The 144,179-nt window shown below is 40.2% G+C and overlaps 5 protein-coding genes across 12 annotated transcripts; 4 read left to right on the top strand and 1 right to left on the bottom strand.

The window, feature by feature from the left end:
* The first annotated feature begins 41,917 nt into the window (after nt 1–41,917).
* On the top strand, nt 41,918–109,450 carry LOC124135938 (FYVE, RhoGEF and PH domain-containing protein 6-like). Of its 4 annotated transcripts, none has more exons than XM_046501667.2 (23): nt 41,918–42,167; nt 68,663–68,768; nt 74,194–74,327; nt 78,688–80,669; nt 82,377–82,469; nt 82,949–83,100; nt 85,244–85,400; nt 86,567–86,654; nt 87,804–87,854; nt 89,199–89,257; nt 89,703–89,774; nt 92,035–92,103; nt 93,501–93,581; nt 95,288–95,367; nt 96,358–96,460; nt 97,902–98,042; nt 98,465–98,564; nt 99,998–100,146; nt 101,139–101,264; nt 102,279–102,338; nt 103,833–103,850; nt 107,702–107,799; nt 108,219–109,450. In XM_046501667.2, the coding sequence occupies exons 1-23, from the start codon at nt 42,107–42,109 to the stop codon at nt 108,253–108,255; spliced, it is 4,017 nt and encodes a 1,338-aa protein (XP_046357623.2). In that variant the 5' UTR covers nt 41,918–42,106; the 3' UTR covers nt 108,256–109,450. The 4 variants fall into 4 exon arrangements, with proteins under 4 accessions (XP_046357623.2, XP_046357598.2, XP_046357607.2 ...); XM_046501642.2 differs by having other exon boundaries at nt 78,148–80,669; XM_046501659.2 differs by lacking the exon at nt 41,918–42,167 and adding an exon at nt 58,305–58,462 and having other exon boundaries at nt 78,148–80,669.
* Nucleotides 109,451–113,786: 4,336 nt separating this feature from the next.
* On the bottom strand, nt 113,787–128,678 carry LOC124135891 (GTPase IMAP family member 9-like). 4 transcript variants are annotated; one of them, XM_048396891.1, is made up of 5 exons: nt 119,295–119,435; nt 118,758–118,815; nt 118,314–118,433; nt 117,779–117,952; nt 113,787–117,360 (listed from the first exon to the last, which is right to left on the bottom strand). In XM_048396891.1, exon 5 carries the CDS (start codon nt 117,299–117,301, stop codon nt 116,252–116,254), a length of 1,050 nt encoding a protein of 349 aa, XP_048252848.1. In that variant the 5' UTR covers nt 117,302–117,360; nt 117,779–117,952; nt 118,314–118,433; nt 118,758–118,815; nt 119,295–119,435; the 3' UTR covers nt 113,787–116,251. The 4 variants fall into 4 exon arrangements, with proteins under 4 accessions (XP_048252848.1, XP_048252847.1, XP_046357523.2 ...); XM_048396890.1 differs by lacking the exons at nt 117,779–117,952; nt 119,295–119,435 and adding an exon at nt 128,578–128,678; XM_046501567.2 differs by lacking the exon at nt 117,779–117,952 and having other exon boundaries at nt 119,399–119,438.
* On the top strand, nt 119,562–123,638 carry LOC124135876 (GTPase IMAP family member 9-like). 2 transcript variants are annotated; one of them, XM_046501543.2, is made up of 3 exons: nt 119,562–119,693; nt 120,330–120,374; nt 121,233–123,638. In XM_046501543.2, exons 2-3 carry the CDS (start codon nt 120,371–120,373, stop codon nt 122,432–122,434), a joined length of 1,206 nt encoding a protein of 401 aa, XP_046357499.2. In that variant the 5' UTR covers nt 119,562–119,693; nt 120,330–120,370; the 3' UTR covers nt 122,435–123,638. The 2 variants fall into 2 exon arrangements, with proteins under 2 accessions (XP_046357499.2, XP_046357507.2); XM_046501551.2 differs by lacking the exon at nt 119,562–119,693 and adding an exon at nt 120,053–120,179.
* On the top strand, nt 128,596–132,011 carry LOC124135924 (latent-transforming growth factor beta-binding protein 3-like). The gene is made up of 4 exons (XM_046501621.2): nt 128,596–128,665; nt 130,601–130,729; nt 131,108–131,242; nt 131,821–132,011. The coding sequence occupies exons 1-4, from the start codon at nt 128,605–128,607 to the stop codon at nt 131,922–131,924; spliced, it is 429 nt and encodes a 142-aa protein (XP_046357577.2). The 5' UTR covers nt 128,596–128,604; the 3' UTR covers nt 131,925–132,011.
* Nucleotides 132,012–137,441: 5,430 nt separating this feature from the next.
* LOC124136855 (GTPase IMAP family member 9-like) lies at nt 137,442–142,388 on the top strand. The gene is made up of 5 exons (XM_046502899.2): nt 137,442–137,816; nt 138,070–139,211; nt 139,797–140,931; nt 141,309–141,443; nt 142,148–142,388. The coding sequence occupies exons 2-3, from the start codon at nt 138,884–138,886 to the stop codon at nt 140,900–140,902; spliced, it is 1,434 nt and encodes a 477-aa protein (XP_046358855.2). The 5' UTR covers nt 137,442–137,816; nt 138,070–138,883; the 3' UTR covers nt 140,903–140,931; nt 141,309–141,443; nt 142,148–142,388.
* The last annotated feature ends 1,791 nt before the right edge of the window (nt 142,389–144,179 follow it).

The raw sequence follows: 144,179 nt of genomic DNA, 5'->3' as shown, positions 1-144,179 counted from the left end.
TCGGTGTTTCTTTAAATGCTCACACTGTTCACTTTTGTGATGAATGCAAAGCTAAATTGCAGTTCAATAGCATCTGCCATTCACGCCTTTGGTTCCTTATCATCTCAGGTTGGAAAGGCCCCACGTTTGTTAGCCCATCTTGATCTGTAAGTAATCAATCGTTCAGCTTAGTTGATTAACCCTGCTCTGTTTGTAGAACTCTTCTCTCATCACCAATCAGACAAACCAAATGACTGTTGGAATACCAACAGCAGGTTTCACATTCTGAAAGCAATTGCGCCGGGTTCTATCCTCTTATTTGGCTTCTTGACATGACGGATGTCCTGACAGGATGATGGATGCCCTGACGGCATACAGCTGAGGATGCCCTGTTTGTGTGTTATTGCAGAAAGTGTCAGTCACTTTATGAACGCGGTAATTTCCCTTTCTCGACAATAGTTAAAAATGGCATCGTGTCAGTCAATGTTCGTAGACACTTACATTACCATTGTGTCAGTGTGATTGGAATAAAAGAGACAAAACCATTCGCATAGTCATAAGAAATCTCACACCTTGCCACATCTGTGGCAGCCGTCCTAAAACATATGCAAGGGCAAGTCAAATGTTCACCTGAAAGAAAATATTGTACAAGTGAAAATATGGAATTATTTAGGACATCATTTTCGTCATTGATACGTCAAATTTGGAATTCACGCTGATCGTACTGAAATAAAAGTAGAGCATTTTCAAATATCCACGACTGACGATCAACAGGTTTGTTACGGAGTGAGCAGCTAGCCAGATGAATGTGTAAAGATGGTATTATGAAATAATTGAGGCTATTTTGAACCGATGTTATACTTAGGGTCAACAACTGATATAAAACAGACGTCAATGACGTTGAATATTCAGCAAATGGTGAGGAACCCTATCATAAACGTGTCGTCATTCCATGAAAAAATAACACGTTCGTCAATTCCTGACTTCCAAAAGGCGTCCTTGTCATATCGACGTTAAGCAGATTTAACCCTCAAGTAACTGAGAAATATAAAGCCGTGTCAGATTGTGCTCTATAGAACATTAGTCTAATGTAAAAAATATTCATTACAATATCCCTGTATCATCACAATAAACTATTGTGTTTCTGGCATTTACTCCTATGAATAGCATGGTAGTTTACGTTCTCAGCGAGTCCCTTACAACATTTCAGACACACTCGAGTTGAATGTGAACTATTGCTTCTGATTGAAACATAAAAAGTTTGGCTCTCCAAAGGTGAAATATCAGTTTCGAATGTACCAATATACGAAATAGTGCAATAGTTTGATATCACATTTATATCATGATCAAATGTCAATGAAAGCAGGTGCTTGAATGGCCTTTGCATTTTTCATAAAGGAACTTGTGTCCGACTGATGGCATTCAAGCTCTGTGATCATTCCTGTATACAGGGGTATGAGTACTGTATGCCCATACGGGTGTTCGTGAGTATTAGAACAGTATGTTCATACTTGTATTCGTGGTAATTAGTACTGTATATTGATACTTGTGTTCGTGGGTTTAAGAACAGTATGTTCATACTTATATTTATATGTATAGTACCTAATGTTGATACTTGTGTTCGTGGGTATTAGTAAATTGTGTTCATACTTGTTTTCGTGGGCGTTCTCCCATCACCGTCGTCCTTACAAATTTCATGTGTAATTTCGTCTAGACTTCTTGGTAGAGTTTTAGCTGATGATGAAGTTCATAGGCAAAATAATTGTTCGTTTAACTTGAATTCAGTTGAGGGTAAGTCTCGCACACAGTGACGAGTTTATGCAAACTCGTAGTCTTCCGCTTTTCATTGTTCAGGATTTACATCATATAGCACACGATGTTTGTCATCTGGACCTTATTATAGGGTAATGTTACATCAACTGTTGCTACATTTAGTCATGTTCTAAAGGGTAGTTATTATTGTTTCCCCAAATATGTACGAGTATTAAGTGAGTGAGTATGATTTTACGCCGCTTTTAACAATATTCAAGCAATATCACGGCGGGGGACACCAGAAATGGGCTTCACACATTGTACCCATTACGGGAATCGAACCCAGGTCTACGGCGTGACGAGCGAACGCTTTAACCACGAGGCTACCCGACCGCCCCTGTACGAGTATAGAGTCCCTTACTCATGGACACAACCAAACCTCTCTGTAGTGGGGCATTGTGTGACATACATGCATAAATGTAAGGTGCTCGAGTTACAGCAGTGATGGCATTCGGATTTTCTAGTTTTCGGTACAATCGTGAACCCCGTCTTGTGCGCCATGACATGCTTGTATTGAACATTGATTAAGTTTTCCAGTATAGAATGCATTTCAACCATTCTGTTTGTTGCTTAACATTTGGATATTTGTGTATGCATAAAACATTTGAACAAAAGATATTTCCCCCGGGAGCATTTGCGGATATTTCAGCAACTGTAATCATATTCAATGAGTGGACCGGGGGATTAATGTTATTGGCACAGCGGGAAATAAATATTATAAATAGCTGCTGATATTGCACTTGGGAATACGTTCGCTCTTGACATGGAGTAATCACCATAGACACAGTGTGCCTCCTCAAATGATTTGGGGCAATAAATTCTTTTACCGTTTAACATTAATCCAATAGTTGTTCATACAATGGCAGCATTGTCATCAATGCCCCTCATTAAAGTAGATGTTGTACCTAGATGGCAACAATTTAAACATGATTGCACTTAGGAATTACTCTCACTGTGGAGGAAGTACTGTTTACTGTGGTAAAGTACTGGCCAAGCATATGCCATTCGTCGCAAGGGACAAATATCATACACACAACCAATATGCCATTAGAAAAGTGGAACCCCATTAAGATCCAGGTTAGAATTGGCCTTTAGCAAGCAAGACTTGAAAGAGGGGAGTAACGGGATCGGGTGATCAGGCTCGCTGACTTGGTTGATGCATGTCATCGTATCCCTATTGAGTAGATCAATGCTCATGATGTCAATCACTGGATTGTCTAGTCCAGATTCGATTATTTACAGAGCACCGTCATGTAGCTGGAATATGGCTGAAAACGGCGTTAAACAACAAACAAACATAACACAAGTAGCACGTGAGAATATGTAGAAAACGGTATATCGGTATTGATATATATCGCATTGGCTACTAATGCTAATCATCGATCACATCTGTGGCCAATAACCTTCAGCAGGTAATGATATCGCTATACTACACATATAGCGAGGCAGTTACTCACCTATATAATTAATAATCGCGGTCATATACCTTGTAAGGAGCTGTCCATTCACCCATTTCTTCCTTGAATGGGCTATAACCAGTGATATACAAACTCTAGACGTCTTGTGGTATTTGTTTATTCTGAGTTATAAACCTTCACTCAAGCAAGCCAATATCTGGACGAAATTGAACCATCAAAGGCATTGTGGGGTAATATAGGTCTTTACCGAAATAGTTAGAACTGAAACATGTGTTAAGATATTTTAGAGGTTGGAGTAGTGAATAGTGGAGCAATAAAGAACAAGAAGAAACTATATCTTTATCAGTTCCCCTGATAGTTGCTTTTTCAATTATATACTTTAAATGTACTGAATTGTTTTTAGAAAATAACAATTAAACGTTGAAGCCTTATCCTCAAACAGCAATAAATATTCCCTTTAGGAGCACGGTATAATCTGTGTTTCGTATCATTGTTGAGGATATGCATAACCTTCTAAATTACATTAAACCCCTCGATATTACATTATCGAGGAAGGCATTGGAAATATATAGGTTCTGTAACGATTCAAGGCACATTGTAGTGTAGTGCACAGCACAGCAGGTCTAGTGGGCCAGTTCCTTAGCCGTGCCAAGATACACGTCATAGGTTCGAATCCCACATTTGCCTTAGTTGAGATCACAATGCCCTTTCTCATAACTTTCACATAATAGGTAAACGTTTTACATAATGTTCAACATCTTTAAACACGGAGCAGCACCTGACTATCTGACCGAGCTGAACAGCGACTACACGCCACCATGAATGCTGAGAAAACCAAAAACAGTGGCGAAACAGAAACTCCAATCCTTCGGTTTCAAAACATTTGCACATGCAGCACATGTCCTGTTAAATCTACTCCCAACGGCTATCAAACAATATCCATTGACGCTCTTTAGACAGCTCTTAAGACCCATCTTTTCAAACTCCACTATAATAAATCTTCTCTTCACTTTCTCTTTCATGTAGCACTGTAAGCATGCACCAGTGGGTGGACTCAGCGCATTGCGAATATCCAATATGATTGTTTTATAATGTAAGCGGTATCCTCAACATTAACCTGACATTAACCGTAAAATACTTCTCAAAATGGCGTTAATTTCAGCTCAGTGTGAGTATGTCTACATGCAGAACAGCTATAGATGCGCAGCTTGCTATGAGTGGGTGAGTATGGTTTTACGCCGTTTTAGCACTATTCCAGCAATATCACGGCGGGAGCCAGAAACGGGCTTCACACATTGTACCCATTACGGGAATCGAACCCGAGTCTTCGGCCTGACGAGCGAACGCTTTAACCATTAGGCTACCCCGCCGCCCCCAGCTTGATTTGAGCTTTACCTTTCATTGTCTTCGTTGTATACAAACTGTTCAAAGACATATCATGTTATAAGACGAAATGCATACCTTACTTACATGCACATCCGATGGGCTACCATCATATCATATGACCACGCTACATAGCTTTAAATTTAGATGTTATTATGACTTTACATAGTTTCAAACATCTGGCTAAGTGCTTCTTCTATTTATAATGTGCAAAGCATGGTTCTATTCACTTACGCTCTCGGAATTAAATCTATTTTCTTTCAACGTATTCTGTGATGATGGCCATAATTCCGATGCTAATACTAACTAAATCCGCTATAAAAGTACATAATATGATGTAAAACGGTCATTTGGTAAGCTCAAAGATACATCTTCGGCATTGACAAAGCAATATGCAGCTTTATGGGATACGAGATAATGCATTTTAATGCCCATTAGCTACCTGCTGAAAAGGCGGCTTCGTTACGGTCAACATGACTCTAAGTGTCCAAGGGAACACTCTCTGGGACCCATCAGCCATGCTGTAGCCACTAAAGTCCAGCATTACATGGTGCAAATGAAGCATTCCCTGTGGTATCCAGGACAAAACAACCTACTTCATCCCTTCTTCATCAGATGACTGAACAGGAAGAGCAGAAGCCGCATCAGCCATCATCACCGGGCAGTAACACTATCATCATTATCTAGACGCTTGCCAATTGACTTTGATGTCTGTTGACAGTTTGACGACTGAGTGAAGTCTCCCTCGCAGGTACTTTATTGGTGGGTAATCGATGTGTCGAGGGTCTGTCCGATTATCAAATCATTTTGTCAGGGTTCTTGTCAGTCAGTATCGAGTTTGCTTCGACATCGTTGTGTCGAGGGTGGAAATGTTGTTAGGATGGTTCATCGGCTTTCATGTTGCTGGGAAAGCGCGTTGACATCAATAATATCACAACTGATATAATAAAATGGTTTAGTGTATGATGTTTAAATGGAGCATATCTTGTTTAGGTTCAGATTCATCGTCTGCACTTAAGTTCTTATTGAGGGACGGTGGGTTAGCCTTGTGGTTAAAGCGTTCGCTTGTCTTGTCGAAGGACCGGGTTCAATTCCCCATAAGGGTACAATGTCCGTTTCTAGCGTCCCCCGTCTTGATAATGTTGCAATGTGGCTGAAATCGCTATACAAATCATAATCATTCACTATGTTCTCCTTGACGAGGTACTGTAATTAATCACCGCAGCCTGTGTCACAAAGTGTAACTGGATAGCCCTGTAAAATATTTATTTTCATGAAACCAGAAGCGACCGTTACCACAGGAGAGATATATACTGACATCTATGCTTTTATGCTTCGCCTTTTAACGCTGAATTAGCTTATTCTATGATCACCTTCGATGAAAAACTCTCAATTTGAACCAACAGCGTATTTTTCTGTCTAAAGAGTAACAAAGGTATTTACTGCCAAGGAAATATCGATATATTAGTCCTTGTAGGTGTTAATAATTTACGAGGCCATTGAAATAACCATGTACTATATGGCGATTTAGATTCCCATGTCTCTACCTGAATGTCAATCCCTTTTATTTGGGGTCCGCTGGCGTAACTAGATCTGCCCACAAACACCCATTGTGTTGGACAGTCATAACACGGAGATCGCTGCCATCTTGTGCTGCCATGCCATAAATGTTTGCTCTCATTTCAAAGAACACTGTTTACAACTTATTTATGTATTCTATTTATGGATATTTTGATCCAATTGTACCTCATGCATTGTTACCATGGGACGTTTGTAACATAATTCATTGGATACGCGTTTCCCAGACGCTGCTTGAACACAAGTCGGAAACACGTAATCTAAAACTACCGCTGTTAGATTGAACCTCTTCTGTTTTAATGCGATCAATCACAAGTGTATGTCGCACACTTCGATTACTTGACTTGACTCGCAGTATGTTGTAATTGAAAGGTAAATCCTGTTTAAATGCGACTTTTCCACCGAGGTATGGTAATAAAGACCACTGGGATTTCTGGTTTCGTCTTCGGTCCTCATTTTCATCTTAATGTGCTTACCAAAGAGTAGTTTTTAGATTTCGGGGCATTTTTCTAACATCTGGATGTCGGTTTTTTCAACTACAGCTTCTTTCATTATATTTGGATTGCGAGCAGAGACGATGTACGTTAAGTCCTGAAGGTATTTTTTCCCCCCCAAAAAAATCGTTTTTTTAGTGATCAAAGTAAGTTCTGAACTTGTAGTGGATTAGGTGATTAAAGTAAACTTTGAACACATGAATATTTTATCTCAAATGTACTGAAGGAGATCTTTTTTACCACTAATAGATCAAAGGATTAGGGGAATAGAAGGATGTTACAAGTATGCTAAATTTATAATGTGGCATACAGGTATGTAACATTTTGTTACCTGTAAGTTACATGTATGTCCTGTATTATGTTTTGATATGATTCGCTGTGAAGGGTTGCGTCCCTTAGACGTGCCAGAAATGTAATATTGTGGGTTCTAATCTAAACTCCCTAAATTCACTTTTTTTAAACGTTCTTAAGCTGTCCGACGTCCAATTTAATTTTCGTGTATGGTTATGTGTGCGTGTGCTTTGGGCGCCTGGGTGGCTGTTATTTGTTGTTTAACGCCTCACTCAGGAATAATTCAACTATATGACGTATGTAAATAATCGAGTTTGGGATAGACCTTCCAGTGATTGACTTCATGAGCATCGAGACACGCCATTGGGAACTGTGACATGTGTCAACCAAGTCAGTGTGACCACTCAATCCAGTTAGAGGCCTTTTACGACAAGCAGATGTTTCTGGGGACCTATATTCTTAAGGGGAATCCCCACACCACAGGTATTAACATTTTCATTGGACTTTAATGTCATTTACTTTATTCAGTCTTGTTGCGATTTAACTCCATGTAATGTCCCACACAGAGATATGCAGATTTATGTAGGAAGTACAATCAGGCAAAGGGGTTTGTAGGAACAAGTTCCCCCCTTATTTCGATTGCATTGACTTGAATGCGCCAAACTTATAAATTCACATAAACATCAGTATGACAACCTCAGGCTTTTACCACCATTGCTAAAATTGTGATAATTAGATTTGTAATAAATTCCCAAGGGATTTGTATTAAAAATTGACGCTACTTCGACTGTACTTAGGTCGAGGGCATTAGTGAACTACTCGTAACAAGGCCAGCAACGTCTTTTGTCGGGGCTGTTCTCGTGAGAGCAACGTTTAAAGCGCGGTCCCTTGAGATGCTGCAGCAAAAGCATGGAAGACCTAGAACCACAGGGTAATCACACGCTTAAAGCAAATCGATGCAGAAGTCCTATTTTCAATTGCGCTAATCGTGTTGACGGCTGATAAAACCTATTGCATGCCGCATATCCGTAATGGATCTCGATGGATGGAATCACGAGGCCATATTTACCAAACGCCGTTTGTCTGTGTGCCTACAGAGAGTCAGGAATTGAACTTGTTAATTGTTAAAACTAAGTCGAACAAATCGCCTATATAATGGTTGTGATATAATACAAATTTGACGACCGTGTATTATACTTGCGGACCATCTACTGAAACCTTAGTATTCAGCGAGAGTTTCTGAAACGATGAAACAATTGAACAAATTATATACTCTTGGACAGTTCCCGATGGACGTCGATTACTAGGAGTATCTGATTTATGGATCGGTAAATAAGCACTAACCGTATCATAGCGTCGCATTGTATTGGTTCAGAATAATCCACAGAAGGATTAGTTTAGCCTACGAAGTCTGTTGACCTTCGAAACTGGACGAGTTGATCTTCTGGGTTGTTTCCTTACGAGAGTGGGGGTGGGGGATGTAGCTGTTTCTTTTATCTGGCGGACTAAATTACAACTTACCTTTTGGGTAAATTGATGTTTATTATAGGAACGCATCCTTAAGTAACTTGTTCATGAAAAATCCAATCATTGTCCAATCAATGCAGCTAAACTTTGAATAACTTCAACAACTGTCATTTATAATTGTTTTGTCGATTCCAGGGTTATTTTGAAGGTAATTCAGTTACTGTTTTAGAAAAATATATTATCATTATCAATCTTCCCGGGTGCTAGTCATTGTATCGCGGTGTCGTGTATCAATTCTCAGGTTGTCATTCGTTCAGTTGTCTGGTGAAGACGATTTGATTGTAGCTGCTCTGATATGTAGCTGGACTATATTTGGTGCGGCATTAAACAACAATCACTCGTTGCAATATACTCCATTTGTACATCTACCTTGCCGTTGTAGCATATAGGACCGCCTTGCCCTTGTGGATGGAGCCTTTGCTTGGGATTTGAAGGTCGGTGGTTCGGCATTAAGGGGATAAAACAGGGATTGGTCGGCTCGGTGTCTGTGTCTGTGTCTGTGTCTGTGTCTGGGGTATGTATCTTAAACTGCGGCGTGGTATCTCAGTAGGCTAGCACTATAACACCAGCACAAGCCCGGATTAGTACAAGCAGCCAAACATACGTGGATGCACCTCGCCATATAAGTGCAATAATCTTGAAGCCCGACACTAAATAATATCACACTCGTTTTTCTACAAACAACTTAAATCAACTTTCATTAAATAGATGTTATAGTCATTGTAAACATTCTAATGAAACATGCAACGTTTTCTTTACAGAAAATTCAATCTTTAATTCTGATACCAACTAATCAGCGCCAACAAAAGTTTATAGCATATGCGAATGAAAAAGTGTCCTGAGACGGCGTGTAATCGGTAACACGGAAGCTCCGTAGGCGTGCCAAGAATCTATGATCGCAGGTTCAAATTCCAGATTCAGCACCATACCATGCTCATTGGTTTCGCAAATGTTACAACGTCTAAAACCTGCATCACTTGGGACTTTCTTCCCATATGAAGCTGGCGTAAATCCAAACTCACTCACTCACTCAACCATGACGCCAATAATGTACGTCATATTTTGTCAACCGGCCTTGTATCATTTCAATGCAGATAAAGAGACGCGTACGCAAACGCAAAATGATAACATTCACCCCCCCCCCCCCCCCCCCCCCCACACACACACACACACACACACACACACACAAACAGCACATGACATGACACGAGTGCAGGATGACACCCACACTCCTCCCATTTCAATTAGTTTTGCCAAATCACACAGTTACCTACCGTAGCTTCCACATTAACTCTCGCCCCATTCAATTGCAAACAATACCTTCCATTCCTCTGATCCTCTTTCCCTCCCATTCAACGTGTACTATTATTAAAAACCCGCCCTCTCCCTCCGTGCCCCTGCGCCCAGCCGCTACACTTCGCATTCTTGAAGCACCTTTCTGTTTGTAAGACTATCTACATCTTTTTGACAGATCAAACGAGCGTTATCTGTAATGTCTACCGCAACTTTGACCACAGAGGCTTCAGATAGACATGCATACATCATGACATCCACAGGCACTCATTATCCTTCCTATTTCCTCTCGGCCAATCGATAATGACATTTGAATACAATACAAGAAAGATAGCATGGCTTGTTAACAAGGTGATCAAAAGAGGCTAGAAGACAGAATGTCCAAATACCACCGTCAAACGAGACAGAGAAAATATTCCTTTTATTCAATATTCAAACATTTCAAGAACTTCATGAACCGGTTTTGCCTTCATCTTTTCACATACAACTAACAATAGATGAGATGGATAAAGTCATCCGAGTATTGAAAACCCTATATGTCTTACTAATTATCTTCTGATTGAGGATTCCTTGTAGGCTCGGACACACTGGGGGAATAGTTAGAATTAGGAATATCAGAAAAATACTTTTAACTCTCACTATCACTAACTATCTTGACATTTGTTCACACCCAAAAACAACTGTTTATCAATGTTCTAAATTCCTAACTTTTGCAAAACAAGTAATATCTCTTTTAATGGACATGTGTGATTGAAATATATTTAAAACTCTATTATTTATTATTATTATGAAATGCAGGGCAAAAGAAAGTATTTACTTCAATAGGATTTGACCACAACATTACAAACGTTCTGAAAAAAGTCCTCGCCGAAACTGCAAGACAAAGTCAGCTATGATACCCGTATCAAATACAGCGTCATCGAATAATCATTTGTTGCTTGTTTGACTTTAGCATTCGTTTGCCCTGCAGTTTATTATTAATACTAAGATGTGATCTATGTGTAAAATGTACAATCATTCAAAACGTATGTGTATAAGATTATCTTCTCTCCATGAACTACTTTTGACACCACTATTGTACCTTTTACTCCAAAAGGAATTTATTTCGTGGAAAAGATTGTTTTATCTGGTGTTGTTTCATATTTACAATCAAATCTTTAAATGGATCACATGATTAATCTTCATCAATCCATCTCTTGATCTAAGGTTCAAAGGAGAGACACAATTCCTGTTCCAATATTGGGATGAAGGTGAAACCAATGATCGACATTTCTTGATATAATGTTTCCTTGGTAGCTTAATTCGTCCCAAACATCAAGATAAGAGGGTAACTACCTAGAAAGTAGTTTAATTGTCTAAACTAAATGCCACAGCCGTTTACCTATTACTTTGCTGTATCTATTTCTACAACAAAATCAATTTTGTGTTCCTCATCATTTGTGGCCGTATGTGTATTTTGACTTGATCAGTGATGTAATTTTGTCTGTCTCAGCAATGTACAACGTGGAACAAAGTTAGGGTGATGTGAATTTTAGGAGCAAATTGAGCCATGCATGTATGTCAATATTTACCATTAAATGAACAGTTTGTATTATGGAAGAGGAAACGTTTCATTAAAAGTCGTATGCCCACAATGGGCACAAGTGTTATCTGCACACAGTGTAATAACCTGCAGCTGGAAACTAGACCCTGGTTCAGGCGAATTTCGGCTTGATCAGTAATGCAATGCTGTGTACCTCAGCAGTGAGTGAGTGTGTGAGTTGAGTTTAACGCCGCTTTTAACAGTATTCCAGTTATATGACGGCTTGTCAGCTTAATGTGGGAGGAAAGCCCAAAGTGATGCAGGTCTCAGACATTTACCACTTCGGTGAAACCCACGAGCACGGGTATGGCGCTGACAAACCTAGAAACATAATCGTGCCGAGCCGGGATTCGAACCCACAATCATAGGTTTCTGGCGAATTGCGGCACCTTAGACGACTGGGCCCCCCGTGCCCCCTTTACCTCAGCAATGCATATCACTATGCACATTAGGGCGACATGGAAGCAAGTTGAGGCATGCATATTAACCAGCAAATGAGCAAAAGTTTGTATCATCATATATATCATGAATATCATTCATTCAAATTCTTTTTAAGCAACATACAGTGGCGTGTTTGTGTGCGGTCCATGCGTGCATGTGTGCGTTGCGTGCGTTGCGTGCGTGCATGAAACCATAAAATTCCTCCCTCCTTTCTCTCTCCAATTCTCTCTCTCTCCAATTCTCTCTCTCTACTCTCTCTCTCTCTCTCTCTACTCTCTCTCTCTCTCTCTCTCTCTCTCTACGCTCTCTCTCTCTAAAGGTCTCTTCAGTGATATAGGATTGACAGGCATATCTCTGTTGTTCAAAGGTGAAGCTTATGTGTTGGTTACATATAAAATCTTAGTGTCCTTCGTTCGAATCCTTCTTTCTTACCAACATGCACTTTTTCCACACACACCACTTTGCCGTGTGAAAGAAACAAAACAAGCAACATAATATGTGTAATGTGTTTCATCGTATTATGCATACATCGAACATGTAATAATAGAAAATAATAATAAATAGAGTAATTAAATATGCATACTATTCTGGTATGCATATTTAGACAACAAATTATTTTTATTTACGACAGTTTATAAGTAATTAGTTTATTAGGATTTCCTCTCATTTAAAGATGATCATGATAGAACTGAAATGCAGTAACTGTTCACATGGGCGTTAAACCCAACTCACTCACTCACTCTCTCACTCCAACAATATTGGCTTGAGGTGAGGCTTTAGTTCCTAATGTGGCCGACGTAAGATCTTAAAATATATATAAACGAACCCACCCCTTTTGTGAGGAGTCATAATCAGTAGTTTCCCATGTTTGAAATAAGCATTGCAGACCTGTTAGCCAATACACAAAACAATGTGTAATTTGGACCAACATGGGTAGCCAGTCGCCGTTTACGTAAATCAATGCAAATAAGAGACAAATAAAAACATACCGGTATTTCATATTCACATTGCAACAATTTTTATACTAAACTTTGCCTAACCCTTTCAGATGAAGGACAACAAATCCCACAGAATCCCACATGAACGAGATTATTCTGGGGCTTGTTTTAGACCCAGGGCAAGCAATCACATTTTAAAATTTTGTCAAATTTCAAAGAGGGAAAATCTGACATTGGTAACTTAATCCTTTGAATATGATTAAAGTTCGGAGATAAAAAATCAGATGACGAGCGAGAATGCAAGCCTTGAGGCACCGATTGGACATGGAGGTCCCAAGTGCCGATGGCATCAACGACCAATAAAGGAATTAAAGTGTCCGAATTTCTCCGTTCTTTTGTTACAGACTGTTAGATCTTACAGTCCCTCGGGGTGGTCGTCGGATTTGATCTAATATAGGCCTAAGCCGGTGCGCTTCTGGATGTTCAAATAAGAGAGATATTTCATTAAGTCGTTTGGAAAGAACGATAGTGCGGTAGTGGTCTCAACCGCGTATGCCAACATAGCATCTTATGGCTACTTAGTCTTTTGGTGATTTGAAACTATATCTTTCACGTCATAGTAATTCAACAGATTGTTTAAACACGTCAGCACATGCTATCGGCCTCTCAAGAATAACAGAATAAACTAAAAAGGGTACAACAAAATGACAAACTGCAATAACGAGAAATTTAAAAAATATTTGTCCATTGGTAAATACTTATTGAATATAGAACGAAATAAATAACTGTATGATATGACAAGTGAGATCTACATTAAGTCATGCAAGCCATTTAAACTCGTTTATTGTCTATGCTTACTTAATGCTTATATCAATATCAAACTTGACGTTTGTCTTTGAGTGAAACGATATTTATTAACTCTTTACAAATTGTGTATTTTGTGAAGGCTAAACATCTTCATCAATATCATAAAACATTTTTCCTCTTTTTTAATATTGGGATATATTGTAATATTCAGAAGATATTGTATAACAATTTAATTTTCGATAACTTCGTTAACTTCGAATTCGTTCTGCAATTCTATTGGACAACTGACGTATGTATTCTGTATATTAAGTAACCATTCCCAACCATTTCGTGTTTTATCAAAACTAAATAACCATATCAAAATCATTTCTTGGTTATTTGCTAAGGTAAACGGAATAGTGACATACCATAGTATATGCTTATAAGCAAGCTGCCGGTTAGACTGGATTCTAAAGTTCTATAAGAAGGATATGAGGAATGAGATTACAATTACCTTTCCTATGCTGTTTGTCCCGATGGTAAACCTGAAGACGCTATGACATGAATAATTCGTGTGAAGGATGATATGGTTTTACGTTGAGGGTATCCCTATTACAATTATCCCTATTTGGATACGTCAATTCACTTAAATAAATAAACATTCATACTATCAATGTTTATTTATTTAAGTAAATTGACTTTTGAAGTTATAGATATAGTTCAGCAGTTAATGCTTTTGACGCAAATGATCACGAAATAGAATAAACGAATAACATTGCAATAATGAAAACAATTTAAACTAAGGACTAACGTGAACAGACTTAAGTTTGTTACAAAATGGACCAAAGGTAGTGGACACTGCACATGTTACACTACTTGGACCTGGACCTGGACTCCAGTGTACAAATCACTCAAATCACATGGGATAAGGTTGTCCAGCGCCAAGAAATATTGTATCTATATCACGACAGCCCGTAAATAATTGATTGTGTACAAGACAAACGAGAGACTGAAAGGATGAGCAACGATCCACGATTTGGGGTTACTATGACATGCAACCATCCTACTCCCTCTTATGAGTCGGCTCTTGGGCTGCTTCGGAACTACCCTGACCCAGGCAGCTAACAGAAAACGACATAGTCATATACCGGTCAACATTAATTGTCTTTCATCTTCCTCATCCGAGGTCCAAAGATGGTGGTATAATAGCTTTAATAAGAGAAAACCAAGTCCGTCGCCCACACGAATAAAACCAAACTGTTGACAATGAAAATGCAGATTACAGGGATAAACTTGTGATGCCATACGTGATTTCCCTATTCCTATTTCATTGATTAATAAATAAATAAATTGTTTACTTGAAAACTATTGATCCAACTTGGACTACTTTTTACGTAATTGTGAATGAGAGCGTTGCCGTTTGATGTAGCTCGACAATTATTCAACAAAGAACCTTATTATAGAATTACCTTTAGAGGGTTGTTTAAAAATATCACATTCATTAACAGTATTCAACAAAGACAAATGATGTTTGAAAACTATCAAAGTCGTTCACTCATTCTGGTAATGGAATCTCATAAAAGGACACAAACTAAGTGATTCCATATTCCTGGATCATTGGATTTAACATCAGGTTCTCCAGAAGACAAAGGAAAACATGAGCGGAGGTCCATGTGAATCAGTCACGACAAATCAATAAACTGCATTCAGAATGCTTGCACGTTTTTCAATCAAGTGGAAACTTTTATACTCTCTGCCTTCCATGGGTGAAATATGCATCATGGATTTATGTTAAACACATTTAAATGAGCACAGCAACGCAACCATAAAGCAAGTAGTGAGTGGGTTAGTTGGGTTTAACGCCGCTTTGAACAGTATTGTAGTTACATCACGCCGTGTCAGCTCTATGTGTGAGAAAAGCCCGAAGTGATGCAGGTCTGAGACGATTACCACTTTGGCGAAACCCACGAACATGGGTGTGGGTTTGAAGAACCTTGACACATACAGTAATCGGGGTGACTCGGGATTCAATCCCACGATCACACAGCGGATCGCGGTAACTAACACGACTGAACCATCCGTGACCCCTATAAAACAGGGAAGTGGATAGGTTCAAGTATGATAATAATAAAAGCGACAAAACTCTTTCCATATTCATTATAAATCACTGCCAAATGCAGTCGAGTGTACGACTCTGGCTATATTGTAAGGATGTGTTTATGCATCACCATCAAATAGTGATGATACCAGGTGTTCGCAAATAGGTGAGCGGATCCTGCCCCACCGGTTGCACAGGTCAAAAGAAAACTTTTGGCTCAGTAGATTTGCATAAATAAGGACGAGATCAAAGTCTTTGGAAAATTGTCGGATATGACCGAGAATTAGACACTTGCGTTTTGTTTACATATAATTACAAGAAAGAAAGAAATATGGCAAAGACGTGTGAAAGCTGTTTTCAGGAAGTATGTGTGTTTTTAGATGTGTGTGAAGTATTCCTCGTTCACTAACTTGCTAATAGCTTTCTCTTGAGTTTCTAAACCTCTAAATCAGGTCATTAGTTATATATTTACAAGTGATGTAAAAAGGCCAGTCGTCATCAAACCTTTGAAAATGTTCAATAATTGTCAGACATATTATATTTCGTAAGTTTTCATTATAAGTGCAAGGGACATTATATGGACTGTCGACACAAAGAACTTGTCACTGATGGGATATACACTAATCCAACACACAAAGCAAGTCTCGAAATATGACAATCATGAAATATTTCTACGTGCTCAGCGTATTTCTATAAAATAAGAGAAGAAGTGCATTTCATCTTTACATTCCTAATGGCAAATGGCAAATGTTTCCAAGAATGTGATTCGGATATTTAATTTTATTATATCAAATCATAGATGTGGTCAGTTTGTTGAAACTGAAAGTATCTTTTTTCAGAAATATTCAGATACCCAAAATATATGTAAGTTGCTGGTTGACCTTGTCTTGTCACTACCAAAAGCCTTGTTAACGTTTTATGTATTTTCAGGTAGGCATTCAGAGGAATTTACCCAACAAGGCACGTCGCTTGTCAACATGCTGCTCGATACTCACACTATGACCTTCTCGCGGAGTTTTCACACCTCCTAACTCACTGGCACTTACTTGTTTAATTGACATTTTGTGAGTGGCCTGTTCTAACGGTAGAAAAGGGCACTGGCGTATCCTTTTCGTGAATATCAAGTGTCATCATAATATACTTTTAACCATTATTTTGTCTTTTACGCCATATGGAAAATATTTCGACCGATATTCAATATTTTGACGTTTTTAATTCCGTTACTTTACCATTTCCAGTACGTCAACAACGCCTCTTATCATACATCTTCCTTAAATATAAACCGTAAACGCCAGGGAATAATCAATCTCAGTTATATGCAGAAACACATTACATTTGGCGTCAAAGATAAAACAGTGATAAAAGATATATGAATGGATCAGTGATGACACCAGGTGTTCGCAAAAAGGAAAGGCCTATGTCTACAGTCAGCACACGCCAATCAGTGTATTTGAATAAAACCGTAAGTGTTTGCTTGTTGCCAAGCGCCGCATACCAGTACCCTTGCCTTACGATTGCGGTCTGTAAATAAAAACCTTTCCATAGCCACAAGAAATCACTCCTGAAGAGTCGATTGTAGATTCCGACACATGAGCATTTGAGCAAATAGTGATGATAACAGGTTTTTCCGAAAAGATTATCACCCGACACAAACACATGCAAAGGCAAATCAATTGTTCATCTAAAAAAACACTCATAAGCTATACATGAACAAGTCAAAATAGGGAATTGCATTGGGCATAATATTTCTGTCACTGATGCGTCAAATTGGGAAATGTCTTCCACATGTCCACCATAAAACTTTTTGAAAGCTTTGCTGGGGCCTTGAATCTTGTAACCTTGATCAATCAACTTTAGCAGGGGTCGTAAGACGCTGTTTGAAATCTTCGAAGAGAGAGCACGCTTGGTTGTACCTCAAAAGTTCAGACACCAAAGGCTGGAATGTCAATCGACATAAAGAGAAACATGACTATTGGAAAGTTGAAGTCATCCCTCTTGTCACACAATCTTGTGGGGAGTTTGTATGTCACTCTGAATCTTTATACCCAAATTCAAATATGAAAAAGATTAGGTGGTCTCACTGGTCTCATTTATTTCGGTTCTAGTTCTAGTGGGTAACTCGGTGAAAGGGAACTGCTATTTGACTGTTATTGAACGATGTGAGAACATAGATTTACCTGTAGCTGAAGTTAAACCTTTGGCGAAATTCCTTTGTTTTGACTTTCGCAATCTGCGCAGAATTCAATTACATTAAGAAACAGATGAGCAAGAAGGGGAGCACAATTACCTAAATGTTGTACCCCACAATTGTACATATATGCTATCAGTGAGGAAGTCCAGCATGTCACATATTTGTTTTCTCAGGAAATTTCAGATGACATTTACTTTCATTTTTGACAAGGGGCGGTCGGGTAGCCTAGTGCTTAAAGCGTTCGCTCGTCACGCCGAAGACCAGGGTTCGATTCCCGACATGGCTACAATGTGTGAAGCCCATTTCTGGTGTCCCCCGCCGTGATATTGCTGTAATATTGCTAAAAGCGGCGTAAAACCATACTCACTCACTCACTCATTTTTGACAAATTGTCCAGAACCTCTAAAAAATACATTGGATCAAGGGAATAAGTTTTTCCTTACGTTTGTCATGAGGCATAGTGATTTACCAAGTTGAAAAATCAAATGTTTTGACAGAATTTAACTTGGTTCTTTTCTGAGAATGCAAAACGAGAAGCAAATCCTGTGTGTTTCTTACATTCCACATGGTATAAAGTCCACTTCTCTTCAATATTTCCTCCTTGATTGTATTGAGGGTTCTGGATTCATACAGGTATTTGGTGGTACATGTGCTGGACTGAGCAATATATTTCTTTGTACGAATGTTTATGGAGCTTTGGAATCAGGTACAAAAAGGGAATGTTTTCAGGTTTTAGAGTCAAGCCAAAATCGAATCTTGACCAGACAATCAATCCATCATCACGATAAAACGTTACTGATTTTGTTGAAACGAAAACAAAATGAATGGCGTCTGTTAAGTACAAGTGCAGATATTAGGACAAGTGTTTACAATTGTACAGGTGAACAATTGACTTGCTTTTGCATGTGCTAGTGACGGTAGTCACCGGTGGGGAAGGATAAGCTCACTTTTTTGCGAATACCTGGTATCATCACTGTTTGATAATGGTTCATGAACACATGCTCATGGTATAGTCGGTATGTACAATCGACTCTGTTTTGGCAGATATTTCATATGAATATGGAAAGAGTTTTGTCGCTTTGATTAACGCTATGGCTCACAAACTTGTCATCAACTCGGCCATAGTTTGATATAATACCCCCACGATGTGTGTGTTTTCTGTCTACGCCGCATTGTGAAATTTTGCAGAAGTACAACGGCAGCCTGTAAATAGTTCAGTTTGGGCCAGACGAAGCAGTGATTGATACCATGGGCAACCTCCCATGTCGTCGGTGCACGATGATACGCAATCAACCATGCCATCGAGCCTATCCATTCGGTTCTTTAAGTCGCCTCGTAGGACAAGCATACATGTAGGTTGCTGGTGCTTCCTGTAAAGACTGGAGTGCCAAATGACTCCAGCTCATGAATATGGTTACAAACTTGTTTCTTTTTCATTTTTGTAGCTTATTAAGAAATTAGGTTTTCTCATCTCTGCACTGTAAGACATTTTTTTCTATTTTTCTGTATATTTAAATGAATTTTAGTACGATTGACATTTACATTGTTCTCGAGGTAAAAATTGTGCTTCATTGGAAGCCAGAGAAATATAAGTTGACAGTTTTTTTAAATAGTTTCCTGAACATGACAAAGGACAAATTCACCGAATCACTTCTGGTAACGCACAGATAAGCGGAAACACGTTACACTTATCACAGTTCTCATAACATAATTTGAACTCATTGTAGCAATACAAGACTGACGAAAAGGATTAAGTGTTTCAGATGAATGACAGAAAATTCGACGTTTGATTACCATGCTGTGTTGAGTTCGTTGACTGACAATGATCTGCGTATGATTTTAAAAGACGATGTGCGTATCAGTGACTACAAATATAACTTGGTTACAAACCCCACTGAACATGTTCATTTTCTCTTATTCTGCAGAGACCTGTTTGCAAAATGAAAGCAGTGGGTTCACTAAGTAAATAATGCCACATGAAAACAATTTAACGCCTGACTAGAAATATGTTACTAAGTTCTTCCCATGTGGGACCCTATAGATCTGATAATAACATCAAGCATTTGAAACCCCTGGCAGGGGTGATACAAAAGCTAGGTTGGAACGTTGAGGGCAGATGAGTGCATGTTCATTATGAATTGGTCATTTTACTTAATATGGCTCATCAAAAGTGACGATGAAATCTGACAATTAAATGAGTGAGTGAGTGAGTGAGTATGGTTTTACGACGCTTTAAGCAATATTCCAGCAATATCACGGCGGGGGACACCAGAAATGGGCTTCACACATTGTACCCATGTCGGGAATCGAACCCTGGTCTTCGGCGTGACGAGCAAACGCTTAAACCTCAAGGCTACCCGACCGCCCCGACAATTAAATGAAACTATTATTAATACTAATATGTACTATTAATACATTCAGTACAAAATACGACCCGTGAAGATCTGGTTTTATGGTCTTCAGCAAATCATGCTTGTCGTAAGAGGCGACTAACGGGATCGGGTGGTCTGGCTCGCTGAGCTCGTTGATGCATGTCTTCGTATCCTAATGGGGTGGGTCGATGCTCATGATGCCAATCACTGGATTGACTGGTCCGGACTCAATTATTTACAGACCGCCGTGTCTGGAATATGTCAGAGAGAGAGAGAGAGAGAGAGAGAGAGAGAGAGAGAGAGAGAGATTCATCAACTGGGACACACAATAATATCTAATCTGGATACTCTCTTGCCATAAAGCTCTGGACGCCCAAAAGTTGACGCATGTACAGCGTTGCTTGAGATTACTGAAACATAACATCTACAATATACTACCACGGTTGGCGTCTAGTCGCGCCTGGCAGTAATGATGTAGTTTAGGGTATCTGTGCTCTGTCGTCAGTCTAGGAATAATCACGACCCTCCATTAAGCCACTGTCATATTCCATAATTATCTCTGCTTGAAATTAGATTTATAAGTATTTAATCAATACGTCCATGATATGGTGAAGGTTAGGGTGACGTTGCTAGTCATGGGAGAAGTGTTGCAGTCGGCTTGTCCTAAATGCCTTCCCAATCCTTTTTTTCCTGTCTTCCATTACCATCTGCAATCGGAGTGATGCATTAAAACACACATCACCCGCCGCATTGTAACAGGCCATAAAGATTATAGAGAAGAGTGTAACGGCAGGTGCGTTTTCATTGACCTTTCATATGACGTTGAGACGTTAACAGTAGAACGACTGGAGGCCATCAGGCTGAATAAAAACACGTTGTATTAAGTCATCTTGATATTGCCCACACAAGGCTCACAGGCTTAAACGTGCACTCGTTATCCCAACATGTCCCTTATTCACGTATGAAAAACTTTTACTTTATAATTAGTGACGAATATATTTTTTAAACTGCAGAAAAGTACATTATGGATTTCGATCTTGCTCTCTTGAATTGGTCATAATAAGTGAGACGGGTTTTACGTCGCTTTTAGCATTATTCGAGCTATATCAAGGCGGGGGAAACTAGAAATGGACTTCGTACATTGTACCCATTGTACTCTCTTATATGGCAGCTAAAGGATCTTAACGTACATGAATTGATCTTAGACAACTCCCCCATCCGTGTTACACAAGGAAAATAAATTTATATGGAAAAATAATTGTTTTCAGCACATTTTAAGATAAAACGTGCTCAGAGAAACAGAGAATGTACGAATATGTTTAAGAGGGCTTCGTATGACGATATGCCATAAAATGAAATAGTTATTTTGGATAGTTTTGGGTAATAAGATACGAATCGGTCAAATTGGTGTTTGACATTTAAATTTTAACATTTCAAGAGGAAAAATTATAAAATGATCCACGCAAACATACTGAAGTACAAACAGAAGCAAGATTTTTCAGTACTTAAAGTCATCCTATTCCTTTTAATGGATAAAATAGTTTTCTTTGTTATCTATGATGTCGAACAACTTAAACGAACATTGCTGCGGGTGTTGCAAGTGATGTCTTTCTCAGAACCTAAATTGCGTTTTTTCTTGAATATTTGAACATTGCGGATCACTCAAATCAAGAGAAAGTGTATGAGAAGTTGGATCTGATGATATTTATAGCACACATAAACCTGATCACACTTCATGTAGCTTCTCTCCGATCTTGAGTGCAGCAAGTTGAAAGTGCGTTGTCATTATGATTGAAGTTAGAAAATTGTGTTATTCATGGACGCGTGCTTAAAATATGGTAGGAATTGTACAATTGACTCTTCTTTTGACAGCGATTTCCTATGAATATGGATTGGGTTTTTACCCTTCTATTTAATTTAGTAAATGTTAGAAAGTGATTCTTATCTTTTACACCCGACCAGCACAAGTATATGGCTGAAAGGCCAAGGATCATAAACCGGACCAATCTTGTATTCGAACCCACAATTCTCCTTACCTGGCAGATAATGTACGTTACCGCATAGAAAATTATCTTTGGCCGCTACTCAACCCGTGTCCTACAAGAACATATGTACGAAGAATGTGGTATCTGACCAAGCACATACCGCCGTGATATTGTTGACTGAGGCGAACGAACACACACAATTAACGGTTTGAGCCATTCAATAAAACTACGACCATGACCTGTAGACACGAAGACTCATTGGCATGTCCAAATAGTGGCGTAAAGCAACACTCACTCACTCACTCACTCACTCACTCACTTGAATCCTTAAATCCTTAAAAAGGGGTAATAAATCGTTTCCATAATCACAAGACTTCTGAAGAGTACGTTGTACGATTCTATGATCATGATCGGGTGAAGGCTCTATTTCCACTTGTAATTGGAATGAGAGTGAGTGAGTGAGTTTGGTTTTACGCCGCTTTTAGCAATATTCCAGCAATATCACGGCGGGGGGCACCAGACACTGTACCCATGGATGGAATGAGAAGAACTGATGTAGCACAGAGGAAAATTTACAAATCTCATCAAGGAAGAGACATGTGTACCGAATTTGTTGAAATACTCCTAATACGAATTATTTTAAACAGTTAAGGTATACATCTTTCTTTGGCCACAGGCACATTAATAGAACTCAATATCTGAAGTCATAGCATTCGGAAGACCGCTAACTGAAAGTAAGAAGTATACGGTAACAAAGCCAAATCTATGAACGCATCTGAAAGATGGATTTACTTAAGACAAGCAGTAAATGATAAAACCAAAGCAATATATCCATGTTTGAATATGATTATATACATCTAAATATCTTGGGAAGTCTGGCTGATGCGGGGGCACGGGTGGCCCAGCCGCGATTCGCTGTGCAGAGTTGCGTCCCTTGGGCACGCCAGAAACCTATGATTGTAGGTTCGAATCCCGGTTCGCCCCGATTGTGTTTCTAGGTTTGTCAGCACCATAACCGTGCTCGTGGGTTTCACCGAAGTGGTAAACGTCTGAGACCTGCATCACTTCGGGCTTTCCTCCCACATTAAGCTGACATGCCGTGATATAACTGGAATAATGTTAAAAGCGGCATTAAACCCAACTCACTCACTCACTCTGTCGTTCGGACCAACTAATGAGGATCCGGTGGTTAAAATGTGTGTGACCTGACTGATTATGCATCATCATACCCCGACACGCCTTACTGGTTTGCTCCATCCACACTGGATTGCTGACAGCTTGGTGACTTCACTGTGCCCCATACCACTTGTCCCCGTGTCTGGCGTTCGTGTTTACATTTATCAACCATCGCATCACGCAGTAAATCTCCATACTTTATGTTCATGTGATATCGTTTTGCTGTTAGTTTAAACATACAAAGGCTTTTTTTTGTTATATGCTTAGAGTTAAGTCTACAAACCATCTATCATTTTCATGAATTGGGTTTTATGTATTTTTATTCCAGCTTTTCAGCTTAAGAAGAAAGGCCAAAGTAATAAAACTTTGACGTTTAGGAATAAGTTGAAAACCACTGGCACCGGAGATAATAACAAAAACCTCGATCGATCTTTGGATCTTGGCAGCGATAAAAAACGCTACTCTGCACAACGTTTTTTCAGTTCCTCAAACCGCTGGTCCAACCGTGTGCCCTTACTTCAGAAGTTACGGTTGTGTAGCTTCGTGGTTAAAGCGTTTTTCTTGTCGTGACGAAGGTCCTTGTTCAATTATATAAGTGCAATGTGTGATGACCATTTCTGATGCCCCAAAACGTGATATTGCTGGAATAATGTTAAAAGTGATGTTAGAATGCAGGCAGTACTGCAGAGAGCCACTAAGGATCTTAATTAGACAAATTAGACTTTGATTTAATCACAGCACGGATATTTATATCTGATTGTTGAGTCCAGATTACCATCATCAATGTGAACACTGTCCATTTCACGTCAAAATATAAGTTTATTGGTTTAAGTCCAGTAACAGCCATTGGCGTATTCATTTGGCGCTACTTACATTCGTCCCGACATACATTCGTAGAACGCACTACTTCTATGAAAGACAACTTCTCGGCGAACGAAGATACTGCCCAACTTCGTCTGTCATCTAACACAGTACCAACCGAAATTCTAATGATTGAATTCTGAGACGGATGAAAAATTAATGTTCACATTAAAAATCAGAAACGAAACTGTTAAGCCTCTTCGTGTCCACATTTTCAGCATAATTTTATAATATCACATACCTGATGGTTTGAGACTAGGACAGTTGGTACAATTACGTACATTACAGAATAATATATATACTTTCTTGTCCCATATTTCGTTTCACAAAGTGCTTAACGTGCACAGTACAAGTACCACTCCAATTCTCCAACAAAATGTTTTGATATAAGTAACCTCGAGGTATACACAATCGCGAAAAGACAAAATAAAATATGCATATACTGATGTCACTTGCAAATGCAGGAGAAATAATTACTGCAAAGAAGTGTGCGGCTGGCGATCAAACAACCTCAGCATGGCGACATGAAAACAAACCTTTAAGTCATGTTCCTGTTTGGACGTTACAAATATCTTCAGGATGGTATATATAAACATGTCTGCCACTAATTGTGCTTTCTCTACAACATGCTCAATTTGATCTGAAATGTCAAAGTTTCTAAAGTTAGACATCCCGACAGCTGTAGCGTTGCCTCTCGATTAGTCTTCCTCATGGATATACAACCACGCTTCTCACAACAAATATCTGAAGTATATTGGCTGTGCGATGTGAACCAAGGTAGAAGACTGCGTGAAACTCAGTTGGCTCGACGTTATCCGCTGTCTGGACCAAGACGTAACAAGCGCGAATGGTGGGAGCCCGTAAATGGCCAAATTACACGTGCTGAGAGTCATCGAAGATTTCAAGAGGGCATTGCAGCAATTTCGTCTCATTTGTATCCGATTAGCGAAACTTGGCGAGCTTGAAATCATGCATTTCGGTAAACTGTGTGTTTTAAGCATCATTTAGTATGCAGTCTAGCTAGCACTTTTCGTTGTCTGAAGGAAAATCAATAGAAAAGAATGTACTAACGCCTCACTCTTACCATCTTCTCTCCCCCTTTCTCTACCCTCAACTTCTTGTTTTTTCTTGAATATTAGTTTACGGAGGCTTCTGACATTTTACATGTAATTGTGTGGCATTGTTTTACAAGACTTAAGGATTTAATAATGGATTTTAGAAATGGTTAATCACTATTTTTATTATTTGACTTTCCTATATTGCACATCAATTAATGTTCACTAGAACCGCTTGCAATTGTCGTAACTGCACAAAAGAAATTAACTTTACGTCGCCATCAGAATATCATTTACAAATATGTTTATCGTAATGTATTTTGTTTTCTTTATTAGCATACGGGAGTTTCATTAAAATAATATATATGAAGGAAAGTGCTACGCATTTGATACCAATGTGATATTCTGTGGAAACAAGTGAAACACAAAATACAATAATAAAATTGTCATTGTATCAGCAAAGGGAAATCAGGATGCGATGGACACTGTCAAAGAGCCCGGCATATCACGTAATCAACCAAATGAGTGAGTGAGTGAGTGAGTTGGGTTTAACGCCGCTTTTAACAGTATTCCAGTTATATCACGGCGTGTCAGCTTAATGTGGGAGGAAAGCCCGAAGTGATGCAGGTCTCAGACGTTTACCACTTCGGTGAAACCCACGAACACGGGTATGGTGCTGATAAACCTAGAAACATAATTGGGGCGAACCGGGATTCGAACCCACAATCATAGGTTTCTGGCGTGCCCAAGGGACGCAACTCTGCACAGCGAATCGCGGCGCCTTAGACGACTGGGCCACCCGTGCCCCCCAACCAAATGACGTCACGAGTATAATGCATAAACAACGAGAAATTCGATATTGGGAAGGAAGTCACCTAAATTGATAAAAATACGCATGTTTCTCTGGTACCTTTTTTTACTGCCATCAGGGGTAATATTTTATATTTCTCACGTCAGAATTTAAAAAAGATATCTCAAATGTGGTGTTCAGATTTATCATACACTGAAACGTGTTTGTGTATTCTCTATAAGGTTATATTTACATACATTTAATTATGCTCTTATACTAATGTACATTTATGTAAAATAACACTTTTTCCTGACTATATTAATGTTTTTTCCATCTTACTTCATTTTGTACAAAACACCTCCGTGGTCAGCTTCTGCATGTAGAGTAGAAGGTCGACGGTTCGATCCAGGCCGCGTCATACCCAAAGACGTTAAAAGATGAAGCTTGTTGTTATCCTACCTAGCACGGTATTACGCGTGGCTATATAAGTCCAATAATCTTGAACGCGACGTTTAACCCCATTTCACCCCACCCTATGTCATGTTGTAGCATTTTACCAAACTAATCAACTTAGGACAGCATTTAACCCTTTCTCAATGTACAAAGCATAGAGAGGTCACTTAAATCAGTAAAAAGGCTTTTTTCATTCCAGTTGATATAACACTTATCTTTTAAAATCGTAAAATATCCTAAGGAAAATAATAAAAACAGAATGCCATTAAGTGATTGTGAGGACAGATAATGAAAAACAAAAGAAACGAACAAACAACGCACCAGAAGGAACGTAATACCTTAAAGCAGAGGTCAACACTTTAACTCATTTAAATAATAACTTGTGATCCAGATTTCATATAAATGACATGGAAGTTCTTTTATCTTCATCTTCAAAGTGTACGATCCTTTTATGACGACCACAACTATCCAGTCATCCATATTTTCCCTTTTAAAGCAATTGGACAAACTTTTCATATCGTAAAAAATTGGCTGTGACAATTACGTGTTCAAAATGTGGAAGGATGTATTTGCCAAGAACCATATGTGACATCGATGGAGAAAAAAGTGAATTATGGCTGTGTTGACTTATAGGCGTTCCTTATGTTCGTCATCACGGTTCTGCTGATTAGAACTAACCCTGCGTGAAGATTGAAAGGGTTCAATTGACTCACTACGTTCAACTGTCGTGACTTTTCCGTCACATTCAATTTAATCAGAGGCCGAGTACTGAAGGGTACAAGGATGATAGTCAGTGTTTGCAGCACATAGAGGAAAGCGCTACTGAACAGGCTGATGGTTATCATGTTTCCACTTGTTTGATATGTAATTTGAATATGCTATTTATTATGTATTTAGTGATGGAATACCATATTTATCTGAAAACAAAAAAAATCTATATTCCATTCGAGTGAAATAATACCTTATGCCGAAACTACTTTCAGCCTTCATGATTGACACTATTATTTTCAGACTTGCCAGATCATTAAGAAGAAACGTAATGAATAGAACATTTGGCCTTTCTTGTCAAATAACATGTTATCTTTGATCAATATATGAAAAAGTTGGCATATTAATTCGTGATTGAAGTTATGATTACACTTATTAAAACATCAATTTTGAATAGATGAGATTAACACGGTTTTTTTGCAGAAAAAGAACCAAATATCCTCTATAAAGCCACACCGAAAATGCAATCAGAGCGATTAAGTAAGTAAGTATCTCGTTGCATTATTTTTGTCGCGTTTGTGAATATGGATGTGCGTGGGCGTGTATGTGTGCGTGTATAAAATGAAAAACATAAATGTCCTATCAAATGAAAAACATAAATGTCATAAGGTCAGTTGCTTGACAAGAAGACAAAAAAGTAAAACCGTGGCGTGTCTGCATGCAGTTTTATACTGGTAGAACACGTGATAACGACACAGGTAGAATCGTGACAATCTCATTGGTAGACAATGTAATGATTGCGTGGGTAGAGAAGCTAACCACTACACAGATAGAACAGTTAAGCATTACACAGATAGAAAATGCTATTACTATGAAGGAAGAGAGTAGAATAGATGACCATTACACGGATAGAACAGGTGACCATTACACATGTAGAGCAGTTAGCAACTATACGGGTAGAAAAGGTTACCATTTATTTAAGTACAGCTATAACCATCAATCATACACGTGTGGGAAAGTCAACCGTTAAACAGGTAGAACAGTTAATCATAACACAGGTAGAACAGGAAATCGTTACACAGGTAGCATATGTGACCATTACCCAAGTTGAATAGGTAACCATTGCATAGTATACACAGGTAACCCTTACATACATAGAACAGGTAATCAAAGCATAGCTAAATCAGGTAACCATTACATCGATAAAACAGGTAACCATTACATAACTAGAACAGGTGATCATTACATAGATTAAACAGGTAACCAAAACATAGCTAGAACATGTAATACATAGCTAGAATAGATAATCATTGCAAAGCTACAACAGATAACCGTTACAAAGCTAGAACAGATAATCATTACATAGATAGAACAGATAACCATTACATAGCTAGAACAGATAATCATTACATAGCTAGAACAGATAATCATTACATAGATAGAACACATAATCATTACATAGCTAGAACAGATAATCATTACATCGATAAAACAGGTAACCATTACATAACTAGAACAGGTGATCATTACATAGATTAAACAGGTAACCAAAACATAGCTAGAACAGGTAACCAATACATAGCTAGAATAGATAATCATTGCAAAGCTAGAACAGATAACCGTTACAAAGCTAGAACAGATAATCATTACATAGATAGAACCTGTGTTCATTACAGATAGAATAAAACATTACATCGATAAAACAGGTAACCATTACATAACTAGAACAGGTGATCATTACATGGATTAAACAGGTAACCAAAACATAGCTAGAACAGGTAACCAATACATAGCTAGAATAGATAATCATTGCAAAGCTAGAACAGATAACCATTACATAGCTAGAACAGATAATCATTACATAGATATAACAGATAACCATTACATAACTAGAACAGATAATCATTACATAGATAGCACACATAATCATTACATAGCTAGAACAGATAATCATTACATCGATAAAACAGGTAACCATTTCATAACTAGAACAGGTGATCATTACATAGATTAAACAGGTAACCAAAACATAGCTAGAACAGGTAACCAATACATAGCTAGAATAGATAATCATTGCAAAGCTAGAACAGATAACCGTTACAAAGCTAGAACAGATAATCATTACATAGATAGAACAGATAACCATTACATAGCTAGAACAGATAATCATTACATAGATATAACAGATAACCATTACATCGATAAAACAGGTAACCATTACATAACTAGAACAGGTGATCATTACATAGATTAAACAGGTAACCAAAACATAGCTAGAACAGGTAACCAATAAATAGCTAGAATAGATCATCATTGCAAAGCTAGAACAGATAACCGTTACAAAGCTAGAACAGATAATCATTACATAGATAGAATAGATAACCCTTACATAACTAGAACAGATAATCATTACATAGATATAACAGATAACCATTACATAGCTAGAACAGATAATCATTACATAGCTAGAATAGATAATCATCACATAGATAGAATAGATAATCATTACATAGCTAGAACAGATAATCATTACATAGATAGAACAGATAATCATTACATAGCTAGAAAAGATAATCATTACATAGATAGGAATGGTAACCATTACATAGCTAGAACAGATAATCATTACATAGATAGGAATGGTAACCATAAAAGAGATAGAACATAACTATTACATACATAGAACAGATATCATTACATAGCTAGAACAGATACTCATTACATAGATAGAACAGATAATCATTACATTGCTAGAACAGATAAACATTACATAAATAAGAATGGTAACCATTACATAGCAGGGACAGGGAACCATTATGTAGCTAGAACAGGTACCAATTACGTATATAGCACATGTAACCTTCACATAGATGGAATATGTAAATATTTAGATGTATATAACGGTAGAAAGGGACATTGTACATAATCCAAAGACAACAATATAACATATTTATCCCTTTGATCATGAATACAATTCCTGACTGATTCTTCACAAAAATATTTTCCACCATATAGTTTAGACTGAAACCCATCTTTATGATCCTACATTTGGTTGTTAAAGTAATATATATGTAAAGGGGTACTGGACAGTGTAGGTTGTAGTTGGATATGAAACTGTGAGGTGTGGCGTGTTACTATTGCAGTTGAAAAACAAGGAACTGAAGTACTTACATGTATGCCCATAGTCGTTTGTTGGTAGGTAACTACTTTACGTTGGAGATGTTTGGCAAGATTTGTATGACGATCGATGGATAGTGATAGTGATAGATAGATATTAAAAGGATTGCTTGTCTATGAGAACAACGCTTATGTAGTTTTGTAGCCTATTCATATTTACCTTGATTAGGCATAATTGTGACTTGGGAATGAGTAATACAGAAGACTGGTTGTAAACAAGGGGTTATCGAGTATTCAATGCACTCAAATACACTGGCTATTTATATTTCTAATGATAAACCAAACAGGAACGACAAATTACCCGAAGCAAACAACATGGAGACTACTTTGCATATGACAGTTGGGTACAGTTCATTATCTCTTTGTTGTCAATTGTTTTCGCTTTAAACTTTCAATAATACCCTCATGATGAGAGTTGCGTGTTACTTGTTAATTATCAGAAATAAACTGCGCTTCCAGCGGCCAAACGTTGTAACAACATGGCATTACATGTGTATTCCTGACATTCAGCTCGGATGTAGAGGATCTTCCAACAGGTAGTCCGCACTCTACATCAAAGACTGAGTGTAAATTGGGCAATTTGTTACATTCTTTATGATATATAGACGGAAGGGGCGGAAGTATTTGAACGTGATACTGCATGGAAGGTCGACATCTTTCAAAGGAAGATGAATACGCTCCGATAACCTGAATCCTTTGATATAGTGTTTTATAATCCCTTCCTTGTACATTAAGTGAAATTATGTTAATGTTGTGACAATTTCATAGATACGAAGTTTAAGATGAAGTGTTTTGAAACGTACAAACGTGTGGATAGTAATTTGCCTTTGGTGCACTGTGTGACCCATGAATGATCCCGAAAATGTATGTGTGTATGTGCGTGCGTGCGTGTGTGCGTGCCTGTCTGTCTGTCTGGATGGATGGATGGATGGGGGCGTGCGTGCGTGCGTGTGTGCCTGTCTGTCTGTCTGGATGGATGGATGGATGGATGGGGGCGTGCGTGCGTGCGTGCGTGCGTGTGTGCCTGTCTGTCTGTCTGGATGGATGGATGGATGGGGGCGTGCGTGCGTGCGTGCATGCATTCATTCATAGAGGGTATTTTGGTGTATATATAATACTTCTATAAAGCTTTCATTTTTTTTTAAAAAGTGATCAGGTAATAATAGTTATAATGATTGATAACAGAACGTTATGAAACCTAATTAAACGTGCAACATTAACATACAAAAGATATCCAACGTTAAACATATTTTGCTGCAAACTTATAGATGTCCATGGAAAGGAGCCAAAATACTTTTGGTGTTATCGTCAGGCAGGAGGAGAGACAGTAAAAGATCAACTTTGATAAACACTATATCTACCATGACTTTGGAAAATGCTTGATTCTGATTGGTCAATCAGTGTTTTCAAATCACAATAACCACCTATGAATAAAACAGCTGATCAGACGACTGCATCACTTCGGAAGCTAATATCTATAGAAAATAACTTCTTTCTCAATCATTGTCGGGAGGTATTCTCAAATAATCCTGTGTAAAATAATATGTCACAAAATACCAAGTTTTGGACACTACACGATTCAAAGTAGGCGTGACAGTAGATGTTGGAAGGAAAACACGATAGAATACGACTATGGGAATGTATATTTTCATGTCTGGGGGACAACAGTGAGCTGGATTTGAAATTTGACGTCTTTGTACATTTCGAGTCTGACTTCTTATCCTTTGCGCCACAATGAGCGGTGTGACGTTATGATAATGACGTGCGGTGTAGAACTATGCCTTCAAGTCTTGCTTCATTTTCTTAATGGGTGCTAACTTTATGTAAAATAACAAAGGAGCTGTGCTACACACATTCAAATCCACTTAGAACACAGGACTCCACCAATGCCGCTTCACTCAATATCTTCTATAAGAGTTCGCGAGTTTAATTTGCGCGCGTCCGGTTCCAAATTCAATTTATCGCTGCTAATTCTACATGTAACCGAGCTCTACATTCCAAACCCAGTATATTTATTTCCTAAGTAAATATTTTTTAATGCTACTTGATATCCCAAATTAACATTGCAAGCTGAGCATATTTCGTCGTTTAGTTCTGACCTGTGTTATATAAACACAATGCTGTTTTCATAATTAATAAATATGATAGCATTTCACATTTATAATTGCATTGCTTATATATCACCTCAACCCCATCTGTCAACGTTCTAGTAGTATGCTTTTAACGACCAAGCCATGGAAAATATCATTTGGGTTATTCTGGTTCAGTCATTAATAAACACCAATTCCATTTTTCAAGCCATTTTCGGCCCAGTTACCGCCATAATGTCTCCCCGTAGTTTTGAGTTCTGTGATAGGTTACTGTCATAAAGGCATGTAACTAGAGAAAGATTGCGACAGGGTTTGCACGGAAGACATCAAGCCAAAGAAAAGCAACGTTAGCCTCGATGATATGCAAGAGGTACAATAGAATTTCTTTTTTTAAATGGACAATAAAATGAGTCTTTCATCCCAAGGATTCCTGCTTACTTCAACTGTGTCAGCACCATGCATCATCTGGCAATTTAACTGCTTCTAACTTAATGTCCAGTTAGCATATCCTAGTCGAGGATGGATTTAGTGCACATTCATCAATATTCCAAGCGTTCCATGTTTTCAAATTTAAAAAAGGGAAAGAATTCAAGTTTAAGAGAGGCTTAATTCATTTTAGCATGTGAACATTTCAGCATTCAAAGTTTGAAATAAATCGCAGTAGATTTTCCTCTTCGCAGGAGATTGTGATTTAAAGGTTTTAAATCGAAATAAATGAAATTTCCACCGATATTCAAAATTAAAAAAAGGCGACACGCAACAATGTAACGGGATCACTGAAGTCGACGTTGCGGAGGCTACGGTAGGTTGAGAGAATATTGCCTGACTCTGCCATCGCCTGTATTCCCAACAATCCATTTACTCGACCCTCCACGGCCTATGACGGGAACCCACGGAGATCCGCAGTGATATTTCTAGTCAATTACCGGCGTTGACAGCGTGGCCATATTTACTGGCCCTAGGGAAGGCGTTGGTTTCGGCTGCGCTGCTACAGGTCGCGAAGGTAGCGAGAGCAACACTCGCTAAATATACGGTGGGCCAGCTCCGGTCAAATTTAATTAGCCCGCATTAAACTTTGATTTGCGTCGTTTGTCCCCTGGGAAACTCGCCTTAACATTAGCCTGGGGATAAACGGTACGCTGAATCAGTCGGGGATGGCTCAGTAGTCACGAATAAGCTATGAAGGACGTCAGAATTGCAATCGTACATTGGAAACGCCATTTCGTACCAAATAACCTTTTCCATAACAGATTCATTTCTTGAAGATTCGTCGTATTCTATGATAAAATATTTTCTGAAAATCGAAGTACGTTAACTGTAGTAATTATACATGTATTCTGTATGATGATTATAAATGTGAACGCCTGTGTCATTCGGTCATTAAATTTTGTTCTCACGGTTGTACGTTTAAGTCGTAAAAAATAACGCTGCAACAAAACGGAGGTACATGTGTTCCGGTGTAGATTAACGTGTTACGTATACGTCTTGAGGAAATTACTGTTTTCCGAGGAACTGATTGTGTTTAGTGGGTGGTGAATGTCATTTGTAGCTCAGTAAATTAATTTCTTATTTTTCTATGCAGAAGAATGAAAATGGCAATGTATATGCGTTTAGTTTATCTACTTTCATAAAATAAAATAATAAAATAATTTTTGTTTTGTAATAAAAAGAAAGAAATTTATTGTAAAATAAAATATAATGCATGAGCGTGTATTTTAATGGTGAATAAATGCGTGTTTATGTATTTATTGATAGCTTGTGTGTGTTAGTTGATAATAATTGTAATTTTGTGAATCAATATTATAATAAAAGAGTGTTGTGTATTAATTGGTGATCGAATGTGTGAATGTTTCAAAAGTGAATGAAAGGGTGTATGTTAATAGTAAATGTGTGTGTGTGTGTTCAAATAGTGAGTGTGTGTGTTTTAGTTAAGAAATAAACGACGAGTGGGGCTGTTTATTTTAGATTGTAGATACACGAGTCGTTTATTTCTTATATGAGATATCAACATTTTGTGCACCCTTTTAAAGGATCTCAATGAACTGAACAAGCTTTAAAAAGCATTCACATGAATGTAAATAATGATGACTCCCTGAATACAATCTGACCTCAGCATAGTCGGACAAGTCCATTTTATGTATATGGGGTTTAAGTTTGGCATTCTCACAATTTCCACGTTGATTATCTGCACCTTGTCTCCCCATCCCGATTGACGTATCTCGCCCAATTGGATGCGATCGTTCGACCATAGCGTATTTCTGCTTGGCCCTACATCTATGGGGAACAACTCACTAGACACTTCCCTAACACCCTCGTCTATTTTGATATGAAAAATATCAAAACGAATAGATGATAATGACAAAACTCCGAGGCGACATTGAAATGAATGCATGTGTATTCTAACAATGAAGATCCGTAAAGATCCGGTGCAGAATAGGTCTTCAGCAACCCATGCTTGCCGTTAAAGGCGAATATGCTTCTCGTAAGACTAACGCGATCGGGTGGTCAGGCACGCTGACTTGGTTGATGTATGTCATCGTATCCCAATTGCGTAATTTGATGCTCATGATGTCCATCACTTGATTGTCGTGTCCAGACTCGATTATTTACGGACCACCGTCATATAGCTGGAATATTGCGGCGTTAGTGCGGCGTTAAACAACAAACAAACAAACAAATCTAACAGTAGATGAAAGCGTGTGCATTCTAACAGTAAATGAAAGCGTGTGTATTATAACAGTAGATGAAAGCGTGTGCATTCTAACAGTAAATGAAAGCGTGTGCATTCTAACAGTAGATGAAAGCGTGTGCATTCTAACAGTAAATGAAAGCGTGTGCATTCTAACAGTAAATGAAAGCATGTGCATTCTTACAGTAAATGAAAGCGTGTGCATTCTAACAGTAAATGAAAGCGTGTGCATTCTAACAGTAAATGAAAGCGTGTGCATTCTTACAGTAAATGAAAGCGTGTGCATTCTAACAGTAAATGAAAGCGTGTGCATTCTAACAGTAAATGAAAGCGTGTGCATTCTAACAGTAAATGAAAGTGTCTTCCGAATGGTTGTAGTTACACAAGCATGCATTTCCCTGTCTTGTAAACGTATAGGAAACTGGATATGAAGTAAATGAACATTAACGTCAGGTCTCACCAAGAGTGCCAGTAATGAAAGTTAAGCATATTAAATATTAATACATAATCTGCCATCTTGCTGAAAGCCTGCAAATAGAAGCGACAGAATCATTTCAATAATCATAAGAAATACCTGCTAAAAGCCAAGTCGACTGTACGATCCCGACTATATAATTAGCATGTGTTTATGAATCACTATCACATTAGGATGATACTAGGTGTTCCCGGAAGGGTGGCGCGTTGCCAGCAGGATCCCCATCTTGCAATAACTGTTAATGACAAAAACACTTTGTGTTGACTTAAAGGGACGTTGACATACTACATGCATATGACAGGGTCTATTTCATGCGATGAAACAGGTAATACATGCGACAGTTTTACTTTGAGCTACTCAAAGGTGATGCTGGCATATTCAGTAAACGCTAAAATGATCTTGTTGAGAAAGCTCTTTAAAGCCTTTTTGAATTTTATTTTGCACATTGATTGGTATAAGATAGACCTTCAACAACCATGGGTTTGCCTTTAAAGTTTCGAAATGTATGCAAAGTCAGCGATCCTGGCTTCATGATTAAAATTGAGTGGGCTCTTACAAGCAATAGGGTACTGAAGACCTGCTCTTAACCATTGTACGTGGGTTCGGGTGCAAGATGTACACGAGTGTGATTCTTCGAGGGACGGCGGGGTAGCCCAGTGGTTAAAGCGTACACTCGTCACGTACACTCGGTTCATGTCTGAAGCCCATTCTGTTATCCCCCGTCGTGACATTGCGAAATGCGGTGTAAACCATACTCAATCTTCACTTATATGCACAGTAACCGTCCTCGATGGTTTCACCAAGGTTGTAGACATCTAAGACCTACATCATCTCACATTCAGCTGACACGCCGTCTTATTACTGAAATATCGTTAAGGGAGTAAAGTATGGGGCGTTAAAGCAAACTGACTCGCTCTATGGTATTAAGGGGGCGGAGGGGTAGCCTAGTGTTAAACCCATTCGCTGATCAAGCCGAAAACATAGCTTCAGTTTACCGCATGGACACAACCTGTGAAGCCTACGATGTGTCTCCCGCAATAATGTGGCTGCAATATTGGTAAAACAGGTGCCAAGCATCACTCTCACGTAGCATGGCAGTAGACTTCAGACATGCGTGGGAGACCTTCTATTCTGAACGACATCGAGAAACGAAGGTGATATAGACATGTGTGAATTAGCATTGATATAGGTTATGGCCGGCGTGGATCATACAGCTTCTGTTAACAATCTACATACATTTGACATTATCAGCTTTTGTTTCATATAAATCTATCTAAAGTACAGATATTAGACAAGGTTGTATACACATTGATCAAGACAGTGTCCTTAGTATTATATGCTCACACCGTATATGGTTGGAAAAAAAGTAATTATAAGTTTCAATTACAAAGAGAGCTTGCACGAAGTGATTGACCATCGTAGGTGTTAGTGAGAATGACACATATTAACTAAGTCCTTGTGGTAACCAGTCGTCAGTTAGAGAGATCCCCAAGTTGACACGCGTGGGTGATGGTCTGAGTCTCAGTAAGACGATTTGCAGAGTTGTGTCCCTTATCCATGTCTGGATCCACAGCCTGTGGATGCCTATATTCTTCCTGCTTATTGCCCTTGATTTATAGACATAATGCATGCACCCTCTCTCGGTAAATACCCTAAAGTGCCACACTACGACTGTCCTCCTATGATACGCCTTGATATAGCTAAACTACCGTTCAAACTGGCGTTAAACCCAACTCACTTACAACTGTGAATTATATATCAGAACACCACTTAATGGATTCAAGATATAAGAAAACTTTTGAGAACTCATTCATTTTCGGAGAAGGTTTGAATTGATAAATGGGGTTGGAAGTGAGTTGGGTTTAACACTGGTTTGAAAAAAGTAATATCACAGCATGTAAATCTTTGACGTCTACCACTTTTGTAAAAGGATACGACAAACCAAAAATGCATAATGAAGCCGAATTTGGGATTCGAACCCCTCGATCATAGGATTCTGGCAGGCAGTTATGAGCAGAGAATTACGGTACAGTAGACGATGAGGACACGGTTGCTGTCGATGAGGTTGTAACGAACGTTGAACTGAAGTTAACATGAAGCGGCAGTAAGAGTATCGTGGATCATTTCAGCCCTTTCAAGTTTATATTTGTTAGTTTGTTGTTAAACGTTGTACTCTGCATTAGTCCAGCTATATGACGGTGGCCTTTACACAATAGACGTTCGATCAGACAAACCACTGGATCCCAAGCCGTCGGGATCGATGACGCGCAATAAAGCAAGTCACCGATCTTGACCACCCTGTCCATTTAGTCGCCACCTACAACAAGCATATATTGCCAAGGGACCTGTTATGACTCAGAACCCCAATGGGGTCTTGGTCGAGGTCTCGTTTTCCTTGGGACAGGACCGCCTCCGCGGTCTAGTGGTAGAGCGCCTGCCCGGAGACCGGCAGGCTGGCGTTTTGACCCCTTCCGCGTCATACCAGTAGACATTAAAACATGGTACTTATCGTTACGCTGCCTGGTGCTCGGCATTAAGGGGATAATGCAAGGTCGGCTCGGTGTCTGAGATGAGTATTCATGTTGAAACTGGGACATGGTATCTCACTGGGCTAGCACTATAAAACCGGCATTAGTCCGGACTAGTGAAAGTAGCCACACACACACGCAGCCACACAATAACCATAACACGAGCAATAAGCTCACCTCAACTCACTTGGGACTGAGTGGGTGTCGCGTCTGGTATGAGACGATTAAATGTGAACCTGAGTACGTGACACTCTTTATGGATAGCAACTATCATTGTCACGACGTTTCAGAGCTACTTCCTGCTCCTTCATCGGCTGACTTCAGCAGTCACCCCATCAGGGAGCAGGAGTAGCTCTGAAACGTCGTCACCAAGAGTGAGTGGGTATGGTTTTACGCCGCTTTTACAAATATTCCTGCAATATCACGGCGGGGGACACCAGAAAGTAGGCTTCGCACAATGGACTCATGTGGGGAATCGAACCTGGGTCTTCGGCGTGACGATCGAACGCTTTGACCACTAGGCTACATCACCGCCCCGTCGTGACAAAGAACAAAAGTAGTTGCTATCCATAAAAAAGTGTCATGTTTTCATGTTCTTCCAACTTCTAAATGCCTACCAAAGACTTAAACTGTGTACCTGTAGAATCAGTCTGATTTGTATATGAAACAAGGCTGGCTCGATGCCACCGATGACATCGCTTGTTGCTCACAACATCGACGGCTGGTTTGTCAGGTGCAAACCATCCTCGATTATCTAGTGTATTACATCACTATATTCTTTTGTTGCATACACCGTGGGCAAATTCGCCACCATAGCCTCGTTTCGAGGGTCCGGTTCGAATGATCCAAAGCTAAAGACAGCCGACCAATCAAAATGTACATTGTTCTTTCATGCCTAAAAAAGCAGCGGTATAACCAGTTCTCCACTCGCGATGTTGCGTGCCGAGTCAAACACAAGGGGGAATATCCTGCTGCATGGTAAGGAGGGTTTAATACCTCCTGTCTTAAAACTCTCAATACCTTTTCCGGCAAAAAAGTTCAATTTGAACCATCTTCTCATTCGATTAAATACATTGAAGCTCTTTCTTATGTGGCCGCGATTTTGAAAGAAGAACTCGCTTTCAGAATTGGAATTTGGAATCGTTGTTCATTCATGAGGTAGAGAAATCCTGCTCTTGTTTACTGATAAGAGAGATGGCGATGATGACGTCACTTCCGTAATGAAATTATGCTGGTTTAGTGTCCAGGGTATTTATCAAAACAAAATGAGATGTATTGCACTCGATAATCGAGGGTGATATGGGTCCAGGGTATTTGTCATAACAGAATAGAGATTAAATATGCTGGATAATCGAGGCTGATATGGGCCCAGGATATTTCTCGTAACAGAATGACGATTTAATACGCTGGATAATCGAGGACGATTACAATTAGGAGCGACCTTTCGGTGTAGGTTCTAACATCGTTATCAAGCAAGTGATGTACAGAGCATGGTTGACAAGCATACACAGGTATGAGGCAGTGTTTCTACAGCTGAGTAGATCGGGATGACGTCACAATGGAGTGGAGAAGCCTGCTATGTACACAAGACGGCTTCTCCTTCCCATAGTGCTAAAGCGGCGTAAACCCTACTCACTCACTCAGAACTACAGGGGCGATAGGGCAGCTAAGTGGTAAAACTTTCGCTCGTCACACAGAAGGCCCAGGTTCTATTCCCCAAATGGCAACAATGTGTGAAGCCTATTTCTGGTGTCCCCCTGTGTGATATTGCTGGGATATCGCTCGAAGCGGCGTAAAAACTATATTCACTCACTCACTACTACTACTACGACTTCACCATGACAACAGCGTGTTGTTATACCTGATAGTTACTAGTATATAAAATTACATCCATCAAGTCTGTGGTACTTTCTACTTGAAACACTGTCACATAAGCTACCTTCAGCCTGAAAGAAACGCCAGCTAAAAGTATTATGATTGATGATCAGTGGGGACAATCTAAAGCGGCTTAAAAGCATTAAAAAACGATAAACTTTGAAAGATTGCCACCCCCACCTCGAAATTGCCACATTCGCAACTCTGTCTTGTCAGTCGGGCAAGAGTACGGGTAATGAACAAACACGTTACTCACCGCGTATATTGATTAATCCTCAAAACGACTGTAATGCCGCTGTGCACGGCGTCGTGAACAGCGAGGACGTTGTTCCCGTTTTTTTGGCTTAAATGTGCAGCAATATATTTTTCAAGTGACCATGTGCACGGTTCATGACACGTAATGACCTTGAGGGAAGTAAAACAAGGGTTATTGTCTCAGGCGTCATTACGTGTTGTCTTGTTGCGGTTGTTTTCTCTTTATTATCAATTCCATAGTTAAGCTTTATGTCTTTCTTGAAGACTGTAAATGGCCGTCAGTCAGACTGATCATAAATCAAATATTTTCAATCTTTATTACTATCTTGATAGTGCATTGCTCTTAGGCAGGGATGATCGTACTGGGCTCCGTTCCACAAAGCGACCGAAGCGCTAGGAAGATCGAAACTCCCATACTTTAACATAGACTTCGACTATCGTAGGGCTAAAATCACTCTGTGGAACGCGGACTGTTTTTTTTAACACTGTAAGGAAATTTGGCGTTCAAATACTGTTATTTATTCTACCCAAAGTCTATTCACAACAAATAATTATTATTCTTTTAACAGTGTATTATTACTAGAAGACATACAGACCCGTGAAGATTCCGGGGTAGAATAGGTCTTCAGCAACCCATACTTGCCGTAAAAGGCGACTATGCTTGTCGTAAAAGGCTCGCTGACTTGGTTGATACATGTCATCGATCCCAATTGCGTGGATCGATGCTCATGATGTCAATCCCTGGATTGTCTGGTTCAGACTCGATTATTTACAGACCGCCGTCATATAGCTGGAATATTGCTGAAGGCGGCGTTACACAACAAACCAACAAACAAACATGTACAACTTCGGCAACTACGATTTCTAATTCTACTGCGGTCAAACAGGACAACTGGCGCAACTAGTTTTACAGGACTGTCTCTACCGTCCGCCTCCGTGGTCCAGTGGATAGAGCGTCTGCATAGAGAGTTGAAGGTTAATTGGTGGTTCGATCCCCACCTGCGTCATGCCATAAGATAACATATGGTACTTGTTGTTACACTGCCTGGCGTTCGGCATTTAGGAGATGCAACAAGGAGAGGTTGGCTAGGACTGTCTCTACCGTCCGCCTCCGTGGTCCAGTGGATAGAGCGTCTGCCCAGAGAGTTGAAGGTTAATTGGTGGTTCGATCCCTACCTACGTCATGCCATAAGATAACATATGGTACTTGTTGTTACACTGCCTGGCGTTCGGCATTTAGGAGATGCAACAAGGAGAGGTTGGCTCGGAGTCAGTACAGTGTCTGAGTGGGGATGAGTGAGTGAGTGAGTGAGTGAGTGAGTTGGGTTTAACTCCGCTTTATACAGTATTCCAGTTATATCACGGCGTGTCAGCTTAATGTGGGAATAATTGATGCAGGTCTTAGACGTTTACCACTTGGTGAAACCCACGAGCACAGGTAAAAACCTAGAAAAACCTAGAAACATAATCGGGCGGACCTGGATTCGAACCCACGATTTCTGGCGAGCCAAAGGGACGCCACAGCGCATTGCGGAGCTTTAGAAGACTGGGTCCCCCTGCCCCAATAAAGATAACAAAGTCACGTGACATATACTCACGTTTCAACGAATGACAATCACTCTATCTTTTGATACAGGTAATCGTTGATTTAAAACAAGGAAATTAACATATCCCTTCCTCATGACTGTGTTTCCCGGTCCGGGGGCAAAATACACGTAAGACCAGGCCGACGCTGGTTCCCCCAGGGATTAGGGCTACAATGGGACAGCACGTACTACCACCCCGCATAGGGATCCACCCCGAACAATGACAACCATGTGGACGAGAGTATTGAAAGCATTCACGTCGAAAGGTTCCGGTAAATACGGTAAGGACTTCACGTCACATGTCGGAATACTCAGTGTGTTGGAATGTGTTGGGTTTGTTGGGTGCGTTGGGTGTGTGGGATGTGCTGGGTATGTGGGATGTGATGTGTGTGTGGGTTGTGTTGTATGTGGGGGTTGTGTTGTGTGTGTGGGATGTGTTAGGTGTGTGTGATGTGTTGGTTGTATGAGATCTGTTGTGTGTGTGTGTGTGTGGAGGGGGAGGGGGGGGGGGGGGGGGGGGGAGGGTGTTGGTTGTATGAGATATGTTGTGTGTGTGGGTTGTGTTGGGTGTTTGGAACGTGTTGGTTGTATGAGATTTGTTCAGGGTCTGAGTTGTGTTAGGTTTGTGGGATGTGTTGGGTGCGTGGGATGTGATGTGAGATGTGTTGAGTGGTGGGATGTGATGTGTGATGTGTTGGGTGTCTGGGATGTGTTGGGTGTGTGGGATGTGATGTGGGATGTGTTGTGTGTCTGGGATGTGTTGGGTGTGCGGGGTGTGATGTGTGATGTGTTAGGTGTGTGGGATGTGTTGTGTGTGTGGGTTGTGTTTGGTGTATGGGAAGTGTTGGGGGTGTGGGATGTGTTGGGTGTGTGTGATGAGTTGGTTGTGTGGGGTATGTGTTGTGTGTATGGGTTGTGTTGTGTGTGTGGGTTGTGTTGGGTGGGTGTGATGTAGTGTGTGTTGTGTGTGTTGGGTGTGTGGGAAGTGTTTGGTGTGTGGGTTGTGTTGGGTGCGTGGGATGTATTGGGTGTGTGGGTTGTGTTGTGTGGGGGGGTTGTGTTGGGTGTGTAAGATGTGTTTCCGGTGGGATGTGTTAGGTGTGTGGGATGTGTTGGATGTGTGGGTCGTGGTGGGTGTGTAGGATGTGTTGGGTGCGTGGGATGTGTTGGGTGTGTAGGAAGTGTTGGGTGTGTGGGATGTGTTGGGTGTGTGGGTTGTGTTGGGTGTGTGGAATGTGTTGGGTGTTTTGGGTGTGTGGGATGTGTTTGGTGTGTTGGGTGTGTGGGATGTGTTGGGTGTGTTGGGTGTGTGGGATGTGTTTGGTGTGTTAGGTGTGTTGGGTGTGTGGGATGTGTTGGGTGTGTGGGATGTGTTGGGTGTGTTGGGTGTGTTGGTTGTGTTGGGTGTGTGGGATGTGTTTGGTGTGTTGGGTGTGTGGGATGTGTTGGGTGTGTTGGGTGTGTGGGATGTGTTGGGTGTGTTAGTTGTGTTGGGTGTGTAGGATGTGTTGGGTGTGTTGGGTGTGTGGGATGTGTTGGGTGTGCGGGATGTGTTGGGTGTGTGGGTTGTGTTGTGTGTGGGGGATGTGTTGGGTGTGTTGGGTGTGTTGGGTGTGTTGGGTGCGTGGGATGTGTTGGGTGTGTGGGATGTGTTGGGTGTGTGGGTTGTGTTGTGTGTGTGGGATGTGTTTGGTGTGTTGGGTGTGTGGGATGTGTTGGGTGTGTTGGGTGTGTGGGATGTGTTGGGTGTGTTAGTTGTGTTGGGTGTGTAGGATGTGTTGGGTGTGTTGGGTGTGTGGGATGTGTTGAGTGTGTTAGTTGTGTTGGGTGTGTGGGTTGTGTTGGGTGTGTGGGATGTGATATGGGATGTTTTGGGTGTGTGGGATGTGTTGGGTGTGTGGGATGTGCTGGGTGTGTGGGATGTGTTGTGTGTGTGGGTTGTGTTGTGTGATGTGTTGGGTGTGTCTGATGTGTTGGGTGTGTGGGATGTGTTGGGTGTGTGGGATGTGTTGGGTGTGTGGGATGTGATGTGTGATGTGTTGGGTGTGTGGGATGTGTTGGGTGTGTGTCATGTGTTGGGTGTGTGGGATGTGTTGGGTGTGTGGGATGTGTTGGGTGTGTGTGATGTGTTGGGTGTGTGGGATGTGCTGGGTGTGTGGGATGTGATGTGTGATGTGTTTGGTGTGTGGGATGTGTTGGGTGCGTGGGTTGTGTTGTGTGTGTGGGATGTGTTGGGTGTGTGGGATGTGTTGGGTGTGTTGGGTGTGTGGGATGTGTTGGGTGTGTTGGGTGTGTGGGATGTGTTGTGTGTGTGGGTTGTGTTGTGTGTGTGGGATGTGTTGGGTGTGTGGGATGTGTTGTGTGTGTGGGATGTGTTGTGTGTGGGGGATGTGTTGTGTGTGTGGGTTGTGTTGTGTGTGTGGGATGTGTTGGGTGTGTGGGATGTGTTGTGTGTGTGGGTTGTGTTGGGTGTGTGGGATGTGTTGGGTGTGTGGGATGTGTGGGATGTGTTGGGTATGTTGGGTGTGTGGGATGTGTTGTGTGTGTGGGTTGTGTTGTGTGTGTGGGATGTGTTGGGTGTGTGGGATGTGTTGGGTGTGTGGGTCGTGGTTGGTGTGTAGGATGTGTGGTGTGTGTGGGGGTCGTGGTAGGTGTGTAGGATGTGTTGTGTGTGTGGGTTGTGTTGGGTGTGTAAGATGTGTTGGGTGCGTGGGTCGTGGTGGGTGTGTAGGATGTGTTGTGTGTGTGTTTGATGTGTTGTGTGTGTGTGATGTGTTGGGGGTGTGGGGTGTGTTAGGTGTGTGGTGTGTGTTGGGTGTGAGGGTTCTGCTTGGTGTGTGGAATGTGTTGGGTGTGTGTGATGTGTTGGGTGTGTGTCATATGTTGGGTGTGTAGGATGTGTTGGATGTGTAGGTTGTGTTGGGTGTGTGGGATGTGTTGGGTGTGTGGGATGTGTTGGGTGTGTGGGATGTGTTTGGTGTGTGTGATGTGTTGGGTGTGTGGGATGTGTTGTGTTATGTGTTGGGTGTGTGGGATGTGATGTGTGATGTGTTGTGTGTGGGGGACTTGATGTGTGATGTGTTGGGTGTGTGTGATGGGATGTGTGATGTGTTGTGTGTGTGTGATGTGTTGTGTGTGTGGGATGTGATGTGTGATGTGTTGGGTGTGTGTGATGTGATGTGTGATGTGTTTTTATGTGTGGGATGTGATGTGTGATGTGTTGGGTGTGTGGGATGTAATGTGTGATGTGTTGGGTGTGTGGGATGTGTTGTGTGTGTGGGGTGTGATGTGTGATGTGTTTGGTGTGTGGGATGTGATGTGTGATGTGTTGGGTGCCTGGGATGTGATGTGTGATGTGTTTGGTGTGTGGGATGTGATGTGTGATGTGTTGGGTGTGTGGGATGTGTTGGGTGTGTGGGTTGTGTTGGGTGTATGGGAAGTGTTGGGTGTGTGGGATGTGTGGTGTGTGTGGGTTGTGTTAGGTGTATGGGAAGTGTTGGGTGTGTGGGATGTGATGTGGGATGTGTTGGGTGTGTGGGATGTGTTGTGTGTGTGGGGTGTGATGTGTGATGTGTTGGGTGTGTGGGATGTAATGTGTGATGTGTTGGGTGTGTGGGATGTGTTGTGTGTGTGGGGTGTGATGTGTGATGTGTTTGGTGTGTGGGATGTGATGTGTGATGTGTTGGGTGCCTGGGATGTGATGTGTGATGTGTTTGGTGTGTGGGATGTGATGTGTGATGTGTTGGGTGTGTGAGATGTGTTGGGTGTGTGGGTTGTGTTGGGTGTATGGGAAGTGTTGGGTGTGTGGGATGTGTGGTGTGTGTGGGTTGTGTTAGGTGTATGGGAAGTGTTGGGTGTGTGGGATGTGATGTGGGATGTGTTGGGTGTGTGGGATGTGTTGTGTGTGTGGGGTGTGATGTGTGATGTGTTGGGTGTGTGGGATGTGTTGTGTGATGTGTTGGGTGTGTGGGATGTGTTGTGTGATGTGTTGGGTGTGTTGGATGTGATGTGTGATGTGTTGGGTGTGTTAGATGTGATGTGTGATGTGTTGGGTGTGTGTGATGTGTTGGGTGTGTGGGTTGTGTTGGGTGTATGGGAAGTGTTGGGTGTGTGGGATGTGTTGTGTGTGTGGGTTGTGTTGGGTGTATGGGAAGTGTTGGGTGTGTGGGATGTGTTGGGTGTGTGTGATGTGTTGGTTGTTTTAAATCTGTTGTGTGTGGGGGTTGGTTGGTTGTATGCGATATGTTGTGTGTGTGGCTTGTGTTGGTTGTTTGGGACGTGTTGGTTGTATGAGATTTGTTCAGGGCGTGAGTTGTGTTCGGTGTGCGGGATGTATTGGGTTTGTGGGATGTGTTGGGTGTGTGGGATGTGTGGAGTGTGTGAGATGTGTAGAGCGCATGGAACGTCTTGGTGTGAAAAGTGTGCGGAGTGTGAACGATGTGGAGTGAGTGGATGGTGTAAAGTCTGCAGAATGTGGAAGATGTGGAGTGTGTGGATGGTGTAAAGTGTGGGGGATGTGGAGTGAGTGGATGGTGTAAAGTGTGCGGAGTGTTGGGGATGTGGAGTGTGTGCAATGTGTGGAGCGCATGCAACGTGTTGGTGTGTGAAGTTTATATCTCAGCATCAATAATCAAGTAGATCAGCTCTGTCAGACATGACAGTTTCACCTACGCTCTTTTGGAAACATTCCTCTCCTAATAACAACAGATGCAGCTAAGACGTCGACCCATGCCCTAGTTCTTTTAAGGATTGACCGCTATAACAGCTTCCTTTACGGCATTTAACAAGATCTGATGCATTTCCAGAAAATCCAAAACACAGCCTCTGGAATAATAAGCATTACCAGAACATTCAAGCGGTCACACAATACACCAACGCTCAAGGGAGTAGGTGGAGCGTGTGGACTACGTGGGTTGTGTGGCTATGTGGTGCTATAGGGGTGTGGAGTGTGGGGTGTGTGGACTACGTGGGTTGTGTGGCTATGAGGTGCTATAGGGGTGGGGTGTGTGTGTGTGGAGCGTGTGGACTACGTGAGTTGTGTGACTCTGTGGTGTTATAGGGCTCTGGAGTGTGGGGTCTGTGTGTGGACTACGTGGGTTGTGTGGCTATGTGGTGCTATAGGGGTGTGGTGTGTTGGGTGTTTGTATGGAGTGTGTGGACTACGTGGGTTGTGTGGCTATGTGGTGTTATAGGGCTGTGGAGCGTGGGTTGTTTGTATGGAGTGTGTGGACTACGTGGGTTGTGTGGCTATGTGGTGCTAAAGGGTTGTGGTGTGTGGGTTGTTTGTATGGAGTGTGTGGACTACGTGGGTTGTGTGACTATGAGGTGCTATAGGGCTGTGGTGTGTGGGTTGTGTGTATGGAGTGTGTGGACTACGTGGGTTGTACGTGTGGCTATGTGGTACTATAGGGCTGTGGTGTGTGGGTTGTGTGTATGGAGTGTGTGATACGTGGGTTGTGCGGCTATGAGGTGCTAAAGGGCTGTGGTGTGTGGGTTGTGTGTATGGAGCGTGTTGACTACGTGGGTTTTACGTGTGGCTATGTGGTACTATAGGGGTGTGGTGTGTGGGTTGTGTGTATGGAGTGTGTGGACTACGTGGGTTGTGTGGCTATGAGGTGCTAAAGGGCTGTGGTGTGTGGGATGTGTGTATGGAGTGTGTGGACTACGTGGGTTGTGTGGCTATGAGGTGCTATAGGGCTGTGGGGTGTTGGGTGTGTGTATGGAGTGTGTGGACTACGTGGGTTGTACGTGTGGCTATGTGGTACTATAGGGATGTGGTGTGTGGGTTGTGTGTATGGAGTGTGATGACTACGTGGGTTGTGTGGCTATGTGGTGCTAAAGGGCTGTGGAGTGTGGGTTGTGTGTATGGAGTGTGTGGACTACGTGGGTGGTGTGGCTCTGTGGTGCTATAGGGCTGTGGGGTGTTTGTATGGAGTGTGTGGACTACGTGGGCTGTGTGGCTATGTTGTGCTATAGGGCTCTAGGGTGTGTGTATGGAGCGAGTGGACTACGTGGGTGGTGTGGCTATGAGGTGCTATAGGGCTGTGGGGTGTGTGTATGGAGCGTGTGGACTACGTGGGCTGTGTGGCTCTGTGGTGCTAAAGGGCTGTGGTGTGTGGGGTGTGTGTATGGAGTGTGTGGACTACGTGGGCTGTGTGGCTATGTGGTGCTAAAGGGCTGTGGTGTGTGGGGTGTGTGTATGGAGCGTGTGGACTACGTGGGTGGTGTGGCTATGTGGTGCTATAGGGCTGTGGGACGTGGGGTGTGTGTATGGAGTGTGTGGACTACGTGGGTTGTGTGGCTATGTGGTGCTAAAGGGCTGTGGTGTGTGGGTTGTGTGTGGGGAGCGTGTGGACTACGTGGGTTGTGTGGCTATGTGGTGTTATAGGGCTGTGGAGTGTGGGATGTGTGTATGGAGTGTGTGGACTACGTGGGTTGTGTGGCTCTGTGGTGCTAAAGGGCTGTGGAGTGTAGGGTGTGTGTATGGAGTGTGTTGACTACGTGGGTTGTACGTGTGGCTTTGTGGTGCTATAGGGCTGTGGAGTTTGGGGTGTGGGTGTATTGAGTGTGTGGACTGCGTGGGTTGTACGTGTGGCTATGTGGTGCTATATGGGTGTGGTGTGTGGGGTGTGTGTGTGGAGCGTGTGGACTACGTGAGTTGTGTGACTCTGCTGTGATAGAGCTGTGGTGTGAGGGGTGTGTGTGGGGAGCGTGTGGACTACGTGGGTTGTGTGGCTATGTGGTGTTATAGGGCTGTGGAGTGTGGGATGTGTGTATGGAGTGTGTGGACTACGTGGGTTGTGTGGCTATGTGGTGCTAAAGGGCTGTGGAGGGTAGGGTGTGTGTATGGAGTGTGTGGACTTCGTGGGTTGTGTGGCTATGTGGTGTTATAGGGCTGTGGAGTGTGGGGTGTGTGTGTGGAGTGTGTGGACTACGTGGGTTGTGTGGCTATGTGGTGCTAAAGGGCTGTGGAGGGTAGGGTGTGTGTATGGAGCGTGTGGACTACGTGGGCTGTGTGGCTATGTGGTGCTATATGGGTGTGGTGTGTGGGGTGTGTGTGTGGAGCGTGTGGACTACGTGAGTTGTGTGACTCTGCTGTGATAGAGCTGTGGTGTGAGGGGTGTGTGTGGGGAGCGTGTGGACTACGTGGGTTGTGTGGCTATGTGGTGTTATAGGGCTGTGGAGTGTGGGATGTGTGTATGGAGTGTGTGGACTACGTGGGTTGTGTGGCTCTGTGGTGCTAAAGGGCTGTGGAGTGTAGGGTGTGTGTATGGAGTGTGTTGACTACGTGGGTTGTACGTGTGGCTTTGTGGTGCTATAGGGCTGTGGAGTTTGGGGTGTGGGTGTATTGAGTGTGTGGACTGCGTGGGTTGTACGTGTGGCTATGTGGTGCTATATGGGTGTGGTGTGTGGGGTGTGTGTGTGGAGCGTGTGGACTACGTGAGTTGTGTGACTCTGCTGTGATAGAGCTGTGGTGTGAGGGGTGTGTGTGGGGAGCGTGTGGACTACGTGGGTTGTGTGGCTATGTGGTGTTATAGGGCTGTGGAGTGTGGGATGTGTGTATGGAGTGTGTGGACTACGTGGGTTGTGTGGCTATGTGGTGCTAAAGGGCTGTGGAGGGTAGGGTGTGTGTATGGAGTGTGTGGACTTCGTGGGTTGTGTGGCTATGTGGTGTTATAGGGCTGTGGAGTGTGGGGTGTGTGTGTGGAGTGTGTGGACTACGTGGGTTGTGTGGCTATGTGGTGCTAAAGGGCTGTGGAGGGTAGGGTGTGTGTATGGAGTGTGTGGACTTCGTGGGTTGTGTGGCTATGTGGTGTTATAGGGCTGTGGAGTGTGGGGTGTGTGTGTGGAGTGTGTGGACTACGTGGGTTGTGTGGCTATGTGGTGCTAAAGGGCTGTGGAGGGTAGGGTGTGTGTATGGAGTGTGTGGACTTCGTGGGTTGTGTGGCTATGTGGTGTTATAGGGCTGTGGAGTGTGGGGTTCTGTGTGGAGTAGGTGGAGCGTGTGGAGCGTGTGGACTACGTGGGTTGTGTAGCTCTGTGGTGCTATAGGGCTGTGGTGTGTGGGGTAGTGTGTGGAGTATGTGGAGCGTGTGGACTACGTGGGTTGTTTGGCTCTGTGGTGCTATAGGGCTGTGGGATGTGTGTATTGAGTGTGTGGACTACGTGGGTTGTGTGGCACTGTGGTGCTATAGGGGTGTGGTGTGTGGGGTTGTGTGTGGAGTATGTGGAGCGTGTAGAGCGTGTGGAGTAGGTGGGTTGTGTGGCTCTGTGGTGCTATAGGGCTGTGGGATGTGTGTATGGAGTGTGTGGACTACGTGGGTTGTGTGGCTATGTGGTGCTATAGGCGTGTGGAGTGTGGGATGTGTGTATGGAGTGTGTGGACTATGTGGGTTGTGTGGCTATGTGGTGTTATAGGGCTGTGGTGTGTGGGGTTGTGTGTGGAGTATGTGGAGCGTGTAGAGCGTGTGGAGTAGGTGGGTTGTGTGGCTCTGTGGTGCTATAGGGCTGTGGGATGTGTGTATGGAGTGTGTGGACTACGTGGGTTGTGTGGCTATGTGGTGCTATAGGCGTGTGGAGTGTGGGATGTGTGTATGGAGTGTGTGGACTTCGTGGGTTGTGTGGCTATGTGGTGTTATAGGGCTGTGGAGTGTGGGGTGTGTGTGTGGAGTGTGTGGACTACGTGGGTTGTGTGGCTATGTGGTGCTAAAGGGCTGTGGAGGGTAGGGTGTGTGTATGGAGTGTGTGGACTTCGTGGGTTGTGTGGCTATGTGGTGTTATAGGGCTGTGGAGTGTGGGGTTCTGTGTGGAGTAGGTGGAGCGTGTGGAGCGTGTGGACTACGTGGGTTGTGTAGCTCTGTGGTGCTATAGGGCTGTGGTGTGTGGGGTAGTGTGTGGAGTATGTGGAGCGTGTGGACTACGTGGGTTGTTTGGCTCTGTGGTGCTATAGGGCTGTGGGATGTGTGTATTGAGTGTGTGGACTACGTGGGTTGTGTGGCACTGTGGTGCTATAGGGGTGTGGTGTGTGGGGTTGTGTGTGGAGTATGTGGAGCGTGTAGAGCGTGTGGAGTAGGTGGGTTGTGTGGCTCTGTGGTGCTATAGGGCTGTGGGATGTGTGTATGGAGTGTGTGGACTACGTGGGTTGTGTGGCTATGTGGTGCTATAGGCGTGTGGAGTGTGGGATGTGTGTATGGAGTGTGTGGACTATGTGGGTTGTGTGGCTATGTGGTGTTATAGGGCTGTGGTGTGTGGGGTTGTGTGTGGAGTATGTGGAGCGTGTGGACTACGTGGGTTGTGTGGCTCTGTGGTGCTATAGGGCTGTGGGATGTGTGTATGGACGTGTGTGGACTACGTGGGTTGTGTGGCTATGTGGTGCTATAGGGCTGTGGAGTGTGGGGTGTGTGTATGGAGTGTGTGGACTACGTGGGTAGTGTGGCTCTGTGGTGCTATAGGGTTGTGGAGTGTGGGGTGTGGGGTGTGGGGGGTGTGTGGAGTATGTTGAGCGTGTGAAGTACTAGTGTGTGGACTACGTGGGTTGTACGTGTGGCTATGCGGTGCTATAGGGGTGTGGAGCGTAGGGTGTGTGTATGGAGTGTGTGGGGTAGGTGGAGGAATGGGGTGCTTGGTGTGAGTTGAGCGTTTGGGGATTGTGTGTGGGTAGGGGTCTATAGTGTGGGAGTGTGGTGTTTCTGGAGTGCGTTGTGGTTGTGGTGTGTTTGGGTGTGTGTGGTGTGTTAGGTATGTGTGGTGTGTGGTGTGTTTGGTGTGTTTGGTTTGTGTGGATGGTGTGGAATATGTTTAGGATATGTGGATGAGAGAGTTTGAAGCAAGGAGAGTTGTGTGTGCGGAGCGTCTTATGTGTGTGGAGAATGTGGAGCGGTGTGTGTGTGGAGAGTTGGTACAGTTTTACAGTGTTAAGTCCTCTTAACTCCCACTTGTGCGGACATGGATGGTACTGGTTTCTTCTTCCCGGACTACAAACGTATGTTGCTGTTATTGACACAACAGCTACATGCCTAGACTGACATTAAGTCCCATAAATAAAGTTATCTTGTTTAAAATATATATCTACAAAATAAACATAATAAAGTCCAAATGGTGCCCAGAACAATCCTTAATTTCCTAGAGCTGAGGTAATCTAGATTTGCCAAGTCATTCTAGACTTGAGTTGGACTCCTTCTTCAATTTATTCTCTTGGGTCTTGGAGACAGGCTACCACATGCCCACACTTACCGAGTCATACACGCATTGATCGCTATTTTTTCCTGTGTGTGGTAGCGTCGCAACGCTGAGAAAATTGTATCAATTTAAATTTAATCAGAATGAGCGTGTATTAACATACGCTGTTATCAGTTTATCTACGTGATAAGGTTACGCCACTTTGATAATAAGATAATTAGAAAACTTATAATTATGACGTTTCAACACAACGGCTGTCAATAATTTATTTAAAATTGTAACTGAAAGTTAACAAACGGTTTGCTCGCAATTGATTAGCTAAGAATGTAAAGCTATTTGTTGGTTCGTGTTAAGATTGTCAAGTTTTTGTTGTATCACTTCCTTCGGGGATTCTATAATTTAAAAAGTGTGATACCACGCTGACAACATAGGGATCGTATGGAGCAGTATTAGTGCCACATTCTAATAAATAGTATCATCTACGTAGATAATACTTACATCTACGTAGACTTTACTTTTATCTACGTAGATTATACTTACATCTACGTAGACTTTACTTTCATCTACGTAGATAAAACTTACATCTACGTAGACTTTACTTTCATCTACGTAGATTATACTTACATCTACGTAGACTTTACTTTCAACTACGTAGATTATACTTACACTCGGGAAGTTTACATGTAAATCAGCACAAAGTTCGCTGGTCATTGTCAAAATATACCAAGTTGTAATGATATAAATATGATATGGACAACCTTACAGTAAACTACGGTTATAACGAACTCAAAGGGATCACTAATTTCAGTTCGTTATAACCGTAGTTCGTTATAAGCATATATACAGCATATATATACAACAAATGGCCGGGACCAAAAATAAATTCGTTATATCCGTCTTTTCGTTATAAGGGTGTTCGTTATAAACGTAGTTTACTGTATTTCTATCTATATTTCAAGCTATATGATGGCGGTCTGTAAATAATCTGGTCTGGACCAGACAATCCAGTGATTTGACATCATGAGCATCGATCCACGCAATTGGGATACGATGACATGCATCAACCAAGTCAGCGAGCATGACCACCCGATCCCGTTGGTTGCCTCTTACGACAAACATAGTCGCCTTTTACGGCAAGCATGGGCTGCTGAAGACATATATTCTACCCCGGATCTTTATGGGTGGAATGAGTGAGTGAGTGAATTGGGTTTAATGCCGCTTTGAACAGTATTCACGTAATAACTTGAGGTAATGAGTCTGGTTTTTTCAAAAAAATTCCCGAGTGACAAATAGTTCAAAATTACAACTCTGATTATTCAACGTGTTTGGCATACCGTATTTCCTCCATATATGTATTCTAGGCAATCTTCACCCCCGGCGTTTAATAGCGAAGATAATAATGGGGAAAATTCCGTGCATAAAAACTACCAGGCGTTTCTTCGATTTCCGTCTTTTATTCGAGGAAACACGGTAGTTTTTTTAAGGCAATGTAAAACAATATAGTCACGCGAGGAAACTCAGTCACTACATCAGAACCTGCCCAGAAAAAAACCGCTGGGTCAACCGACGCGCCGAAAAAAATAAACGTCTTCCTTTGTCCTGACGTGTTCTCAAAACTTGTCAAACATCGATAACAGAAATTTGAAACAAAACTGGAAAAGAAACCTTGATGAAAACGCCCTTCTAATAAACAAACACCTACCTCGATTTAACACTGGGGCTAGGAACACTCCGAAATACGCAAACGTCCAGCAGCACTCAATATTCAAGGATTTACGGTAGCTAGAATATTCTTGGATGTGGTGTAAAACACCATTCAATATCTCTATATATAGTTGCCATGTGCACGCAACTGGCCATACATTAAAGAGTCACTTCACTAATAGCTACTGATGTCTGGATGTTAAATGCAGTTCCGGTAAAGAGACACAGTCATCTCATAAGTACTTTATAGACTAGACGTTGTAATAGATTCGATTAGACATTTAGCTTTAAAATGTTTAAATTAAGATCCATTTGTCCAGTTTTCACTTTCATTTAAGCGATTTGCCAAAGGCCAGCGCTTTCAGCCTCACTTCATTCAATAACTTTCCAATTAAGCTCCAGCACAAATGGATGGCTCACGGTGATATCAAAATATCACGAGACAGTATATGCTGTCAGTACGGCTGTACCGCTACAGACAGAGATATTTCTTCATAAGATGAACATGGCATTTAACGTTCAATCTGTTCGGTAAGACTAACTGCCATGAATATTAAGTTCAATTACTTTGCTACTGTCTTGGATATTCTGTTTATTTGTTTCACTATCGGATTGTAGTGTTCATGCGGTTATATATATAAACTTGCTAAATGGCATAAGGGAGAAGTGAGGTGAAATGGAGTTTAACGTCGCGTTCAAGAATATTGCCCGTGCGTGCGTGCGTGCGTGCGTGCGTGCGTGCGTGCGTGCGTGCGTGTGTGTGCTTGCACTGGTGCGGACTGATGCCGGATTTATAGTGCTAGCCCATTGAGATACACGAATACCCTACTCAGACCCGGTACACTGACTCCAAGCCGACCACTCCTTGTTTTGTCCCCTACTGCCGAGTGCCTGGCGGAGGAGCAACAAGTATTAACTTTTAACGTATCTTGGTTGGACGCGGCCGGAGATCGAAGACACTACACAGAATGGCACCAAAGCTCTCGCAGTATCGTGTGTTTAAAAGTGCTGATAGACAAGGTAGACATATGAATATACGGTAAATTCCAAAATACTGATTACAATTACTGATTATGATTACAAAACTCTGCCACTTACGAGGACTGCAGAGCAGGAAAACAAGTACATGGGTGAATCCTGTTTAACGTCACGACCAACGACATCGCGGAGGTCTGCACGGACTCAAGACGTTTTATCACCTCTGCTTGAGTACAAATCAACTTGAGCATGACAGGGTATGAATTTAAGCACGTAATTGTTTAATAACCTAGGGCCCAGGCCCGGGTCCCCGTTCCATGAAGCGATCTTAGCTCTACGGCTGTCGTAAGTCAAAGCTAACGTATTGGGGTCACGATGGTCTTATCGCTAAGATCAATTTGTAGAACGGGGCCCTGGCAGGCAAATCAGTAGCTAAATACATGAACAACGAACCACGGGACGTTTTGTTTGTTTGTTTGTTGTTTAATGCCGCACTCAGCAATATTCCAGCTAGATGACGGCGGTCTGTAAATAATCGAGTCTGGACCAGACAATCCAGTGATTAATATCATGAGCAACTGGGATACGATGACATGCATCAACCAAGTCAGCGAGCCTGACTACCCGATCCCGTTAGTCGCCTCTTACGACAAGCATAGTCGCCTTTTACGGCAACCATGAGAAGTAATAAGATTGCTTCCAGTGACCCCGTTTGGCCGACTTAGATGGGGATCCCGTGGTCATAATGGCTGATGTGTATGGATATGAATTCGCTTTTTTAGATTTTGATGGTTGATAACACTTATAATATATTAACAGCAAAGACTACCTCCCAGCTGTGAGATTTCTGTAAAATTGTGGGATGTCGTAGGCCTACGTTATGTGTGAAACGTTGCTCACATCATCCACCACTAGTTTGTTATGTCTTTTCTCGGAATTACAACCCGTCTTGAAATGTTAGCGTTGTAGTTGGGTCCATGTGTACAGCATGAAATACGTTAAACTAGTCACACGCACAGAAACTCATTTTGCAAAACAAAATAAATATTTAAACTTATATATTATATATAAAATATTACAAAAGATTCCAACTAGATCCATGGTGTACACCTATATAATACTATCACTCTTACCTCTAGGTGCTAGATTTGATCTCGTTTAAAAATATGTATATTTGCTTTTAGACAGTCATGTGATTAGAATTAAGTTTGGCTTGGGAAAGACAACATTCCCTGAACGCGGGCCATGTTGCTTGTGGCCAAAGGGAGATAACCCGTTAAAATCTGTTGCAAGACTGGCATGTCACATGGAGTAAAATTAATAATGCGAAGTGTTAGAAAAAATATAAAGTAGAAAACACAACAAAATCTTAGTTAGACTTAAACATGTTGTTTTAGAAATCTTTAGAGATAGAAATTTGTTTTGAATGTGTATCGAGCGTATTACATACACAATTTTGACTGTAAATCTCGATTATTTGCAATCAACAACATAATCCTGCAGAGGTGTAAGGCAGTTCATTGCACGTGCCAACTTGTAATTACAATACGTCACAAAGGTGTGAACCATCGTTTACTGATGTTGTGAAACTGATTGGGGTTGATCTCAAAATAGTTTTGTCTTAATTACGGAATATGCCAACTTCGAAATGAAATATGTGACACCAAGATAAGAATTAACAAAATATTATATCAGCTGATGTGTGCACGTGTGTTTTAAGTAACAGTTGGAACAGTTATATCTACATTATTTAAAATTACACTGACTGCAATGTCGGCATGAATTAGTTGATATTTCCAAATTTAATAAACACTCATAAGAAATCCTCTCACTCTAGTTATACTGACGATTGTTTAACTGTCCTTGTGGTGTCCGTCTTATGCATCATACAGTCAACTCTGGATGAAACGAAGTCGGATGTAACGAATAGTCAGCTGTACCGAACCAAAATCAAAGGAATGTCAGTGAATGCATTTGTACATGTTTCTATCGGTTCTAAGGACTTCGGTTATAACGTATTGGTTTGAGACTCCCTTGAGTTCGAGACAACAGGAGTTTTGTGTCAAAATTATTTGATTAATAATTCAACATGAGTTGATTTGGACAAGTGGATACAGTTATGTGTTTGCTTCATTCGTTGGTCATTGGTATTGCCCGTCTATGTAGTGGATAGAACGTCTTCCCGAAGAGCGGAAGGTCGGTGGTTCAATCCTGGCCACGTCATACCAAAAATACGTAAAAGCTGTTACTTGTTGTTTCCTTGCCGGCGCTCGGCAATAATGAGATAAAACAAGGGTTGGTCGGCTCGGAGTCAGTAAACTGTGTTTGAGTGGGGTATTCATGTTAAACTGCGGCCTGGTACCTCAATGGGCTAGCACTATCAACGGGCATAAGTCCGCCATACAGGCAGCCATACACACATACATATGCATGCTATAATCTTGAACGCGAAATTAAACCCGATTTGACCTGACCGTCTACTTAGTTTTTGTTTGTTTGTTGTTTAACGCCGCACTCAGCAATATTCCAGCAATATTCCAGCTATAATCGAGTCTGGACCAGACAATCCAGTGATTGACATCATGATCATCGATCAACGCAATTGGAATACGATGGCATGCATCACCCGGTCCCTTTTACGGCAAGCATGGGTTGCTGAAGACCTATTCTACCCCAGATCTTCAGGGGTCTATTTGGAGGCACGGATGGCACAGTCGTCTAAGGCGCCGCGATTGGCTGTGCAGAGTTGCGTCCCTTGGGCAGGCCAGAAACCTATGATTGTGGGTTCGAATCACGGTTCGCCCCGATTATGTTTCTAGGTTTGTCAGCACCATAATCGTGCTCGTGGGTTTCACCGAAGTGGTAAACGTCTGAGACCTGCATCACTTCGGGCTTTCCTCCCACATTAAGCTGACACGCCGTGATATAACTGGAATACTGTTAAAAGCGGCGTTAAACCCAACTCACTCACTCACTCAGGGGTCTATTTAGTATACCCAATGAAAGTCCCTATTACAGAGATTCTAAAACAGAAGAGTAAGAGCGTTCAACACTGTATTACCTGTCTCTGCTTATGTGTTTCGGGGTCATAAGTTAAAACCACGGAAATAAATTACATTAACTTAGTACGTGTTAAAACCAGAAAACAACACCAAGTTGCTATGTTACAAGACATATGTTTTGTCGGTTGTCATTGTTTTTGTTTGACTTAATGTCAGTAATTTCAGTTTGTCCTTCACATTAATCTGTAGATAATCATTGTAAGCAAACAGACACATGAACAGTCAGTCGTATAACTCTTAAACAATATATGTGGTGAAATACGCTGTATTATATTTATTTATAGTAATAGTATTTTTTGTCAACGGTTAAACATTAACATCTTGTTCAACATCTATAAAAGAAAATGGGATTAAGAATTGCAACGATTTAATAAACAAAAACTTTTGAAACGGTCCCATAAAAATACTCAGGAAATGGTGCCGTTATGGCTGAGGCTGCCTTTTAATCAGATTATCGTTTATGAGAATCTCCCTTAGGTCATGTGACTTGCAAAACTTCCGGGAAGTTTCACCCCTCATTCGAGGCGGCTGTTGTTATTTACTTTTCAAGTTTTTATCAATACTAGATATGATCGAAAGTTTGTTTTAAGTTTATTGGATTGATTCCTGTAGACAATGAGAAGACGGAGACGCCATGAGTTCCACTGAAAACGGTAAGTCGCGAGCTGTCAACTTGAGACGTCGAATCTCCAAGTCACTAGCCGGAAAACCGGAAGTGGGTTTGCATCGGGATAGCAGATAAATAGCCTAGATATATTGCACAGATATAAGATATGATGGACCCGCCACACTTCTAACTCTATTTTCTTCCAGTTATTAATGTGAACAAATATGTAGAGTGTATTTTCTTCTGTCAAGAGTCGTTTTTGTCAACATTTTGGTGTTGTCATTACTGTTGACCCACCAGTGAGTAATCACTGTCGACTCAAGCAGCTGACTGCTTGTAATACAATAACAATCTAATAAGTCAAAACAGGGTCAAAGTTTAATTATCTACACTCTAGCATGCCCGTTACTCGACTATATTAAATTCCACTCACGTATTTGGCTTCTGAACATGATACTAATTCAGTTGAATTATCTTGTGACAGATTGTCATGACTCATTGATCACGAAGTTACAAGTGAAAAAAATACACCCAGAAGTCTTAATGCTGGAGAACCCTTCCTCCTTCACAAGGATTTGCTACTGTTATTTGTATCGATTATTGACAAGATCCTATAATCAGGATAATGCCACAGAAGGAAGTCACGCTTCGCAATTTGGGTTATCTACAGCCCAAATTGTAGTTGTTGACTACTTTTCATTGTTCGTGTTGTTATTACATGTTTTAATGTTTGCGTGTCAGGCAGACTGCCTGGGAGCCATAAAACTGGAGGGTAATTTAGTCAAAACACATGTGAAATAATTTGCTGAAACTTGTTTAAGTGAAGGTCCTGACACTTGAGAATGTACTGTGTAGCATGTTGACTGTAGGTACACCAAGGAATATTCTGTGTATATACATAATCATGATGATATACAATGATATATGGCCTCTCAAATAAACCAAATTTGTAATGCTACGTCTGTATCCTGGTAAAATCTGTTGAAATCTCAAAGATGGACAAGTATAATCAAATCTATTCAGCGATAGAAATTGGCACTAGTCCCTTACTCCTTGCCAAACTGCCCAATAGTTAAGGTATCATAAGGACAAGTAGAAATTTGCCATTTTTAAGGGATTTGCTATATGTTATCAGCATCAGGACTAGTAGACTAAAACTGTTAGTTTCTACCGCTGCTATTTTTTGAAAAGATGCAGAATTAGAGGAATTTTTCTTTTGGTAGTCATCACCACATCTCTGCATCCACAGCCACCATGTGTTGCAACAAATCACAAAACAGTTTGAACTATACCTCGCCATACTTTTCCCTAGGGGGACACTGGGGTATCCCAATGTTAAAAGCGTTTGCTCGTCACACCGAAGACCCGAGTTCGATTCCCCAAATGGGTTCAATGTGTGAAGCCCATTTCTGGTGTACCCCTCTGGGATATTGCTGGAATATTGCTAAAAGCAGGCTAAAACCATATTCACTCACTCACTTTTCCCTTGGTCCCGACTGTTTAATATTTTTGTATGATTCAAGGTTTTACCTTGACTTCCAAAAGTGGGGATCCAGGGGACCCCCAATAATTATTTTTAAGGGTCCTTGCAAAGTAATGGTGTTGTTTACTGTACGTTTTGATAATTACTTTAGAGCCTTGAATGAATCAATGATAATGCGGACAGTGGTCGTGATTGATGGATGAAATGACAGCAGCTCATAACTGCTCCTGAAGCACTGTAGGTACAATGAAATACTATTGCAGGGAACGCAGTATATATTTTTTCTGCGTCCATTCTCGACATTTGTGCCCTAAGAGGCGACTATGCTTGTCATAAGAGGCGACTAACGGGATTGGGTGGTCAGGGTCGCTGACTTGGTTGATGCATGTCATCGTATCCCAATTGCGTAGATCGATGCTCATGGCATCAATCACTGGATTGTCTGGTTCAGACTCGACTATGTACAGACTGCTGTCATATAGCTGGAATATTGCTGAGTGCGGCGTTAAACAACAAACAAACAAACATACACATTTGTGTGTCACATAAAAATCCAGATAATTATTCACATTTTGCATGTTCTGCATGTTTAGTGGCGTTGGGGATCAATTTATGTGGGGTAGCCTACTAGTTTAAGCATTTGCTAGCCATACCAAAGACCCGGGTTCGATTCTCCTCATAGGTGCAATGTGTGAACGCCATTTCTGGTGTGATATCCCACTGTGATATTGCTGGAATATTGCTAAAAGCGACGCAAACCATTCCACTCACACGATATGTGATCGATTATTCACATCAGTAATAGATTGATAATCGATAGTTCATTGACAGTGAATGTTGTCAAGCTCCCAGCATCATCAGCCTCTTCTCACCACACACCTGCATCACCTCAGGCTTTCTTCGAGCATTAACTGACATGTCGTGATATAACTGAAATAGTGTTCAAAGTGATTAAAGCCCATCTTACTCACTCCTCCTTCATCTTCTGGAAAGAACAGCACTGACTACTTCGCCACGATCTCGTAATTTATCATCTGATCGAGTTCACCCACATCTCTCGTCTCTTAAATAAGGTGCATTTGGGATCAACACAAACGAAAGAGTAAATTTTTTATGTTTTATTATCTGATGGTGTCCGTTAATGCTGTAAATAATGTAGCGCAGCATGAGTGTTAGCTGTGGATATTTTATTTTGTCAATGATATATTGCTGTCACGGCATGGACAGTCGCAATGTTTCTAGTGGTTGATCAAATGCTACACACTTGACAAGACTGAGAAGCAGCTAGTGTAACATCAGACCTGTTCAGAGGATGATATTTGGCCCCAAATCTGCAGCAAATGTCAGTAAAATTTCCAAAATTGGAATTACAAATTAAAAAAGTAATGACTAATGTTATGGCCTTGTTATTTCGGCAACCAGTTTGAGGAAAATTGTGATTTTTTTTCCCCAAAAAATTGTCTGATAAGGAAGTAGGGGGGGGGGGGGGGGGTGTGTGAGATACCCTAGTGGACAGGCCTGAGTTTTATTCCCTACATAAGTACAAGGAGTGAAGCCTGTATCTAGTGTCCTGGTGTCCACTGCGACTGTTGCTATGTCCTGCTCACACTCGTAGTCCTAACTTAGAAACTAGGGCTGGGATGTGTGACTCTGGTACTTGGGACGGGAGGACCCGACTACCCACAGTACTACCCCGACCCGTGGTTAGTCATGGGATATATTGTTTAATGACAAAAGTTATCTGAAACTCTATGGTTACACTACAAGTCGTTAATGTTTGCATTTCGTTCTGACAATGCACCCATTCCTTCTGATTTATGCGTTTGAGTAAAGATAAAACTTTACTCAACTTCAGCGCATGCATGACCAGTTTTATGTGTGTATCTAAATACATTTTGCCAGGGTTACTGTCGAACTTTTCCCAATCGGACACTTTGTACCCATCTCTTGAGACCCACAGCAGGTACCCGGGTAGAGCCGGGTAATAGGGGGTTGGGTACCCGGGGAAAAATGTGGACTCGTCCCAGCCCAATTAGGAACACTCTCAGGTTACACTGACCTGCACTTTCTTATGATTTATTAGTTCTTTTTTAGTTCCCAAGTTGTTCATAAGTCATATACACAGATCAATACATCACCCACACAAATACACCCCAGCCTAACTGCCTGCACAGTATTCACATAGATGGTGTATATATATATCCATTGTTACATTCGACGTAATAAGCGCCCCGCTCTAATAAGCGCCCACAGCGATATTTGCTAATATATTGGCTAGTGAACAATCCCAATTAGCACCCCTTCCGATTTATAAATGTACATAGTCGTACAATTAAATTCTTGAAATATAAAAAATGAAAAAAATAACTGTCGTATATAAACATTTCAGGCTGTCAGCATAAACCACGAAATTTATCTATCAACTATGTTTTTTCCACCAAAATAATATTCTAAGAAGAGCCCCCTATTTCTAATTTTGAGAGCGCCCTGGGCGCTTTTTACGGCGAATACGGTAATCAAATGAAATGCATTGTTGATATCTAGCAATACATCATCCCATCATATGGACTATTGTCAGATTTCTCTTATGGCATGTACAGTATATATGATTACAAGCAAGACAATAATATGCTTATACTTATCACATACATATATGCATATGTTTATACACGCTACCTTTTATCACTGTTTGATGGCTCTTTATCTTATATACACTGACATAATTATGATCAAGTTCCTGTATCAATGTCACATTCACAGCCCCTCCTCCCAGAGATGATGAGGATGGTATACAGTTACGTGTCTTATATGTTGTGCTGATTATGTTTTGTTTGTTGTTTAACGCTGCACTCAGCGATATTCCAGCTATATGACAACGGTCTGTATATAATCGAGTCTGGACCAGACAATCCAGTGATTGAGATCATGAGCATCGATCCAGGCAATTGGGATACGATGACATGCATCAACCAAGTCAGCTAGCCTGACCAACCGATAATGTTAGTCGCCTCTTACGACAAGCATAGTCGCCTTTTACGGCAAGCATGGGTTGCTGAAGACCTATTCTACACCGGATCTTCACGGGTAAAGATGGTGATAACACACACGATTATTTTTGTCAGTTAAAAAATAGGATTTACATTTAGTAAACTTATAAACTCAGATAAGGATACAGACCTCTCAGATGGATAAAATGATGCTAAAAAAACTTTGATCGTTTTATCTTTGAAGAGAAATTGTATACAGCAATGAACTTCGATGATAACTCAACTGAGCTTAACATGCCCAAGAGTTAATTACTCAAAGGTAAACATCAAGGGTGTTAATTGACTATAAAAGTCAAGTTTGCACCCATGCCAAACTAGGCTGGGATTCTGGCGTTACATTTTGGCTGGACTAACAAATCTATGCATAGTCCAATCAAATCGCGTAGCGAAACTAGACATCCGGTTTGTAAACAACATGGTTTTCAACGTGCAGATTTCGGTTGACTGCAGGATTTGCAAGGGTGTGTACCATCAACAGGGTGTTGACAGATATTTTGCAAATCTTTTCATGTTTTTAATCAAGTAGCTGAAGTGATTTGATGCACCTTGCAGGGTAAAACCCGTTTTATTACAATACAGATCTTGATTATCAATTAGACTGGGTGCCACCATTTTGTTACAAGCAAATGCAAGTGATGTGGGAGATGCAATCTGACTGGTCAGTAGGAGGGAAATATAAAGGACGTAACTCGTAAAAGCCATTGGTGGCGTTACGATCGAGCCCAGATATTCCAGCCTAGTTTGGCAAGGGTGGAAACTAGACTTTTATAGTCAGTTAACTCCCTTGCCTCGGGAAGATGAAGGTAAATGACCAACTAAATGATACATTAGAAAGCAAAATTAAGCTTGAAGAAATTGCAAATGAAGTATAGAAATGTATTTAAAAATAATAAAAGCACTGGGATTGATAGATTACCTATGAAATTTTTATTTTTTTATAAAATGTTTGGGAAAGACCTGAAAGTTTAGATATTAAGATAAGTCAACAATGTTTGTGATAAAAATGCAGTGAGTTTATCAATGAAAAGAGGAGTAATCACAAGATTATTGACCCATGTATAACCAATTAAGTTAACTCCTAAAGAACTTGTACATAAAAAAAACCATCCTGGATTCATCCCAGGTAGATGTGTCAGTGAAAATACTGGGCTATTGTACCATATGATGTTTAAAACAACCAGATGAAATAAAATGGGTCTACTCCTACTGATAGAATTTGAAAAGTCATATGACATTTTTTTATTGTTTTACAAAAATATTGTTTCAGCCTTAAAATAGAAAGTAGGGATAAACATATTATCCTATGATACTGCATCTTGTGTAATTCAAAATGGACATTTTATTTTACAAACAAAAGAGGCTGTTGACAAGAAGATCCATTAACACCGCATCTCTTGCTGCTCGTACTTGAGGTTTTAGCATTCATGATCAGAAATGATGGTGATATTAAAGGAATAGTAATGAAAACAGAATAACGTAAATTAGGTCAATATGCTGCTGACGACACTCAGTGCTTCCTGGATAGGTCAAACAAAAGTCAACCTAGTACCTCTGCCACATGCCAGGGATATGTGATGATACATCACCCCTTTACACAGTCCATTCAACAAATTATATTTATTTAAAAAGTGTACACATTTAGTTAACAATCCATGTTCCCGCTGGCTTTTGAAACCAGCCCCCCCTAATTTTTGTCGGTCTCAACTTTCAACAAATAAAAAAAAATGTATAAAAATTACCTGGTTTTAATTCTTTCAACATTATGCTTAATGCAATGGCGTCATCTCTGACGTAACACAGTTGGATCTACTGGTAATTACCGGTTAACAGGAACACTGACAATGTCATGAAATGATTAACTTTCACTGAGAAAATCTGTAAAACTTGAAAAACTATTTCCATTTGCCTACTTATCCTTTGTTAGCATTAGTTATACAGTTCCACATCGAGGATAGCTACTGTCACTTTGATGAGCAATGATAGGTTGTCACCTCATTACTTTGCCGTTGTTGTAGTAGGATGTCTTTATTAAAATACAAAACACTTTATCATACCTCCATCTCCGAATGATGAGATCAGATTTGTCCACGTGATCTTGATAAATACTATGTATCCCACCTTGGTGGGAAATAATTTCTCAGCAGGTGAATAAATCCCTTATACCTCGCCATGAACAAGTCAGACTGCGCATGAATTTCTGAGAGGAAGAATAAACCTTTTATACCCCGCTTCGACGAAAAAGCCACACGCTTTTTCTGAGTCTATGAAAGTCACATGACATCATAGCACATGTTAACCTCAGCTCAATCGAACAGCTGTTTTCTATCAATTTTGAATTTGTTTTTAGTCTTTTACAATGTCATATTAAAACATGTTGGTAAGATAAATTCGTTGTAGCAGGATCACTCGGGGTACATTGGGTCTTATGCATTCTTCGTCAGGGTTCTGTACCACGAGCTGTTTAGTGGTATAAAACCTAAGGCAGGACGCATAAAACCCCCTGCACCCTCGTGATCCTACTCTGATTTATACTGTACACTGAAAGACTTCCATTATCACTGACTGCTCTGATTTCATGATTAATGTGTTTGTTTACAAACAAGAGAAAAGATTGTCATGTTATATGCAAATTAGCTTGTGGCAGTGGTGTAATGAATGCGCCAGAGTGTGACGTTTCATAGCATTGACATCATGGCATAGTAACCATGGTAACGTTACAATGTGACAAGATTTTACAACTATGAGATCATATATATTATTTGTTTGTTTATTGTTTAACCCAACACTCAGCAGTATTCGAGCTATATGACGGCGGTCTGAAAATAATCGAGTCTGGACCAGAAAATCCAGTGATTTATATCATGAGCATTGTTCCACGCAATTGGGATCGATGACATGCATCAACCAAGTCAGCGAGCCTGACCACCTGATCCTGTTAGTCGCCTCTTACGACAAGCATAGTCGCCTTTTATGGCAAGCATGGGTTGCTGAAGACCTATTCTACCCTGGATCTTCACGGGTCTATAGTAGTACTTGCAGTGTATCTCAAGTGACCAAACTCTTGATCAGTTGACCACGTTGACCATATTGTACAAAGAGATAGGTCATGATTATGGTAAGCTCAAGATTTTGTTTCTTTTTCCGAGAATCTTTCTGCCAATGTTTCTTTGTAGCGATAAGATATATGGATGAACAACTTCTTTATTACAATTAGGAGCAACGTTACAATGTAGATTCTACCGAAACGTCCCTCCTTATCATGCTAATTGTAATAAAGTTGTTCATCCATATATCTTATCCTTACTTAGTAGGGCGGTCGGGTAGCCTAGTGGTTAAAGCGTTCGCTCGTCACGCCGAAGACCCGGGTTCGATTCCCGACATGTGTACAATGTGTGAAGCCCATTTCTGGTGTCCCCCGCCGTGATATTGCTGGAATATTGCTAAAAAGCGGCGTAAAACCATACTCACTCACTCACTTACTTAGTACTCCAACTTCTAGATGCCTCTGAAAGAAGTTACAATGTTTCTTTAACTCACTATAGAGGTTGACATGGTTGAAGTGCCATAAAATTATTTCTTCTTAAATCAGGTGAGCTACAGAGGTTAACATGGTTGAAGTGTCATAAAATTAGGTGAGCTACAGCATGTACAGAACCTTGTGGCTTTGTGTGCTGTTCAATATGTAATTTGGTATGTGTAGTTCATGGTTACCAGTGGGACCCAACACATATGGTCAGTTTTTTTGTGATAATTTCAAATTTGACATAAATTCGGCCTTTGCACTTTGACAACACTGAAAGCTGAAACTTCTTAAAGCCTTACTCAGCCACTTACTTTCATAATGTAATGAAATTTTGTGTACCGTATTCGACGTAAAAGCGCCCCGCTCTAATAAGCGCCTACGGCGACATTTGCTAATATTTTGGCTAGTGAACAATCCCAATTAGCACCCCTTCCGATGGATCAATGTACACAAGACTTATTTATTCGCGTATAATACGCACTCGTGTGTTGTATGCACCCTTAATTATGGGCAATTAAATTCTGGAAAAATATATCTGTCGTACATAAACACTTCAGGCTGTCAGCATAAACCACGAAATTTATCTTTCAACTCTGTTTTTTTCACCAAACTAATATTAAAATAAGAGCCACCTATCTATAATTTCGAGAGCGCCCTGAGCGCTTATTACGTATGTACGGTATGTCTCACTAGTAGAGGTCCTCAAGACATGTTCCTTTTTACACTTTGTGTTAAGTTTGGACCTTTATTTGACATTTGTGAATTTTGACCGTGCTTCAGTGTTTTCACAAAATGCATTTCCTTGTACTGTCAACATCACCTCCTGAGAAACCACTTGACCATTAAAGCTGAAACTACAAATGCCTGTTCCTACCAATGAGGACATCTGAATTATGTAAAGAGATGTGAATCTGATTCGATATGAGCACCACAGGAGCTAAAGTAAAAGCTATATATCGCTACTGTTCAGCTATTTCTGCTAAGATATACTCTAAATACCCTTAAACTAGTTTGTAAAACAGGTTTGAAAAATTGTATGGCATTAGAAAAAGTATCCTGCTTTTATAACTGAGTTTAAAGCAGTCCAAGATGAATTCTGAGGTAAAATTATCAAAGTTCTGCTGTAAAATTACCAAAATTCTGCTGCTAGAATTCCAAAATTCTGTGGTAAAGCATGACCATATCCCCCACCAACATTTATTTAAACTCATTTAAAACATTTAATTTCTTGCAATTGGACATTTCAAAATATTAAATTATGCAAATACATATATGTATCATGATGCATAGTGTCTGATATTTATTTATGGTAAGGTTAGATGTAAACACTTTATGTCGTAATACCACGGTAACATAAAAAAGTGAGATTGTAGGATTAATATTTTGTATGTTTGTATGTTTGGGCATCAGTTAAGTGCAAATTTCAATAGAAAAGCTGGAAAATAGTAAAAATTAGTATATTGATTGATAAAAGAAGGCAAATTCCACTATATTTCTGCAATTCTGCGGTATATTACAATTTCTGCAAATCTCTCCACGAACGCAGAATTGCAAAATTTGTCTGGGACTGTAAAAGTAAATATCAATGTTTTGTATTGCAACAATGCATTACAAAAGTACATTCATTCTTGCAAAATTAGAAAAACATTCTTATTTGTTAATATTTTTTTTCCAAACTATGTATGCAGAAAATATTTGAATAACAATTCTGACAGCACTTTCCTTTAAGCGGTTGTTGAATGATTGACTTCATATCCAGATGAGCTACAGGGCTGTGGCACTATTTTTGAACACTATTTTGTGGTGTACAGTGATCCATCGCTACAACGCTACCTTCGGGGTCCAAATAATTGATGAGCGTTATAGATGATCAGCGGTTTAATGAGGGTCGAGTTGGAGGTGGTAGATGACCAACAAAACAGTATACATGCTCTGCCCACCTAACACGAGCTAAGTTGCACGTTTCAGAGTTTAAAAAAAGATCAGAATAGAAGTTATTTATGACCATGATGACTCATAGTGTAAAAGAAATTCGAGTAATAATATGCGCTTTAAAAAACCCACATCGTATCCCTTCAGCGAATTGTATGACCAGATTGTTGAACATGTTGAATGTTTGTGTTTTGGGGGATCTGATTACATTCTGTTCATTCTTTATTTAATACAATAGCAATTGTCTTCGTATGTTTGTAGATGTGAGAGCAGCACCACCTGCATTAGGGGACAGTATCAACAGCAACAACAGCAGCAGCAGCGATGGCCCAACTACTTCCACCACCTCCCCAAACAACTCACCACGGTACTGTGTTCATTGATGATCTCTATCATTGATTGGTTGATCAAATCAGGGATTTGTCCTCTTAAATTGGTTCATAATTGGTTACTTTGGGATTATTAACATTAGTATCACATGTATATAACACAGAAATCTGGCTGCAGACAAGGGTTCACATGTTTCAAGCTCTGTTTGTGTTCGATCTATTCCAGTAGATGTGTGTGTGTGGCACAGAATATGAAAAGTACATTTTTAGACTTTTGCTATTCAATATATTGTTATTTTTGTAATTACAGAAGCCTTTCATTTTTCATTGCTTGGTTTACACTTCAGGTCGATACATGTAATAAAACTAAGATATGAAAAAACACTATTTTTTTTATTTTTAAAAATTTGTCACTTAAAAGTGAAGACAGTTGGGTAAAAAACAAAACAACAACACATGACCAGTTTTACAATATTTGAAGCCAAGACATCCATAGTAGCAGGAAAAAAATATATTATATGACACATATACTGTCATTAAAGTTATGCCAAATAAGTCTGAAAGATGGGTTGCCTTCCCTTGGCGGGCCAGGAACCTATGGTCATTGGTTCGAGGGGCGGTCGGGTAGCCTAGTGGTTAAAGCGTTGGCTCGTCACGCCGACGACCCGGGTTCGATTCCCGACATGGGTACAATGTGTGAAGCCCATTTCTGGTGTCCCCCGCTGTGCTATTGCTGGAATATTGCTAAAAGCGGCGTAAAACCATACTCACTCACTCACTCACTCATTGGTTCGAATTGGTTTATGTTTCTAGGTTTGTCAGCACTATACCTGTGCTTGTAGGTTTTACCTAAGTGGTAAACACCTGAGACCTGCGGAACCTCAGGCTTTCCTCCCACATTTAGCTGACACATTGGGATAAAACTGGAATATTATTCAAAGCGGCATTAAACCCAATTCACTCACTTATCATCCCAATGCATATAGGTATTAATAATCCAAGTTTACAAAGATTAGTCACTGTGTCTATGATAGAGTAAATAAATATTACCTCTAGCGTTAGCTTGGTGTATATCAGGGTAGAAAAGAAATACCAGTGTGATATGATATGGTGACGCCAGTCTGCAGATAACAGATGATCATGATGATACTGTTGATATTGATGACCCTACAGTACAAGTCCAACATTTAGTCTCAGAGGGTTTGGGAGACTATCGTCTATGTATAATTTGACAGAGGTGAATTGGCGTAGTTTTTATTTAGTGGATCTGGGAGCAAACAAACATTTATTCTGGGACTGAACAGGTATGTCAGGTCAAAATGAATATATAACAAATAGGATCTATGGTGATGGGCTGGTACTATTTACCTCAGACCAGAACAATTTCTTTTCTTCTTTTATGGATTTCTAAACCTCAAATTTCTGGAGGGAGGTGAGAAATGATACACCACGTTTTTTAGGTTAATGTTGTTGTTTTTTAAACAACGCTACCCTTTTGCATCAGGTGAACCTTTGCTATATTGAGCGGCGACTAACAGGATTGGGTGGTCAGGCTCGATAACTTAGTTGATGCATGTCATCCTATCCTAATTGTGAGGATCGATGCTCATGATGTCAACGGCCAACCACTGGATTGTCTGGTCCAGACTTGATTCTTTACAGCGTTAAACAACAAACAAACAAAAATATTTCTGCCTACAATGCTGTTTCACATGACCAGGCTTCAAAGTTTAATTTTTTACAAAGTAGCCATATGGCTACAAGTATTTTTTTCCAGGTAGCCAGTGGTAAAATCAAGAAGTCAAGCCAATATTGTAGGTAACCAAAAGCATTTGAAAGTATCTTTTATCAAATAACTATTATATGTACAAGTCATAGCACTGGTCTTTGAATTGTGTATAAGTGGAAACTGTACTTGAGTTTTGTTATTTGTGACTCGAACAGTGACACAATTTATGTTTACTAGATTATGTAGGTATATTCTTGCTTATCCTTGCTTATCCAATAAACTATCAACTAAAAAAAATACTAATTACATTAATATTTATGTATTTCCATTCATTGTTGACTTTAGGAGGAATTAATTGTGAGTACAATTAGCAACAGACATGTTTATTTTTGTGTCTACATAGGTGTAGCAGTCGGATTAAGTCGCCACAATATATTTTTCAAGGTAGTCATTTAGCGAAACTAAGGTCACTTTGGCGACCGTTTTAGTCGCAACTTTGAGGCCTGATGACATCTAGTTTCTATATGTCCATGTGTTGCCCCAAGTTAAATACACATCTAAGTGCTTTTGTGCATTATTCACAGCAGTGAGTTTATGTATTTGTGGTTATACTTATATATGTATATATATATATATAATATTGGGTTGAGGAAATTGTTCATGCATATGTGTTTGAAAATGACTCAAAATTATTTGGGTAGTCGGCTGTAATATTTGTATATATTTTGTATTTTACGCAAATCACAGCTTATCTTGAACTCTGGATGTATTGCAATACAGTCTCTACATTGCAACATAACAATATACAACATGTACCGGTACAGTTGTGGCTGCCACTATATATCCCTCTCCTGCTGGAATATTGTTGAGTGTGGCGTTAAACAACAAACAAATAAATAAACATCCCTGTTCAGTAGGTAGTTATGTGGGACAATTGAGGAAAAAAGCATTGGAATTTTATTTGAACATGACGTGAAATCCGATATCTTTGTAGTTCTCAAAGGTGATCAAACTATTATGCCGCAAGTTTGTTCATGTTTGTTGGTTGTGTGGGGAACGTTATGGCATACTGTCATGTGAGCTAGTGTGCTGGCATGCAGGTGTCTCTTATCTTGCCTACATGGCTGTGTTGTGCTGCCAACTTCCTTGTAGTAGTCTGTGTCCTGAAAAAGTAGTTTGTGTGTATAACTAGCTGGTTTATTGTTTGCTGAGAGTGACATGTTACTCTTCCTGTTGTCATGGTTGTATTAAAAAGGATTTTAACAGTTAATTTCACGGTAATGAATTTTAAACTACATCCTAATGACCTAACGAGAAAATACACAAGGTAATCTTAATCCCTGGATGTAAAACAATGCCTGGCAGAACAAAAAATACAATTTAAACGGTAAATAAATTTGTCTGGTGATTTTTTATCTCAAATTTTGAATTTGTACTGACCAAGTTTCTCATCACCCGTTTGTTTACCGGAATTCGCTGAAGGGGTAGATCTACAGTGTAATTTATTTCTGCACTTGACATTCGATTTTCCCCCCTAAAATACTGAATCCGCTAGAGGGGGTTGCGCACTATACTCAAGAAAATACTGGTAATTGATATAGGAAATACCCACACACTTGTGTGAACTCTCAACATCTACTGAATGTCGTATTGAATCGTAGACCATTCATTGTGTGCTATGATGAATAGATAAACCACTAAACTCGTGAAGTTCACGTAATAATTTTCAAACAATCCTGATAGTGCAACAAGTTAATTTTAAATCACACACATTCAAGTACACACACGTCTTTCCATGTATCCACATTCACCCGCTGACCGCACAGGCCACAGACACCTAAACGAGCCTCCTGGTGGTAATGAAGGCCGGGAATCAACCAAGCGCTAACGATGAAGTGACACCAATACACAGGACATTCAAAGTCCTTTTACATGCGCTTCAGTGACTTTGACCACGCACGCGAAAAACCGGGTCCTGCAGTAGGAATTGAAAATCCACATCCCAGAGAGGCCACCCTGACTGATGAGCTAATAGGAATAATTTTATTTAACTGTTTTAGATCACTGTATGTTAAATATATGTTCGTATTAACATAATAATTCCACAAAATGTTTTCTTATGATTATTAAATTGTAAGAAGGAGTTTGATTTGTGAGCTTCAGACTGATTCAAGTGCTTATGTGGGTGTAGTGTATTTGTATGACTGTGGTGTACCGTACTTTAAAATCTGCAGAATCCAATACCAGCTGATTACTTAATCAACACTACCCTTGAAGATCCGGGATAGAATAGGTCTTCAGCAACCCATGCTTGCTGTAAAAGGCGACTATGCTTGTCGTAAGAGGCGACTTATGGGATCAGGTGGTCAGGCTCACTGACTTGGTTGATACATGTCATAATCATTGATCCCAAATATGTGGATCGATGCTTATGATATCAATCACTGGATTGTCTGGTCCTGACTTGATTATTTACAGACTGCCGTCATATAGCTGGAATATTGCTGAGTGCGGCGTTAAACAACAACCCAACAACAACAAACGTCTACGACCCGCACCTTAACTGGGAGGAACATCAAGAAATCACGTGTAGATTGAGCCATTTTGTCTGTCACTACCGCGAGATACCTGATGATGACGTCACTTCCGATCCTGGGAAATGTGATGTCATAGTGTAATAGCATGTACACGTTGGCGCTCATATAATGTAAACAAACCTAACACAACATTTCTTTCCCTTGAAAGGAAAATCTAACACCTTTCTGTACATATCAAAAGATTAATGAAAAAAGACTTTTAACACTAATCCAGTAAGATCAAAGCAAGCCCCTGGTTTATGTTTAATAATGCAAGCAAATCTAACAACAATTTTGTTGTTTTGTTTTAATTTAGTGGGAATTACTACACTCATTCCCCACATCACACAGCCCATGTACACCATGAAGATTTGTGCCATTTGCAATAAGTGAGAATTAATTTGACAATAAACAAACCTAACATGACAGTGGGAAGTGACCAATTACCGTTATTTTGGGCCACATATTAAAACTTTAGACCCTGACCATGTTCATCAGAAATATAGGGGCATTTCAATTTATCAAGGGTAAAAAACTAAGGCCCCTATCAATCTCAACCCTTAAGTATAACAGAACTCCAGATAAGCTAAAATAAATCACCTTGAGCAAGTTAAATTTGAACTGCTTGTGTAAAAATATGCATGAAAAAAATTGAAAACCAAATAATATGACAACACAGTACATAAGTACCCAATGTAGCATTTTCAGCTTGCGAACGTGAATATCTGAATAGCGTTACTCATGTTTATTTACTGCATTTGAGTGAATGCAGGCATCATGTTACTCAAAACAGCTTTTTACACACAATCATTTGTAAGAAATTCTGATAATGTTCTGATATCGAATGTATGCAGTTCTGATGGGTTATCGGCAGCCATGTTTCTATGGATCGATATGTAGCCTATCAATGTTTTCAGATGAACATTTTTGTGTGTGAAAAGGCATGATTTAGAGGTATCAAGCATTCATTTTCAAGCATTCTTTAATGTAATAGTAGAATCTTTGAGAACCACTTGAAAAATGTCATTCAGATTCTACAGCCCATGCTGGTTTTAATACTGATGTCAAATGCGTTTGAGATTGAAAACACCTTGTATTTGCATTGGCTTTTTTTCGGTTGATTTCATCTGTGTATTTTATGGTAATTTGTTTTTGCAGACCTCCCCTACCCAAAGATAAGCCTAGTCCAGCTGGGAACAAGCCACGCCCTCCATTGCCCAAAAAGCCACCAGTGGCAAAGAAGCCAGCAAGGTTGTTGTCCTCGACGAGTGTGGAGGACGGAGCTGAGACAGGTACTTGTTGCTGACCCGCTGATCACTTAATCTGGAGAGTTAGAGAGTCAGCAGATCTTTTAGAAATAACCCTTTGGGGATTCTGGGTTAGAATTGGTCCCCACCTAGCTGTGCTGGTTGTACCAGTTGATCAAATGTGATTTGGTTGATTGTGTTGCATCCTACTCCGAAAGGCGTGGATCAATGCTCATGATGTCAATCACTGGACTGTCTGGTCAGTTTTTTACAGAATGCCATTATATAGCTGTAATATTGCTGATTGTGGCATTAAACAACAAACAAATTTGGGAAAATTACTTGCCTATCTTGAAAGGAGTTAAATAACTGCCTACGAAGATACTAAACCATAGAAAATGCAATATTTGTCAGTCTTTCAGGTAAAGCGTAAAATTAAGTCAAAATGCAAATTTAAATGACAGTCTTACGGATGTCATCATACAAGCCAGGCATGTTGTTTCCATGTTGTTTGTTCTGAATTGCATGTTGTGTTAACAGACTGTCTGGATCAGTTCTAATTGTTGATCACTAACTGCTGTTGTGAACATGTAACAGTTTTGTTTACAATGCATGTGAATGTGTTGTTGAAGATATGTATATTCTAGAGGACTTTGTTCACTGCATCAAAGTTATGTCATTCTGTGTCTCATCCTCAGTTATCCAGGGCATTATATCTCCATTCTATTCTGATAAATACCCTGGACCCATTCACCACCATAGATTTGTATTAAGAGCTCTGTCACCTCCATCTCCCACATGGCTAACCTACGACAAAACTTGAACGCAGCAGGTAATTAAAATGAGTCTTCTAATCCTGAGTTTGAGATGGATCCACAAAAAATCGCAAGCGAGGTATATTTAATCATGTTAATCAAATCAGAAGACTGTTGAGACTGAACTTATAGCTAGAAAGATGTTTCCTAAAGATGAGTTCTAAGAAGCATTTTACCCAATGTAGAAATGTGCGCCAAACACACACACACACACACACACACACACTAAAACACACACACACACACACACTAAAACACACACACACACACTAAAACACACACACACACACACACACACACACACAATAAAACACACTAAAACACACACACACACTAAAACACACACACACTAAAACACACACACACACACTGAAACACACACACACTAAAACAAACACACACACACACACACACACACACTGAAACACACACACACACACACACACACACACACACACACACACACACACACACACGTGTATGGAAAGGACACATAGAAAAAAAATATTGCGTCTCAAGGGACACACACTAATATGCATTGTACCAAATTCTTTTCAAAAGAGATAAAGGTCCTGTAATTAAAATGATTATCAAATTCTACAGTACAGTACCCTTTCATTACTTTATGGCATCCTCATATTGGCTGCAAGGATCCTTCAAATTAATTGTTGGGGGTCTCCTGGATCACCAGTTTTGTAGGTCAAGGTGAAAACTTGACTCAAACAGGGGAAGGGACATCTTTATACTGCAGTTCCCTGGGCCCCAATCCACAACGTGTTCGTAGTGTTGTGACCCACCAGAGATCCAGATAACTTTTCGAGCAATTGAGTTTTTACTCTTGGGTTTCTATTTTAATGGGGTTATTTCATTTTTCATTGGGACAAATATAGAAAAGTAGTAGTAGAAAAACATTTTAAGATTTAAAAAAAATGAAATAATGTTTTAGATGTATATAACTGTTCTAAATATATAGGCTTGACTTGGAAAGTAAATTAGCTCATAATTGTGTTTCGGAAATTAGCTCCTTTGTACACATGCTGAAAAAGCTTCATTGGGTATTTATGCGAGGTGTTTTTATACATTTGAGTTTTTCATTTAATGCATGCGTTTCTGTACACAAGTTAATGGAAAGTAATTGGGTTTTAAATATTTTTTGGTGGTATTTTATGCAAACATGCTACTTTTCTTTAGCTCTGCCCATCATAGCTATATTGTTTATCATTGGCTTACAAATGACGTAGTGCTACGAAGGTTCTGTGGATCAGGCCCTGGTGTATTTGAGCAGCTCACAACAAGGTGGGCTGAGGAGTGCTGCTTGTTTTAATTATGAAAGAAAAGTAATTTGATTGCTTGATGGCAACTGTTGACTCGAATAGAGGCAAAAGTGTCCTGGGTATTTATCATAACAGAATGGAGATATGATACACATTGTGTATGCTGTCTGCATCTATTCAGGCTGATGTTCATGAGTGTTACGTAGAGGGGAATGTCCGAGTAACTCTCCATTCCTTAAAAATAATGGAACAGAGGCCCATTAATTTTAAGGAATGGAGAGTTACAAGGATATTCCCCTACTTAAAACTCATCCCTACTTTTACACTTTGACAAAATATTCTGTAGTTGAAAATATTTGAAAAATTTAAATATAAATATCAAGATAATGTACAGTTGACAAGCAACTCTCCATTCCTGAAAAATAATGGAGCGTTCAAACAATAGAATGACGTCACAGATGTGTTTTAAAATCAAATAGGGCAACAATAGGTAAAACACAAAACTGACAAGAGTTTCAAAGGTCAGCTGTCAATAGTAACAGTCATCTTCACTTCCTGCGACTTCCCCTGAGAGCATGGGTCTGGCAGCCTAGTGCTGTAAGGTGCCACGACTAACTGTGCCGTGATCTGTGGACGTTCATATCCTGAATTTGACACAATTATTACCTTCAGTTGTCATCACCATACCCATGTATTGGATTTCCCGAAAGTGTTATAGGTGCATTAGGATCACCTAATTGCTGGGTGAGTGAGTGAGTTGGGTTTTACACTGCTTTTGGCAATATTCAAGCAATATCACAGCAGGGGACACATTGTACCCATGTGGGGAATCAAACCCAGGCTTAAACATGATGAGCAAACACTTTAACCACCAGGCTACCCCATTGCCCTTGGCTAATTTGTAGTCTTAGCAAATGTTCCTGGAATAATATTAAAAGTTTCATTGTCAGCTAGTTTAAATGTTTTGATGAATACCAATGTACATGATGTAGTGTTTATGATAATAAAAGCAACAAGACTATTTCAATAGGCTACATAAGAAATCTCTGCTAAACCCAGGGTCCATTCCCACTTAATCATTTTTGAATCACTATCAAATAGTATGATACCAGGTGTTCACTAAAAGGTGGCACCTATCACAAACACGTGCAAAGGCAAGTCAATTGTTCACATGAAAAAGTGCGGGAACATATGGTGCAAGGCAAGATAGGAAAGTTTTGTCAGATCAAATTTTGAAATATCCTCCACATGTCTACCATTAAATATTTTGAAAGCTTTTCTAAGGCCTTGAATGTTGTCATCTTGATCAAACAACTTTTGAGCAAGAGCCTTATGTGGCTCTTTGAAATCTGAATAATTACAGGACCATAATCACTTCATCACTCCGTTGTAACAATTCACCAGTAAACATTCCAACCCAAGCTACTTGCAACACTTTATTCATACATTACTGTGAGTAAAAAGTTTCCAAAAGTGACCATTGACACTGTAGTGACACTCATGAGCATGGCATGTTACTTCCATGATCCTGACAGCAGGTCCTGTCATGGTTAAGGGAGGCAACTTTGCACATTGAATTGCAGCACCTTACACCATGGGCCACACAAGCCCATCTTATGGACTGAAATGAACATTCTGTAAATACCCCAAAATCTATAGCCTGCCACTTTTTAAGAAAGAAAAGAGCACCCTTTGTCTGAAAGTCCTCTAGAGAAGAATCTTTTATGTTGTGATTGAACTGATTACAAAGTTGATGTGCACTGCTTGCGTTTCTAGGTTTGTCGTGTTCCCCTGACCCCCCAGCACTCATGACCCCCCAGCATGTAGCCTGCACACCTGATGATTTGTCCAACACACGTCAAACCGCCCTCACCTCCAAGGACAACAAATTGCATAAGTCGAAAACTAAATCAACAAAGCGTTCAGTCGCTGAACTTGGTCTGTACGCAGCGGGGAAGAGCTTGTTTTATGTCGATCAGTCTCCGACTGATGAGAACGCACCTCCCTCCAACACTGTGCCTGCCCTGCTTGCTCAGACCCCCAGCACAAGCACAATAACATCTTCCAACGATGACAAGTCTGCGTATGTTTCTGTTATGCCAACCAAAAGCTCAAAAAACCCTCCAAAAATCACTAAGCGTCGGAGCTTGAGGTCCTCTAACGGTAGCCCTAGCCAAGTGAACTCGTCTCCTGTGTTGAATGATGTGTGTGATGGTAGAAGTAGATGGTATGTTCCTCCTTCAAAAGCTGCTGTGGCTGAAGATGCAGCTGTGTCTGAGGATGCAGCTGTACAGTCAGCACCAAACTGTGTTACAGGAAATGCAACAAAAACAGATGGACAATCTGTAGAGACAGATGAAAAATCTGCAGAAGTGTTGCGTCAGGGATCAAGAACAAGTCCAAAACCGGTATCCAATGGCCAAAAGAAAATGGGTCCAAGAACCAGTCCCAGGCCAAGTCCCAAACCCAGCCCAAAACCTGTGCCAAGACCAGCACCAAAACCTAGGAAACGCTTGCTTTCAATGGATCATATAGAAAACCCTGACTTGGTTTCACCAGGCAAAGAATCGTCAGAAGGGCCAGACATGAAATCATCAAAAGAACATACTCCAACAGAGCTAACATCTCCAGCATCAGATAAGTTAGCAGAATGTAATCTCAGCTCATCAACTGACAAAGGCTCATTACCTGATGATGGCATGAATCGTAAAGGTCCACACACACCTACCCATAACACAGGACTCAACCGTAGTGTTTCCTGTGATAAGAGTGCGGAAGAAGGAAGTGTTTGTGCGAGGACTAGCTCAGAAAGTGCATCAAAGCCAACTGAGTTGGAACTGGAAAAAAGTATTACTGCTAAAGAAGGGTCAGTGGTTTCATGTGACAGGAGAGCTACCAATTCTGTGAAGGTTTCCAAAAGTGATGAGGATGATCCTTCAAATGAGAACACATGCGATATGTTGAAAGAAATTGAGGCACTTTTAAGCCAAAACTTCGGAGAGAGTGGTGTTTTGGCCGAAAAACCAAAAGTCTTGAATGTCAGCAGTGAACAAAACCTCGACACCAAACTGAGGAAATCTACCGATTCTTTAGAAAGACAAGGTTCAGTTGACTCGGTCAACTCAGACACAAGCCCTTCAACCCCTACCCGCCCTCCAAGACCACGCCGAGTGGCTTCACAGCTCCTCAAACAATTGAGTTTTGACAAACCTGTTCTTCTGAAGGACCCTGATTCAAGTGGAGCAGCGTCATTCAAAAAGCCATGTCCACCCAAACCAAAGAGGACTAATCTGTCACGATTTGGCCGTAGCCAGTCTGATGTCAGCGGGATGATAGGTCTCATAGAAAAGTTAGAATCCCCAGAAACTGAACCTGCAAGGCCGAATGTTCCAATGAGGAACCAGTCGTTTAGTCCAGGTGATGCACCTCCACCATTGCCACCCAGAAACAGTGTTAGATGTGTTTCCATGGAGGAATCAGAACTAGTCCAAGAAGTGCTTGGGGAAGTGAAACAGGAGAAGACTGTGCCACCTGTGCCAGCAAGGACATCGATTCCACCAGGGTCGCAAGCCCCTTTTGCTAAACCACCACGTGTCCGATCCCGCCCCCGGCCCAAGCGAGAAGCACCTCCCCCTCCACCTGCTCACCCTCCCGCAATTAAAACCAAGTCCTTGGATCGGACTGGTTCATTAGACAAGTCGTCCTCACAAAACAAGCTAGCTTCTTCTGACCGAGGCTCTAAGCAGTATAGAAAGATTGAAATTTCCGACTCAAAGAAGTCATTTGATGTAAAAGAATTTGTTGAAACTTCCTCTGACAAAGATGATTCTTTTGATCATGATTATCATGAAATTGGCGAACATCCTCCTTCAGAGAGAACTTCTCCTGTGAAGGAGGTGACCCCTCCTCCGTCGCTCCCCCCAAGGAGCTACCGACACTCAACAGCATCAGTCAAGCCTGAGGAAGATGAGGACACTGCAGAAGGGGAGAGTAAGCAAGACAGCTCAAGTGTTAAACAAGATGCAGCTGTTCCTGATGGAGCAGATGTGCCCAAAAAGGACACCACTGACAATCTCAGCTGCTCCAGTGAAGGCAATCAAAGTCTTCTCTCCAGCAGCAGAGAGGAGAATTCGGATCACCTTGAGGTCTCGACCCCGAAATGGCAGAGGTCGCGGCCTGTCAGTGATACCAGCCAGTTGAGCACCAATTCCAGTGGGTCGGGCGACAACTTCTCTAATGTGGTGGGCCATGATATTAGCTCCGACTCTGATGAGGACCAAGAGGATGCTACCTATCAGGTAAACACTCGTTATTTGTACAATTAATTGTCAAGATTGTCATATTACGTCATTTTTGTTGATAAACCATTCAAGGATTATCTAGATTTACTGTTTAATTTGCAATCTTTATTTTGTACTGGTCATGTTTATGTTGGCAGTGTGATGTTGGACATTTGAATCTCAAGTGAATAAGAAGGGTCCTTCCATCAGCATCTTCCGTGTGAATATTTCATGTATATTGTGTTATGCGTAATGGGTATAGTCCTCCTCAGCCTGTCCAAGAAGTGTTTGAGTCTACTTGCCCCAACGGGGCGGTCGGGTAGCCTAGTGGTTAAAGCGTTCGCTCGTCACGCCGAAGACCCGGGTTCGATTCCCGACATGGGTACAATGTGTGAAGCCCATTTGTGGTGTCCCCCGCCGTGATATTGCTGGAATATTGCTAAAAGCGGCGTAAAACCATACTCACTCACCCACTACTTGCCCCAACATGCCCTTAGCATCATTTTCAGTAGATCTTCGTGTTACATATAGACTGTTTTTACATGAACTTACTTTACTGAACAAAAGTTTACCAGACTTGGACGTTGGACAAGTGGTTTCAGTGTTCCTGCTGGCGTTTGAAACTGCCAGTCCACCAGGACTGCAACCCTAAAAATTACCAGTCCCACCTAAGTTTTGTCAGTCCCAACTTTTCAACAGATAAATAAATGAATGAAAATATTGCCTGGTTTTAATTCTTTCAACATCATGTTCAATGCAATGACTCATCTCGGAAGTAACTTAGTCACAATTTCGTCTTTTGATTCGAGACTAAATCACCTTAAGTATATGTTTAACCTCAAAGCAAAGCAAAATGTTATTTCCTTGCACTAAAAATAGACAGAGGAAAAATATAGTTATATGAATATCACTGATTTAATATTTATAAGGTACTTTAATTGCCAAGTCCACAGGGACTGGTAGTTACATGAATTGCCGGTCCATGCTTAATTTTAGCAGTAAAAAACTGGTAATTACCGGTAAACAGGAACACTGGGTTCATCGGGTTTGGGACGAGTCCAAGTTTACTACCTGGGTACCTGACCCCCTATTACCTGACCCGGATAACCGCTGGAGGGTCTCAAGTGTTGAGAACAAAATGGCCGATTAGGAATTATTTTACCAGAGCTCTGGCAACAAGTATTTAGCTACACGTATAAAACGCTCTGGTCAGGCATATACTGAAGTTGACTGAAGCTGTATCTTTACTCAAAACATATACAGATCAGAAGGAATGTCCATATTGTCAGAACGATATGCGAATATTAGCGACTTGTAACCATGGAGTTATAGTAGTGAATCTTTCTCATTAAACGATATATATCTCGTGACTAACCAGAGGTGCGGGTAGCCATGTGGGTACCCAGGTCCTACTCAGTGCCCATCTGACCCCAGTACCCGAGTTACCCGCCCAGCCCTAGTGGCTTATGTCTTAGACTGCCTCCTTAATCTAAGCCCCATTGGGGTTAGGGGGCAGTACCCAGTACCCAATGGTTTGTTAGAGCTCAATAATGAGAATTGGTTGGTTACAATCAGCGACTAGCTAATATATTTACAAGCTGCCATGATAAATCATGCATTATCAAATGTGTTTTTGTGTTTATTATGGAAAAGATATAAACCATGTAAACAGTTGAGTGTCCGTAGTTGCTATTGTTGGGTATATTTTGATTTGATTTCAAACAGAAATTAAAAAGGGCTCGCAAGGTTTTCTACATCGCAGAGGAAATAAAGAAATCTGAAGAGGTGTTTGTGGATGTGTTGAAGCTCCTTAACATAGTGAGTACAAGCAGACTGCTGGTGACTTGTTGAAATTCACATGTAACCATGGTAACACTTAAACTTTTTTACCTATGTTAAAATATGATCATCAGCCGCTCATGGTTCTCTGTCACTTGGTAGCACAAGCAGAAAATCACCAAATTTGCTACACAGATTGCATCAAACGTCATTAACCATATACACCCATGAAGATCCGGGTACGAATAAACCTTCAGCAACCCATGCTTGTCATAAGAGGCGATGAGGCTTGTCGTAAGAGGAGATCAGGTCAGACTCGTTGACCTGGTTGATGCATGTCATCGTATCCCATTTGCGTGGATTGATGCTCATGATGTCAATCACTGGTTTGTCGGGTCCAGATTGAATAATTACAGACAGCTGTCATATAGCTGGAATATTGCTGATGTGGCGTTACAAACGACAAACCAACAAACAAAAAATTCCCAACGAGGGCTGAACATTCATCCTTTGTCCAGGACTTCCGAAACCATGTGACCAAGGCGGCGGAGAAATTAGATCATGCAGTGATTCCGAGTGAAATGCTGAATAAGATACTGGACTATCTGCCCCAGCTGCACAACTTCAATGAAGACCTACTTAAAGACCTGACCGAGAGGATAGAGAATTGGTAACTGAATGAATGACAGAAGGAAGGAAGGAACTGAGTATTGTGCCATTGTTATTGTGTGGGTCATGTGAATTGGTTTGGATTACGGTGGTAGTTTTCCTGCACCTCATTTTTCCTTGAACTTTTGTCATATTTATCATAATGTGTGTGTTTAGTGAAGCTTTGATCTATTGATCATGACGCACTAGACAAGTCGAAATTGCGTTGAAAAAACTAACTGGCAATTATAAAACAATTGTAAAACAATTGTAAAACAATTGTGAAACTATCAACTGCTTAGGGAAATAAATAAGGAAATATATATTTTGCGACAGCATGATTATGATAGGTGTAGAAGTAATTAGAACTTAAACTAGCCTTGATAAAATAGAAACTTATGAAATGTCCTTTGGGAGGATATTAAGAGATAGTCAGTGATTGTTTTAGTTGTCAATTAGAAATAGCCTCAAAACCCAAACTATCCTAAGAACAAATGGAAAATGTCTCAACATGAACATTTACCTATTCATTTGATGTGTTGGTACAGTTTATGTTCATAATATTCATTGTACTTTGTCACAGTATTTTATACAAAGCTTCTTCAATCATCATAGGACACACTATTGTCAAGGATGCTTCAAGGGTGGGAACTATGCGTTTGGAACTGTTAATACTGTCATAATTACACAGTTTCAGCGACCGCTTCCATGGTCTAGTTGTAGATCGTCCGCCCAGAGAGTGGGAGGCCCGGGGTTCGATCCCTGGGTGCGTCATACCAAAAGATGTTAACAGGTGGTACTTGTTGTTACCCTGTCTTGCGCTCGGCATTAAGGGGCTAAAACAAGGACGGGTTGGTTTGGAGTCAGTATACTGTGACTGAGTTGGGTATTCATGTTAATCTGCGGTGTGGTATCTCAATATGCTAGCACTATAATTAGGCATCGGTCCGAACTAGTAGAAGCATACACACTTACATGCACGTAACTATATAAGTGCAATAATATTGGACGCGACATTAAACCCCATTTCACCCCCCCTCACACTCTGTCGCCCAAGTGCCCTTTGATGACAAATACGTCAATACAAGTTACACGAATTAAGATACTTTAAGGTGCTTCTACTCTTGTGTCATTTCTTGACATACATCACATTTTCTGTTCATTGAAGTTGATATGTGATCCCCACTAAGATGGAGGGATGGATAGGCTAAAGTGTTTAGACAAACTAAATGTTATGTCATGATCTGATTGTCACTGTGTAGGTAGACCTGGCTCCCATTCCACAGAGCATTCTTAGCTCTACGACTATGGTAAGCCTATGTTTAAGTATGGGAGTTATGATCACCTTAGCGCTAAGATTGCTTTGTGGAACGGGGCCCTGGGATGATGAGCCCCTAACTAACTGGTACCATACCAAAATGCAACACTGAGCATTTCAAATTTTTTTATTTTGAATACATATTGTTAAAGCAACAACTGACATAATATGATGGCAGAATACTTTATTCCTGGTACAATATCAGCTTCTGATAAAATTTCAGCAAATCATTGTGCTCAGAATCACTTGAGTTGTTACACTGGGTATTGTAAACTGAATCACCACAGAAATTTGCTGGAATACTGCAAAGGTGCCATAAAACCCAACTCACTTTCACTGAAGCAAAACATTTTATTTCTAGACTAAAAAACAAATTAGTCTTGGTTCTCAGGCAGCGCCCGCATCATCATAAATTTGCTGTACGTTTTATTTTTATTTTCATTTTTTAAAAAACACACCAAAAAATCCATTTAATATTCCAATGGTTATTCCAAAATATTCCTTAAAGTCCAACGGCACTCAAATACTGTATTCTAGTATTTAACTCATCAAGGAATACATTTATGTAGGGAGGCCCTTTCCCAGGTTGACCGTACACAACTGTTTGTTTGTTTACACAACTGTTTGTTTGGTTACATACTAGTTTGAATAAAAAAAACACACACAAAAAACACCGCCCACCCGCACCATATTTTTCAAAGCCATTGCCCGAGAAACCTGTACCAAGATTATTGGATCAATGGTATGCTCAAGTATTTGTTATGTACACACGGAAATTTACATCGTTCTTGCTGTATTTACATACATTAGTTAACAATCTGTTTGCACACATGTTATTTGTCACCAGGAAGGAAAACCCGAAAGTAGCGGACATCTTTGTGAAGAAAGGTCCATTTCTCAAGATGTACTCATCATACATTCGCAACTTCGAAAATGCCACCGCCATGTTCGAGGAGTCATGTAAACGATATCCTGAATTTCAGCGTATTGTCAAGGAATTTGAGGTAGGAACTGTACATTGTCTTTAAGAGATGACTCAAGGGAGATAACTCTTATATATTGCATTTTAGCTTGAGTGGGTGAGTTAAAATTTAACGTTGCATCGGCATTATTTCAGCCATTTAGCGATTTTAGCTTGAAGGTGTCCTTTGGTTCAAACAGTAGTACCATACAAATCATGCTTTTATCAGAAGTTGAAATACACTGTCATTCTGTGTGCAAACAAGTAATGTTTAGTGTTTATCAGATGATATTGCTAGTGGAATTGTTTAATCTGATCTCTTTTTATTATGTCTCTTTGTTGGTTGGTTGGTTGGTTGGTTGGTTGGTTGGTTGTTTTATGCCGCACTCAGCAATATTCCAGCTATATGACGGCGGTCTGTAAATAATCGAGTCTGGACCAGACAATCCCGTGATTGATATCATGAGCATCGATCTGCGCAATTGGGATACGATGACATGCATCAACTAAGTCAGCGAGTCTGACCACCCGGTCCCGTTAGTCGCCTTTTATGGCAAGCATGGGTTGCTGAAGAGATATTCTTCCCCGAATCTTCATGGGTCATGTCTCTTTGTAAAAACCCTTGTGGTGATGTGAGAGAATATTGAGTTCTCAGAAGAGCTGACACAAACTGACATTGAACAAATTGATGTTCAGTTGTGCATTATGTGGATCTTGGACAGCTGGTTCCTTCCTCATGTTGGCACCAGGGTCCACTGGTCATGGGTTTATACCTTGAAGATCCGGGGGAGAATAGGTCCTTCAGCAACCCATGCTTGTCGTAAAAGGTGACTCTACTTATCATAAGAGGCGACTTGGTTGATTCACATCATTGCATCCCAATTTCATGGATCGATGCTCATGATGTCAATCACTGGATTATCTGGTCCAGACTCGATTATTTACAGACCGCCGTCATACAGCTGGAATATTGCTGAGTGCGGCGTTAAACAACAAACAAACAAACAAACATGGGTTTGAATCCCAGGTTTGCCCTGATAATGAGCCATGGTTTGTCAGCACCATTCTTTCTTATACTCATGGGTTTCACCAAAGTGGTAAGCGTTTATCATCTGCGTCTACGACACTTAGGACACATTAAACTGACACAACTGACAGACTGTTTAACGTGGCATTACATTCAAATCACTCACCCCTTCATGTTGGCAGGTGTCTCCCCGCTGTGCCTGTCTGGCTCTCAAACACTACATGCTCAAACCCATCCAGAGGATTCCCCAGTATAAACTTCTTCTACAAGGTATGTTCTAGGTATCTCTGTGCTTTCCCAAAGTGATTTTGATACTGACTTGTCACTACACAGCTGTTCCACGGTGTGATCCTGATACAATTTCTTCCGACGATTGCATCAAAATTCTTTCAAGTTGTATCATTGGGTACTTTTTAACTGAATCACTGGTAGATTGGGGGGAAACGTTTGCACAGCTGGTTGCTATTTCCGGCTTAGTTTAAGGGAGAATACACACGTTAATCTTAATCTCTGCATATAAAACAATGCCTTGGAGAGCAGGAAATACAATTTATATTGTAAATCATCATTTGTAGTGATGTTTTATAACAAATTTCATATTTTTATTGACCAAGTTTGTTATACCTCTTTATTCACCTGAATGCGGGGAAGGGTTACAATGTGTTTTTTTGAAAGCGCATATTAGTACTCGATAATTTTATTTCTTACACTATGAATCATAAACAATTTCTATTCTAATTTGTTTTTGTAAACTCTGAAACATGCAACGTAGCTTGTGTTAGGTGGGCAGAGCATGTATACTGTTTTGCTCGTCATCTACCACCTAAGACGCCACCTCTGTTAAACCTCTGATCGTCTATAACGCTCATCAATTATTTCGACCCTGAAAGTAGCGTTGTAGCGAGAGATCACTGTAGATTCCCGATCCAAATCTGCATCTCACTTTCCAAGTTTCAGCAAGGTACATGCGTCATGATCTGATGACAAATGAAACATGATTCAGTTCCCAAGAAACCCTCAAACATGAGTACTTATAATTTAGACAGTATATTTACTTATCGAGTTAGAAAGCGGATTGCGTGCTGCTCGTAATATTCACTGGATTGTCTGATCAAGATTTGATTGTTTACAGGCAGCTGTCATATAGCAGGAATATTGCTGAGTGTTTCATCATGTTTATGAAACAACAAACATATTCAAGGCCAGTTGGAGTATTACATGCATATTTGAAGTTATGACACTTAACTTCTTAATCATGATCACATAAAGCATCAGGGGCGGTCAGGTAGCCTAGTTGCTAAAGCTTTACGAAACCCATTTCTGGTGTTCCCTGCTGTGATATTGCTGGAATATTTGTAAAAGCGGCGTAAAACAATACTCACTCACTCACTCATGTAGCATCTTGTTGATATTTTTCAGACTATTTGAAAAACCTACCCTCAGATTCTCCAGACTACAAGCCTACAGAAGGTAGGCTGGAACATAGTAGGAAGATGTTCTTCACCATTACAGACGGTGTATACAAATACCATAGCCCTTGTGGGGATTCCGGGATAGAATTGGTCCCCAGCAACCTATACTTGTTGTACAAGGCAACCAAATGCTTCAGGTGGTCAGATTCGGTGACTTACATGTCATTGTACCCTGTCTGGTCCAGACTCAATTATTCACAGTCTGCCATCATAGAGCTGGAGTATTGCTGAGTGTGACATTATACAGCAAACAAACAAATAAGAATACCATAGACTATGAAGATGTTATAATATAACAAACACTGTTTCTTTAATGCATTGCTGCCAAGAGGTAAATCTGTGACAAGCATTTTCTAAGATTGTGTGTGTTATTTAGTATTCAGTGTCCACACATTTCAGTTATAATCAACATTTGTTTGGTGGTACTCTTTCGTATGTTCTGTAGAAAACACGACTGCAAGGATTTAGTTAAGAATGTAAACATGATGGGGGAGGTTGTTATTGGTGGTAGCGTTCATTTCAAAGTAAATCTTGAAAAACGTACTAAGTCTATTGGTGGACTGGTGCCTTTTGATCGTTGGGATTTTCAACAAAAATATTTTTTGAGTTTCCATGGCAACAAATTTGACTTAGGCTGGAATGGCGGTAGTGTTCCGTTTCTTCACCAAACTTGGCACATAGATAGGTGTAGTAGTGAACTGGTGTCTGGTGTATCATGGATTGGGTCTCATACTATCAACCTATAGCTTTGGTTTATCTGGTCCTGAATGTCAGTCATACAAGCCATTAATAGTATTCTTACAGAAACATAATCTAGACAACCCTGTAATATGAACATACGACCACGCTGTATGCAAAGTATAGTTCATAAAATAAAACTCGAGATTCAGAAATAGAATAAAGTGTTGTCAAGCTCAGTGAAAAGGAAGGGGACAAAAGGAAGGGGACAAAAATGATTATTATCTAGCTCATCTTGAAATGACATTCACCGAGTATGAAGCTGGATCTAAAGTATTCTTGTTGGCAGACTTACATACCAAAGGGCTGACGTAATATCTTTGTGAGTGGACACTAACTTACTGTAAACATAGTGTGTTTCTGTCCCTGTCATCAGTGTTAGAAATTGGCACTAGTCCTGTAGTCCTTGCCAAACTGCCCAATGGTAAAGGTATCATAAGGGTTAGTAGAAAATTGCCATTTTTAAGGGTTTTGCTATATGTTATCATTATAAGGACTAGTGGACGAAAACTGTTAGTTTCTAACGCTGGTCATTTCTTTGCTCAGTGTAACATGTTTAAAGACTTTTTGATCTATTGTTAATGCATGAGTGTTTTATTTCCAGTTGCCCTGACTATTGTAAGTGAGGTGGCAGACCATGCTAACGAGAGCATGAGGCATGGGGTAGGTGTCGTGTTCAAGTTCTCACACATCTCACACATGTACTTGGCATGGCTCACGCAGTTACAGTGATCATGTCGAACACATAAAGTATGATGAAATATGTCATAAGCATCATTGATGAACTTAAAAAAAGAAATTATGTATAAAATACATTCCTGCGGTGGTCATCTTTGGCCATGTAGTTTGTTAAAAAAATCACTTTTTGTTTATCTCAGAATATCTTTATTCTTTGACAAAGTAGAATATTTCCTTGTTTGTCATCATTTGTATGTTTAGTCATTGTATGTTTTGTTTAAAAATTATTCAATTTTAATAATGTTAATTTTAGGTCAGAATATCTCAATAGATATGTTTTCAGGATTCTCTGACAGTGTCTCTCTCTAGATAGTCTTGACAATCAGTATGTATCAATTGGTCATTATCCAAACTCTTGATAATCTTTCAGGACACCGTGCAGAAGCTGCTGGAGATACAACACTCTCTGATTGGTCAGTTTGAGGTGATCCAGCCAGGCAGAGTGAGTTGAGAAACAGTACATTATTACCCCGTTGAGAAACAGTACATTATTACCCCGTTGAGAAACAGTACATTATTACCCTGTTGAGAAACAGTACATTATTACCCCGTTGAGAAACAGTACATTATTACCCCGTTGAGAAACAGTACATTATTACCCTGTTGAGAAACAGTACATTATTACCCTGTTGAGAAACAGTACATTATTACCCCGTTGAGAAACAGTACATTATTACCCTGTTGAGAAACAGTACATTATTACCCTGTTGAGAAACAGTACATTATTACCCCGTTGAGAAACAGTACATTATTACCCCGTTGAGAAACGGTATATTGTTACCCTGTTGAGAAACAGTACATTATTACCCCGTTGAGAAACAGTACATTATTACCCTGTTGAGAAATGGTATATTGTTACCCTGTTGAGAAACAGTACATTATTACCCTGTTGAGAAACAGTACATTATTACCTCGTTGAGAAACGGTACATTGTTACCCTGTTGAGAAACAGTACATTATTACCCTGTTGAGAAACGGTATATTGTTACCCTGTTGAGAAACAGTACATTATTACCCTGTTGAGAAACAGTACATTATTACCCTGTTGAGAAACAGTACATTATTACCCTGTTGAGAAATGGTATATTGTTACCCTATAGAGAAACGGTATATTGTTACCCTGTTGAGAAATGGTACATCATTACCCTGTTAAGAAACGGTATATTGTTACCCTGTTGAGAAATGGTATATTATTACCCTATAGAGAAACAGTATATTATTACCCTGTTGAGAAACGGTACATCATTACCCTACAGAGAAGAGGTATATTATTACATGTTGAGAAAGGGTATATTATTACCCTGTTGAGAAACAGTATATGATTACCCTGTTCAGAAACGGTATATTTATCCTGTTGAGAAACGGTATATTATTACCCTGTTGAGAAACGGTACATCATTACCCTACAGAGAAGAGGTATATTATTACATGTTGAGAAATGGTATATTACCCTGTTGAGAAACAATATATTATTACCCTGTTGAGAAACAGTATAATGTTCCAACCTCATCACAACAGGTAGTTTATGAAAGTCCTGAATTTTAAATTGCCAAATCTTTTCCTGCAAAGACTTAAGCTTTCTGATTACTTCCTTTGGCATAGAAATTAGATGTTTTGTGTCAGATTACAGACATCTCAAAATGAGGGGATAGCCTGAAAAGTCAAGTGAGCTTATGTCATGGCCTTTGACTCTGTTTTAACCATTCCCTTAAAATATCTCAAAAGGCATATTTAGCTCTGTAGCCGTCTTATTTGGAATTGCCAGCATGCGGGCTGGACTTTGGCATGTGTGTTTCTCCTTATGATGACATATTTTGTTCAGTTCATTGGATTTTAGGGTTAGTATTTAGTCCTCAGTAGGGGACACGGGTGGTCGTGTAAGGCGCTGTGTAGAGTTGCGTCCCTTGGGCAAGCCAGAAACCTATGATTGTGGGTTCAAATCACCCCGATTATGTTTCTAGATTTGTCAGCACCATACACGTGCTCGTGGGTTTCACCAAAGTGTTAAACGTCTGAGAACTGCATCACTTTGGGCTTTCCTCCCACATTAAGCTGACACGCTGTGATATAACTGGAATACTGTTAAAAGCGGCGTTAAACCCAACTCACTCACTCACTCGTCCTCTGTACCTATGCCAGAAATACCTATTATCAATGTTGACAGAAATCATTTATTTAGTGTCATTCTTTAGTTGACATTTTTAACCGTTGATTACATACCCAGGTGAGCTACAGTGCCATGTCACTACTTTTTACAGACTGCATTGAAAGAGCTGGATTATGGCTGACTGATGTAAAACAAGAAACAAACAAACAATCATTGTTAAATTATGTAGAGAAATGGGTCTTTACCAGTGCATATGATGCTAACCGGTGAAGATAGGTCTTCAGCAACCATTGCTTGTCGTAAGAGGCAACTATGCTTGTCGTAAGAGGCGACTAACAGGATTGTGTGGTCAGGCTCGCTGACATGGTTGATGCTTGTCATCGTATCCCAATAGCGTAGATCGGTCCTCATGATATCAATCATTGGATTGTCTGGTCCAGACTCGATTATCTACCTACTGCTGTCATATAGCTGGAATATTGCTGTGTGTGGCCTTAAACAACAAACAAACAAACAAAACATGTGATGCTAGCCAGATACTATTCTAAACTGTGATTTCTCGTGAAGAATGAGTGTTGTTGTGATGATGTTTCAGAATCTCATCAAGCATGGGGAGCTGCAGAAGTCGTCCAGGAAGGAGTTGCAGCCTCGCATGTTTTACCTGGTTTGTTTAAACATGTTGCTATCAAGACAAAACTACCTAACAATATTGTTAAGTTATATTGGTTGAACTACTGAGTTATCTCCCTTTCTTAAAGTTTCCATTCCAGGAGAGAGGACTTCCATGTCAGTAGTAACCTTACATTTCTTCCATTCATGTATTAGACCACCTCCGTGGTCTTGTGGTATAGTGTCCGCCCGGAGAGCAGAAGGTCCGGGGTTTGATCCCGGCCACATCATACCAAAAGACGTTAAAAGATGGTACTTGTTGTTACCCTGTCTGGCGCTCGGCATTAAGGGGCTAAAACAAGGAATGGTCGGCTCGGAGTCAGTATACTGTGTCTGAGTGGGGTATTCATGTTAAACTGCGGCATGGTATCTCAGTGTGCTAGCACTATAAATCGGCATCAGCCCGGACTAGTACAAGCAGCCACACACACACATGCAAACACGTCGCTATATAAGTGCAATAATCTTGGTCGGACATTAAACCCCATTTCACCTCACCTCACCATTCATGTATTCAGTTGCATTATGATGTAATGGAGTGATGTACAGGGAACGATGTGTTTGGTAACAGGTACTCTTTGAGACCTTGCTACAGCTCGAGAGAGCTCTGTGCATTTTAACTTTGATGTGGGTCTATATTGTCAGCTGGTTATGAGTAATAAAGATTAACTATTACTATAGACAGTTTGATTTAATCAGGATTAAGGGCCTATTCCTCTCTTGCTGGACCCGTGAAGATTCCGGGGTAGAATAGGTCTTCAGCAACCCATGCTTGCCGTAAAAGGCGACTAACGGGACCGGGTGGTCAGGCTCGTTGACTTGGTTGATGCATGTCATTGATCCCAATTGCGTGCATCGATGCTCATGATATTAATCACTGGATTGTCTGGTCCAGACTCGATTATTTACAGACCGCCGTCATATAGCTGGAATATTGCTGTGTGCGGCGTAAAACAACAAACAGCAAACCAACCAAAACCAAACTGTTGCTGTGATATGAGGATAAGTTGGAGCTATACCAGCAGTAGAAATAACTTCTGTTGTCATGAACCCTTTGAGGACTGGACTAGGGACATTTGCAGGTCAGATCAGATGAAGATGCATACCTATTTATCTGACCTTGGAAGATGCGGGGTGGAATAGGTCTTCAGTAACCCATGCTTGCCGTAAAAGGCGACTATGCTTGTCGTTAGAGGTCGCTAACAAGATTGGGTGGTCTGACTTGGTTGAAGCATGTCATTGATCCCAATTGCATGGATCGATGCTCATGATATCAATCACTTGATTGTCTGGTCCAGACTCAATTATGTACAGACCGTCATCATATAGCTGGAATATTGCTGAGTGCAGCGTTAAACAACAAACCAACCAACCAACCTATTTATCTTCCAGTTCAACGATGTGCTGCTGTATACCACGCCAGTCGCTGGTGGCTACAGACTCAACAACATTCTGCCTCTCACTGGCATGAAGGTGGGTTTGATCTGCAGGCAAACTGCTCTCAGTGATAGTTCTATCAAGGAGCTCTCTCTACTGTCGCTGCCACAAGCCACCGTTCCCCACTGTGCTGGGCAGCCTTCAACATTGTGAGGAGGGGAACTCCCCACCAACTGACAATTTTATTTACAAACAAGCTGCTTTTTCGTTTTGTTTGTTTGTCAACTGAAAATTATATTCCTTTTTAACATTTTGGTAAACAGTGTGATCAGAATATAAGGAGAAGTTTTGTGCTTTTCTGTTAGACTGCAATCTCTAAAAAATCTTCTTGAAATGTACAATCATAATTTTATAAATATATTTGCAGTTCACTAAAATGACATGGGGTTTTACCAAGACTTAACAAAGTGGGCCCCCAAGGGACCCCAAATAATATATTCAAGTGTCCATGCAGGCAGTATGAGAGAGTCCTGTAATGTAACGAAATGGTGTAGTCTACTGTATATTTTGAGATTACTTTAGAGCCTGGAATGAATCAAAGATCGTGTGGACAGTGGTCATGATTAATGGATGTATGACGCCCATAACTGCTCTTGTGCTGGAGGCAGTCGGTCAAACAAATATATTCAATGCAGCCTATGAAGTCTATAATAGTGGGCAAATCTAGGTTATGACAGTTTCTGAAAATGAAGAGGGTCTCTGGGCTCCATTTTATTATGTCTTATTAAGCTAATTCATCAACTGTTTTTTCTGAGACTAGACGTTAGTCTATGCTGTAGGTATAATGCATATTATCATGCGTCCCTTGAGACGCTGTATATTCCTTTTCTGTTTCTGTTCTCAACAGTTGTGCATACTGGATGCATATTTGTGTATCACTTAAAACCTTATGAAATATACATCCCATAACACAGTATGCATTTCCGTACATTGGTGCTTGGAAAGAAAAAAATAAGATTTCCTATAATGGCCATGTCTTGGCTGGTGGCGCCAGTGATACCAGGAGGGCAACAAAGGTGCCAAGCACTGTGATTGTGTGGCAGTGGTGTAAGGGAGTTAACTCTTTAACCAATGTTAATAGGGCACACATTGTCTCCTTAATGCCAAATTATCTGAGAGTAATTGCATGCTCAGATACTTATAAAAATGGAGATTCCATCCGCTTATCCAGTGTATTATATCTTCATACTTTTTTTTAATAAATATCATGGACATGATTGTGGGTTTGAATCCCGGTTCGCCACGATTATGTTTCTAGGTTTGTCAGCACCATACCCGTGCTCGTGGGATTCACCGATGCATTAAACATCTGAGACCTTCCTCATTTCTGGCATTCCTCCCACATTGAGTTGACATGCTGTCAGATAACTGGAATACTGTTAAAAGCAGCGTTAAGCCCAACTCACTCACTCACTCACTGAGAGCAAGATACTAGAAATACACAAATGTATGGAACTGTTGGAACTGTGTATGCCCTGGTGATGTACTTCAGCCCAGATCACAATATACACGGGGTATAGAAATTAGCATCAGTTTTGAAGGTCTCCACAGGGGAGTCACTTTAAAGTTGGGGTTGTGCTATAGATGACAATATACAGTACTTGTTTTCATCCTTACTCTGTTGTTATCTCAGTTTAATTGGGTAAATCTTTAACTAATTTTACGAGATAAATTATTATTTTGCTGATTTGACAGAGTTATTATGTATCCTTCTAACACAAGTGTGGTTGTTGTTCATGTAGGTCTGCACCCCCCAGCAAGAAGCGTTCAGTAATGAGTTCAGCATCATCAGTGTTCAGCGCTCCTTCACAGTGGCTGCAAGGTACTGTCATACTGCCATAGTTAAAATAAGTCTCTACCAACCTTTGCTTGTTCTGTGACACAAGGGGCGGTCGGGGAGCCTCGTGGTTAAAGCGTTTGCTCGTCACGCCAAAGATCCGGGTTCCATTCCACTCACTCACTCACTCACTCACTCACTCACTCACTCACTCACTCACTCACTCACTCACTCGCCCACTCACTCACCCACTCAGAAATTAATGGATCAGGTGATCAGACTCCGTGACTTGTTTCATTGTGTGTCAATGTACCCAAACAGAGGGATCATAATATGCATGATATCAATCACTGGATTGTCTGGTCCAGCCTTTAATGTTTACAGGCTGCCACCGTATGGCTAGAATATTGCTGACTGCAGCACTAAACAACAGACAAACAATTGATTAGAACTTGGTCACATTCATGTTTATAAAGGGTAGTTACACTATTCACACGCTGACTTTCTTACACTCAATTGTCCGACAGTGGGACATGAGTATATTTATTGTCAAATATGACTTTCCACTGAATAGAATTCTTCTATAACCAGAGTAATGATATGGTACATCCTGCAAATGATTCATGTTTAACGCTTGTTTAACTCATGTGGTCTGTCTTGGATTTTAGATTTGTTTGGTTTTGTTTACATATGTGTTTAGTAATGATAATAACCTACTCTGGGTTATCTCTCCGAAGTGAATTAATGTCAAAAGTGACAAACTTAAAAAATTATTTCACTCAAGACAGAATCCTCATAGCTAGTAGCTTTTTCTCTAATTATGACATTGACTTGTTACAACATTGACAACTAGCTTACCTGGGCTCACTTGCACAAAGCGATCATAGCGCAACCACTATTGTAGGTGTATGGTAAAGTAAGAGAGTTACAATCATTGTAGCGCGAAGATCACTTTGTGTAAGTGGATCCAGGTCTTGCCTACCTCAGATGTTTCATTTATATTTCCATATTTGTTTATGATCCCTACTTTTCCAGCACCCTGGAGGAGAGAGATGAGTGGCTGAAGGCCCTCACATCAGCCATCAGTGAGATAACCTCGAGGAGACACACTTTCGAAGCCATGCAGCATGGGCAACAGGTAGAGGGAGATAACTCTGTTAAACATTTGGATGTCTCTTGTTTTGTTTGTTGTTTGTTGTTTGTTGTTTAACGCCGCACTCAGCAGTATCCCAGCTATATGACGGCGGTCTGTAAATAATCGAGTCTGGACCAGACAGTCCAGTGATTGACATCATGAGCATCGATCCACGCAATTTGGATCGATGACATGCATCAACCAAGTCATTGAGTCTGACCACCCGATCCTGTTAGTCACCTTTTACGACAAGCATAGTCGCCTTTTACGGCAAGCATGGGTTGCTGAAGACCGATTCTACCCCGTATCTTCACGGGTCGATGTCACTTGTAATTTACAGAATGTAAGGAATAATGGTGTGTTGATATCTCAACCGGGACAGGTGTCATCTCTCCATCAACTGAACGGACCTGATTCAGCAAATCCTCAATTCACTCAGCCTCAGGATTCAGTGTTTTAATAGGTCCTCAGCAGCCTATGCTTGTCGTACGAAGCCACTAAATGGATTGGGTGGTCAGGCTCGGTGACTTGGTTGATGGTGTATCATGATGGTGTCAGTTATTGCTCATAGTATCAATCACTGATATATCTGGTCCAGGCACACCTGTTCACAGGCTGAGACAGAAGTGATGTGTTTGTTGTTCAGTGCCACACTTAGCAATATTCCAGCTATAAGATGGCGGCCTGTAAATAATCGAGTCTGGACCAGACTGTCCAGTGATTGATATTGTGAGCAACTATCCACTGCATGAGAGTACATTGACAGGCATTCAACCAAGTCAACGAGCCTGATTCATTTTGTCGCCTCTTACTACCAGAAGAGGTTGCTGAGGGCCTATTCTAACCCGGAACCTCACGGGTTGCCAAGTTATGTATTGTATTGAATGGATACACTACACAAGTGATGGACAAAATACATTTGGTTATCAAATAAAAGTACTCTTCTATTTTTTGTTCAAAACAGTTGTTTCGTTAAAACACACAAACAATTGCCTTTTTCCCATAGTCTGGCAATGGTGTTTCACATGATGCAAGACCCGTGAAGATCAGGGGTAGAATAGGTCTTCAACAACACCTGCTTGCCATAAGAAGCGACTATGTTTGCTGTAAAAGGCGACTATGCTTGTCCTAAAAGGCGACTAACAGGATCGGGTGGTCAGGCTCGCTGACTTGGTTGATGCATGTCATCGTATCCCAATTGCGTAGATCAGTGCTCAAGATGTCAATCACTGGATTGTCTGGTCCAGACTCGATTATTTTCAGACTGCCGTCATATAGCTGTAATGTTGCTGAGTGTGACGTTAGACAACAAACAAACACATGATGCAAACACAGTTGATGATCTCAGTTTACAGGGTCTCTCTGTTTCAAGTCAATAAAATTACATGATGGCACTTGGGATTTGAAGTATTCCATGACATTGACTTTATCCCTTCTCTCTCAGACTTTCTTGCTGGACAAGGACTTTGTGTTGGGCCACAAGGCGCCACTGTGGGTGCCGGATGCCCGCGTCACCATGTGCCAGCTGTGTCTCGGAGAGTTCACCATCACCTGGAGGCGACACCACTGTCGTTCGTGTGGGAGGGTGAGTTGTCTCCCTTTACAAGGAATTCTTATGTATGTTTTAACGTTTTCAACTTAAATTTTACCTCTGATGGATAGTTAGGTTTCAGTGTTCATGTGTTTTATTGATATGGAGGAAAAAGTAGAATTTGACATTGTCACAAAGGAACATGAACACATTTAGGAATTAATAAGGGTTTAACATGGCCACTAATGTGAGGATAGTGATAAGTCGTAAGGAGCTTTCAATGTAATACTGGATTTAGCTCATTGTGTCTACCTTGACTACCTATATTGTTCCTTCATATTTTATCTTTACCAACATTGTTCAGAATCAAGTCAAATATGTTTTTTAATTAAAACCTTTTTCTGGCAGTATTTAATAGTTTTCCACTGTACATTCAACTTAATCTGAGCCTGACAATGACTGTGTGTGTTTGACAGGTTGTGTGTGGGTACTGTTCAGACAATAAGGCGCCTCTGCGTTACCTGAAGTACAAGTCATCTCGTGTATGTGATGACTGCTTTGAGAAGTTAGAGAAAGGTAAGTCTGTGATAGTCCACGGCAAATTGGCAGATCCTCCACTCACTTTATGACATGTCATTCATGCTAGTCTCATTAATATCAGGGCCCACTTGCACAAAGCGATCTTAGTGCGAAGATGATTGTAACTCCCATACTTAAACATAGGCTTACAATAGTCTTAGCTCTAAGATCGTTTTGTGCAAGTGGGCCCAGGTCTTTACACCTCTCTGTGTGAAGATGTGAAGATCAACCCTCCATAGTATTATGACATTAATGACAAAATTTGTTTCTTTGTTTGTTGTTTAATGCCACACTAGGCAGTATTCCAGCTATGTGACTGCGGTCTGTAAATCTGGACCAGATAATCCAGTGATTGACATCTTGAGCATCGATCCCCGCAATTGGGATACAATGACATGCATCAACCAAGTCAGCGAGCCTGACCACCCGATACCGTTAGACGCCTCTTATAGCAAGCATTGGTTGCTGAAGACCTTTTCTACCCTAAATCTTCACGGGTCACTAATGACAAAAACTTCAGGATTGAAACTAAGTATGATGTCACTTGCAGATTATTACAAAATATGAAGCTTTGATGGATGCATATTAATAAGAACCAAGAGGATATCAATTACAGTGAACTGAAAATCATTTGTCAGTCTTGTGGACCAGTCTGATGTCATTAATGTCAATTTAAATCATTCATTCTATATATTCCTTTTGTCTGTTGTTTAACGCCACACTTGGCAATATACGAAGCCACTAAACGGACAGGGTGGTCAGGCTGGGTGACTTGGTTGGACGGTGTCGGTTATTGCTCATTGTATCAATCACTGATATATCTGGTCAAGGCACACCTGTTCACAGCCTGAGACAAAAGTTATGTGTTTGTTGTTCAGTGCCACACTCAGCAATATTCCAGCTATATGATGGCGGCCTGTAAATAATTGAGTCTGGACCAGACTGTCCAGTGATTGATATTGTGGGAGACAACAGCCTCGGTATAACAGTGGTAACGTATTACTTATAGAATATTCCGATAAGGAAAATTCTACAAAATCATTTGTCAGTCTTGTGGACCAGTCTGATGTCATTAATGTCAATTTAAATCATTCATTCTCCATATTCCTTTTGTTTGTTGTTTAACGCCGCACTCGGCAATATTCCAGCTATATGACAGCGGTCTGTAAATAATCAAGCCTGTGCCAGACAGTCCAGTGATTGACATCATGAGCATCGCTCCAATCACTTGTGATACGATGACATGCATCAACCAAGTCAGTGAGCCTGAACACCCGATCCTGTTAGTCGCCTCTTACGACAAGCATAGTCGCCTTTTACGGCAAGCATGGGTTGCTGAAGACCTCATCTACCCCGGATTTTCACGTGAATATATACGCCTCATGTTTTCCTTGTCCATAATTGACTAATCATCCACTTTCTGCCTTCAGTTGTAGATGAAGAGGATGGCAATGTGGAGCCAGAGGAGAGTGGTGCACAGCCTTCAAAAATCAGTCTCAAGAGTCTGAAAGATAGGTTTCAGAAAATCAGGAGAAGTGGTCGCAAGTCTCAGATGAAAAGACCGGCTGTACTGAAAGAAGTGAGTCAGATATGGATAACATTATAATGTACCTAATATAAGTCCATATATCTTTTTGTTACACCTCTATTAAAAATCTTGCAGTTCCATTGGTTAATCCATACCATGTGATGACAAACACATTTCAATGTAGACCCCGCAATCATGTGACTGAAACTGACCTCAAATATTGACTAGTTAAATGATTAGTATTGACCAGTATACAAATGATTTTTCTTGACGAGGTAAATATGCAAAAACAAATGAACCCTCGGACCCGACCCCTTTGGCAGTCTGCAGCCTCGGTCCGGTCAGGCCACCTCATGGGAAGGGTCCTTGTTTTCGCATGTTGACCTCGTCAAAGAGTAATTATTGGTATAGAAATACATTGTTACCGGTACAGCACCTGGAAGATAAGAGTTTTTCCTGAGATTTTAAGATGGTAATTTTCAATATGATGATACAGTAGAACATTGTTGTAACAAACAAGTATATAACATAGAAAGGGTTGTAGCAAACTATTTCAAAGTGGTATTGATATTATTGTCTGTGTGGAAAACATTATTGCGTGACTGCTTGACTCAGAAAATAATGCCTTTACAATGATAACAGTACATTTTAATCACAAGGCCAGACATTTTTAATTTTTCATTTCACGGGCCCACCCTTTTTTGAAAAACAGCTTTAAAAAGAAAGAAATGAAACAAGAAAGTATTTATTTTTATCATTTCTCCCCCTAGTAATATAGTCCCTCTTAAAAAATACAAACATGTTATATGTAAGTTCCATGTCTACATCACTCTCAGTGATTCAAAAGGCCACCTGCCACGACAGAATGCCTTTCATATATATAAATAGATGATTGACACAGCTATTTATACTTTTTTATATTTCGACTGATCTTGTGTGGAAAAGCTGGAATAAATCCATGAAACATAAAAATTTTAAAAAATGTGGCCTAACTGTGTAAGTCCATTGATCATAAACAATTTTCATACTTTCTTTCTCCTCAGGTCCGTGCCAATGATGAAGGATCTGTAATGAGTGGATATCTTCGTGTCCTTAAAAATACCAAGAAATGGAAGAAGCTGTGGTTTGTGGTCAAGGACAAGGTTCTCTACACTTACAAAGCTAGTGAGGTGAGGGTTAAAAAAATAGGCTTTTTTCGTGTGTTATATGAATGAATAGCTTGTTTCTTGATTTTTTTTCAAAGTGTTTGAAAACTTATCCTTACTATTGAAAAGTTAACATTATGTTATTAAACAGCCTCGCTGTTGAGTGTTAGCTCTTGAAACCAGTTCCCCAATACATTAATCCCATGACTGGTGTCTTCGTGTAAGCCTTCTGCTACTGCTAATAACGGTAATACCGTATTCGACGTAATAAGCGCCCAGGGCGCTCTCAAAATTAGAAATTGGGGGCTCTTATTAGAATATTATTTTGGTGAAAAAAAACAGAGTTGAAAGATAAATTTCTTGGTTTATGGTGACAGCCTGAAATGTTTATGTACGACAGATATATTTTCCCAGAATTTAATTGCCCATAATTAAGGGTGCATATAACACACGAGTGTGTATTATACGCGAATAAATAAGTCTTGTGTACATTGATCAATCGGAAGGGGTGCTAATTGGGATTGTTCACCAGCCTATATATCTGCAAATATCGCCGTGGGCGCTTATTAGAGCGGGACGCTTATTACGTCGAATACAGTACCTCACTCTGGGACATCCATATTGGCTGATGAAGCAGCCTAAACTGGTTGCAAGAAGTGACTTAATAAAATGAATGGTAAGGCTTGTTGACATGGGTAGGGTGTCATCGAACTCGACGACGTGGATCCAGATTGTCTGATCCAGAATTCTGCCATGATTCAGCTGGAATATTGTTGAGTGCAGTGTTGAATAACAAACAAACATATCTAACCCATTGAAGGAGTTTCTGTGTTTGATGTGGGTTGTGGGGGGGCAGTCGGGTAGCCTAGTGGTTAAAGCGTTCGATCGTCACGCTGAAGACCCAGGTTCTATTCCCAACATGGGTACAATGTGTGAAGCCCATTTCTGGTGTCCCCCTCTGTGATATTGCTGGAATATTGTTTAAAGTGGCGTAAAACCATACTCACTCATTTACTTACTTACTGATGTGTGTTGTAGGACATGGCTGCCATAGAGAGTCTACCACTACTGGGCTTTGAGGTGTCAAGGACGACTGTGGTAGGTGTTGGTGGGAACATTTGTATCAGTACATCGTGCTGGAGTTCAAATCTTGTAAGGTGTCTTTGTTAATTACAGATTATTGCAGATTATTTTTTCTTAAACGCTCGGGGCTGTGGTGAAAATAGACATGACATTAAAAAAACTTGTTTTTCTTGAAGTGACCCTTTGAATATTTTCTGCTGTGGGAAGTAGGGGAAAGAAAATAAATATTAGTACTGCTATTGCAGCTTTCTCATTTTGTCCACTTTGAACTGCAATTATTTATAAGGCTTGGGCAGAAATTATTACTTCTCATGGTGAGGGGTATAAGTGTCATCATTATATTATCTTGGTCATTGATTGTCAATCTATGCTTTGTTAAGGAGGAGACCCATGAAGATCCAGAGTGGAATAGGTCTTCAGCAACCCATTCTTGCTGTAAAAGGCGACTATGCTTGTCGTAAGAGGCGACTAACGTGATTGGGTGGCCAGGCTTGCTGACTTGGTTGATGCATGTCATTGTATCCCAATTGTGTGGATCGATGCTCATGATGTCACTTACTGGATTATCTGGTCCAGACACGATTATTTACAGACAGCCGTCATATAGCTTGAATATTGCTGAGCGCGCAGTTAACCAACAAACATCATCATCATCATCTTGTTAAGGAGGAATGGTGCTTTAACGTCACTTAATACTGTCATCAGAAATTGATACCTTTTACCAACTGACATAACTGCCAAGCACTAATGAAGTCACTGCTTGTTTAATTATCACCTATATGCATGGTGTTGGGCTATGACCCTATAGGTTACCATTCAAATAAGCACAAAAGACGACCATCACATTGTTTTATTGTGTGTCTGAACTTGGTGCAGTCATTAAATTAAGGGAGAGTTTGTCACATCCTAATGAATAGAGGCATGGTATTGGAGTAAAATATCTGATTTTAAGAGATTGAGCTTAGTGTTGATTGCGATGCATGCTGATCTGGCTACACCTCACAAATGAGGGTTTAGAGAGGGCCTCACAAATGAGGGTTTAGAGGGTACTCATACTCTCAATAAGGTGAAAAATGGAACATTGATAATGATATTATGTATTGTTTTATTCAAAGAGAAGATTTTGAAAACATTTGACATCGTATTTAATATGTTGTTTTAGAACTGTTGTGATTTTGGATGTAGATTTTGTTTGCTGGTGTTACCAACACACATGGTGTAATGGAACAACATGTAGTGAAGAGAAGTGTTTGTAACAAACCATGTGTTAGAGGGTGTCTTGAATGAATAAATTCAGTGAAGAGCAGAAATAGTCATGCCCTGACTGTGAGCTGACAAGTACTTTTGCATTTTACAAACATACATACATTTTCAGTATCGTGGTAAAAGTAGACATATTAATATTTTATGAATATTCTTTCACACAAGTTGAAATATGTGACAAACACCATGTGACTGGATGCATGTATTTTAGTATAAGGTTGCATGATGACAATTCCCTCTTTACAGGATCACTTAAAAACCGGGGTAAGACATGACAGTTGGTATTGTGTCAAACTGCATTTCGCTTCATGAATTTTCCCTAGTCAAAGCACACTGCATAGGTCTACTTTACTTCATGCCTGTCATAACAGATGACTATAATGGAGATCAGTTGGTCATCACAGCTTGAGTATGAATTGTTTTTTCAACGGATTGCCGCCTGGCAAGACCAACCCTCAATGGGTTTGCTGCTCATGATGTTGACCACCAGTTAGCTGGTACAGACTCTACATTAGAAGCCATCACAATGTAGCTGTCATTGTGCTGACATTGGCAGAAAACAATGCTGATCTATGTCATCAATCCCAATTGCGTGGATCGATGCTCATGATATCAATCACTGGATTGTCTGGTCCAGACTTGATTATTTACAGACCGCCATCATATAGCTGGAATATTGCTGAGTGCGGCATAAAACAACTAATCAACCAACCAACCAACTCTGTTATTTCTTTACATGCATAAACCTCACTTCCTTCAGCTTTCTTATATGTGTTTGATTTTGTTAGTAACAGTTTGAAGTTGCTTTTAACCCAAAGGACGCAGTCTTAGTACATGTAGAGTGTCTCATTTCTGTCAACAGTTCATGAAATGACTGTCATAATTATGATAATATATTGAAAGTGTTTTAATATTCATCTTATCAGGTTTTAGACCGGCTTAAGCTTTAAGAACTTTTTTTCTTTTTTTTTTACAAAATAACAGTGTGTAACAGATATTTTAATCACAATCAAGTTATATTTGTCACAGTTCTGTTCTGATTATTTTTAGAATTAGTAGAATTAATAATTGATGATGTGTTTCTGTCTGTGATCACTGAGGGTATCAAGTATTGCAGTGAAACCTCATTCATCAAACTGCCATGAACCTTGTCCCCATCATCTCAAGTCCTATCGCCTAGGAGTAGGAGGTATCACTACAGAGACATTGCTGAACAATACTTTGCAGACCATTGTGACATCATCGGTTACCATGACATCACAATCAAATAACATCACTAATCTATCTGGTTACAGTACCTGATTACAAACTGAAAAGTTTGGTGGAACAATTTTGGATGATAAATAGAACCTTAACCTTATACTGGCATATTTGATATAAAAAAAACACAAGTCTATGAAAGTTTAAAACTCCTCCACAAGCCTCGGATATTTGTAACTTTCATCAACTCGTCTTGATATATTTGACCAGGGGAGCCACTGGTTATATTTTTTATGTGATTGTTTGAAGTTGGTATGGCACCCATGATGCCTGCAGACAGAGAACTGACTGTCTTGATGCAATACAGGTGTCAGATGCTTTAACATGTTGAAATTTACAAACTTTCTTTTCATAATGGAGAAAAAATGAAAATCTTTTTATTTGACTTTCGGAATCAACAGATTCGAGTGATTTCTCTGAATTATACTATGTTATGGTTGATGTATAATTTGTTTTGCATTATGGCCTGTAGTTGCTTCAGTTTTACTTGTTAATATGTACGTTCAGAATGGCCAGTTTATTCCTTGCTCAGAGGGAGAACAGGTGGCCAAGTCCTCTGAGGCGCAGACCCTTGGGCACGCAAGAAACCTATGATTGTGGGTTCGAATCCCGGTTCGCCCCGATTATGTTTCAAGGTTTGTCAGCACCATACCCGTGCTCATGGGTTTCACCGAAGTAAAAGTCTGAGACCTGCATCACTTCGGGCTTTCCTCCCACATTAAGCTGACATGCCGCAATATAACTGGAATACTGTTTAAAGCGGTGTTAAACCCAACTCACTTACTCACTCCTAGCTCAGAATCAACTACAAGAACAATACCGTGGCTTAAATGAATAGCAATAATTTATTAACGGGTACATATGTTAAAGATGACATAGAAAGTTTCAATATAAACAACTTCAACAACACCATACACCGTGATGCAGTCTGCAGACGATATTTGGCCCCATCAGTGCGCCAATTTTGGTTAGCATTAGTGTTAACATCACAGATTATGGCATTGCCTATGTTACTTTGTTTGAACTTATTGCAGTATCTAATGGTAAGACAACATTATGAATCATACAAAAATTCCCTATTTTGGAAATCCCCTCCCTTCCTGGATAAATCCCTGCCTTTGACAGTATGTATGTCCCATGGTGGACCCTGAACTGTTGTGTGCAGAGGTTGACAGTTGAAGACTGAGATAATGAGGTTTTACTGGATACTGTATTCGACATAATAAGCACCCAGGGCGCTCTCAAAATTAGAAATAGGGAGCTCTTATTAGAATATTAATTTGGTGTAAAAAAACAGAGTTGAAAGATCGTAAATTCCGAGGTTTATGCTGACAGCCTGAAATGTTTATATATGACAGATATATTTTCCAGAATTTAATTAACACGAATAAATAAGTCTTGTGTACATTGAACAATCGGAAGGGTTGCTAATTGGGATTGTTCACTAGCCAATATATTAGCAAATATCGCTGTGGGCGCTTATTAGAACGGGGCGCTTATTACGACGAATACGGTACATGTGTTCCCAGCTATCAGCACACTTTATCACACCTGAAAACATTAAGCCAATTATGCACAGTATGCACAATTTATTAGTTGCCGTCTTTCTTTTTGTTCATTGTAGGCTAGTAACTTTGTGACCTATCATTAGTGTGTTACACTTGGCCTTCTATGTTGTGATATTTGAATGTATTTGATGAGTATCTGCTCTTCTACAGAATTCTGTGTTTTCTGTAAGTATCCTGTTGTAACCAACAGCTATCAATACCCACCTATAGTGGTATTTACCTTGGTGTTCCTGGCCCATATAACCACTCCTCAGGTATATATATGACTGCTAGGTTGTTATGCATATTTATCCCCCAAGTTATATTTAACACTGGTGGATGGAGGAGCTCAGGTTGTGTCCTGTGTATCACCTTTACAGTTGCTAGACATGGAGGATGGGTTTTGTTCATATTTGTAATGTTTTTTTCCTAATGTACAGTTTGTTCCCCTTGGGTGTGTCTGTCACCTATTATCATGGGTTTGAATCCTGGTTCGCTTTAATTGTGTTTTTAGATCTGTCAGCACCATCCCCATGCTCATTGGTTTACCAAAGTGGTAGATGTCTAAGACCTGTATCATTTTGAGCTTTCCTCCCTCAACAAACTGACATGTTGTGATAGTCTGTCATAGCTTTGTTGAACCCAACTAACTCATTGGGCAGGCAGACAAAAGTTATTTATAACTAAACAGTACTTGAATGTCTGTGGATCTTGTTCATGTGATCCCAGTTTAGAATATGTACTTGTCAAAAGTACGAAATAAATTGAGGCATTTGGACACAAGGTGTGACCGGGTTGATTTTGTGTGATGTTTTCCTCATGCTTTAAACCACAATCGTGAAGATCTGAGGTAGAATAGGTCTTCAGCAACCCATGCTTGTCATAAAAGGCGACTATGCTTGTCGTAAGAGGCAACTAACGGGATCAGGTGGTCGGGCTCGCTGACTTGGTTGATGCATGTCTTTGTATCCCAATTGCGTGGAATCACTGGAATGTCTGGTCCAGACTCGATTATTTACAGACTGCTGTCATATAGCTGGAATATAGGGGTGTTAAACAACAAACAATCAACAATCAATTTTAGATAATAAATAGAACCTTATCCTTATGCTGATATAAAACATGGAGTCCACACCTTTCTCCCAGTCAATATAAAGTGGGAAAAATCCATATATACTCATTCATTTGGCTTTGGTCAGAAAATGTTTCTAGTTTTATCTTGCTCTGCTTGTTTCCCATGTTCAGGGTGTTTGTGACAGTGGGTGATGTGTGTTGGGTGTGATCAACTTGGTCATGTCTGTATTTCAGTGGATCGAGGGCGCAGAGCCGGATCTGGTGTTTCAGCTGACCCACAGCAACACACAGCCACACATCTTCCGCACAGACAGTGCAGCAGCCACTGAAAAGTAAGGGCAAATCATATTACTTAAAAGATAATCTTACAGATGTATTAAAAAACTTCATCATCATCATATTTATGCAGATGCCTAAGTTCAGGGCCCACTTGCACAAAGCGATCTTAGCACTCGACTATTGTAAGCCTATGTTCAAGTATGAGTGTTACGAACATCTTAGCGCTAAGATCGCTTTGTGCAAGAAGGCCCAGATGTGGATATTACCATTATGATAAGCTGAACTAGGATAATTGTAATTCCAATATGGGAATTTTCCCGACATTTCTGTTACACATATGGCCAAATAAAGTGGGTCTGACATCACATGGCAATGGTATTGTACGTTTCTTAAACGATTTGAGACGAAACAATAATTCATTACTCTCCTGCCATAAAGCTCCACATATCTATACATGGTGACATACTTGCAGATGGCTGACCGTGATGAGAGAATCTTCTGTGGCCTAGAAAATGACAGAACAGTGCACAGATATGGACGTCGCTCATGTCACAGACACCTGGAGTGTCATCTCAAGCCAAGCTGTGCAATAGTACAAGTCTCAACCTGCAGTCCTAGCTTGGAGCCACATTCAGGGACGAGCTGGTTTGTCCAAGCCAAACATAGAACAAACGTTCTAGGTTTGATGGTAGAACATAACTTAGGTTTAGTCTCATATTTGTACACACTAAACAGGAGTCTGGGTTCAAGTCCATAATTTGTTCTGATTATGATCCTTGGTTTGTCAGCACCATACTTGTGTTTGTAGGTTTCAAGAGGTGTACACATGGGTTTTCCTTCCACGTTAAGGTGACAGTCTGTATTACAACGAAGTGAGGTTCTATAAGTGACATGAAACAAACTCAATCACTTGTTGAAGGTTTATTGTAGAACTTGTGAATAGATTATTATCAGAAGTTGGTTAAATTAAGAAAATATTTTTTACTGTTACGTGCACTGGAATTACAGAAAATAACGTGCAATGTTCTAGTTATGATGATTTTATTGATTATGTATGGAAAGAGTAGAAATTACTAAGGAGAACATAAAGAAATAAAACTACAGGTAGTTGAATATTGGAGAAAAAATATTTAAGTTTATATATATGTCAAATTATTCCAGACGTGTGGAAAGATGTGCTATAAACATCAAGCTGGCTGCTGTGACATAACATGAAATACTGGTCAAAGTGGCTTTAAACCCAACTCACTCACTCTGATAATTATGTGTATTAAATTACTGGCGTTCATTATAATTGGGTTTGTAATGATTTGTCAGAAATATGTATCTTGTTAAAACTTGACACATGACACTTTGTCACAGAGAGGAGTTGTATTTGATAATCAAGGGAAATGACTTAAGGCTTGAACTTGAGTCATTAGAACTTACAATGGCTTGAGAACATTTGTATATACCATCAGAAATAGTATTTTACACATCATTATGAGCCCTCAGTTTATGCATGTGTATTGTTTTGTGTTCTACATCACCTTACTTGATGATAAATGTATTGTATGTCGTGATGCACCACCAACTGTACATGCTTGCCGTGAAAGACGACTCTGCTTGTCGTAAGAGGCGACTATGCTTGTAAAAGGCGACTATGCTTTTCGTAAGAGGCGACAATGCTTGTCATAAAAGGTGACTTATGGGATCAGGTGGTCAGGCTCGCTGACCTGGTTGATGCATGTCACCCAATTGTGTGGATCATTGCTCATGTTGTCAATCACTGGATTGTCTGGTCCAGACTCGATTATTTACTGACCGCCGTCATATACCTGGAATATTGCTGAGGGAGATGTTAAACAAGAAACAAACAAACCAACTGTACACTCAACTCATACCAGCTATGGGGCGTTGGGGTAGCCTAGTGGTTAAAGGGTTCGCTCGTCATGCTGAAGACCCCGGTTCTATTCCCCATGTGGGCACAATGTGTGCCCATTTCTGGTGTCCCCTGCTGTAATATTGGTGAAATATTGCTTACAGCAGGGAAAAACCATTCTCACTCACTCACTCACTCACTCACTCACTCACTCACTCACTCACTCACTCACTCACTCACTCACTCACTCACTCACTCACTCACTCACTACAGTTACTAGTCTCATATGTTGAATCTGATTCAAGATTCAAACCTTACCTGTGGGAATGTGAGGACAGGACAGGTCCACATCACCACACTTTTGAGAATCAGCTTGTGTGGATTGGGTGATCACAATATGTGACCTGGCTGAGTGTGTATCTTTATAACCTGATGGTATGTATCGTTGCTCATACAGTCAACCATTTGCTCCATTGACCTAAAATAGAAGCAGGGCGGTCGGGTAGCCCAGTGGTTAAAGCGTTCGCTTGTCATGCGGAAGACCCGGGTTCGATTCCTGACATGGGTACAATGTGTGAAGCAAATTTCTGGTGTCCCCCGCCGTGATATTGCTGGAATATTGCTAAAAGCGGCGTAAAACCATACTCACTCACTATAATCGAAGCTGGAATGTTGGTGACTGGCATCAATCAGCACACTCTCACTCCCATGTACAGCAGGCTGTGAAAGTGATTTAGGGGGGTTGTCGCAAAACAATAAAAGGGCAACACTAGACAAAAACATTCACACAAATGAATTTTCTTCTTTTAATATGAGGTTTCTTGGGTCCACTTTCGTTTTGTGGAAATATGAAGCTTCAAAGATCATTAATGAAGTTGGTTGCTTATGTGGTCTTTGTATTAAAGGAGAAAATGATATTGATATTTCTAGTGTACAAGGATTTCATGGTTGATATACTCATTGCCCTCAGCACCATCTTGTGCATATACAGCAGTATAACCATTGCTTGCAACTGAGAGTTAATCAAGAGAAATGCAGTCTGTGATGACATACCATTGAAATGCAACCATCGATATTATCTTTCTTTCACTCTGTTCTGATCTGATCTGTGTTACAAGTGTTATATTTGGGATAACACTTTCTTAGTAAAGTAAAGATTCTTGTACTTTTTGGGGGTTATGTTCCATCTGGGATTCAAACTCACAATGCCAGAGTGAGGCACTTAATCGCCAGCACACAAAGTCAGTGATCTAACCCGCTCAACCACCGAGGCTTCCACAAAAATGAAAGTCTGACAACTGACACACGATTTCGCCGAAATTAATTAAAACAATATTAAAAGGAATTTTGAATAAAATTAATGAAATAAGTTACAAACATAAGTCCAGATATACAAAGAACACTTTTTATAGCCAGACAGTGTAATTACATGAATAATTTGCGTACTTCGGTATGGATTTGTTGACATGGTATTTTCCGGTGTTACGTGCTCACGGTAATGTCTTTCCATGGGGGAAAAAACATCAAAACTCATAATTCGTGTATAATGCGCACCCCCTTCTACACAGCTGTGTTTTTTGGAAAAAAAGTGCGCACTATACTCAAGAAAATACGGTACTTTGTGTACCCTCTGATCTGTGTTCATCAGTGTGTGATGTTGGCTTCATCTTTGCTTCGGACTGTGAAAACGTCAATTCAGTTTATGATTTATATTTGTTGTGTGGTTGAGTTGTCTTTGTAGTGTTTAACGTACATATTACTTAGTTCATTTTGAACCATTACAAACATGAATTTCTACAACTGTATTAGTCTTAGTAATCATTTGTCACAATATCAGTACTATCCACTTTTATTTTGCTTTATTAGGTATCATGTACACCAGTTCAGCGTGACAAGACAAATACATGAGATTATTCATATTTTCATATGTCAATTGGACGATGCCAAAGCTCACTATGCAGAGTTGTTTCCCTTGGTTTAGGATCTGCTGGTGTGGCATTACAGTTCATCCTGATCATGATCTTAGGTTTGTCAGCACGGCATCCATCTTGATGTGATTTCATGAAAGTATTTCGACAACGTGACCCACATAGGCTTTCCGCCACATTAATAATAAACTCGATCATTGTTCATAGTCCTCTTAAAGTTTGTGTTAACTTTCAACATTATGAACAGATTAATATCCAGGTCCCAATTCCAGTTACATTTACATGTCTCAGAGGTCAATTCTTGATGAATAACTATTAACTTTTAAACAAGAAAACAGTGGAACGTTCTGGATTTTTTTTCGGAACTTAAATGGATGTTTCTATTCTGTATTTTACTTTGTGAAAATCCTTGTATTCCATGTCTGGTATATTCGTTGAATTATGTGATATTCTTTGACTGCCATGTTATCAATTGCCATTAACATGAAGAAGTATGCTATGCACTGCAATCGGTCAACCTGTATATCTTAAATTGTTCTTTTGAATGATGTCAAATATTAATTATCTCATTTCAAAACATTTTCTATGTGCATATCAATTGTCTTGCCTTGTCTTTTCCTAAATTATTTCTGATTACGAGTGGGTAAATGACAACGAGTATTTAACAGAGTAGACACCATTTATTAACAACTGCCTTATTATTCTGTTATAGTGACTTTTGGGTAGAGAACCTTATGCCATTGGTGTAAGACAATGGTAAGGATCTATTCCGAAACGTCGCTATTACAGTATAACAAAGAAGTTGTTATTTATAATTGTGTCTACTTTGTCATCCGTCAACTTCTAAAAAATGCCTATCAAACAATTATGTATTTGTATAGAACTTTAAGATTAAGAAATGTATTCTTGTATACTATTACCTATACATTTAAGAATAAGAAATTGTACATACCATATCAGGTGCCATGGACTGAATTGTATTGATGTTGTGAGGGTGTTGTGGGGATGCTGATATGTCGGAATAATGAAAAGGAATTGTGAATGATACATTGCACTGACTTCATTAACGTCACTGTTTGTAACTAACAAGACGTGTGTTTCAAGCCTACTTGTTGATTGATTAACACTGTGCCTAAAAATGCTGATATAATAAGATAACAGTGTTTGTATGTTATATCTGCATATTTCATTGAATTCACCAAACATTGTCTGTTTTGCTGGTGTTGACATTGTTATGTCTTGTACAACATAGTGGTAGGACGATACAACGATGCACCAGTGGATCACGTTATTTTACTTCCCGATACAAGTATCGATCACAGTTGCACACTTAGAAAAAATATCGATTCATACCTTAAATGTTTACTTTAATGGTTGTTCCACCAAACACTAATTAGTAGTGAAAATTAGTAGAGAAAAAGTAAATATTTTCATCCATTGCGCCATAATTGACACTGCCAACTGTAAATTATCAGTGTGCAAGGTATTTGACTATCCTGTCTATGAAAAATATGGGTTACGCACTACAGATACGAGCACATACAAGTATTGTGATACGTATCATATCATGAACAAGGTATCGTGATACGTATCGGATCGCACAGTTGGTGTATCGTCCCAACCAAGTACTAAATGAATATGTATATATATATATATATTTATGTAAGTTACAGGGACACGATGCAATCTGTCTAAGGTGACATCATCGTTATGAGTATAATATATTCTTATACATAATTACTATGTAAATTCTATTTTAAGTCAAATATGGAAAAAATGAAAACAAGCGAGGGAGCATTCCTGTTGCCATAAAGGAAATAGTGACAAGATGGTCACTCAGTCCTTGCATGTACCTATGCCATATGCCCAGATAATACTTCAAGGTAAGGATAAAATATATGGATAAACAACTTCTTTATTACAATAGGAGCGACGTTTCGGTGTAGGTTCTAACACGGTTATCAAGCAAGAACCTACACCGAAACATCGTTCCTATTTTAATAAAGAAGTTGTTCATCCATATATTTTATCCTTACTAAGTACTCAAACTTCTAAATGCCTCTCAATGAAGTTAATACTTCAAGGACTTAGGGTACACATACTCATCACTGTCTCACAGCTAGATTTGACATTACATAAGAGGTAGATACTTCACACTGCTATCATCTGTACAGTAAGATTCCGAAACAATAGGTCTTCCCTGCCAGTCTATGTTTCATTAGGCCACTCAAAATTAATTTTTAGATTTACATTAAACTCATTCAAGAACCGTTAGACTGGTATCACTTTTTTCATTTTAAACAAATTTTGCCAAACATCTGTGAAACGTATCTGCTAAAGGATGCAATTCACAGCAAGTGAGAATGTTTGGTAATACTACATATGTGGTGTATGGTAGGTGCTTCCAATGAAATAATATGAGCTAGGTGTTTGGTAGCTAGACAGGTACATAATACTAATAATGAATTGATGATGGTCTCAGCTCATAAACATATTTCCTGACTATATGGATGAAAAACAAACCAATAATGTGGAGCAGTTATTGAGTATACTCTACATTCTTGGGTTAGGATAAGTGGTGTAGATATTTAGATAATATTTATGTTTTTCATGCCACATATCTTTTTGCCTATGTTTCATATTTGGAAAGGTTTGGTGATAGGGTGAAAGCAATCGATATGTTTATATAATTCACCACATTTATAGCCCTGAAATCAATTAATAGAATAATGAACATGTATTTTAGCTGAGGTCACAAAATGGAATGAATTACAGAGAATGTTGTCATTTTATAAATGATGCTTCACAGACCGTATGTTTATGTAGAATAATTTTGATGTGTTTTTAATTTTTTTAAAGTAAAATAATTGTGACACTTTTTCTATTATATTTTTTCTAATATATTTTCATGTAAAAGTGTATCTAGATAACATAGGCTGAATTCTGTTTGATAGATTTTGAATGTACTAGTTAATTTTTATATTCAATTATTGATCTACTTCAGATATATATCATATATATTATATCTTTTGGATGCCGTGATAATGAACGAGGCCAAAATGAAACATTAATTAGTAATAATTCCCTTGTCAGCATTTTATTACTGTCTGAATTGCATCCAACAGGCTCCTCCCATTATTTTATCAACACATACTTTATCAGTAGATTCAAAAATGCACGATGCAGTGTTTGATATCAGTGATTATCTACACATACACATAACAGTATAATGCATGATGCAGTGTGTGATATCAGTGATTATCTACACATACATATAACAGTAATAATGCATGATGCAGTGTGTTACATGAGTGATTATCCACACATACACATAACAGTAATAATGTATGACGCAGTGTGAGATCAGTGATTATCTATACATACACATAACAATTATCAACGCATACATACACCAACAGTAAAGATGAAATAAAGCATACACGACACAGTTTATGATATTTATTGGTTATTATACAGCAGTATATATTCCATATCAACCCTTGACCCCCATATCAACCTGAGGGCTGAAGGCCAGAGAGATGATATGGGGTATGATATGAAACTGACATATGATAATCTTTTTATCACATACCACTACATAAAATTGTAAAATTTATCTATTTGCAGGTGAATGCAAAACATTTTCACCTAGATTGGAAGTTATTGTCATGGGAAAGCTATTTGAGCAGATGAGAAGGCAACACTTCCTAAGGGACATAACTCTAATTTCTTACCACCAGGGCTGATATCGATTGCTCATTCAAAACCCCTTTGATATGACCGTCTCCATTTTGACTTTATTGCACATGCACAATGCCTCATATCATTGATAGGTGTATGAAAACAGTGATTATTAACACTACACCACAAATGATGAAGCATACATGCCTGATACAGGGTATGTTAACAGTGGTTAGCACAGATTCAATGTGCTACTGCAGCATCCACAAAACACTGTATATCAATAAGCATGAATGCATGTACAGCAGGAATGCTCCTATTGTAGTTGATGTTTAGTAAACTATATTAGAATAGTGATCCATTGTTAATTTGTTACAATCTGACGGTGTTCTATGCCTGTTGACTCACCACTGTTGTCATTATTTACTTATCATAAGGTGCTGAACTTTATCTTTATCTGACTTATATTCTTGATAAATCATATATTCATCTGTAATTATTCATATTTTATTGAAATTATATGATGACTAATTTCGTAGTCTGCTCATTGTTCAGAAATATGTACATTTTCTTAATAAATCAAGTATGTTTGCTGAATGATTGTTACGTTTTTGTTTGTTTGATCAGGCACCTACTTATACACCAGGGCTTTTATCAAAGTAGTAAATATCTTAAATCTGACATTTGACTTTCCTCCCACATCAAGCTGACAGGTGATGATATAACTGAAATACTGTTTAATTGAATATGCATAAATATAAAGGAAAGTCAGAAGAAATGATGTTCTAAAACAACTGCAGAGAGTTCCTTATTTATTTATTCCACATTTGAACTTTAAAACACAAATATATTCTTACGTAAGTGTGTTCTGTATTAAAGATAAGAAAATCAAAGGTTTTCACCATTGCCCTGTTGATAAAGGACATTACAAATCTTCATAATAAGGACGAAGAATTATCTAGCACTTGCATCGTGTGAATAATTATGCCACTGGTGTTGACAATGTCTCAGTTCTTGAACATCTTCCACCATGTCCTATGTTGACTTTAATTTCAAACGTGATGCTATCACAGCAAGGCCAAAAGCTAGAAGGTGTGGCAGGAATTCCTTCCCTAAAGACATGAGTGCAGGTAGCATTTTGTCTTTAAGAAAACTACCACCCTTTACAGCTTCACAACGCGCTTGTTCTCTAAAATCCACCTGAACTTTCTTGGCTCCAAGATCTCGTATTGCTTGGATTTCATTTTTATGTTGCAGTTTCAGTTCTTGTAATTGTCTTCTAATGTTCTCCCAATCGCTGGTGGACGACTGAGATGCACGTTCAGTATCCAGCTGTTCAAGTCTCGTCGAAAACTGCTTGATGACTTCTTCATGGTCCTGTTCGAGCTGCTTCACCTGGAGTTTCGTCTGTCTTCTGACCTCATCAAGTTGGGATTGCATGGTTTCTTCGTATTCCCGCTTCAGTTGATCATCCTTCTCCTGCATAACCTTTTCTGCCTCTTGGTACATCTCATTGGTATAAACCTTCCCTCCGTTGTCATGGACCATCTTATCAATGACCTCCAGTAAGGTTTGAACATCTTGGTCCTTCTCACTGTGTGATCCTCTGTTATTAAACGAGACATACCTGCCGTTACAATCTTCCAGTATAGATTTTAATTTGTTGGATTCTTTTCCCAAAAAATCTTCAATTGTTTGATTATTGTAAATAAGATCATCCTTTCTGGTAAAAAGAATGATCAAGTAATCCAACATGCCTCTCCCAAATATATTCAAGAAATGTTCAATGGTATTCTGTTCTTCCTCTGTGAATCTGTCAACACTGACAGGGAGTATAAACGCATGGGGCCCGGGAGCAGTCATCCCAACACACTTGACAACCTCTCGGGCGATGTCTTCAGTCGGCATTTCTGTGTCATACATCCTAGGTGTGTCTATAACCTGAAGACGGCGTCCGAACCTAATGCTTGTACCACGCTTGCATTCTTTAGTAACACCGGTCAGTGAAATGGGAAACACTTGATTACCAAGGATGGTGTTTCCAGATGAACTTTTCCCGGCCCCAGTCCGTCCCAGAAGAACCATTCTAACCTCTTCTCCTCCACAGGCGGCACTGTAGACAGCTTCATCCGCTACTTCACCATCTGGAAGCCCGAAGGAATTCAATTGTACATTAAGCCGTAACTACTTCCACTGGAAAAGACGAGCGATTAAGCACCGTTACGTTCAAAATATACCTTCTCTGTACACGGTATGTATGTATGTATGTATGTATGTATGTATGTATGTATGTATGGATGGATGGGTGGATTTATCAGTATCCTGCTTTTGTATGTTCAATTATTCATTTATTTACTTGTAGTAACACAATATGTATTCATTAATAAAATCAATTACAAAAACATTCCTATTAGACAGCCGTAAATTAAGACAAAATATGCAATAGGTAAACTGTTGCTCAGGATGTTTTTCTTTAGTTTCACAATGACAGGTTATCGCTGAAAACACCGGACCTACATGTACCTTTATGTGTCGTGCAGTTATGTAGTAAAATAGACAAACCTGCCAGTGCATTTGCACCTCCTAAATGAGTTTCTTGAAAAGACTTTGAACTGGATTACCCCTTAGTCAGAATATCTTCCTCAAACGTTCTGTCCCATGACCTGAGTGAACCACAGATGATACATTCCCAGTTATCTCCCTCGTTGATGAATGTACATTTTGTACATTCCCATTCTAAAAGAAAGAAGATAGAGAGCAAAAGAAAGTATATCGAGTTTGTTTCTTTATGTAATCGAAATTGGAAGATCTGTTGTTAAATTTTATTGACATCACTCATTCCTGCAAAAAAACTTAAACAGAAATCTGTGGCTGGGTAATTTTGTGTAAAAATATATTGGTTTAATGAAGGCTGGGGTTTGAAATGAATTTACAACCTTATTATCCGACTCCTGTGTATCATGATTACCATCCATTCTGTCACAGTACCTTCACAAAGAGATTGTGTGGTTCATATTTTAGCCTTAGTTTGCTACAACCCCACAACCATGTCACGGTGACCTACGTTTTTCGCGTAAAAATGGAAAGGAACACAAACCTATCAGAGACTGAATGACAATGTCGTGGTGATGGAGGTCACTTGGGTTCTCTGCTCGACACATCTCACATCTTGTTTCTTCAACCTCATTTATGAAGGAACAGGCGGGACAGGTCCACACTAGAATGAGCAAAGGAACATGGGAACATATTATATTATGGGTATAAGCCTACATATGTTATGAATATCTAAATGCGTTTGCAATGTTCTGAATGTACTCATACATTCTGTACATTTGTCCAGCAGCACAAATACGGACTTAATATAATCGGTTATACTCTTAAACAGGCCATAAAACAACATGACAAGCAATGCAATCAGTCACTCAAAAATAATTCCATAATTCGTTTCTGAATACACATTTCAAATGGATATTTATTCCTCGTCACACTATCTATTTACTAATAGTCAAAGAGGGTGCAAGTTGTATGTAGAGTTACTTACTTTTGTCACCTTGGTGTTACTTTAGCCAGTCAGAATATGATGTAGGTTATATGAATGCCTGAAAAGACACAAAACCTGTATCCCTGATTCAAATAATCGGGCTAAAAAGGACGACACATATAACGAGGTCTGATAATGAAGATCCCCGTGTGCAACCAGTTCACCACCTTATAGCCGAAGTTCGCTGTGTCCGACTTCGTTACATCAGAAGTTAGATTGACGTCCAGTACCATTTTCAGTTTACCCCATTCTTTAACAAAGACCTGAAGTGTGACCTGGCTGATCATGTGTTTCGTGCGGTTCGTTGTTGTGTCCACCACTAGTGTGTCTGGTTCAGGATCAAATATGCAAAGGCCGTTACGATATGACTGATACATTGTTAATGCTGTAAAACCAATTAATTGTCATATCCTGGATGGAACTGCACTCAGATGGTGCACTACATGGCAAACAACAAACATAATTGCATTTAAGCGCAACCTTTTTAAAATGTATTATTCACTTAAATGTTACAGCAATGTATTTCACTATACATACCGCCATACTGTTCGTATCACGTCAACCCAGCGCACAAATGTATAAACGAACTGAGTCGTGTTGTAGCTGTAACGTGTACAAAAGACTACAACAAATGATATTGCCCTGTTGCAAAACCTGGAAACGCCCTTGTTTGTGATTTCAATTATTATTAGTCAGAAACACTTCCTCCTCTCATGTCCTAGGAAAGCTCCATTCTCGAGGAATCTGGTTTTGGGGATTTAAAATGTCACAGTGTTCAATATCTATTCAATGAGCTATTGCGTTTATTTTTATTTCCGCGTTGTGGGCAACCCAAGGCTTCTGACGTGTCAAGCTGCTGTGTTGTCAAACAGCAAACCTGATTCGTGTCTAGCTGTTCACAAAATGTGTCTAGATAGAGTGAGGCATTAGCAGCAGGTATGTACTTCTTCTGCTGTTCATCCGTCAAACATTATTTTGCAATGCATATACGTATTAAGAAAATTTGAGTGTAAGAAGAAAGTGATGCTACAATTATAACACTTCTTGTCATTTTAAGTGTTCTATCCAACAACCCTGTGTTTTCCTTTGGTCGATGTCGACTTCTAAAGTGTGATAGCACTTTCTTTACCATGTTTAATGGATCGTGACGTGTGTATATTCTTATCGCTATCATACTAAGCTAACCTTCGCAATATTTCATGCCTGAAGTGAAAGCGAAAATAGGATCAATATTGTACCTGGGAACTAGATACATGATTACGCAAACGCTTGCATTCACTAATAATTAAGAATTGACTGTCACATGCTCCGACGTTCATACGGTTTGGCCCTCACTCTATGAAGGTTCATACTCGGCAAGCCTCGGAATATTTCCACTTTTATCAACTCGTGTTGATATATTTCATATCAAAAGACACTCGGGTGAGATTCTCTATATTAACATGTGTACGTCTTTTGTACCTTATTCAAAATAGGTCAGACAGGTGTTTTGTATGAGTCACCAGACATACCGTTAGTAGCCATTATTATAAACATAATGTATAGCATTCTAAACGATGAACTTTTTTGTAGGATTGGACCAACAAAATATAAACACAGAAAATATTCCAAGAATGGGTGAGTAGAGAAATGCTAACTCTTTTCTGTAAATATCAAAATATCCATCCATAAATCAATATGTAACTTCCCTTGGCTATTTAATTCTACATCACTCGTGTTGTGAGATTCCAATAATGTAGATTTGCAGTTGGTAATTCTTTCATACTCATTCCTTCGTATTTACATATGTTTCTATGATGTTGCGGAAACCACTAACTATTTTGTATTTCTGTGTATTAGCAGCTAGTAAGTGTCGTGAACTGCTAGTAAAATCAGAGTGAGTGAGTTGTGTTTAACGCCGCTTTTAACAGTATTACAGTTACATCGCGGCGTGTCAGCTTAATGTGGGAGGAAAGCCCGAAGTGATGCAGGTCTCAGACGTTTACCCACGAGCACGGGTATGGTTCTGACAAACCTAGAAACATAAGCGGGCGAACCGGGATTCGAACCCACAATCATAGGTTTCTGGCGTTCCCAAGGGACGCACAGCAAATCGCGGCGCCTTAGACGACTGGGCCACCCGTTCCCCTAGGTAAAATCAGAAGAAATGAAGATTGATAGAGAAAGAACTGCCTCTGTCACATAACCATATGCATCAGTGACTCAATTTTAATTCGGGGCGGTCGGGTAGCCTAGTGGTTAAAGCGTTCGTTCGTCACGCCGAAGACCCGGGTTCGATTCCCGACATGGGTACAATGTGTGAAGCCCATTTCTGGTGTCCCCAGCCGTGATATTGCTGGAATATTGCTAAAAGCGGCGTAAAATCCAACTCACTCACGCAATTTTAATTCCTTATTATGAATGTGTATTTTACAAGGCTAAGAAAACTTATTTTTGTTGAAACACACATTTATTAAGTATAAAATCACTCTCCAGATGCGCCTATCGGCTGGTCAGATGACGTTTGTCCAGAGAGAAGACTCGTCGTGTTGGGACGGACAGGGTCAGGGAAAAGCACAACGTGTAACAACATCCTAGGTCGGGATGAATTCAAGTCCGACGCATGTGGTCAGTCTGTCACCGACAAATGCCAAAGGGCCATCTGTCAGAGGTTTGGACGAAACGTTCATATCATTGACACTCCTGGACTGTTTGATACAGGCATGTCCAATGCCGACATCACCAGAGAGGTGGTGAAATGTATTGGAATGACGGCACCTGGACCACATGCTTTTATCATGGTTGTCAGGATTGATAGATTCACGAAAGAGGAACAAGATACCGTAGAACACTTCAAGAACGTCTTTGGGGAGGGAATGATGAAGTACCTTATGGTTCTGTTCACTAGAAAGGATGACTTGGATTATAGCGGCAAGACTATTGAGAAATACCTGGAAAACGTACCACAAATGCTACGAGATCTTCTGAAGTCTTGTGGCAATAGATACATTGCCTTTAATAACAGGGCATCTCCAGAGGAGAGGGGCGGGACGGTTCAAAGGTTTCTGGACATGGTGGACAGGATCCATTCTAACAACTCTGGTGAGGTCTATACAAGCGACATGTACAAAGAAGCTGAGAAGGTGATGCTGAGGAGGGAGGAACAGCTCAGACAGGTACACGAGGCTGAAGTCAATAAGGAAAAGAAGAAGATACAAGAGGAATATCAGGCCAAAATGACAGCAATGGAAGAGGCTCAGACAGAGAAGATCACCCAACTTGTACAACAGTTGAGCATGAAAGAACAGCAAAAGGAGCAACAGTTAGAAATTGAGAAAATGAAACTGGAAATAGAGAAAGAAAGACTGCAAATGGAAAGTGATCTTCAGAAGGAACGACAGCGTCTAGAGGTAGAAGTCGAACGGAGGAAGATGCTGTGTGGGGGTAATCCTCCAAATTATAGAGAAACGGCTCGGAAAGAAGTCAACAATGAAACAGAGATGATGATGAATCTTTTCAATGTTGTTGTGAAGCTGGTTGGACCGCAGTTACTTGCATTAGCTATGGGTAAGATGGAAGAACACTTTTTCAGTACGCCGTCTGACGCCGCCTTGACAAATGAAACACCTAAAGTTGAGTCACCCGAGGACAAGTCACAGGTTAAAGGTGAAACCAACAGAAAGGATGAAGCAAAATAAATTAAATCTTTATTCAATTATGAAATTTGTGGAGACAAATTAAGATTTTTATATTAATTGTCAACCTGGTGACTGTGCTGATGGTAACGACATAGTTCGCACTTTGTGCACAATCATAATAACGGATGTTGACCGTAATAGTGCATTTAGGAGTCAATGGGATTCACATCCGTTGACCTTTCTGACTTTCTTAGTCCGGGAGATGGGAGCTCAGTGTCAACATAAACATCTTGATCTGATTCTGATTTCTGATAAAAAATAAATAAATATTGTTTTAAATATATTTATAAGTTTCGTGTATGGAAGTGACGGAAATATTTAAAGGCCAATTAAAGACTCATTAATTAAAAGACGACTTAGTATATATAGAGATAAATTATCCGTTTAGTTTTAAAACATTTATGTTATTGACAAATGCTGGAATATTAAACATATTTGGTAATTCAGCAGATACCGTAAAAAAAATATAATGGTGTTTTTATCTTCGATACATTTAAACAAAATTTAGGCACTCTTTTATTGGGAGGAAGAGGGAAATTACAGTATCTGTTCGTTTGTATTCCTAGTTCTAAATAAACACAACTTAAGCAAGTTAAAATAGACCATTGGGCAGCATAAGGGTTCTGTATTAAAATATAACTTAAAAAGCTGACATGTTCTCAATTTGATCATCGAATGGACGTTTTCATACCAAGCGTTGTAATCCGTTTTCTTGAGGCGTTTATACTGATTTAAAATCCGCCCTGCTTTTCATTGCCGGTAAGAATATCCATAATGCCCAAATTGGCTTACACTTTTAAAACTTTATATTCCCATGATTTATTGCACCGTGGATTGGGTGGATTTTAGCTGTGAGTCTTATATGCGACAACGTCTCGAGTCTGTACAGGAGGCGTGCTGTCAACAGGTGTGATCAGCGCAGCCTGTGGCCAGGGAATGAATGTTTATAAACAAATACTTGCGATGATGAAGCTATGTGGCCGCCAATGGCATCGATTAGTGTTGGAAAGTGATATTTTATGGTATTGACTTGATACTGAAAACAGAATGGGAATAACCCGAGAGCAGAATTTCCCAAACCTAAGCCAACCATGTGTCTCCGTTAAAAGGAGCCTCCGTTTATTGGCGTTAACATCATTGTTTGATAAGTTGAATTTTGTCTTTTTATTCTATAATTGAACAATAAAAAATGTATGTGAGGTCATTACTATTCTGTTATGTTATGGATGTTTTATATTGGCTTTGTAATAGGTCCTCGGTGAAACAGTTTGGACAATGCCGAGGCCTATTACAGGGCCAGTATGACAGACCGAGGTCTATTACAGCCTGCCAGGGCCAATAAGACAGACCGAGGTCTATTACAGCCTGCCAGGGCCAATAAGACAGACCGAGGTCTATTACAGCCTGCCAGGGCCAGTATGACAGACCGAGGCCTATTACAGCCTGCCAGGGCCAATAAGACAGACCGAGGTCTATTACAGCCTGCCAGGGCCAGTATGACAGACCGAGACCTATTACAGCCTGCCAGGGCCAATAAGACAGACCGAGGCCTATTACAGCCTGCCAGGGCCAATATGACAGACCGAGGTCTATTACAGCCTGCCAGGGACAATAAGACAGACCGAGGTCTATTACAGCCTGCCAGGGCCAATAAGACAGACCGAAGCCTATTACAGCCTGCCAGGGCCAATAAGACAGACCGAGGCCTATTACAGCCTGTCAGGGCCAGTATGACAGACCGAGGCCTATTACAGCCTGCCAGGGCCAATAAGACAGACCGAGGTCTATTACAGCCTGCCAGGGCCATTATGACAGACCGAGGCCTATTACAGGGCCAGTATGACAGACCGAGGCCTATTACAGCCTGCCATGGCCAGTATGACAGACCGAGGCCTATTACAGCCTGCCAGGGCCAATAAGACAGACCGGGGCCTATTACAGCCTGCCAGGGCCAATAAGACAGACCGAGGTCTATTACAGCCTGCCAGGGCCAATATGACAGACCGAGGTCTATTACAGCCTACCAGGGCCAGTATGACAGACCGAGGCCTATTACAGGGCCAGTATGACAGACCGAGGCCTATTACAGCCTACCAGGGCCAATATGACAGACCGAGGTCTATTACAGCCTACCAGGGCCAATATGACAGACCGAGGTCTATTACAGCCTACCAGGGCCAGTATGACAGACCGAGGTCTATTACAGCCTGCCAGGGCCAATAAGACAGACCGAGGCCTATTACAGCCTGCAAAAGGCCAATATGACAGACCGAGGACTTATCACAAAGCCTATATGAAAACACCCTATCAATGCTATATTTATATCTTGACTAGCTAACCCATGCTTGCTGTAAAAGGTGACTATGCTTGTCGTAAGATGCGACTAACGGGATCGGGTGGTCGGGCTCGCTGACTTGGTTGATGCATGTCATCGATCCCAATTGCGTGGATCGATGTTCATGATGTCAATCACTGGATTGTCTGGTCCAGACGCGATTATTTACAGACTGCCGTCATATAGCTGGAATATTGCTGAGTGCAAACAATCAATGCCAGGCTATTGCTCATAATTCAAAATACTGAGATAAACTAAGAGTTTAACTAGATATCATGTCCAGTTAACACTCATCACATCACAGTCAATCTAGAGATATACACGTCAGTACGACATGGCAGGAACAAAAGGTGTACCTGTTTACTCAAGTCAACACGAGTACATTCTGTGCAACCATGTACATAATAAAATATTTGAATATTATTCATTACTGTTTAGCAAACATTTATCGTCAGTAATGCGAAGGTACGCCATTTCGAACGTATATTTTAAGCGAACATTGATAATTCATGTACGATAAAATAAAACCGACAAAAACATTTTCCATAAGCATAAGACATAACCACTTAAAGCAGAGTCCGTTGTACGATTCCGACCGTATCACGATCATATAGAATAACAGAACTTTTGAGTAAGAATCGTGGTTATGCCGTGAAAGCATAGGTGCCATGTACCCCATGTTGGTCGTAAACGCCCACTTGTGAGAATCATGTGGGTACAAAGTCTGTGCCGTGTGAGTTGTGTAAAATACCCCAATACGTGGATCGCTGGCATGACTGGAGTATTGCTGACTAGGGTGTAAAATATCGTTCCATCACTTGCCAGCAATGATGCTTCTTGATAACATGTCATCAATGTGCAGTTCCACTTGTAAACTTATAGCCAGTATAGAATGTATAGAATGCCCGTTGCACTAAGGACGAAAAGGAGTTACAAATGCACATGTCATTACACACATAAAGTAATGTTATAATAGAAATGAATTGAATACACAATGCCATTTAGAAAGTGGTTAAATGTAAGAAAAAAAGTACTAGAATCTGTACTTTACTAAGGAAGTGTTATCCCAAATATAACATTTGTTACATTTGACCACTTTCTAAATGGCATTGTGTATTCATAGCTTACACTTGTCAGGGGGGTACTCAAAGTATGTGATCTAGACTACCAGTTGTCGGACTTTCATTTTTGTGGAAGCCTCGGTGGCTGAGTGGGTTAGATCGCTGACTATGTGTGCTGGCGATTAGGTGCCTCATCCTGGCAGGTATTGGTTCGAATCCCGGACGGGACTCAACCAAAAATAAAGTACTAGAATCTGTACTTTACTAAGGAAGTGTTATCCCAAATATAACATTTGTTACATTAGAAATGGATTGTTTTGTAAACGCATTATATCAGTATAAGCAAATGTGAAATATTCGAGATCATGTAAGTTTTGACGTTTTGATTCTGCTGGTGATAATTGTATTGATTAAGAGGCACCATTGCACATGTACACTGTGAGTATATGCTGTAATATTATGAACTGACAGTGAGGCGATGGATTGTGTATCGATAATAGATATGTTTCAGCCTTAACTAAAAAGAAACAGATATTTGTTTAATTTTTTTTAAAACTATGAGTCTGATTTCCTTTTAAGGAAAACACCTTGCAACAGGCAATGTCTTTATTTTTTAACAGGCTGGAGCATAATTATTTTTTTACCACCCGTTTTCTGAAGCCGTTATCGTTACCAGTATCTCAACAAGACACCCTTACTGACTTCAAATTAAGTTAATGTATTCTTAAGTAGAATGGACGAATTTTGAAAGAAGACGTTTATTATATAATTTTCATCACTATTTAGCATTGTACTCACAATGGAATCTGTTTCTGCCGATAATCGAGACTGGTTATCTTCAGGCGTTGACGTTATATATATCTATGCGTGGCTGAAATAATTTAAACGGTGATATATAAGTAAATAGTAGAATATATATATATATTCTTTATTCCTCCACAGGAGAGTTACAAACATATAAATACAGTATTTACAAGTGTACGAAAACAGGCATTTTTATGTTAAGTCTATCCCTGCTCACATGTCAGAACATAAAATGTTTCTTCACAAGGTCTTTATATTTCTTCAATTGGAAGAGACCTATGACTGCAGCTTTTGCAAAGTTCTCTACCATCTCTGGACTTGCTGGGATCGGGGGCGTACATGCTAGGAGACAGCAAACTAACTCAATTTCCTGCTTGTTATGAAGAGCCACGCTGACTTCCACTGGACAAGTGTCGACTATGCTACACCACAAACTGTCTCTGAGTTGCTCTGTCTGTGGACATATACACACAACATATACATGGACGAGCAAGTCCTGGTGGGCAAACATACACATGAAAATGTGGTGTTGTAATTAACAAGTCCATCAAACTGCACACTGACCCTATTCCATTCTTTCATTTGAACTGATCATGCGGATTTTAGAAATACCTTAACCAATAAACCTTAATACAGACAAGCGGAATTAATAGCTCATACACCTATTCTCTTAATTTCTGGACGTATAAATGTACCATATATCATTGTCTAAATGTAATCTGATGGACATCTCAAGGTCTGTGTCCGTTCACCTGAGGACATCGGATTTAGCAAGACCACGATGACCTGGCCATGACCTGGCCATGACCTGTTCGCCACGACCTGTTCGCCACATATATTTGACATACTGTGATTTGTTTGTTTGTTTGTTTGTTGTTTAACGCCGCACTCAGCAATATTCCAGCTATATGACGGCGGTCTGTAAAATAATCGAGTCTGGACCAGACAATCCAGTGATTGAAATCATGAGCATCGATCCACGCAATTGGGATACGATGACATGCATCAACCAAGTCAGCGAGCCTGACCACCCGATCCCGTTAGTCGCCTTTTACGACAAGCATAGTCGCCTTTTACGGCAAGCATGGGTTGCTGAAGACCTATTCTACCCCGGATCTTCACGGGTCGACATACTGTGACATACAGATGAGACAGCTTCTTTTACATTCACAAACAGAACTTTCTATTTTTATTGCAATATTTTGTCAACACTATTGAGCAATTTTTTCACTCTCGACATTTTTTCACACTATTTTAGGAGGGAACTTGTCATCGATAAAGCTTGTGAAATAATAGCTCTAATAGATGCTTCATTTTAAAGATATTCTTAAATATTGCTGTAACACGAACCGGATTGAATGAGTTAATATTTCCGATGCGTCGTAGTGATTAGATGATCAATAAGTAAATATAGATATCCGAACCATTTATGGCACATCGACCCCATTTTATCCTTACAATAGCGATGATGATGATGATGATGATGATGATGATGATGATGATGATGATGATGGTGGTGGTGGTGATGATGATGATGATGATGACGATGATGATGATGATGATACCATTTGATAGACATACTTAGAAATAATTACTTTCTACCTCGTTTAAAAAAATAATAGCTGTGCGTAAAGACCATCAGGTTACAGAGGGTGTGGGGCAAAGCGAGATAAGTAATATCTCAGGTCAACCAGGGTCACGAAAGAGTCGGAACTGACCTTTAGAGCAGTGACCATGCCACTCTCCTTACCTTACCAGAACCTACTTTTAGTGTCCCTGTGACAGACAAAGTCTGTTTTATTTGAGCATTTAAAAAAAGGTGATTTATCATATTTCATGTCGGGGAGCCACTCTGGAATGTGTTATTGTATTCGGAGTCACAGTTCCCTGTATAAAAGAAGTGCAGTTTACATTGCAAATCAGTATCGCTCTGAAGTCCTTACCTGCTCAGATCATCACCACCCGACACAATGGTTGCTATTGTGGCTGCTTGTTTCATATTCGCCTTCACTGGAACTGCCTACGCTGCAAGTAAGTCCTTCCTAGTACAGTAAACTACGGTTATAACGAACACGCTTATAACGAACTGACGGATATAACGAACTTACTTTTTGGTCCCGACTATTTGCTGTAGTTATACTGTGTATATGCTTATAACGAACTACTAACGAAAATAAGTAGTCCCTTTGAGTTCGTTATAACCGTACTTTACTGTAACTGTTTCTTCACAATGTGATTATAGTGCATATTCACGTCATTGTTATTCATATAAAATTATTTATTTCGAAAATTTATTATCACACATGGTCAAATATGTTACAAAATATATTACTTCAAGTTCACGCCTATAGAGGTATTTTATATTAGAATAAGATTTATGTTTTGGGGCATACAACTGATATTTGATAATTGGATAAATATATTAATCGGTACATGTAGTTCATAAGTATAGAGGCGGGTGGTCTAATGTTCTTAGGTGAAGCAATACGCAGTATAGAGTTACGTTCCTTAGGCGTGCATCGTTCAGTTGATCGTCAATTCGAACTCATTTTATCATAACATATCATTTCCAGCTTAGCATATTTTATAGTTTCTAGTTCTTCATCATATTCTACAGGGAAAAATCATAACCATGATATGCGATGTATTAGAGTATAGAGATCTTGATAACAATGCTGCCATTTGATTACCATTCAAGCAGTGTCTTTACAAAATATTCAAGATACATTAACATTAGGGGGCACGGGTGGCCCAGTCGTCTAAGGGGCCGCGATTCGCTGTGCAGAGTTGCGTCCCTTAGGCCCGCCAGAAACCTATGATTGTGGGTTCGAATCCCGGTTCGCCCCGATTATGTTTCTAGGTTTGTCAGCACCATACCCGTGCTCGTGGGCTTCACCGAAGTGGTAAACGTCTGAGACCTGCATCACTTCGGGCTTTCCTCCCACATTAAGCTGGCACGCCGCGATATAACTGGAATACTGTTAAAAGCGGCGTTAAACCTAACTTACTCATTCACTCACTCATTAACATTAATCGTAGAATTACCTTGTAAAAACATGTCTACTACTATACTCGTATCTTAAAGGCAATAACTGTGGTCGCTTCTACTATAAGAGTGAGTATTCTCTCGCCTGCCAAATGAAAAAGATGAGTATCCTAGCATCTAATGGTCCGACAGTATTGATAATTATTTATAAGTGTATATGTCCCATCCAGAAAGTTCCATGATCAGTGAGTATACGCTCGCATACAGCAATAGAGGTAAGGTGAAATTGGGTCTAACGTCGCCTTGAAGATTATTGCACTCATATAGCGACGTGTGTGTGTGTGTGGCTGCTTGTACTAGTCCGGACTGATGCCGATTTATAGTGATAGCCCACTGAGATACCATGCCGCAGTTTCACACGAATACCCCACTCAGACACAGTATACTGACTCCGAGCCGACCAGTCCTTGTGTTAGGCCCTTAATGCCGAGCGCCAGACAAGGTAACAACAAGTTCCATATTTTAACGTATTTTGGTATGACGCGGCCTGGGATCGAACCCCGAACCTTCCGCTCTCCGGGAAGACGCTCTACCACTAGACCACGGAGACGGTTACAGAAATAGAAAGACACAGGGAAAATATGTTAAGACTGCAATAGTATGAGAAACTATGTCAAGCAACATAGAAAATGGACCATATTAATATGATTTTGACATTTTTTGCGTTTCAGCATTAGATCAGTGAATATATATTTCGGCCACAATATTGGACATGATCGGAGAGTATACGTGTGTATACAGTTCTACAAGTGAACGGAACTTTAAATGTACAATATTAGAAGTGACCAGTATACACACTCTCCAATATAAGGAATGAACAGTGTGAAAAACGAATCAGAAAGGATCAGTGGTTATATTTAAGGGGTATGTACCATGTCCTACTTGACAAGCATACACACTTTCTAATGTTGTTATTCCAGCTCCCACCAACTGCACAATCTCTGGCTGTGGTTTCGGAGGCAAGTGTATCGATAATGTTGCTGGCACTGCGTCCACGTGCGTCTGCTACCAAGGATTTGAAATCAGTTTACAGACTTTCGAGTGTATAGGTCAGTACCTTTAAGCGTATGGCGTTAATTCGCAAACATGCGTCGTTCAATGAACGAATAATTGTCCCTTTTCGTTTCCATTTATTCTGTGTCAGATCAAAAGAATTGAATTTGGTAACTAGATAACGAATGTTACATAAACATTATCATGATGAGGATTATTGTTACATCATATTGTCATAATGGATGGAATGAAAAATTAATTATCTCGAATTAATTAATATCAGGGAGAATTCTAGTTCTTTTACGTCTAACTATCTATATACACATATGATTCCGATAATATGTTTAACGTGTGGATAGTGGCTAAATAAGCTTTAAATATGCACTCTCCAAACATTATTATTTCAAATATGTACACCATTTGGTTTGTTGCAGACATCAATGAATGTAATTACACGAGTGCTGCCCTGTGTCGCAATGGCTACTGTTACAACATGTACGGTGACTACAAATGTAACTGTTATCCAGGATTCATACCCCATTTCCCTGACGGAAAGACATGTGTTCGAAGTAAGTCTTGGAGGAATCTCGACTGGTGGTGGTAGACTTTACTAAGGCTTTACCGCATGATGCACGATGTGTGAAGATCCGGGTTAGAATTGATCTTCAGCAACCCTTCCTTGGCGGAAGAGGCGACGAACGGGATCGGTGGTCAGGCTCGGTGATTCGGTTAAAGCATGTCATCGTATGCCATTTGAGCAGACCCGTGAAGATCCGGGTTAGAATAGGTCTCCAGCAACCCATGCTTGCCGTAAAAGGCGACTATGCTTATCGTAATAGGCGACTAACGGGATCGGGTGGTCAGGCTCGCTGACTTGGTTGATGCATGTCATCGTATCCCAATTGCGTGGATCGATGCGCATGATGTCAAATCACTGGATTGTCTGGTCCAGACTCGATTATTCACTGACCGACGTCATATAGCTGGTATATTGCCGAGTGCGGCGTTAAACAACCTACCAACCAACTTGTGTCGTGGGTATTGCACCACGACGTACATCAATAATTACATTCAATAATTATCATCCTTCACATTGCAAATCGCTTACATTTGTATTCTTAATGAAACCATTTAATGTATGTTTCAGGACGAATCCCCATCCCCATCCCAAACAACAACAACAACAACAACAACATCTTCAATAGCATCCCAACCTGGTTATGGCCTTTTCTCTTGAGGGGAGAAATGTAAGATGAAGATCCCTCCCAACACTGCTGCAGTTAATTAATCATGTTGAAGTATACGGGCCATACCAACAAAAAGAAGCACGTCTATCAATCGGGCGTTATAAACAAATGTAATACATGTTAATAAAAATTTTAAACAAGATTTATTGTCATCATTAGTTTCTACTGTCCTGAGATCTGGGCATCATTCGTCACCATCTGCTGAGTGAGTGAGTGAGTATGGACATATTACATCAATATCACGTAGGGGACACTGGAAATGGACTTTTCACATTGTAACCATGAGGGAAATCAAACCGGCGCCTTCGGCGTGACGAGCTACCCCCACCGCTCCAACCATCTGTTGAAGACCATCTGCTTTTTGTTATCAGTACAGAAGCTCTGTTCGACATAACGTTTTGTTTATTAGTGATGCTCTAAACCTTTATTATGCCACAATGATTGAAATACTAAAATTCAACATCGAGAGTCAGTGTACTCTCTCTATTTAAAAAATGATACAGCGTATTTGAAGGAGAAATACAATTTAAAAGATTTTTAAAATCCAACAAAAAGTAACTGTTACATTTCGGAATTATAATTAATCAGTTTCATCGTATAGAGTCTTGATTCTGATAGGTGCAAATAGATCCTTTTACTGTTACAGTAATAATATTACAGTAAATATGATTAAATATTGCAGTAGTGGGTAGTGGGTGACCTCGCCTAGTTAAACACTACTGTCCGACTGTCGTTCATTTCCCGATGAACGTGATAACGTTGTCAATCGAGGTGAGACACACAGAACTACTTTCGGGGGATTCCTCAATGTCTAAAAATAACATCATTATATAAATAAAACATTTTGGGAAAACTGAGAGCGACATCGATTCAGGCTTTGAATGACACAGGCTTTGAAGTCAGACAGATCATGTATATGAAATGAAGCGTCCATTCGAAGCTACAACTGAGAGTGTTCGACTTACCAAAAGAGTTCCACACCCTGTCGTGTATTGCTTCGGGTAACCCAACCGCACCGCCTCAAGCGGTAATCCCCGTCATCAGTAGCCGTAGTATGACTCAAACACACCCTCAAAGTTCACAGAACGTAAATATCAATCCATTCTCAGTATCAGCTGGGTCTGGATTTCTTTCCAACGCTAACTTTACTGGGTGCAACTTTTATTTCAAGCGAATGACATTGCCGAAGCCGCCATTTTCTGCCGTTTACAAAACCAAGGGATGTCACTCAAAATGGAATTTTTGGGACGGATGACGTCACGAAGCCACGAAGCCACGACTCGCCGCGTTGATATAGTTCGCTTTCAATAAGTAAAGTTTGATGTTTTATGGGTTTTTTTGTTATGATTTATGTATCTGTCAATATATGGCTTGAAGTACAACTTCAATCCCCATAAACAACACCCGTAAACCGTAACATAAATAAGTACGACATCAGGTGGAGATTGTAATCTGCAAGCGTCTATACTGAACCGCAAACGAAGGTCACCATGGATAGATATATGAGAAACCTTATTTGTCCAAACACTGCAATCATACTTTGAGGCATATTAAAAAGGTGAAACTTGGCAAAACTGATCACCAAGGTTGAAATTAAAGTGTCATATGTTCTTAAATTGAAAGACAACACTAGTCTGAAAAATGGCATCACAAGTCAGTAACTAGTGTGTCCGCAATGTGCATTGATGACTGCCGTGCAACGTCGATTCATGGAATGGATGAGGTGGTTGATGAAGGCCATGGACACTTGAGCCCACACTCTGATGAACACCTCACGCAGTTCAGCTGCAGCTGTCGGCCTTGGTCGGACGTCATTCAGCCGTCTTTTAATCTCATCCCACAGGTGCTCAATGGGATTTAAATCGGGACTGAGGGCAGGCCACTGCATGGTTCTGATGTCATTCTGCTGTAGGAAGTCTCTTGTTCTTCTCGCAGTGTGGGCACGGGCGTTATCATGCTAAAACTCGTGGTTTTGGCGACGTGCCAAATGAGGTATGGCGTGTAGTCTCAAGACTTGATCAATGTTCCGAGCTGCTGTGACACCATTGCCTCTTCCTGGACCGATGTTCTGCAAGACCACAGGGCCGACCCTCTGTGCAAGACCAATTCCACCCCACACCATGATGCTCGGACCACCCCACGAGTCTCTCTCAACAAACACAAGCATCCGAATAACGTTCCCCACGGCGTCGCCAGACTCTCACTCTGCCATCTGCTGTTGAGATACAGTAACGGTTCTCGTCTGAGAAGAGGACTCTTCTCCATTGCGGGCGGCGCCAATGCTGGTGATGTGTTGCCCACTGAAGACGGTCCCGGCGATGATGTTGTGTTAGAATGGGTCCTCGGTGTGGCCTGTGACAGCGGAGGTGTCTACTCGTCAATCGTCGACGCATGGTGTCCGCACTGATGTGTTGTTGTAGTGTCCCCATGGTCTGTCGAGCACTTTCCGCAGCAGTAACAAAGCGATCTTGAAGATGCTGTTGCACAATCAGACGATCCTGACGTCGGGTGGTGACCCTTGGTCTTCCACTACGTGGTCAGTCATCTGTAGAGTTGGTGGTCTGGTACCGTTGCTGGAGCCTGTATATGGTCCTTACGTGGACTTGAAATGCATTGGCTACTTGTCGGGCGGTTTGTCCAGCTTGCAATCGTCCACGGGCTTGGTGTGGCTGACTTCTTGTCAATCTTGGCATGTGGTAGCAATTCAATAACGAATGAGTGTTATCCGATCTGGGTGGATTTTTATAGGGCAAGAAATGGGGGAACGCATGTGCATTTCAATTTGCACGGAACTCACGTGCATCGGGTTACCATGGCCGTTGCCGTGATACGTTTGGTCGATCTGTTTTATTGTCATCTGCTTTGATTTTTTATCATCAAATTTCATTTTCCCGACGAGGTAATGTTAAATTTTATAAACTTTGACAAAAATTACCCAGATATTTAAATGACAACTTTTCATGCAATGTTAGTTGAGGTGACGTTTTTTGCGGTTCAGTATATAATGGGGTTCGTTTTCGCAATTTGTTTATTATTTACCGGTACTTCCTGGGATCGGGGAATTAGTATCTCCCTTGATGATCGTCTCTGTTTATCGCCGTTTATATCTGTATATCCGTTCTTTTCTGTATATCCGTTCATTTCTGTACATCCGTTTGTCTCCCTTCCACTCCCAAAATATCGTTCATTTCCGTTTATCTCTGTTTATCTCCGTTGATATCCTTTATCTCCGTTTATTTCTGTTTACATACGTTGATATCCTTTTTTCTCCGTTCATCTGTTTATATCTGTTGATATCCTTTTCCCGTTTATCTCATTTATCTCCATTTATCTCTGTTTATATCCGTTTATATCCGTTGATATTCTTTTTCCGTTTCTCTCTGTCTATCCTGTTGATATCCTTTATCTCCCGTTTATATCCGTTCATATCCCTTTATCTGCCTTCATCTATATTAATATCGCTTTATCTCCCTTCTACAACCCCCTTTATATCGTTAATCTCTGTTTATATCCGCTAATAGATTTTTATGATGGAGGTGGGGTAACCTGGAGGTTAAAGCGTTCGCTCGTCACGCCGAAGACCCGGGTTCGATTCCCGATATGGGAACAGAGTGTGAAGCCCATTTCTGGTGATCCCCGCCGTGATGTTGCTGGAATATTGCTAAAAGCGCCGTAAAACCAAAGTCACTCACTTACTGACTCACTCAAAATATAAAATGAAACAGACTACATTTCACAAAGTGATCGCCGGCAAAACCACAAAATGGGTGTCACGCCGATTACCCAGGTTCGATTCCCGACATGGGTACAATGTGTGAAGCCCATTTCTGGTGGCCCCCGCCATGATATTGCTGAAATATTGCTAAAAGCGGCGTAAAACCATACTTACTTACACTTTCTTTCTTATCACTTCTTTACTTATTTATTTATTTATTTACTTACTTATTTACTTCCTTACTTTATTTATATGAGCGTGTGTTCATATGCGTGTTTTAGTGTTAACTCTAAACTGCTGAAATATTGTGTATTGTTTTTTTGTATATTGCTGTTTAAGTAATATCTCAGACGTATAAACCAAGTTTCCCACGGGATAATAAAAAATGATCTTTTCTTTATCTTACGGTGTTCTAATGGGACGAGGGAAGTCGAGCCGAGTGGTCTACAGACCAACACGAGTAACGCCCCTTGTTGAATCTCTATTAACCTAAGCGTCTGGTATCAGTGAGCATTCACACAGATCCGCCTCGCCTCTGAGAACTGCTTGTGAAGGGATTCAGCTTGTCACAGTACATTTTTAACAAGGGACGTTACTCGAGTAGGTCCAAACGTTTGCTACGTATGTTTATCTGTATCATTATTCCCAATATCTAAAAAATGGATTTCGGTGTGACGACATGTGTGTATCCATTACATAAAATGTTACGCAACATCTGTTATCGTCTCACTGTTTAACTTTAAATAAACTTTGAGAGTTTACCGCATGTCATTACGCTTGAAGGCCTCGTCCGTTGTGACCTATTTCCCACGCACAAACGTGGCCAGGCGGCAGCCATTGCCTCTTATATTTGTTACAAGTAAATGACGATCACAAGTTAATTTTCAATTCATTTTAATAACCCATGAGATACAAGACATAGTTATGGGCGTGTATGTCAGAGACACTCAAATATACAAAGCGTCATGGTCTTTCAGATTGCTTTATCAATTCATATACTTGACTAAAGAGTTCCAAGTTATATTTACCAGGTGTTCGTGAAAGGGTGAGTCATAACATATTCTTATGAGGAAAAAAATATTTTTAAAATAAAATTGAATTAGTGTAGAAAAAGCGCGGCATAATATAACCTGACGTGGGGCTAATTTTACACAACGCATTTGCATGCGTTTTTAGGTCAAAGCATGCAATTCCAACCTGAAGGATGGACAGTATATATTATTCACAATGTATCAAGAATACTTACATTCATTTATGTTCAAGGATAGTAGAAGAATTTTGTGAACGGTACTATTACGAACTGATCATGCTCTTTCTAAAACCTGCCATCTGAGCATAACTAATTTTCAGTAATTCATTCATATAATTGTCACCGCTATTGTGCGTTCAACGCCTAATGAAACGTTTCTCGGCAGATAATCGAGACTGACGTTTTATATGTCATCAATATTCTAGTTTGCTTGTTCTAGTCCAGGTATATTGTTCCTGTAGTGTTATGCAAGTTCTTCCTACATGCTACGAAAGTCATAATGAGCCAACACATTCACAACATATCATAGTTTTGAAACGTCAGTGGCTGCTAAGTCCCTATTTGGATGTGCACTGACATGCACATGTTCATCACCATAACCGAAGAGTGTACTTAAACGAAAAGTAACATATATTAATAGTAGATTAACATTGGAAGAAACAAAATTGTAGGTGAACTGCCTGTACAGAGTATTGTGACGTGGACATATTCTGGGAGAAACGGGAAAGCCCATCTCTTGGTATTTATAGATGGGGAATGCCCACACTTTATTTAGAACATTGTATAACTATTGTGTCCTCGCACGTCAGTGTCGCAACTGCGGTCGTTGTCGGCTCAAGTACTACAGAGAGGCGTTCCAGGTACCTTTCTGTGTACACAATTTAATGCCTTGCAGCATTTACGGCGCTGAAGTGAGCACTGTGCAAACAACATACTTACAACAAAATGAACACGCCACTGAATTTACGTCACAGCCAAACTCAACCGGTTTCATTGATCGTGAAAGTAGGCAGTGCTCTCTCGATATACTGCAAGGCTAGGATATATCGGGGTATAAACAAAGATACCTGGTGTCCTATGTAATTGTCGGATACATTTTCTTGATATATTTTACTCCTGTGATTGAACAATTTTGCTGACTGCAAGTGAAGGTGAGCAACTGAGCCACCTAACTAACTTATATGCATAAAATTATATAATGATGTCTGATGCAATAATAATTCATTTTGAACTCCCGAATACCTGGCATCATCACTATTTGATACTGATCTATAACCATTTACTGATGACGTAGAGTCAGTTCAGTTGTCCCTGCGTGTAGCAGAGATTCGTATGATTATGAAAAGAGTGAAGCGTTTATTTAAATTATTGATACTCTGAGTGAATTTATATTATTCGTTTCAGAATGCGAATCTTGCAGTCGAACAGAAGAAAAGTACAAAAATATATATGGTTATTTAACCGTACTGTTAATACATGTATGTAGGGCCACTATAACCAACAAGAAAACACCGGAAAAAGAGGAGGCACTGCATCAGCTCGCAAAAGCAGCAAACGCTTTGCTAAATGCGGACGGTGGAAAGCTTTTGATACACGTTGACGGTCAGCAGAAATGGGACAGAGACTTGGAAGTACTTGATGAAGCTATTGGGAAAAGATTTTCTACTCTTCTTCATGATGGTTGTCAATACTGTGACTATTTTTCACGGGAATGGTTGTCGAATGTCGAGACGTTTGAATATGCGGATGACTTTCTGTTATTCGGAATTGCCAAAATAAATGGTGTATCGACTTTAGATAGTAAAACCAAGATGCGAAATGACTTTGAAAATGTAAATGCTCCATGTGCTGTCATCGCTACAATACTGAATGTTGTGGAGATGATGAAACGCAACACCCTTCAAACATAGTTCCATACACCGGTATTGACGATATACCACTGCATGAAGACAGAGCGACAGAATTGAAATCGTTTCCACCACAGGCAGCAGGTGCAACAGTTGAAAGTGTAACTAACTGCATTTGGAATGATTTGAAACTGAAACACCATATCACTTCAATGGCAAAGCTTCCGAGAGGTGGGAGATTCTGTATCGGCATCTCATAGACACCCTATCCAGGAGATTATAAAACTAAGACACGGCAAATAAATGGATTTCATCTCCGCGTCGACATAAATGAATTGATACAAAGTCTAGACAATAAATTGAAAACGGACATGTTAGTTTTAACTGGCAGAGGAGCATTTAGGGAAGCACCTTCAGATTTGATAGCGGTACATGTATATCCAATTCAGGGTACAAACAAATGTGTACTTAGTGTTAACATAAACTATTTTAATGGTATTGTGTTCCATGATAGGGCAGGACCAGAAGTTTACACATTCAAAAATGGAGAAATGTGTCTCATGTCCAATGACATTTGGTTACAAAGACTGCTGTCGTTTTCTCGTCAACCAATAAGCACGCGTGGGTTGACGCACCGATCGCCAAATCATCGCCTATCTGGCAATATTGGTTCTTGTGCTCGTCACACAACACTGACAGGTACTTTAACCTTTACTACAGTTATTATTTCCCAAAACCGTCGCATGATATTGCATTATGGACCGGCCAGTATGGGTTCCTGGGACCTATTGTTTAGAAAGAATATTTGCCCAGTCTCTGAAAGAAAGAGCTCCACAATACACATTATTTTCAGAACATCTTACCATTTGTTTTGTTTTGTATTTATGTGGCCAACATTTCCAGGTATAGATATATTTTTCAAAACACAAACCCTTATAATGTTAATATCATCGATGTTGATGACTCGCAGGCGCCCTTTTATTTATATTCCAAAACATTTTAATCATTATGAATCGAAATATTTGTGTACACGTTTGTTGACATTTAACAACAAAACAAACAGCAAAACTCGTAATCAAGACTCCACCAAGGAAGGTTAAATTCTAGTCATTACTATTTATGTAAATATGAAAATGAGATTTATTTCTTTATTTTCCCAAGAAAACATCTATGAGTTTAATCACGTCTGTCTGTCAACTGGCTTATACATTGTGTTGTCAGAAAACACTTTCATTTAATGTGTCGAGAGTTCATATCGTGATCCTTTTAACTCATATATTTCAGATAACGGACAGGGTAATCCCACTGATGTTGTCAAACTGGTACTCCTGGGGGTAACAGGATCCGGTAAAAGTGTCACTGGTAACAACATCCTCAACAGAGAGATTTTCAACAAAGGTGTTTCTAGCAAGTCACAAACACGTCAATGTCAGAGAGGTGAGGCCAAAAGAAATGGGCGCGAGATTCAAATTATTGACACACCTGGCATGTTTGACACCAATATGACGATAGGGGAAATTGCCAGAGAGGTGGCCACGTGTGTTTGGATGACGATTCCGGGTATTCATGCTTTTGTCCTTGTGATCAAGGTCGACCGCTTCACCTTTTCAGATGAAACTGCTGTGGAATCCTTTTTACAAATATTTGGAGACGCCATGATGGACTATCTGATAATCCTATTTACAAGGAAGGATGACTTGATTCACGAAAATCTCACCATTGAAGAATTTATTCAAAAAGTACCAGATAAGCTGAAGGCTCTACTCCTAGCATGTAAAAGCAGATTTGTGTGTTTCAACAATAGGGCACAGTCTGAGAATGAGCGGGATCAAGATGTGCAATCATTACTCAATGTAGTTGATAAAATGGTATCTGCCAATGGAGGAAAATGCTACAGTAACTGGATGTATGTTTCCGCGGAGAGGATTATGAAGGACAGTGAGGAAAAGTTGAAACTGGAGCAGATGATGGAGGTTAAGAAAATGAAAGATTCCATCAGGCGAAAGTGGAAGGAAAAACACGAAAAGGCTAAAGCTGAGACATCTGAAATTGTAGCCCAACTTCAACAGAGACTACAAGACTTGAAACAGAAAAGTTCAGATGATGCTATGGAAACATCAGAAATACACACACTGAAACAAGAGATTCTGGATTATAAAAGAATGGTAAGATTACACCAAAGAGAGTATGAGGAGGAATGTTTGCAACGAGAACAAGAGTTAGAAAATACTATGTATTTGAAGTTCAGAGAAACATTCCGAGAAGAAATGGTAAAAGGGGCAAAGATCAATATTCGTGATCTGGAAACTGCATTAGAAATGTTTGCAACTGAGGTAACGGGTATGTTATCTACCATGCTCGGGGTGAACCTCGAGCTACCAAGGATTTGAAATCAGTTTACAGACTTTCGAGTGTATAGGTCAGTACCTTTAAGCGTTTGGCGTTAATTCGCAAACATGCGTCGTTTAATGAACGAATAATTGTCCCTTTTCGTTTCCATTTATTCTTTGTCAGATCAAAAGAATTGAATTTGGTAACTAGATAACGAAAATTACATAAACATTATCATGATGGGGATTATTGTAACATCATATTGTCATAATGGATGGAATGAAAAATTAATTATCTCGAATTGATTAATATCAGGAAGAATGCTAGTTCTTCGCGTCTAACTATCTATATACACATATGATTCCGATAATATGTTTAACGTGTGGAGAGTGGCCAAATAAGCTTTAAAAATGCACACTCCAAACATTATCATTTCAAATATGTACACCATTTGGTTTGTTGCAGACATCAATGAATGTAATTACACGAGTGCTGCCCTGTGTCGCAATGGCTACTGTTACAACATGTACGGTGACTACAAATGTAACTGTTATCCAGGATTCATACCCCATTTCCCTGACGGAAAGACATGTGTTCGAAGTAAGTCTTGGAGGAATCTCGACTGGTGGTGGTAGACTTTACTAAGGCTTTACCGCATGATGCATGATGTGTGAAGATCCGGGTTAGAATTGATCTTCAGCAACCCTTCCTTGGCGGAAGAGGCGACGAACGGGATCGGTGGTCAGGCTCGGTGATTCGGTTAAAGCATGTCATCGTATGCCATTTGAGTAGACCCGTGAAGATCCGGGGTAGAATTGATCTTCAGCAACCCTTCCTTGGCGGAAGAGGCGACGAACGGGATCGGTGGTCAGGCTCGGTGATTCGGTTAAAGCATGTCATCGTATGCCATTTGAGTAGACCCGTGAAGATCCGGGGTAGAATAGGTCTCCAGCAACCCATGCTTGCCGTAAAAGGCGACTATGCTTATCGTAATAGGCGACTAACGGGATCGGGTGGTCAGGCTCGCTGACTTGGTTGATGCATGTCATCGTATCCCAATTGCGTGGATCGATGCTCATGATGCCAAATCACTGGATTGTCTGGTCCAGACTCGATTATTCACTGACCGCCGTCATATAGCTGGTATATTGCTGAGTGCGGCGTTAAACAACCAACCAACCAACTTGTGTCGTGGGTATTGCACCACGACGTACATCAATAATTACATTCAATAATTATCATCCTTCACATTGCAAATCGCTTACATTTGTATTCTTAATGAAACCATTTAATGTATGTTTCAGGACGAATCCCCATCCCCATCCCAAACAACAACAACAACAACAACAACATCTTCAATAGCATCCCAACCTGGTTATGGCCTTTTCTCTTGAGGGGAGAAATGTAAGATGAAGATCCCTCCCAACACTGCTGCAGTTAATTAATCATGTTGAAGTATACGGGCCATACCACAAAAAGAAGCACGTCTATCAATCGGGCGTTATAAACAAATGTAATACATGTTAATAAAACTTTTAAACAAGATTTATAGTCATCATTAGTTTCTACTGTCCTGAGATCTGGGCATCATTCGTCACCATCTGCTGAGTGAGTGAGTGAGTATGGACATATTACATCAATATCACGTAGGGGACACTGGAAATGTACTTTTCACATTGTAACCATGAGGGGAATCAAACCGGCGCCTTCGGCGTGACGAGCTACCCCCACCACTCCAACCATCTGTTGAAGACCATCTGCTTTTTGTTATCAGTACAGAAGCTCTGTTCGACATAACGTTTTGTTTATCAGTGATGCTCTAAACCTTTATTATGCCACAATGATTGAAATACTATAATTCAACATCGAGAGTCAGTGTACTCTCTCTATTTAAAAAATGATACAGCGTATTTGAAGGAGAAATACAATTTAAAGGATTTTAAAATCCAATAAAAAGTAACTGTTACATTTCGGAATAATAATTAATCAGTTTCATTGTATAGAGTCTTGGTTCTGATAGGTGCAAATAGATCCTTTTACTGTAATAATATTACAGTAAATATGATTAAATATTGCAGTAGTGGGTAGTGGGTGACCTCGCCTAGTTGAAAACTACTGTCTGACTGTCGTTCATTTCCCGATGAACGTGATAACGTTGTCAATCGAGGTGAGACACACAGAACTACTTTAGGGGGATTCCTCAATGTCTAAAAATAACATCATTATATAAATAAATCATTTGGGGAAAACTGAGAGCGACATCGATTCAGGCTTTGAATGACACAGGCTTTGAAGTCAGACAGATCATGTATACGAAATGAAGCGTCCTTCGAAGCTACAACTGAGAATGTTCGACTTACCAAAAGAGTTCCACACCCTGTCGTGTATTGCTTCGGGTAACCCAACCGCACCGCCTCAAGCGGTAATCTCCGTCATCAGTAGCCGTAGTATGACTCAAACACACCCTCAAGGTTCACAGAACGTAAATATCAATCCATTCTCAGTATCAGCTGGGTCTGGATTTCTTTCCAACGCTAACTTTACTGGGTGCAACTTTTATTTCAAGCGAATGACATTGCCGAAGCCGCCATTTTTTGCCGTTTATAAAACCAAGGGATGTCACTCAAAATGGAGTGTTTGGGACGGATGACGTCATGAAGCCACGACTCGCCGCGTTGATATAGTTCGCTTTCAATAATTAAAGTTTGATGTTTTATGGGTTTTTTTGTTATGATTTATGTATCTGTCAATATATGGCTTGAAGTACAACTTCAATCCCCATAAACAACCCCCGTAAACCGTAACATAAATAAGTACGACATCAGGTGGAGATTGTAATCTGCAAGCGTCTATACTGAACCGCAAACGATGGTCACCATGGATAGATATATGAGAAACCTTATTTGTCCAAACACTGCAATCATACTTTGAGGCATATTAAAAAGGTGAAACTTGGCAAAACTGATCACCAAGGTTGAAATTAAAGTGTCATATGTTCTTAAATTGAAAGACAACACTAGTCTGAAAAATGGCATCACAAGTCAGTAACTAGTGTGTCCGCCATGTGCATTGATGACTGCCGTGCAACGTCGATTCATGGAATGGATGAGGTGGTTGATGAAGGCCATAGACACTTGAGCCCACACTCTGATGAACACCTGACGCAGTTCAGCTGCAGCTGTCGGCCTTGGTCGGACGTCATTCAGCCGTCTTTTAATCTCATCCCACAGGTGCTCAATGGGATTTAAATCGGGACTGAGGGCAGGCCACTGCATGGTTCTGATGTCATTCTGCTGTAGGAAGTCTCTTGTTCTTCTCGCAGTGTGGGCACGGGCG

Source organism: Haliotis rufescens, unplaced genomic scaffold, assembly GCF_023055435.1.
Source record: "Haliotis rufescens isolate VD_foot unplaced genomic scaffold, xgHalRufe1.0.p SCAF_16, whole genome shotgun sequence".
NCBI classification, from domain to species: domain Eukaryota; kingdom Metazoa; phylum Mollusca; class Gastropoda; order Lepetellida; family Haliotidae; genus Haliotis; species Haliotis rufescens.
This window is presented reverse-complemented; position numbering and strand designations above follow the sequence as displayed.

Coding starts and splice junctions, on each gene's coding strand:
- LOC124135938 (XM_046501642.2), top strand. CDS start 42,107: ATGACAACCATGTGGACGAGAGTATTGAAAGCATTCACGTCGAAAGGT. Junction 42,168..68,662: donor GAAAGGTTCCGGTAAATACG/GTAAGGACTTCA, acceptor GTATGTTTGTAG/ATGTGAGAGCAGCACCACCT. Junction 96,461..97,901: donor CCATGCAGCATGGGCAACAG/GTAGAGGGAGAT, acceptor CTTCTCTCTCAG/ACTTTCTTGCTGGACAAGGA.
- LOC124136855 (XM_046502899.2), top strand. CDS start 138,884: ATGTTAGTTTTAACTGGCAGAGGAGCATTTAGGGAAGCACCTTCAGAT. Junction 139,212..139,796: donor TCGTCACACAACACTGACAG/GTACTTTAACCT, acceptor CATATATTTCAG/ATAACGGACAGGGTAATCCC.
- LOC124135891 (XM_048396890.1), bottom strand. Junction 117,361..118,313: donor TGTCATTCAGTCTCTGATAG/GTTTGTGTTCCT, acceptor TCGGGCTTCCAG/ATGGTGAAGTAGCGGATGAA.
- LOC124135924 (XM_046501621.2), top strand. CDS start 128,605: ATGGTTGCTATTGTGGCTGCTTGTTTCATATTCGCCTTCACTGGAACT. Junction 128,666..130,600: donor TGGAACTGCCTACGCTGCAA/GTAAGTCCTTCC, acceptor TTGTTATTCCAG/CTCCCACCAACTGCACAATC. Junction 131,243..131,820: donor CGGAAAGACATGTGTTCGAA/GTAAGTCTTGGA, acceptor TGTATGTTTCAG/GACGAATCCCCATCCCCATC.